Genomic DNA, 103,086 nt, shown 5'->3' with positions numbered 1-103,086 from the left:
GTGGGAGGGCAGAAACACTGTTATAAACATTCTCATAGCAGGGGATTTATTGATGTTCCCAAGCTTTCCTCTGCTTCAACAGATTGATTCTGTGATAGTAGGCAGGGGAGGCCTGTCTAGACGCTGTGTATTGCTGTAGCTCATTAGGACACGGTTTCCCAAAAACATTTTGATGCCAATGTTATCCATCATAAGAAAAAAGACAAAGATGATCATAGTGTGAAAATGTTTTTCAGGAACCGTGCCTTGAATGTCTTTGAGCCTTTCCCAACACGCATTAAACGAAACACATCATTAGCTCAAAAATACATCAGATATGTATAATCTGCATTCGTCAAAGTGATGTTGGAGCTCTATATCATGCAATTATGCATTGTCAGCTATATTTTTTATTCCAGTAGGTTTTTGTAATGCAGCAGTTATTCTGAAGAAGTCATGTTATCACTGATCAATTTAACACAGTGCTGACAATAATTGAACCAACTGAGAATTTGATTGCATGTGATGCGATATCAAAGGACAGCAAAGTGCTACACATAATTAAGCTGAATGTATCAAACAGCATAACTTGTAAAGTGCACTGTTTCTTTCTGAACTCTGCATTCTGTGTAGCCTTTACTATTATTTCTAATTCATTTTTGCATTACCTGGTGGATGTTATATTTTGCTCTTCTACTATTTCTCATAATAATCATATGCCAGGAGTTCAGCATCTGCAGAGAATCAGGTAGCTCCGTGATTTTCTGCTGAATTATTCAAGCCACGAAGTGCTGATATCAATGGGTGGGAGCTACTGTACAACAGCAACTTGCAAGGAGCTGGGAGGTTGCAGAGAGTTCACCGTGAATTCGTTTGCCTCAGTTCTCTTCACACCCTGTCTCTATGAATTCACTCTGCACACACACCTAGCTTTGATAAACCCCAAATCAAAGGCACAGTAAGAGAAGGAACAAGTCAAACCAAATAAACCTCATGGGAATCCATTAATTGAATGTCCTCCTTAAGGATTAGTATGGGGAGCATCATTTGCACAGCTTTAAATATTGAAATGTACTATGTTGCACATGTTGAGATCAGATCTGTTTCATGCAGAGGAAAGAAAATACTGCATGTAGTTAAATTCAGTTAAGATTTTATTGTTGGGGCAGGGATTTTGAAGACACAGACTATTTTTAATGCTGTATCAGCCATTTAATGTTATCTCTGTTCTCAAGATCATCTATTTGAAACAATACACCAACCCCTACAGGGTATGGCTCTCTGCACCTTTTCAATTTATACTGCTTCAATTTAAGCACTGGATGATACCTTTGCAAATTTTCCAGGTTTAATTTAATCACTGCATAGTTTCCGCCCCTCAGAAAAACTATTCATTTTTTAACATAAAAGGAGTCAAAATTGAAACCAAGGCAGATGTTTTTGCCATTTCCAAGTCAAAGGAATTATAAGAGCCAAATCTTTCAATAAACTCTGATAAATCCGATTTTTTTTTAAATCAAATCATCAAGTCTCTAATATTAATAGCATTTCTGCTTAAGCAACATTAGTGAGACTTTTTGCAGAGCCATGTTTATTATATCTAAGTTTGATTGGCGAGATACCGGATTTAGGAAGGGTCTTCTCTCTTCTGTTTGGTGTACAGTGTAATAAGCCTTTGTAAGCATTGCTTCCATCTGCAGAAAATTGACCCAAAAAATGATTTTTGCAGACTATATAGAACAGTGAACCTTTGAAACTGGGTAAATTGCATACAGCTAATGTGCTATTCAAGCAGGTCATTTCAAGTCTGAATCATACCGTCAAATAACAGGACATTCACTCCTCGCAACTTCTCTCTCCTCTGAAAATGAAAGGATGGATCTTGAGGAGTTGCCCACTTCTTTTATGGTGAGATGAAATGACAGGCGCTGTATAGCCGGGAAGCATCATCGGTCAAACACAATACTGGAGAAATTGCAGAGGAGGCACATACTCTGCCTTAACCTGGTGAGGTTCCTGTTCTTTTTGACTACAGGAACATTTAATCTAAAAGCCATTCAAAGCAATCACCTTATCTGAGATCTTTCATCATGTAGAATTAGACTTTTACAAGGCAGACACCATTTGAAAGAGATGCGGGTTATATGGTGTCCCATTGTCAGAACACAGCCTCAGTAGTGAGTGAGAATTATTCTCAGTATCATGTTTTTGCGGCTTGTGTTCCCCCCCTGGTGGCTCATTCAGGCACTGCTCTTGGGGACTTGCAAAACAAAGACCACTTCCCTGTTGGCCACCATTACCCATCAAGCCTCTGTCTCACAGTTTGTGCGCTCATCAGATGCAGCAATTGCTTGATAACCTGTTATACAGTTGCCAAAATGCAATTACAACTTTGGAGTTCAGCTGATGCACTTGTCCAGAGTTACTTGCAATGAATGAGCAAGTAGGTGTCAAGTGCCTTGCTCAAGTGCATTTCCACAGGATACATGGCTGTTATGGGAATTGAACCTGCGACCTGCTAGTTGTAGGGTGAGCTCTCTAACCACTAGAGCATGTGTGAAACAGTGATGATACATCTCATAAGCTGTGACATGGGCTCATTTAGTCACAAGACGTTTAGATGTTCTGCCAGTTTCAGAAGAAAAACCCTTGATTTGATAAAAGGATTTTAGATGTTGCAATATCTAGTAGTGATGATATCCAACCGTTAAGAAAATATTCCTGTACAGACAGTTTACAGTATCATCACAGTACTACTGTATAAAAGTTTGTGGAGGCCTCTATAATCATAGTGCTGGATGGGCATAATGGCAATACATAAACATTTTTCCATCTTTCCATCTCTCCTCATCTAGCACAATTCATATACCTGTAATTGTTCAAGTCATCTGGATACAGTAGGCAATTTCAAAGATTGTTGCCCAGGAGAAAGAATCAGACACAGCCTTCCTCTCACTTAATTGCACAGTCGCTCACTCAGCATCTCTCTTTCAGGAACACACAAATGCACCCACCCACCCACACACACACACACACACACACAAACACACACAAACACACACATGAGTGTTCTATAAACAGCGCCTGCACTCTGCGAGCAGGTCAACTGCAGCATCACTGGGCTTCTCTAATTGAGCCCCTGATGAGCGCCTTCCTGAGCTCGCTGCCTTTGAACGTCGATAAACAGACAGCCGTGCACACACATGCTTAGTACTAATGCATTCCCACTGACAGTCACAGTGTCAGGCTACAGTACGATGCCATGACCTGATTAAAACACATCTCTTCCTCAACTAGGACATTCTCCTCTTTAAAGGCCCAATCCCAAATTGCAGTAATGCGCCCCCCTGTTGAGACACCGTTGTCCCACTTTGTTTGCATTATGAATGACTGAAGATATAGCCTATTTTTTTTTTTTTTACCTCGGCCTACAAAGTTTGTGTTCACACCTTGTCTGTTTCTCTCTCTGTTAGTAAGATTTGTGGATTTGGCTGGGGTTTGGTGAAAGTTTAGCCCTTGGGGCAAGGGCCAGTTAATTATTTTGGTGGGGGAATTTCCGTTATTAGAAGATTTCCTGTTTTTCAGCCCTAACTGTTATGTTGCATTCATGTGCTGGTGAAAACATCCGACATCCAGGATTTCCAAGACAGTTGCTAAGAGTTGCCTTCTGATTTAATTCGGAAAACTGATACCTGAGCTCATTCTAGGATCCGCACAATGCAAGCACTACACTGTTTACATTTCTTATGTTTGTAAACTGGAGATGAGTTATAAAGACCTAAGAATATATTTTAAAAAAATAATAATATTTTCAATGGAAAATAATAGTTTCCATTGAAGTCAAACTCATATATGAATACACACAACATGCAGATGCTCAAACAAATTCTGATTGTATCTTTTAACAAAATATTGGGTCACTAAAATGAGAGGAATATTAACACCTACAGCACATTTTCTCTCTCTTAAAATAGCAGTCAGAGGATATACAATAATCCCCAGGACTTCACCCCAGAATGAAGCCTAATATTCAAACCACTTGATTCATCTAAATTGTGTGAGTTCTTGTTCGGCTTTAGGAAAAGGTCCAGGGAAATTACACACTCCAGAGTGCTTTGTAAGTTCCTCTAATAACATTTTTACAACAGCATATCTGTACTTGACTCTAAGCGCTGAAGTTAAATGAAGCATAAAGTTTCAATCACCAGAGCCATTGAATGACCTCGCTGCAGTTAATGCAGAGAGGACACGTCCCTGTCCTTGATTTATTAAAAAATGAATAAAATCAAGGAGGCATGAAAAGACAGACAGGTCATCTGTAATGATCTATCTGCAGCGCCTGCAAGGAAGAGCGTCCTTCATCTGTTACAGGAGACAAAGAAAAATGGATTTTACATCTTATGGCAGTAGAGGTACGCACGTCCTGCTGTGTCTGAAATGTCATCATCCTCAATACGCTTTACAATTTGTAGTGCAAGTGATGCTGATTTTTTAGGAAGAGATCAAGTTTAGCAAAAAAAATTACTGAAGTTGCATCTAAAAGTAACAGGAAGTTCCCTAATTGCCCCGCAAGGCATTGTGGGCATAACAGTCTGTATTATTACAACACAACAGAAGTTCAACATCATCATGTGGCTTAGCAGATCTCTTTAAAATTATGTTTCTGATCAACCCATAGATCAACCTGTTCAACTTTCTGTGCAAATAAAAAATAAAAATGTAATATCCCTAACCCTAACCCATATTTGGACCATCCCTTAGCTTTTTGCAAACTAAAAAAAGGCATATCTAATTAATAGGCCTATAATTGCCAAATTCTGTGTCAGTCTGACCTGTGGTTCATGAGAGGAAGATGTAAGGTTTATAAAAAAAATCCAAAGTGACAGCCAATCATTTATGCATACATAGGCCTATCTGTACCAAGTTTCACATCTCTATGATTACCGGCACAGCAGGGCTGAGCCTTAGACTGTGAGGGCTTATTATAGAGTCCCCTATGGACCAATCAGTACCATTGTTTGTGCCAGTTTATGAGTCAGCAGGACTATATGTGCCAAATTTGAAAAAAATTCAACAATCTATGCCTGAGTTATTGGACTGAATACATACTACTACTACTACTAAACATAATAGGTTAGCACCGCTGACGCTGTGGCAACCTATTAAAACAGTTGCAGCAGTTGAACTACTACAGGAGGGGCCACAGAGACACATCATTCATGCTACAGCCTTGAAATGTACACAAACCTTGAGCGTGAGCAGCTCTTTCCATGTAAGGCTATGGAGCAGTCTGGTTCAAGTGTTTGTAAAGCTGCACTTTGGAGAGAGAATCAGTCTTTCAGACTGTCACATTTATTCTGCCATGTCAGGACAAAGGAATCCTGATTATATTTTTATTAAATCACAACTTTTATGCACTAGGTTATATGCATAAGCTACACTAATAAAAAGCACACATTCAGAGTTGAATAAAACACCTCAACTAAAATGGGCAGTAGTATTTTAACAATATCCTGTTTGGTACACTATCAAGAAAATTACTAGCTTTAATATTTCTTGAAAAAATTACTGTCTACAGTTTGCTATATTTGACACACAATGTTCGTTACTGAATACATAATGAAAAAAGTCTATAGCTGCTCTTTAATTTCAAGGTGTGGAGGCATGTAGCTGTATCTATAGGCCTATTATAGCCACTAGTTTACAGTATTACAGTAATATTACTTGGGTCTTCTATTTAGACGCAGCCCCCTATTTCCTGAATGCAGTTTCCGCCTATTTGAAATAGTAGGCTGTGATTGAACATTGATTATTCTCCAAAGGATTTCTGCTCCATCTAAGGCTGCGCGCCCCAGCAGACGCGCCTGTGCGTCCACAGCCTGAGCTTCACATGAAAGAAGGCGGCCACTCGACCAAGCGTTGACCCTGATTGAGTTCGCCGATATGGGATTTTTCCGACAGAGATGACTATCTATAGTTTGCAGTCTTTGGAAATTGCTTGAATTTCCTGACATTTTCCAGAGTCGCAACGTTAGTTTTACATTCTTATTAGAATCGCCGTGGTGAGTAAACTTTCCTTCATTTGAGCTTCCCAACAGTTTAGTGCAGTGTAGAAATACAGCTCAAAGTATAAAGTAACTGGCTAAATATGAGCTAATTGTTTGCTTGCATATTTGTTGGATCTATTTATGTCTACTCGATTCCAAATGTAGCGGATGTGTGCTTTCTGGAGGATTTTTAATTCTACTGTAGCAAAGTGGTACACAGTACATGTATGGTAAAGAAGGCCAGTGGTTCATAATGTGGGCTCCTTTAGCAGGTTGCAGAGGTTCACCAACAAAATAAGCAATAGTTTCATCTCACTATTATTCTATTCATTTGAAGTTTATATAGGTTATAGGACTTTTTCTATTTTCATCATAGGTATCACTATCCAGACTGTTCTCTGTTGTCTCTGAGAACAGCAAAGCTCTTGGGGTGGATGGGGTGGATGGGGTTCCCTTACACAAAATCTCATCCAATGGGGGTCCACCATGGTCTAAAGCTTGTCTATTTTGGGGGCTCTTGACATGAAACCTTTTGGGAACCCCTACACTCAGATAAAGATTTGTCAGACTATATGCTGTAGATTTAATTGCGTTTGAGTTGGACTAGAGATGCTGATGTGGTGAGGCAGCCAACTTTTCCATTTCAGCTGTTAACTTAAATATTGTCTTGCTTTTTCCACACAAATGTGGTTATTCGCTGACATTGTTTAAAACAGCGGTAAACATTCCAAAGCCCTCTGGAGATGCCTTCTGTGAAGACTCACTTGTTTGACAGCTATTTCCTGCTTTGTTAAGGGTGCGTTGGAGTAATGATTCAACGACTGTCCTATCCACCCTCTATCCTCATTCCTTAGGGTTTAAGGAAAATGGCGATGATTTCAGGGTTCATCTTTCTGTGCATCCTGCAAGCTGCAATCCCCCAACGCGTCACCCCTCGTGGACCGAGGCCGATACCAGGGCGAGGCGACCAACCGGGACCAGCACCAACTCCACCTCCGCTTCCACCTCTACCAAATCCTAAAGGTTGTGAGAGTGAGTGAAGTTTACTTAGCTCTGGACATGAGGGTCCAGGATCTTTAAATTCGGGTCAATTAAATGACATTATGTGCACCCCAGTTACTTCTTACAATGTTATTTTTGGAACCACTTCATTAGAATTCATGCATTTTCATGTAATGTATTTGTAATTTCAGTCTCGTGGGGCACACTAGGTGCACCAAACAGTACAGTAAGTGTCTTTACACCTCTGTCCATGCTCTCTCCTCTCGCAGCGATCGTCGATTGTCCCATCAGACTGTATTTCACCATCGACACCTCTGAGACCATCGCCTTACAGGAGTCCCCACCCGGCATACTGGTGGAAAACATCAAGGAGTTCACCAAGATCTTTGCCCAGAGGCTTGCCGACGAGGAGTACAGGGGCCAGGTGCGGATCACCTGGTCCATAGGAGGACTCCACTTCTCCCAGAAGCAGGTGATCTTCAGCCAGTTCTCCACCAGGGAGAGCTTCATCAGGAGCCTCAGCGGGATTAAATACCTGGGCAAGGGCACCTACACCGACTGCGCCCTCACCAACATGACCTATGAGATGACCCACCACTACCCCGGGAGGAAGGCTGCCCTCTTCTCTGTGGTGATCACTGATGGTCACGTGACAGGAAATCCATGCGGAGGGATCAAGGTGTCAGCGGAGAGAGCCAGGGAGCAGGGGATCCATATTTTCTCAGTGGCGGCGTCCAGGAACCTTGATGAACTAGGAATGAGGGAGATAGCCAGCTCTCCCACTGAAATATACCGCGATGACTACATAGCTGTGGAGATCGTTGACGGGCGACCGAAAATAATGACCGATTCCATTGATCGTATCATAAAAGCCATGGTGATCTAAACGATTTTTCCCTCCATTGAATGCTTGTGTTGGAATGCTATTTGTGTGCTTCTAAAGTATATTTGTACTTCTGACTGATTATTTTCTTTTCTTTACAGAAATATCAAGCCTATTTACAGGTAAGACCTCTGTGCATGACACTACACCTCTGCTTTGTATTTAGAAACTCCTTCTGCACAAATTACTTTAGCATTAGTATTATGTATTAGTACTTTACATTGAGCAAATTCAAAGGTTCAAGACTAGTCTGTGATAAGGGGTTTTGGACAATATTCATCTTTTAAGAATTGTTCAAAATCTCTCCTGGTGTCGAAACTGTCAGCGTTAATATGTTGTCATATCTTACCAACTAAAATTGTTTTTATCCTCTGCTCTCTGATCTTGTAGTGTTATCAACATTCATGTTTTGAGACTCCTGGAATCCCTGGGCCAGACGGGTACAGAGGTGCAAAAGTGAGTATCGTATAAAAAAAAAGTAAAAACCAGACAAAAAAATCCATTAGGAATGCATATTTCGCATATTTCAAAGGTCACCTTTTTGAAATGTCAATAATTTGTTCATTTATAGGGTGCAAAAGGAAACAGCGGTGATCCAGGGCCAAAAGGTGGAAAGGGTCAACGGGTAGGCAGAGATTCTGACTACAGGAACCTACAATGATCTAAACTTGAATCAATTTGTTTATTATTATTATTATCATTACATTTAGAATTCTTTTAAAAAGTTGTATTGTCCTGCTAATATGATTTTTTATGTCACAGGGCGACCCTGGTATCGAAGGTCCAATTGGACGACCCGGTCAAAAGGTTTGTTGAGGGAAATTGATTAATGACTTCATGTGCTCAAGAGTTATCCACGCAGGATGTTGTTGTTCTTTCAATAACATGTCCTTCTGTACTCTCATATAGGGGGAGATTGGATTGATAGGTGACAAGGTAAGAGCTACATTTTTATATTCTTATTTTTCTGTTGATCTATAAAATTGAATTGAATGACATTTGGCGTCATGGTTCCCTTTTACCTTCACAGGGTGAACTTGGAGGGAGTGGAGCAAAGGTAAATAACTTTTCCTTTAAAATGTTATGCTTACATGCATGTTTACCTGTTATTACTACATCTGCTATATAAAGTGAATGTTTACATAACTCATTTTCTGTCCTTCGAATAATCAGGGTGTGGCAGGACTATTTGGCAGGAATGGAACTGACGGACAAAAGGTGAGTCTCAGTCTACTGCTGTACTTTAATAAGACAAAGTGAATGTTTTACAGTGAGACTTTTCTATGGATACTGATGTGATTGTTTGTGCAAAATCTTCAGGGTAAAGTTGGCCGAATTGGAGCTCCTGGTTGCAAAGGTGATCCAGGTGACAAGGTGAGTCCAGTAGTCATACATGATGATTTAGATATATCAAGTGTTGTTTTATAGGTACTATCATATTACATTCACTACTGAAAAATCAGGCATTATCTACTGTAATAGGGTGGGAAACTAACAAAATAAGGTATATTTTGACTGTAGTAAGTTTATCTACTCTACAAAACACTTTGGAAGGTAACCAGACATCGTTCATAGCTCCAAATTTATGCTAGAAATCATATTTAGCTAGCAAAATGAATAGCTGGCGAATTTTAGAATCCATCAGCCACTTTGGAGTGAATTAAAAAGTTAGTTTCCTGGGCTGAACTGTATGTAATTAATGACACGTTTTGTTTTGTCTCTGGAAGGGACCAGATGGACACCATGGAGAAGCTGGAGACACTGGACCCCTGGGCGAAACAGGAGATAAGGTCTGTATGTGGACTGAAATCAGTGGTTGATTTGTTCAAATCAAACCCAGAGGATGATCACTGTTTTCTCTTCAATTCTCCCTCACATGAGGGGGATAAATAGCATTAACTGGCATCCTAAATGGCATCCTATTTCCTTTAATTCCCCATTTAATTGACACCTGACTGCAATGTTATATATTGTTGTTTAATCCTTCAATCTCATTTCATTTTTAAAAGACACTTATTGACAAAGCTTAGTTTTCGCAAACCGTTTTAAAAATGTATTTTTGGGTGATGTCTCCATGGGTGATGCATGTCTTTTGTTTGTTTTATTTCAGGGTGATCCAGGCCGCCCTGGGAAATCAGGTCCCCCGGGCCCTGAGGGTGACCCAGGAGCAAAGGTAGAGTTCAAATAAACACATTACAACAGAAAACATCTTCCCCTATACTCTGACCTGAACCATTGAACCAAATTTCTTTTCCCAAGGCTGACAGAGGAAATCCCGGCTTTCCAGGGCTGCCAGGAACAAAGGGACCACCGGTATGATTGATTGGATTTATTTTAAATATGATCTATTTTTATTACAATTACTGCTGTTGTTGGTGAATGTTACAGAAGTGAATCTGAAATGACAGTTATTGTGTTTGACTCTTGCAGGGGCTTGACGGCGCACCTGGACCAAAAGGCGAACCTGTATTTCAACCACTTCTTTTTTTAAGTAAACTGTTTTGATTATGAGAATTTGTCTTAGGTTGTTATGAATTACTATTAAATCAATGTTACCAGGGAAGGAGAGGAGACTTTGGATTGAAGGGAAAACAAGGACCTGATGGGCCGAGTGGAGAGAAGGTAAGTTTAGTGCTCTTGTAGAGATCTACGGCACATCATTTGATCATTTGTTCAATTCATGAATGTAATTTTTTTGTATGTTTTATTTTTGTTTGTTTTTTCCGTCCCATTGAGAACAAAAACCTCTTTAAAAGTGACCTGACAATACAATAAAACAAGATTTCAGAAAAAACAGAATGACTCATCTCGGTGTATCTAAAAAAAAAAAGCAAGGAGAAGTGCAAGAGAGAGAAAAGATGTAAAAAGAAAGACGTAGTGAGAGCTGAAACGGTAAGTGGTAATCTGAAAGCCAGAAAACAACTTATTTGAAGCATCAACACATCCCAGTGGATCCCACAGCCCCCAGCTTTCAACAGCATGAGAGACTGAAAGAAACTAGTCCCCCGAGATTTAAATCTTTCTGCAGGCTATAAAGACTTCCTTAACCAGTATAATTCGCTCAGTGTTGCTGTAGGATGTTTCCCAGCCACATTCACAGGAAAATTCTTCACATATTTCGCCGCTGATAGAATTATTGCTTCTCAGTTAGTGATGTGTTTTGTATACATTTGTTGATGATTAATGGTGTGGTGCAAATCCTGACATGTTCATTTATTTTGAGGGAGAACGAGGGCAAGAGGGAAGCAGAGGCCGATCCGGGGAAGACGGACTCAAGGGCGCAAAGGTGAGGGGATTGGTGCCGTGGGTGGATTTTAGAAAATAGATGACTCAGCAGCTGCAAGGCTTCCTTAGAATTTCCATTATTGAAGTTACGCCTTCATATCCTGGATGTCCTGCCAAAAGAGCCTGAGCCTGGGCCTCTTATCTAGAAACGCATTTTTCACTGAAAATTGTCCCACAAAAGAAAAGAAATAAGCTTTTTCACATTTGTGCAGTAACATGCATTGCCAAGTTCGCATCAGCATGAATAAAACCAACTGTATTTTGGTTGGAGCAAAGGTAACGTCCAGTAATGGTGGTTTCTCTGTGTTACTTTCTCTCTCTTCTAGGGGGACCAAGGCCTACCAGGACCGAGAGGCAAGCCAGGAGACCAAGGAAACCTTGGGGGAAATGTATGTTGTTTATAACATTGCTTTAAAATATACATTACAAGAGCTTAAAATACCATAAACACTAACACAAACCGCTCTCTTGTTTTGAGTGGATACTTAAATTATCCATGCGTAATCCACGGCAGATGATGCTGCCTTAATGGAATATCATTTTCCTTGGTCGCAGGGCACCATGGGAAACCCTGGAGATCCTGGACAGAGAGGAGACCCCGGTCCCCGTGGACCAAAGGTGGGCAAAGAGGATTTTCTTCCAACTTTGCTGTATATTAAAAATCAGCAAAGAAAAGGGCATCTCTTTAAACATTATAACATTTTGTTCCTCCTCTTTCTTTCCAAAGGGTGACGAGGGAAGAGGGGGATTCAGCTATCCCGGACCAAGAGGACCCACTGTACGGTTTCCTGTTTGTCTTGTGAAAGTATTGTCTTATTAGGCCGTATTTTCTATTTTAAACCAACACTGTTCTCCCCAGGGAGACAGGGGTGATCCGGGCAGAAAAGGACCCAGGGGCAGCAGAGGTGAATGTGGCCACAAAGGAGCACCTGGAGACAGCGGAACACCAGGAGAGCCTGTAAGTTTAATGAATTAACCGATCTACATGCAATGCAGTGCACTTTGGATTTCGATCAGAGCTGCCTGTGTCCTGTCCAGGGGCTTGTACATGTAAACCCACAGCAAGCTGCTTCACACCAGAGGAACAGGAAATAAGCTCCTCCCCTGTGAGCCATCTTGGTTTGAAGATCTGAGTAACTAAACAAGACTAGGTGTCCCTCGTTCTGGTGTATGAGGCAAACCTCCAGGCATGTGCACTGCAAAATGTAGGGAAGTGTATGGTGCTGTGCCTATGGCCCAGCCCAAAAAAGTGAAGGTGTAAATGACCGTCACTTTGCCTTATGCTGTGTAGTTCAATGAGCAAAACATTCCACTAACATTGGCAGGGTATTGGGTTTGAGTACCACTGGGGCCATCTTTGCTAAAAATGTACATACTCATTGTAAGGCATCCACCTAATGACATATTTTAAGATGTTTTCTTGTACCGAGTCGTTCACAGTGCTTCAATAGTGCTTAGTTCATAGTGAAATACACATGATAAACAGCGATTAAAAACAAAAGGGATTGCAAAAGTCTACTACAGACTAGTCGGGTTAATTGAAACCAGAATTAACCAAAACCATGTTCATTCAAAGAAATGCAAAGTTCTTCTGCAGAAAAATGAGTCACTTCTACTGAAAATTGTCTGTTTTCTACTGTTAAGGGGGAGCCCGGACCACAGGGTCCAAAACATAAGGGATTGCAAAAGTTTACCACAGACTAGTCGGGTTAATTAAAACCGGAGTTTACCAAAACTATGTTCATTCAAAGAAATGCAAAGTTCTTATGCAGAAAAATGACTCACTTCTACTGAAAAATGTCTGTTTTCTACTGTTAAGGGGGAGCCAGGTCAACAGGGTGAGCCGGGAGAGAGAGGGCCCAGAGGGGAATCTGGACCTGATGTAAGAAACAGCCACAACACTCAAATAATGACTTGACCGTGTCTGCATATTTTAGATCAAATTGCATCCCTCTCTGCTTATGCTCTGTGTGTGCAGGGTGACATTGGACCGGTGGGGGATCCTGGACTCACTGTGAGTAACATTTAAAAAGCATTACGATTTTAACTGTTATATTCATCTATTTCCCATAGATGCATTACTACTGATCCGCATCCCTTTCATTGCAGGAATGTGATGTCATGACTTACATCAGGGAGACGTGTGGTTGTTGTGGTAAGCAATTGTCATCACCATCATATAGATAGATATGTGCGAAGATAATATACACAAGGATGAAGCAAACACAGCCAGAAAGTTTCTTTCAACACGCTAATCCTGTTCTTGTCTTTTGCCAGACTGTGAGAAACGCTGCGGAGCCTTGGACATTGTGTTTGTAATTGATAGCTCAGAGAGCGTTGGGCTGACAAACTTCACCCTGGAGAAGAACTTTGTTATAAACACCATCAACAGACTGGGCTCTATGGCCAACGACCCCGCATCACTAACCGGTACAGTTGAGCAAAAAGACAGAGCACAGAAACGCCTCTATAAATCCTTTTGCAGACAGGTTTTTAAAGGACAAGAAGCAGAGGCTGCCATAAAAGACAAGCTATTTCCAAAGATCAAATCGGTTAATCAACATATTGGACATTCAGTGAGATCCAAAAATATTTGGACAGGATCATATGTTGGCTCTCTACTCTTATTATTACTTTGGATATGACTATGATGTCAAACTACAGACTATCAGCTTTAACTGCATTTTCAACTATATTAAATAAACAGTTAGCACTTCAGTTTCATATACATTGTCATTTCACATCAAAAGTAATGAGAATACAAAGCCAAAACATCAAAAAATGTTGTTCACTTTGGGTTGTCGCCCATGATTAAATTGGGGGAGGGATTATGGATCGGCCCGTGTCTGCCACACACAATATCTTGGACTCCACCTACCAGATTTTGACGAAACTTCAGTTTCAAAATTATTGTTTATTATTATGAATTATTGTTTAATTGTTTGTGTGTCCTGAACAATATCTCTGATCAGATTTTCAGTAAAGTTAATGGAATGATGTGTCTCATTGCTCCATTCTGGCATTTTTAAAACTGCACTAATTGACCCAAAGGGGGACTGCATCATTTGTGGGGGATGACATGTTTACTGTTGCCTTGTTTGGTTAATATGTTAACTACTGAAATACTTTCTTGATTGAATGCATTGTGTTTGAATGTTTCTCTAACATGCCTCCCCTAGGCACGAGAGTTGGAGTTGTACAATACAGTCACAACGGGACCTTTGAGGCCATTCATCTCAATGACGCGAACATCAACTCCATGTCTGCCTTCAAGACGGCAGTGAAGAATCTACAGTGGATTGCTGGGGGCACTTTCACACCCTCAGCTCTCAAGTTCGCCTATGACAACCTCATCAGGGACAGCCGAAGAGCCAGAGCCAAAGTATCCGTGGTGGTGGTCACGGATGGACGCTTTGACCCGCGCGACGACGATGTTCTGCTCACCTACCTCTGCAATGACAACAGCGTGGTGGTGAACGCCATTGGGGTTGGTGACATGTTTGGACAGACAGAGGACGACGAGATCCTGGGGTCGATAGCGTGCCAACAGAAGGACCGTGTCACTGGCATGAAGCGTTTCGCTGACTTGGTGGCTGAAGACTTCATAGACAAGATGGAGAATGTGCTCTGTCCCGGTGAGCCTCTAACGATACACCCAGGAATAACACTTCTCGTTATATTTTAAGAGTTAGTGTAAGCGTTCTTTAGCTCAGCAGGACCATTTGTGTAATTCTCGTCTGTTTGATTTCCCTTCTAGACCCGGTGATAGTGTGTCCGGATCTCCCCTGCAAAAGTGGTAAGTTTTATTCCTTGTCACTTTGTTGTTTGTCCAAAGTTGGAATGCAGTGCCACTGAAAGTCAACAGTTGACAGCTGAGTGATTTGTTGACTGTCATTACAGAGCCTGATGTGGCCAAGTGTGCCCAGCGGCCAGTGGATGTGGTCTTCCTACTAGACGGCTCAGAGCGCCTCGGCACGGAGAACTTCCGCCATGTCCGTGGATTTTTGCAGAAGGTGGCAGACACTCTGACCTTGGCCCGGAGTAAGAATGATCGTATGCGAGCGCGCTTGGCACTGATACAATACGGCAAGGAGAATGAGTACGAAGTGGCTTTCCCTCTCACACATGACCCTGTCATCATCTCCGATGGCTTGGCACGCATGCCTTACTTGGATTCTTCCTCCAGTGTGGGGCCTGCCATCCTCCACACCATCGACAATCTCTTGATTACCGGAGGTGTCCGCCAAACGAGACGCAATTCAGAGATTTCATTTGTTTTCATTACTGACGGCATCACTGACAACAAGAGCCTGGAGGAAGCGGTCGCCGCCATGCGCAGAGCACAGGCCGTCTCCACAGTGATTGTCACAGGAAATGACGTCGACCAGGAAGTCTTGATGAAGCTGGCCATGGGTGACCAGGAGGCCATCTTCAAAGGAAAAGATATCTCTGATCTATCCCAGTCCAGTTTCTTTGACCGTTTCATCCAGTGGGTATGTTAAAGAGGGACCACTGTCTACTGGACACGAACATTATATCAGTGCTACTGCTGTTTTATCTAGCATTTTAAACATGAGGAGATACTGGTTTACTATGGATTCTACTGAGCATTGTAAAGGATGCAAATGATGTCACTTAATATTCATTGTTTGTGCTTAACTAGATTTGGCAGGAAAATGTATTCACCGTGGACATACTGTTTTACAACAATGTACTTGTGCACTCTTCATCAACCATAAAGCTTTATTGATACACTAATGTTAGACAATAAACCCGCAGTTTGTTAGACACAGCAGTGCCGTTTTCTGTAAAGTACCAAAGGCTTTAAGGTGCAAATAAATCTCGAAAGATTCAAAGCACTCACTGTATCATAGCATTACAGTGAATCACTAACAAAATGTTAACTTCCTAAAAGCAGAGATTCATAAAGAATTACAGACATTTTGACATTTTAAATTGGAGATTTTGAAGATGCTACAAACAAGACATACCCACAGTCTGCATTATGTGTAGTTCTGATAAATTTTAGAGAGAAGTTTCATGAGTCATACTGATGCAAACCGCACTAAACCATGTTCTGTGCAGTATGCATGCAGTGACTCAGTATTGACAGTTGCTTGCCTACTCACAGTAGTATGATGTACTACAAAGTATCTGTGGTCTCCAAGTGAGAGGCAGAACAATGGACAGCTTAATTGGTTTGGACTGGCTGAATGACTGCATTCTTCTAATATTTCTTAATGTCCACTGGAGAAGCCTCTCACTGCCTCCCTTGTTACATCATGTCCAGCTGCACAGGAAGAGAAGAAAAAAGACATAGGACTTAAGAGGTTATATCAAATGTCTCAATAGGCCAGACACACCATCAGGCACGCACACAGACACATCCGGCAAATGTACGGCAAATGGCGTTAACATGTGTTTAAGGCACAACAGGCAAGCATTAGAAAGCCGAAGATGGCTGTCTCAAACAACATATTTCACACAAACACTTACCAAGTCATCCACATCTCCAGTATCTTCCATTGCTGGTGCAGCCGCCTCCTCTTTCTTCTCCTCTGTAACCAGAAACTAAGGACAAAATAGGCTTCAGTCAGTACTGACAAGGACAACGTATCAAGATCACATTCAACTACAAACACATAGCAATACACACTCATTCTTCACCAGCTCACAATGGTTTAAGTAGGGGAGTTTTCCAAAAGTTACCTGATTAGCATCATTTTTGGATATGGTGCTTCCTTCAACCTCGTCCTTGCTGATCAGAGTTATGGCATCTGTCAATCAAATAGCCCGCATTAAGCCCACAAACACTGAAAACTATTAGCAGACTAGCAGATTAGCCAGACAGCTGGCTTTCAAACATCGACTCCCCCTTTTGTCTAATCTATTTATCTTGGACCCAAAACACATTAGGGAGAAATTTCATATCAAGTGGGAGAAAACCTGTTGCCCCCAATAAAGAGGCTTATCATACCTTGGACCAGCAGGTCCCAGAAGACCTGTAGGCCTCTGTTTGGAATGCTGTTTTTCAGGGACTGGAGGTAGCTGTTGTACAGATCAGCATTCCCCAGCTGAATTAGGAAAGATATGAAACATTCAAAATCCACTTATGATTCTACTCACAGCCCACATGCACAACATCTACGTGCACACACACACACACACACACACACACACACAAACTGGCCCCAGTTCAAATCATGACAGACGAAACAGACTCACTGTAATCTTTTCAAGCTGACTCATAATCTCCAGAGCAAAGCCAAATCTATGCATTCTGATATCTCAAGATTATCTCACACGGCTTCTTAAGACGGATGCACTCACGTCTTCATGCATTAGCCAGATGGATCATAGGGAATGTTTATTTACCTTAACCGACTGCTCTCTAAAAGTCTGGATACAGGTGATGCACTTCATGTAGTAGTGCGTGTTCTTGTTGCTAAGCAACTGCTCTATCCTGTGAGTCAGCTGCTGACAGACTGGGAAGGACACGGGGGTCACCACAACCAAACAAAAAGATAAACAGAATTACTAGGACTGAACATGAGTCATGGTCATTTAATGCAACTGGACAAAATGTTCATCAAGACAGCTGCCCAGAAAAGACACACAAAAAAACTGAATCTCACCCTCTCCAAATGGAAGACTCTTCTGCTTGATCAGAGAACGGAAGTCTCGGGCTGGATCCACGCTACCCACCTGGTGAAGTATTAAGTGAGAATCAAGTTAAAATGTTAAATTAAAAGCACTCCTTTAGAACAAGTGGTCAAGTACTTTATTCGCATGGGCTGATATGGATAGAAAGTAGTATCTGCTTGGGATTATCATGTCATCTAGCGCCCTCTGCCTCTCACCGATGTAACGGTGCCTTCAGCAATGTCAGCCAGGTTGTATTCCTCCTCTTCCTCATCCGCTTTTGCCTTCTTGGCATCTGGCTCCTCAGCACTATGTAGGGAGAAAGAGTTAGACTGGCAATAATTTAATAATACAGTATTGACAAAGGTGAACTAAGGGGTGCTCTTCTGGTCAACAGACAAGATAAAGCAAATAATTAGTAAAACCCCAGACACACAGATATCCTACACACTCAAAAAAACTACTAAATCTAAAACTACAACAGGATCTTTTATCTGAACATGTAATATGCTGTGTTTAGTTCCAATACATCCATACATTACCCCTACTGGCATAGATTTTGGCAACACAATATGCATTTTCCATACATGACTAAAAGGCTCCAGACCTACCCTTTGCCAAAAATCTGAGCACTGGTCTTCAGCTGCTTTTTCTTCTCCACCTCCTTCAGAGGGAACTTCCTCTTCATCTCCTCTAGCGGAGCCTGGCATCGTGCACTGATTGCCCTGGGACGTTCGAGAGCAGCCTTCAGCCACGGCTCCATGGAGGGGAGAGGGGTGTCGGGGCACACCGCCCGATGGTGCAAACACTGAGGCAGAGGGTGGGGGTGGGTGGCGAGATAGATAGTGGTTGAGGGAGAAGTATTATAGGTAACTAGCAAAATATATCCAAGTACAGTACAGTGATTCAAAAATGAAAGAAACCTTTGTGGGTAACAGATATATTGTTCGGACCAACAGATTACATGACCACTATCCAGTTCATCCAGAAGTTTTTCCTGGGATTTCTGCACACAGAAATGCTTGATTTTGTTTTTAAAAAGTTGTAATTTGTGTACTATTTGCAGTGCAATTGCAAGGATCATCAAAAATTGCAAGAAAGAAAAACGTAATGATCTGCTTTTTTCTGCTTTTAGCTTTCATTTGACATGCATTGTGGAAAAACTGGAATGATAAATAAAAACTGCAATCACTGTCATTTTTAAACAGAATGACAGATTTTTAAACTGTCATTTTTAAACAGATTTTTGTGTGGAATTTAACTTGCAAAAGATGTTAGAATCCTAAAATAACAATTACCTGGAAGGACTGCCTGCTCCACCATACCAAACTACAGTACATCGCAAAACTTTGCCAACTGCTCCACTCAGACGTAATGGAAGTGTAGTGCTGTATTTCTTTAAAGAGCTCCAATACAAATTGGACTGCAGTACCTGGAACAGCCTCTGGAAGGCAGGGTTGGGAATGTGGTGGGCCTTGAACATGTCCTCTCGTTGTCCGTTCTCATCCTCCTCTACCAACATCATGGAGTCAATCAGAGAGTCCACAGCAGACAGCTGGGTCTCTAGAGGCATCACAAAACACACAAAAGTCAATTTTTCCTCTTCCTCTCTGAAACATTCAGACTGGTTTCTCCCTTGAGGACATAAACCAGGTCTGAGGATAAGCCAGAGCTCATACCTTACACAAGTGAAATTCCTTTTTAACTCCTTACTAGAAGTGTAATAAAGTAAGTATTATTAAAGCAGCATAAGTTGTTTCTTTGAGTAAGCATGAGATGCAGTAATAGTACCTGAGGGAGTGAACTTCTTGTTGTTTTCAAGAGAAGGATATGTAAACTGTCGGAGGTCTTCCATGAAGGGCAGCTGAACGTACATCAGACACTGTGGAGAGCGAGGGACGGTGCGGTTAGCTCTGAGATATTTAACACAGATTCAGTTAATCTAGTGGGAAAGGCAGCACGTTTAGGCCGTGATCTCACCTCATACTTCTGCTTGATGCAGGGGAAGGCTGCTCCTACTTGAGGGTTGCTGCGCCGGTCATAGGCGTAACGTACAATGGCCACCATCTTGAGTTCGTCCAGCGCTCGGATGAGAGCCGACAGCGCCACTCCCGCATGCTGCTCAGACACAGAAGGAAACAGATCTGCATCAGTATGTAGTAAACAACTTCGGGCTGGGAGATATTGACAAAATCAAATATCACAATATTTTAGACCGAATACCTCAATATCAATAATGTGACAATATTTTTTGGATGAGTATTCGTGCTTTCATAAGATATTTACACACAAGAAAATTTTGAAAATTAGTAATGATCATTAGTAATCAGTAATGTGTAATCAGTAATAAGTAATGTGGATATGATTAACAGGTAAAGCCAATCATTGTTTATTTTATTTTACTAGGCTAATAAGTTCATAAAATTGTATTACTTTACTGTAATGCAGCCTTTACCAGAAAGAAGTAACATTTAATTTATTTCACAATATAACCAAAATCCCAGATGATATCTAGTCTGATATCACGGTATCGATATTATAGGATATATCGCCGAGGCCTAAAACAACTATGTACTCATTCGCTCCATTCTCACCTCATCATCCTTGGCAGCAAACATCTTGACGACGTGGCTCCCCATGAACTGATGACGTTGTACCTGCAGACAGAGTGTGAAAACACAGATGTAAGTAAATGACAGAGAAATAACATGCACACTGAATACAATTCAACTCGCACTTTAAAAGAAAGAAGCTGACACCGGCTTGTTACATTTATCTTTGCATTGTTCCACATTTGTTTTACTTGGTCTCAATACTCTTTAGACGCCACGTACGACTACACCAACATAAAAAGTACAATACCGTGTTCTGTTTGGCAAAGCCTAGAACAGCAAAGCATTTCCCATCGTGCTTGTACTTCATCTGGTCTTGGTCTACTTTGGAGAAGGGAACGATGTCACTTCCATAACGGAAACCTGCACAGAGAAAAGACGTGAACAATGAATACAATTTAGAGTCTGGTTTTCTTCTTCTTTTGTTACACAAGTATAATAACACTAATTTTGAACAAGCAATTTGATCTTGAATACCATCTCCGCTCCAGTGGGAAAGGAATGTGATGTGACAAGTTTGTGTGCCTGTGTGTGTGCGTGTGCCTGTGTGTGTGTGTGTGTGTGTGTGTGAATAAGCAAGCACATTCTCACCCTGAATGGTGTCATCCTTCTGCACCTCTGTCTCATTGTCATCGTCCAAACAGTAGACAGTCTCTTTCTTCACATCTTCTTTCTGGTTGGTTTGAGCTTCAACTGTAATCCATGACTTCTTCAGTTTCTCATCAGTCACCTGGAAGACATGATGAGACATGATGAGGGTAGCAGCTCTGGATAGGATTACACCAGATCGATCAGGAAGACTATTAAACTATTACTGATGTGCGTGTGTGTGTTTGCATGATCCAATAGTGATGTGAAAAAAATTTAAGGAAATATTATTTTGAAACATCACCAACACACCAGACATACATAACTACCACATCATACAGCAATGCTCCTGCTCCAACATTACAGTACAACATTACTATGCGATATTACTTCAAATATCAATAGATAATTATGTAGAAGATAATGTACAGTGAGACGGTAATTATTGTAAATTAAGCCCTGACAGGGTGATTGCAGACCTTGATGTGATGCAGATTGCCCTGAAGGGGTTTATCTTGCAAAAATTACCAGCATGCTGTACATTATCCCGCTTATTACACAGACATTTACCAAAGACATAATCATTTGACACAAAATACTTAATGTAACTTACAAGCTTCCACCAAATAATAGTCCAGCAGGACTGTCTGAAGTAACCAAGGAGTGACATCTTTTTGCCACAAGGTGTCACTAGTTAATTTGATTAGAAAACTACAAAATCAACCAGACTTTTTGACCGTGGACTGACATGATTAAATGTGAGACAGCTGTCTGTTTTTCAGAAATAACAGACCTCAGAATGCATTCATTGGCCAATCAGAATTGAGTATTCAACAAAGCCGTCTAATAAGCATGTATAGTCATCAAGTGTACTTGACAATCAACTTACTGCTTTGTACCCAACAATGCGGATGGACAGAGAGCTGCCAATGGTCAGCTGGCAGGGCCAGGGCATGGGCCTCTTCTCGATACGCTTGAACATGGACAGCTTCTCCACTGCATCACTACAACAAGAGCCAAGCACAGGAATAACAGAGGTCAATGACATCATCCAAAGATAGTGTTCACTACTCTTGATTGATGTAGAAGGATTGAACTTGTGATTCGGAGATTAAACAAGAGCATACATCAAGACAAAATGAAGCAAGACAAAAAAATAACCTGAGGGTGTAAACTTCATCCAAGCCTTCCTCTTCATCCAGACTCAGCATGATCTGTTTGACCATCTCCAGGCCTTGCTGCTGCTCTCTGGACAGACCTTTCCCTGTGCCTGGCCGACTGGAGCCTCTTCTCTCCCTGTCTCTTCCACCCTCCTCATCATCGTTGTCATCGTCCTCTTCCACAGGGAACGGCAAGCTAGAAAATGCAAAATTTTTAGAATCAACGTCAGAATCGGTCAATCAAGCAGGGAGAGGAAAGAAATATGTGACCAAATGCCATGAAACACGGCTCACTGAACTTTACATCAGACCCATTTCACATCAGAAAAGGTTTGATAAAAATGCACTTTTTGGTTCAATAATGAATAATTAAACAAAATAATTGAATCACCCCTATTGTGTAATATAGCATTTTAAAGCTCTGAATGCAAAAATCTATAATATACAACATTCAACAATATGCTGGGTCACATACACAGATTTCTGCTTTAAAATGACACACAGTGTATGTCTCTGAACCTTACAAGAACTGCAGGGCGACGCCAGCTTTATTCAGGTTTTCAATAATAACATCCAGGTCGTCAGGGTTGACCGGGGTGCTGAGGTCAGTCAGGAGGGCAATGTTGAGTCCGTCATACTTCTTCCCCCTGAAAACAAAACCAAAACACAATGTCCTACGACTTAAAAAACAGTCGTTCTAGTGGTTCAAGTCGTACAAGTGTTTTGTTTCTCAGCGAACGACAAGAACTAGTTCTAAGAAAAAGGCGTTGAAAAGTAATCTTACAGTGTTTCTTTCTGAAGGATATCCATGCAGACAACAAGAGCATCCAGCCCTGATGAACAGCAGTTAAGGAGGCAATAGCTTCTCAGAAAATAGGATTAACACAAATACGATTCCACAATCATCCATAAAGTAAGCGGGTTGATCCTTACCTCACCAAGGTTTCTACTTTATTGTACATTTTAAGTGCACACTGAAAACAACAAGTAAGCATGAAGGTGAGCAGCTCCATTCAACACTAAATCCAACATGCTATAAATCATTTGAGCAGATGTATTTTTCATTTGGTTGTATCTATACACCTGCTGAATAAACAATCCCACGTCACTGAGGGGGAATAACTGGTGAAAAAAGATACAATCAGCTCGCTGGCTCTCAGGATGAATCTGATTCTGAATTTCCTCCAGAAGCTCAAAATCGGGCATCATGAGCGGGCGATGTACAGTGATGTTCTGATACTGGCCGTCTCGGTCTAGCGGGTTCTTGGTGCTGTCCGTGCCAAAGAGAACCAAAGCCAATTCATCCTTAGTCTCAGCGAATACCTGTGGGGGAGAAATAAAAGCATTTCCATTGTATGTCAACGAGGAGGATAGAGGACTCTCGCTGGAGTTTGTTTACAAATGTGTTGAAGCTTGTAAGGTACCTGGCGCTGGACGAACTTCTGGATGACTTTTTTGGCTTGTTCAAAGGGAGGCTCCTCGCCCGGGGCAGAGTTGGCCATGGAGAACCCCACATCCATGCACAGCACCAGCGCTGACTACATGAAAGAAAACAGCAGCACCTTTCAGTAGCTAAATCAAAACAACACTGAAACTCTGAAACTGTATTATTACTGCACAGCATGCATTTTAGCATTTTATTTTAAATAGGTGATTCCACTTTTACCATGTGTTATGATTGTGAGTTGAATGTTCAAATAAGTGTTGTCTGCTGTGCTGTAACTGTTTTTAAAATCCAAAGCATTGAGTTTTCTAATCTAATCTAATCTAATCAAGGTGATATTCTTTGAATTGCACAATACATTCGAGATAATAAACTATCTATGACAGGTTAACAGACAGACACAGACATTCAAAGCTTTTTGTTTTAATCAAGTTTTTATTTTAAGGCCATGAAAGGTTGTCACAGTCAGAATTAGCATTGTGTCAAGTTAGCTTCCTTAGTATGGACTATGGTCTCATTTTTATTTTCAATAGGGGGCGTGACAGCTTTTATCAGTCACTCTCAACATGTCGCTACATGTACGAAACTGACAGAATTAAATTATTTAAGGATTTTCTTGTAAGTTTTGACAAATCCCTACTTAAATTAATAGCTAACACAACTACAAATAGTGATACTCAGTATGTATGTATGAAATTTCACACGAAACTTACCTTAGCCGCCCGTGCCATCTTCTCTTCTTCTTTTTTTCCCTCTTCCCGGGTCTCGCGTCACTCTGTTATGACTCCGGAGTGGAAACACGAATTACCAAAAGAAAGGTTCCTATTTACACTGAGACTTGGTTCCGCATTTTTCCTTGTGAGCTACACTGTTGTGGGCTCAAAGTGGTTAAAATACTATACCATATACTCACTCCGAAATATACTAGCTCTGAATATATACCGTCCCGTACCACATAAGGATGTGTCATAATATTTTTCATGGTGCAATAAAATACAAAATCAGAAGTAGGTCAAACGCCCTCCAGCGTTTTATGTCAGTGTGCACATAATGAATTATGTGAGTGCGCACTGTGATATGCAGGCTATTCCCCTCCTTTCACAGGCACTGCAAACGGACCCATCCGCTAGTTTGTGTGGTTTTAACATTAATTAAATAGATTAATACATAGATTGATAAAGAAAATAATAAAAACAGGCCAATACAGGTTGCCCCATAAAATGTGTTGACTTTGAAAGTGTTTTATTCTCCAAAATATTTGGTACATTGTCAACTTGGTCATGAGAGCATAAGGATTTCTCTAATAAGCATCCCAATGTCTGGAGGCCTTTGGTCCCATATGCAGGCAACACCAGGGTGCCAGTAATCAGATCTCAAAGCAACGAGAAGCATCAGCAACCAGAAAACACACTGTTAAACCCCTCAAACCCCACAGAGAGCCATCTGCATCTGAGAAGAATGGAAACCCTGCTGGGGATATATGCTGACTTGTCTTTTCAGGAGAGATTATGAAGCCATCCGGAAAACAATGACCTACAATGTGTTGCTGCATAATGTCATGACTGTACATAAACACAAAAAATGTTCCTCAGAATCACTCCAGCAAGTAGACAAAATTTAATTGAAATCACAGAATTGCCGTGTAATGTTGTAAAAGTTTATTTCATTTGTGTATTTCTTTGCTTTGCATCCTCTAGATGCAACAAACGTAATATGAAACACGAGGAAACATCCCATACAGACTTAACCATCCACAAGCACTAATCCATGCCTTTACCTGTCATACAGTATGAAAATATAATAGAATCACTTTACCCAAGCAGGTCTAAACCTGAAATATTTTAACCATCAAATATTTAAACCACCTAATTACCTGAACCAACCCCATCAGCTGTGTTTCAATCAACTAGCAATAGTTGTTTGCAATACATTTATTCAAAAGTGTCAGAGTACAAAACACCTAGCTACAACAGTTTGAGCTAGTCTACTAGACTCAAATGATCAAAATAAATTAAATTCAACATTAAAAATACATGGAAAATGTAACAGGAATTCTCAGGTGGAAAAAAAACAGAGAACTTCATTTTACTTGAGTGTGGACCAAAATCGTGACGACAACACAAGTAGTTTTAGATTAAAAAAACACCTATTCTGATGGTGTCTTAAACATGTGAAAGCGTGACAATATAGAAATTAAATTCACCACAAAAAAAAATCTCTGATTTGTCAGCTTATCATGACTATGGCTTCAAATATAATATCACTGGATGATAATGATCACTTCAGCTACAAAACAATGTCAAAACACTCAACAGTTGCTTTTGAAATAATGCCATTTTTGGATTACAGTGCACAGTATAGTGATCACACACATTAAAGTACAGATATTTACAGATGAAGTGAAACTCTGTTGAATTTGCAGGCTTCAGATAGTAGTGTGTGTGTGTGTATGTGTGTGTGTATCAGTGTCCAATGTCCAGAGCCAACGTATCCAAACCTTACCACAGGACAGAACCAAGGGCCCATATGCATCAAACTTCATTGAGTAGGAGTGTTGTTTTATAGTAATTAATGGTGGCCATCTGCTGACCTGTAAGGAACAATAACAATGGCCATGATGTAGAAGTAAAACATGACCCAAAGTTATTATTCCCACTCCAAGAAGCTTAATTCACATAGATCTGGGTCAAAGAATGTTTCACATAATTCCTAACAAGGATTTCCCACATCTGGACAATTCAGGCAGTGTTAGGTAAGCTGTCAATCACAAAAACGTATATTGTAGTGACTTTCAATTTGTTTCCTGTGATTGACTAAACTTTCTGGCACTTCATTGTCCTATGTTGCAAGCCGCACTCATCTGCCAAGCCTCAATCAAAAACCATCAAACGCATTTGCAAATGCTACTTTGACTCGACTCTAGATCCATATGTGCCTCGGACCTCAGCGTCACCCTGCTTCACACGGACGATGTCTGGGCGAGTTCACTGGGCGCCTTGCTCTGTAGAGTGCCAGAGATAGTGTCCGAGTCCAGCAGCTCCACTATGCTGTAGGGGGAACAGTCCTCCAGTCCCAGCTTCCCACAGGCCCAGCCGCAGAAGCCCTTCTCCAGGTCCCGCACCGCCTGCCACCACTCGCTGAAGGCCCAGGACACCTGCACCACCGCAGAGTACAGAGCCAGCGACAGCGCCATGGGCATGATGAGCATGGGATAGAAAATGATGAGGAAGGGGCATATGGTGATCTTGTGCCAAAACGTCCGCTCCTCATTGTACACCAGGAAGACGTTGTACCAGGTGAGCGTGCCGTAGTAGAAGGAGGTGATGAAGGAGAGGAGGAAGACCAGGGGGGCGCAGGAGAGGCTCCACAGGACAACATGGGGCCCCTGGCAGAAGCCGAAGCCGCAGGCGCGCTTGGCTCCTTCCCCCCCCTCGCACTCGGCGTCGAGGCGTTCCTTGGACTTGGCCAGCTCCCTGAGTTCCTTCTCCGTCAAAGTGACATGAATGTCCACCATCTGACCCTTCTTCTTGCCCCGGGTGATGGTGCCTGTCAGGGTCACGTAGCGGCTGTCCGGAGGAATGTTCCAGCCTCCTCCTGTTAGGAGATCAAGTGACAGTTAACTATGTGACAGATTTTAACTACAACATAAAATAACAGGTACGCTTGCTTGTTTAGCCTCTTGGTTGGGTGCTCTGCTACATACAGCAAAAAAATACAGTCGCACACTCTTGTCTTTTGCTTTTGTGCTTATTTATTTACATAGACACCAAATGTTTTTGGTTATCTCTAACTTTGGTGGATACGTAAATAAATAAGCACAAAAGCAAAAGAGAAGAGTGTGCGACTGGATTTTATGCTGTATGTGCTAGCCTGGATCCGGGCCCACTGCTACTCTGCACCTTGCTGGGTGGGCGTTTTTACTTTACTAGTGGGTGCTCTGCTACAACACTGAATCACAGTGGGACCATGCAGACCATGGGATAACGGCACTCCAAAACTCTTCTTAAATAACAAAAAGCAAGATCCAACCTTAGTTTGCTATTGTTTTTTGTTTGGCTACAACAGGTTAACGCGTTTCGGCTCTAAGCCTTCATCAGAACATCCATGTAAAAAAGTGGATAACTGAGGTAAAGTCTTGCTTTTTTAAGAGTTTTGTAGTGCCACTATCACATGATTTCAAATCAAATCTTCCTCAAGCTTTGTTGATATAGTGGCAGGAAAATGTCATTCAATTTGCATGGTGAAAATTGTCAAGACATGTCAAATGCATTACTGAACTGTCACAATGAACGAGACGTCATTGGCCTCATCAATAATGAACTGGTATGTGGTTTATTGAGTTGAATTAAAGTCAGAGTAAAACCCCTCTGCTCTGCGTCCCTCTCACCTTCCCCAGTCGGCGTGCAGAGGAACTTGGCTCCCTCCTCTGCGCTCCTCTCTGCACCCTCCTCTCCAGCCTGCTCCTCACTGGGTGCCCTCTCCATGTCGGAGCGGTAGACGATAATGGACTCGGGACGCGGGTCTTTCTTCTTCTTCCTCTTCCTCCTCATGGAAGGTCCCGCTTCTCCTTCCTCCACATGGTTCCCTGACACGTCCGACCTTAAGGAGATCATCTGGGGGCTGCCCTCCCCCTCGGTCTGCTGCTCCTCTACCTGGGCCATGCTCGCACCTGACTTTTGACTCTTAGGCTACTATTAGTGGGGTTAAATGGAGACTAATGGAGACAAACTATGTCCACCCATTGTGTTTTAAGTTTTCAATCTAAGAAAGAGCAGTGGGTGAATATAATGTGATAAAGACACATACACACACACATGGAGAGAGAAAGAGAGAGAGAGAGAGAGAGAGAGAGAGAGAGAGAGAGAGAAAGATACATATTACAAGAAAAGCAGGGTTGTGATGATTGCTTTCTTTCAGTCAAAATAATTACATCCTCCATGTAATCCAGGCCTTGATTCTGCACAGTAGCAAACAGTAGCCTATTTATGTGCACGTGACCTGCGATTGATTCACTTTGCCATATTACATTATCACAGATCAATATTCGCATAATGCATCTGAACAGACAGGAACAAAACAAGAACAATTCGCAGCAGACATATGACAAACAAAGCATGGTGAATTTTGGTCTTGTTCAAAAGAAGGTGCCTCTCGTTGCAAGTCACCGCGCCGACACCCTGGTTACTATCATCACCGCGAGCTCAGTGTATGAAGATATCAGCCTCGGCCTAACCCACATAATGAGAAGCAGACTATATAATATACAGACGGCTTATGGGGATTTTCCCAAAGGAATGCTTAATTCGACAAGAGGGGGTAAATCAACAATGTAGCCCATTCTTCATACAGCTGATCCCCTCCCATTTAAATCACACCCATGTCCGCTCTTTTGTCTGCAGCCGCTAGCGACGAATACATCTACTATGTAACTAGCATTGCAATTGTATTTGTAATCTTACCTTAAATAGGCTGGACGATCACCGGGTAGATGAACACGTAAATAGCTATACCGTTCGTATAATCACTGAATTTGTTTGACACATTTCAGGGCGCGCACGCACGGCTCCTCCACATCACCGCGTTGTTTTGCCGATACAGATGCGCTCCGCAAACGGTTTTCCAGAATAGCACTAAACCCGCCCCTCCAACCCCTGTCACACCAATCCCCCACTGCTACTGTACGAACTGTACGTACTGATTAAAAAAAAAAACCCTTAATCCATCCATCATCGTCTGCTGACTGCACATCTGCCCCTGGTCAGAGAAACAACCGTTCCTCTGTGTAGGCTACGTGGACGGAACTGTCGAATTAATACATCTGCCGTAACAGTTAACGTTTATTAGTTAGACTTTCTTTGTTTTTGCTGTAATAATAAGGAAAGGAGAGCTGCTTCTTTAGATATTGGTAATTTCTGAGATTATGTCCAGTGTACACTTAGTTCAACAGAAAGCAAATTCATAGAGAGCCATAGAGTGGAGGATAATTTACTGGATACAAATTTTACTTAAATGTAAGGTGGAATAATGATTCCCAGAAGTTAGCAAACTGCATTGCAGCCAAGTTAGAGAACGAATTTCACTCATATTCTCAAAAAAAAGTTCTCAATGATTACCACTTGCCTTCATACTTGACCCACAACCGAGCTGAAAACAGTGAATTTATCAACCGTTGACTGCCTGCCTCCTTGACAGTTAGCTAGCTAACATTTAGTCGGTGCTAAAATGAACGACCAACATTCACTCAATACTATCGACAACCTCCTTTTTCAATTAGGTGAGTTCATTTGTTTTGTCGTTTAATTTGTTTTGTTGCAAATATTTAGTAGTTTTGTAGTCTCTGTTGTTTGCTTAGCGTTAATGTAAGTTTAGCTGCTTGGCCAACGAATGTCAATAATGTTCCTCATGTTCACGTTAGCTAGCTGTGCCGTTAACTTTAGCTAATCCAGGGAATTACTTTTTATGAAGGCTAATATGCTTTTCTTGATGGGATACAGCTCTTCAAACTCGGGAACTTTCCCAAAAGAAGAATGAAATCAACCAGCAAATTAAAGGTAGTCCACTCTCCTTATCTAACATTATATTGTTGAATGGACGTCTCGCGATAACAATTACACAAATGCAGGCCAAGGCCACACAAGAGCCTGTACTGTCAGCCAATAACATACACATTAGTGTTAATGGTGACTAGTAAATGTTTATTTTTGTCAACAGTTTGCAGAGGTGATATAGCGGAGAGGAAGTCTTACATTGAAACAACCCATACAAATATAAAGAAACTTGAGGAAGAAATCACTGTGAAGCAGAATACTGTGAGACATTACAGAGCAAATGCAAAAAGGTATGGCAGTGTGGTAGAAACATGGATGACTAGCTGGTACATCATCATGATATAGGATTATGTATGGTGTAATATTTTTTTAACATATATGTACAACATAGCCTATAGAGTGCAATGTGCTGGTAACTCTCGATAAGTCTGTATTAATTGCCATCCATCTAGCATGAAGGCGACTAACAACCTACTTCTTCAGTATGAGAAAACACTGAAAGCAGAACTAGAGAGGAGAGAAGAGAGCTACAACCAAGACATGTAAGTTTAGTCAGCTGCCATGTTTAATTTTGACACCAGACTAAGACATTTTAGTGTGTGATGATGACAAATCAAGCTGACCTGTTCGTCATTTGTAACCCAACAAGGGAAGTCTACGAAGAGAGGATTGCAAGCTACAGGAAAGTGTTGCAGGAGCGTAAAGAACACTACTGCCAAAATCCTCTTGCTAAAAAGCTCCTCACACTGCAGGCTGAAAAGGAGGAGATTGAGTGTCGGATCAAGGCTTGTGAGGATCTAATAAAGATTAAACAGAAAGAGCTGGACACTCTAGTTGGTAATAAACTTTTTATACGATCCCAATAACTTGCTCTGGTGTGGCTGGAAAGTTTGTAGCTCTTTACACAGTTCATTTCATTTCTGTCCGACCAGGTCAAACAGTCAATTCTTCTTCCGCTGAGAAACCACCAGACAGGTATCCTTCACAGAATGCTTACTGATATGAGGAATAAATAAAGCCTAGCCTCCGGCAGAGCTCCATTTTTCTTTGACTGTGTCCACTGTGTTCCCTTTAGTATTTCTGACGAGCCGACCATAACCGAACCAGAGAAACAGTCAGATCATCAGACAGAGAAGGACATTAATCCTCCCATAGACATCTCCTCCCTTCACCTCGCCCCGACAAAGGTAAATCCTTCACTATATTGTTTAATGTTACTAAGGCCATTGAAAGGTGCTGAAACTCAACAAATTGTTAAATGCAGGTGTAACTCAAGCTGTTTTACTAGCTATTGTAAACATTGTTTATGCCAAATATAAACCAAGTGGAGACTCTTTAACTAGCATTGTGTTATACTACCTACACTGATAAACCTGAACAGATTTTGCAGGATGGTCATAAAACATCTGGAGAGGCAAACGCTGAAGAGATTAATGAGAAAAGCAAGGCCCAGGATACTGCTTCCTGTCCTCCAGCACCAGAGGAAGCAAGCCATGAACTGTGGTCATATCAACAGTTATATGGTATGTATAGCAAACTTTAGCATGTATTTCACTTATATTATTGCACTTATCTTCCAATTCACATAACATATTTTTTATAGATGTTTTGAAGTTTTACAATATTCCCAGACTCCTCATCCATAAAATAGTTCATTTATTCCTCCAGAACAAAGCCAACAATCGGATCAGGACCAGGAAAGCGGACCAGAGGAACAGGTTTTGTTCTTGTTTATTAATTAATTAACACACTGACTGAGCTTAATTTCCTCATTAGTTTCCCCTTAAGTGGGTTTGAAGGTGCAAAAAATAACTCCATCTGTAGATCAGTCATGTACTTATTCTTTATCTGCTGATTCCACCTCTTCATTAGAGGTATAGTATGTGTATATTAAGTGACATATTAAATGTTAATAATTGACATGCTGTTCCTATGGTCAAGGGAAGTAGAATCAATATGTTTGAACATGATCTCCCTCCCTCCCAAAGCCAGAAACCATAGAATAACGACTTGAATCTGTGATTGCATCAGCCTGTTAAATATTCATACTGTAATGGTATTCTATGAATGACGGTTGCTTCATTTTTAATTACATCAGTATGTAACTGAAGTCTGTTGTACAGCTGCACAAATTATGGACGATCAAAGTTATTTGAAGCACTCAGTGTCGCTATTTTAGAGGCTTCCCTTCTACCTGGTGGAAACACTTACTCAAGATATTTTCTTAACAGGAGGGACAGTCCACCATGTCAGGCATAGAGGAGGTAATGGCAGAGGAGATGGAGGACAGAGTAGCTGTGGAGGAGGAGCAGGCATCAATCGTTACAGACGAGGAGGATAATGAGGGAGTCACTGCTTTTCCTCAGTCTACTCCTCCCAGAACCAAACCTCAGTCCTCCCCGGCAAGAATGAAAGTCGTGTCTTCCACCCCAACATTCTCACTCAAGTACGATTTAATTTGTTAAGTCATTGAACACAGCTTTCAATATGCTTTACAAAGAGATCACTGAACCACTGTTGCGATAGTCACTAACAAGGATAATATGTTTCCTGGTATTCTCTTCAGCTGCAGCCCCAGCAGCTCCCCATGTGAAGGAACCTCTGATGGCAAGTCTCCAGCTTTCCCGTTCTCCATGAACTCCGACCCCAGCATCCCAAGCTTCTCGGGATTTGGATTTGACATGGGCTCTGCACAGGAGGAGGTGAGGGATGAGGAAAAGGACCAAGAGAATTGACAGTGATCACTGATTCCTAGTATTGGACTAATGTATGTGTTTCCTTGCAGGACTCAACTTTCACGTTCACCAGCTCCTACTTCAGTGACAAGGTACCACATTTTCACTGTGACCCATACTTCATACTGTATATGAAAAACAAAAGTACCAAACTGTGTTCATCTGTCTTTTCAGAAAACCTCTGAATCCAAATCCTCAAGCGGTAAATATCAAATGTCTTTAAATATAATTTTATGCAATGTGTATACGTATATGTTGCCCACTTTGAACTGTGAACGTGTTTCTTCAGGCCCAGGTTTCCCGTTTGACCAAACAGAGTGGGGTGAAGAAGAGTTTCAGTTTTCCTTTGCCTCCAAGAGTCCTCAGACAGCCACAGCTGACCAAGATAAGACCGCCGGGGATGAATTTCCTTTCTCATTCAAGTTTTAAGAAAAACATTTGACTGAAAAATGCTGAATTATTTTATTTGTAACAGCAGTTCCTTTTCCTATTTTCTTCAGTAACAGTCTTATTTAGTAGGCAATGACTAACACTTATTGCAGGGTTTAACACTGTTATCTTAAATCAATTTTGAAGACGTTTAATAGTTTAAAATGTAAGTGAAATTTCCCAGAAGCTGCTCTCCAGAAATCATATTTATTTCTGGTTATGTTCAAAGCTTGCTATATATTTGTCTGTTTATGTTAAATAAAATATATTTAAGATCATACTTCACTGAACATTTATTTACAGTAAATTAAAGGCATTTATGACAATATCATTGTTGAATACGTTTTATTGAAGACATATAGCATCGGTATCAAAATTAAATGTAATGACATACATTCACATTTCTTTGGAGACACTCCTATTCCAAGTAGTGATGATGGGAATGTCTTTTTATAAAATATGCAAAGGAATTTAGCCTTAGTAATTGTAGTAAGTAATTGCACATAATAGTGTAGTAAATTGCATATTGTTAACCTGTGAATTGAGATTTGCTGCTCAGTTTGTATTAATGAGAGAAGCAGCGTTTCAGTCATACACAATGATGTGAACAGGAAATTTTTATTCTTAAGAACAATTGGTCCCATGAGATCAGAGAAGCCACGTGACTGTCTCACATCAATCCAATTAAATATCAATAGAGTAACTCAAACCAACCATAGAAGCAGTCAAAATTTTGTTTCTGTGCAAATTATACAGGAGCTTTTAAAATGTACTTGCAGCTAATGAGACATTAGCGTGTTAGAATACTGTCCTACTGAGGTGCTTGATTCAGTAAGCTCACAGATACACAGCGTTCAGATTAATTTACAGACATTTAAAATGGACAGTGGACTAATGAGCACCAACTTCTACCATTATCTACCTTTAAAGCATTTGTTTTCCTCAATATGCTGTTTTGATAATACAAGTTCCAACAGCATTACTCTGTCAGATTATACACAATAACCAAAACATATTTCCGTCTTTTATCTAGTATTTCCTTTAGTATGTCGCACAAACCATTTATACCACACAGTATACATTCTGCATTTTATACTATTGTTCAGTAGTAAATCTCCCATTTCTAGGTACACCCGGTCTTCCTCATTCAATGAATGAATAATTACTTTTTGTACATTCTTTAAACGTTAATTAAATATAGATTCTACTACAGTGACTACTTATGAGACTGAGGTCAATGCTGGTTTTAAATGTCATGAGTCCCTCAGGCTCGCATAGGGGATCCACAAACCGCTCTTAGAGTCTGCGGTCTGTGTAGAACCAGGCAGGAAGGATTGATAAGGGATAAATGTGGAGAGACTCAAAGTTTCCGAGTGTCTAGAACCCAGAGTCGATGCTGAGGGATCGTCGGGTCACGTGCTCAATCTCTCCTGGGACGTATTCGTTGAAGCTGGTTTGGTACTTGGCCAACATTTTTAGCATGGGCCGCAGGTTATACCACCACTGGACCTTGGGCATCCGGTGCCTGCAACATAAGAGGCATAAAGTCTGTATACTGGTGCTTATGAGATCTAAATTAACAGGATTAGGTTATTAAAAGATTATTAATACAGAGTAATGATATGGTCATTTGACAAAAATGAATGGGGTTTTTGCACTGCTTACTCAAAATCAGTCACATCCTTCAGTTCAGTGACGGGACTAAAGGCGATGACCTTCCTGTTGAGGCCAAGCACGCACGCTGTGTCTGGTGAGTTGGCAAACACACGGCCTGATGGGATAAAGTGGAATCATTACATCGCCATTGTTTGCCATTACGTTTCTAAACGACTTTGCAACAACAGTTTATTCATGTCAACTGTCATTTTGTCACTGCACCTTGCCGGAAGTTTTCAGTTATTCTCTCTGAAATCCACTGCACAGCCTTCACACCCAGCTTCGTGCCAAAATTTCTATCAAAGGGCGTAGGTGCTCCGCCCTGGAGAGAGAAGACACAAATCCAGAGTAAACAAGTGGCAATAATACTCATAGTTACCTCTCAGCATAATCGTGTATCAAGTGAAATATATTATCGCCTAACATCTAAGTTGTTAGGCTGTGTTTTGCCATAACAGATGAACTGTGGTGCATGGTGGCTCCATACCTGCTGAAGGTGTCCCAGCACATTGACTCTGCAGTCAAAGATGCCCTTCCCCTCTGATGAATACAGCTTATGGATGAAATCTGTAGTGTAGTGCTCATGGCATCTTTCATTCCTGTAGATACAGAAAATGAGGAGAACAATGAGGAAAAACAGAATCTCTACTAAATGTTTCATATATATGACATATTCCATATATATGCATTTCAATTTGATTTGATGAAATGAAAGTTAATGCAGAGATTTTTTGTTTTTCTCAATGGATGGACATATACATACACATAGCAATGTACACACATATACAGTAGATAGCATGACAACAGCACAGACAGATGGACAGAGATATTTTTCAGTGTGCTACTGCAACTGGCAATGTGTGAGTATCTCTGTATGGCTGAATAAGGGTGTTGTTTACCTCAGTACCAGACCTCGCTGGATATCCTTCTTCATCTTTTCTGTTAAATGCTCCACGTTGGTCTGTGAAAGGGCAACGTAATTAAAGAGCAGCCTTAACAACAGATGGAAAATACTGTGCTGTTAAAAAAAAACAACCCAAAAAAGAGGAAAGCAAAGGCACACGAGACTCAAGAGACTGGAGCCCCAACCACTATACCATCCCAGGTTACCTGATGCAATATTTTAACTGTAAAGAAAGGTTTTCTTTTGGTCTCACCTTCAGGTCATGGATGTTGAAGGGGTCTTCAAATATGTAGGCTGCATCAGCACCCACAGCTATACCAGTGGAGGTTGCCAGGTAGCCACAGAAACCGCCCATAGTTTCCACCACAAACACGCGCCTCTTGGTTCCAGTGGCAGACTGCTTGATCTTGTCGCAACCCTGGAGAGGAAATTGCAGTGAAATGGCAGCGGGAAAGGACACTGTGGTAATCGAAGGTGGGGTCAAGTGTTGGTCAGGGCTGGCCCATCAGAGGAACAGAGTTCACCTGCTCCTAATTAACCCCCACATATATAATGTATGTCTCTGGCCTAGTAGGAGCTGGTTGGTGAGCCTTTGGACGGAGCCAAAGACAACTGACATCCAGCCTAGAAAGCAACAAAATCTACACATAGACTACTGGACTCATCGCAGAAAGGAGGATTATTAATTGGTGTGTTGTTTATGTTGCCGTTTTATCCAATTGTGGTGCTGAATGAAGAAGCACAGATGTGAACCGGAGGGCTTTCTCAGTGCCCTTCCTCTCAGAGACTGTTGAGTTGCTACAGACATAAACCAGCACTCTTACTACTCACTGTCAATGTCAAGTATGAAGATGACAACAGGGTTCCCACACTCACTTGGACATCCAATTCAATGATGTTTCAATGATTTTCACAGTCTTGTTTGGTGAAATTCAAGGATTCAAAACTGGCATGTTTTCGCGTAAAATTTGACACCATAGAGGCCCCTTTTTTTTTACTCTTGTCAAGAAAGTCAAGAAATCAGGTTGAAATCCTTCATTTTAAAACTGCTGATATCCATCACTGGGTTTTCCTCAGGATGTGAAGTGTTTTAATAAAAAAAAATCAAGTACTTTCAAGGCCATCAAACACTTTTAAGTCTTTTCAAGGCCTGTGGGAACCCTGTGACAAGGTCTAGCTCAGTAATAAAGCACTTCATTAGATGTGATGTTTTCTGCTTTTGCGATATCATATAGAGGTAGTGAAGGCTCTATTCATCTTAACCCTGCAATATCAAAGCCACTTTATGTTAATTTGCCTCACCTCCATGGCAGCGTTGACAGCGGTGTCGGCTCCCAGGCTGAAGTCGGTTCCGGGGACGTTGTTGCTGATGGTAGCGGGGATCACACACATGGGGATGCAGAGCTCGTCGTAGCGACCCCGGGCTTCAAACAACTGCAGCACACCCTCGTACCCCTTTGAGAGACACCAAGGGGCAGAGTGAAAACCATGCTGACATACACTAAGAGTGTAAATCAACATGCAAGTAATTCAGTTTGAAGACTTATACTCTACCTACCTCAAACCCTCCAATTACGAGCAGAGCTGAGATGCCGTACTTCCTGATGGTGTCTACAATCTTCTCCATGTATTTACTTGGGAGTGTTCTGAAGAAGACAGAGATTAAAGAGTCACTCTCAGTTAAGAAGATTTCATAGTAAAACGAATAAAAATGAGAGAAATAAGATAAAAATAAGAAAAGGGTAGGGTTGAGGTAGGGAAGGGGGACAACAGATACCGCTCGCTTTTGCCTAGAAGATACAATAAAGTCAGAAATATTAGATCTAATAAATGTCTATGCATCCACAGTTGAAGGTTTTGCCTTGTTTAACCTAGCAGTCATACATTCAAGATTTACAATGTTTTGTACAAGAGTGTATCCATCATCCATCATCATTTTCATGCAAATATCAGGGGTAAACCAGTTACTAATGATAATGTTTTTTAGCAGCTGTAAAGCCAGAAAACAACTTTTTTTTTTTCTATAGTTTTTAACTTCAAGTCTTTGGTGTCATTAAGAAAACACAGACAGGGGTTCAGTACATACTGGATCTTAATGAGGTTACAAAGGACAGAATTAACATGAGACCAAAAATTGGCAACCACAGAGCATTCCCAGGACATATGCAGGAAGGTACCAGGACTATTTGAATTGCAAATATGACAGTAATACGTAGGTTGATTTAATTTCATCTTACATAACCTCTAAAAATCCCACTGAATTATTAAAATGAAAGGGGCCTCACCGTTTTGTCCCCAGCAGCGAGCCTCCTTGGCCCGTCCATCCAGCCACACTGTGCCACAGCATCTCACTCACCTGTGGAGAGGCACATGTCAGCTTCCTCTCAGTGTCGCATCAATTACTCATTTATAAAATAAGACGTAGCAGCAGGAAGGCCTCACCGCTCCATTGGCCAGTCCTTGAAAGCCGTCGCTGACAGCGTAGACCTTGTGTCCGTGAGCGAGTGCGACTCTCACAGCAGACCGCACCGCTGCGTTCATCCCTGCAGCAGGGGCTCCCACGTTCAGAATAGCCAAGGAGTGATCGCTCTGAGGGACACAAGTCAGACATTAATGATCATTATTTGTGTTTAAACTTGTCTAACTGGTGTGTAAATACCACCAACTGTGGTATTTGTTCATACAGTGTGTGTGTGTGTGTGTGTGTGTGTGTTAGAGAGAGGGAGGGAGGGGGAGAGAGAGAGAGAGAGAGAGAGAGACTCACTTGTGTCTGGGCAGGCTTCTGGAAGGCAAGAAGTTTGTAGATGTTCCAGTTGTTCTCAAAACTCCTGCAAGGATAACATTAGTTTAAGTTTGGTTTTATTTTTTATTTGCAGTTCTAAAAACACATATAAAGTGATAAAACAATGTAATAAAGCGCAATGATAAAGCATACACACACAAAAGTAGTACACACACAATAGTTGTGTAGTTGTTGAGGTGAATAAAAAAAAAAACAAGGGATTGATATGATGTTGTTTGATATGATGTGGTTTTCTTCCAAAACACTATGTATGCATTTTGGAAAACATTGCTACCTGATATTCATCTGTCATATTTCAAATACATAGACTCATAGATGATGACTCATAACTGCAATCATTAATAAGTGTAGATGAGCTTTTTTTGAAGATGGTGGATGTCACATTTTGGAATAATGTATAAAAATATTTACTATGCATCTATAAATCCCAGCTCTCACCCTCCACGCAGTTTGACAGCCTCATCAAACCTCTTCTCATTCATGGCCGTCTGCACCAGTTTAGTCTGCAAACCACAGCGCGGCGGTAAAAATAGAGCAACCTCACACTTTTTTATGACTATGTTCATTAAAACTGAATCAAGGACAAGACAAGAGAGGGACTCACCATCTCCACACACTCCACGAGAGGCAGGCGCACAGGATGGTTTCCTGACAGGCCGATGACACAGGCTGGGGTATGAGGAGTGGCTTCCATCAGGGCAACCACCGCCTCCACACCCAGCTTACTGCTCTGAACACACACACACACACACACACACACACACACACACACACACACACACAAATAAGGAATGTCTATGTTATACTGTTCATATGCACAATGCTCTGGCTAAATACATGCAGATAACATGAGCTATGGGAAGAGGGGCTGAAAGATCTAAAAAAAAAATAAAAAAAATCAAATTGTGATTATTTGACAGAATAGACAGAAAAGTTTTTCTTCAAGAAAAGTGACTGTTGAAATTTTGGACGCTCCTCTCTCTTAAGCAATTAATTGCAGCCTCTGCAATTTGGAAATTGCATAACTTCATATTGCGATTTCGACTTTTTTTCCAATTAATTGTTCAGCTCTAATGGGAAGTCCATGCTAAATGTACAAGGAGTGAAGCAAAGCTCATTTGCATTGCCTCAAATCAACATACTGTCCATGTTTCACATCTGTACCTTCACAGTATAGAGATGTATGTCCTCCAACTCACCAGTATTCTGTCAAACGCTGAGGGTGTTCCTCCTCGCTGGACGTGGCCCAGTACTGTCACTCTGGTGTCATAACCCAGACGCTTCACCACCAGCTTCACACAGACACAGAGGCATTTTACTACATTATATGTTGTCATTTAGCAGATGTACGTACACTCCAGAGAGACTATGAGAGCAAACATGAACATTTTATAAATCACAGTCACAGTCACAACATGCCTAGAATTTTTTAAACTGCGCTAAAGGCTTCTTTTGAATATTTTAACATAACTATGCAAAATGCACACAGGTTGGTAGTGCTGTTATCAGATAGAGGCAGACATCAATCATCACCATATTCATATGGTCTAGCACCTGGGAGTGGGTCAATTCCAGAAACAATTCATCAAATAAAAATAAAATCCTAAAAACTTACATCCTTTACGTAATTTGTGGAGATTGGCTCGCCCTTTCTGTCGATCGCCCCTTCTGCAATGATGATAATGTTGAGTCTGGATCCCTTAATGCGGCTCTAGAGATAAAAACATCATGTCATATACAGTACATACATGTCAATCAATATCTCAATAAAAAACAGTCCTGCCGGTAAAACTGTATTTTAAGAGAGGCATTTCAAACTCTTCTATTCCTAAAATGCTTGTAGATCAATGAGCGCATCTACATTTCACCCAGGTGAACTGCCAACAACTTTGCCTTTACTGTGACTAAAAATCTACATCCCTGGAACTAACTTACAGTCTGGTCTAGCCCTCTAGTCTTACCCCCTCCAGACGGTCGCACATTCGGTCCTCCCAGTCGTCCTGAGGAGGAGCCTCTGGAATGAAGAGCCAGTCCGCCCCAGACGCCAGCGCTGACACCAAGGCTAGATACCTAAATCACATGTAATCCCATGTTAAGTCATTAACCAACATAACATGCAGACCTACAGTAATAAAACAATATTCTATGTTTTATTCGTTGGCAGTATATAAGGAACAGCCAAACAGATCCAAGCGTTACTCACCCACAGTGGCGTCCCATGACCTCCAGGACAAATGTACGCTGGTGGCTGTTTGAGAAGCACAATTTTTATATTCAAACAAACAAACAAATAAACTGTTTTGGGACCTATGTCAACACACAAACAGAGAAATGTGTAATGACTACTGAATAACACATTTTCAGATTGTCTGGTGTAAAGCAGCAGCCTGCTGACGGGCACGGGAACAAGTATGGGCAGGATTACAGAAATCATGCCAAACAGGCTTGAATGGAGGAGAAGGATAAAAACAACACTTGGCTTGTGGACATTAACATTCCTTTGCCAGTAAATCCTTACAGTATATATAGACCAAAATACACAGCAATATGTGTTTGATTTCAGTGTCATTGTTTACATTCTCTTAATAAAACGAACATTGTGTTATGTTATATTTGCATATTCTATTACTCACTTATTGGGAGTAACTGAACAAATGAATATTACTTGTGCAAGACACTTCTAGACATTTGGTGTGATGAAGTTCCAGCTGCTTCAGTGCTGTCAGTGTGCGACATCAGAGTGTCTGACCTTTGTGCGGTGGTCATGATGGCATCAACTATCTCCATGATGCGATGCAGCGCAGAGTCGGCTCCAATGGTCATGTCAGTGCCGCAGAAGTCGTTGTCTATGGAGCCCACAAGCCCCACAATGTTCAGGTGGTCATGCTGCTTGGCCAGGGTGTCTGTGATCCTTCCTGCAAGTGGCACACACAATTAAAATAAATAAAACAAAATAATTATATTACTACAACACAAGTATGAGAGCAATTCAACATAAATGGTGACTTGATGACTTACTGTGTTACTTGACTGTCTAATTCCAGTAGTGACTTAAAGTGATATGAAGCAGTCGATAATTGCTGCCCTGGGCATTGAAACATTGCTTTAAAGGAGTATTTCACCCCGACATGAAAATTCATTCATCATCTACTCTCTGCCATGTCAGTCAAAACTAATTTTATTTGTTTTTTCAATATCAGTCTTTTTTTTTTTGTTTTTTTGTTTTTTTCTAGGTAGGATGCACATTATGTGGGCTTGAGAGGGAGGGGAATTAAGAGAGGCGGGTTTGTTATGTATCAAAAAAAAAAAGTGGATGTTTATGTATTTATCTTTTCATGTATATCTGCTTTCAAATCCCAAATAAAAACACAATTCAAAAAAAAAAAAACCTCATTTAAAGTTTGTAGGAACATCAAACCTACAGCGAAATAGCCCCCGTAGTTCCATCTCACTATCTATTAGTGTACTATCTACTAAATTATGGAAGTCAACGAGACCATCTTTTCACAGACCCCCCAAAAAAAGCATAAAATGTCTACCACATTTCTCCAAATAACTTGCAGCATGATCCAAGTGTTTTGTAGCCTAACGACTGCACAGTGAGTCCAAAAGTCCAATATTTACCCCATTATCTCCTACATTTCCCTTACTGACAATGCTCTGCTCACGTGCCCTACAGTAGCAAGCAGAGTCTTCTGCTAGAGCACTGTAGGCTGTGTGTGCAACCAGAGCGTTGTCAGTGAGGGAAATATAGGGGATAATAAGGTAAATTGGACTTTTGGACCCATGATGCAATTGTTTGGATACAAAACACTTTGATTAAGCTGCATATGTGTTGTTTTGAGAAGTCTGATGGACACTTTATGCCTTTTATGGAAACAAATGGCTCCATTAACTAGGATGGAACTACGAGGGCTAACTTGCTGTGCGTTTGTTGGCACTATGAACTTCAATGGAGTTTCTACTGACATGGGGATGAGTAGATGACTGAATTTTCATTTTGGGGTGAACTATTCCTTTAAGGCTAAGTGACAACCGTTTGTTGAGAGCGCCTCACCTTTCTGTACCAGCTCTGCCAGCAGGTTGCTCCACTCGCTGCGAAAGATGTTGGCTCCAGTGAGGCTGCCGTCTCCACCACACACACACAGGTTGGTGATGCCTCTCTTCACCAGGTTGAAGGCCGCCCCGAGCCGACCCTCACGGCTTGTGAAGGCCTTGCATCGGGCGCTGCCTATCACTGTCCCACCCTGAAGCAGAGACAAAAAACCACAAGTCACAATCCAAACTAGGACAGGCAGGAAAAGACTCAAAGCTGACCTCGTAATCTGTCATGCTAAATGACAGATACAGGCCTTTTTAGCCTGGCTCCTAATGGGACATCAGATATATCAGATAATGAAGTGGACGGATATCGAAGACAGGCGTGGCTTTCTGAGATGGGAAGTACAGATCTATATCTATGGATTTCATTAGATGGAGTCCAGTGTCAAAGCAATGACAAACAAGCCAAGCCTGAAGAAGACTTGAAATGTGAACTCACTATTAATGAAACTAACGCATCTGAGAGAGAACGAGCACAGTTCACAAACATCTTCATATATTTGCAGGCACAATCCAGGCTCCTTGAGATACTATACTTAGTCACAGAAACATGATGAAGGTCAAGCACAGCTGTTTGAAAAACAAATGGCGACTGTCAACCACACTAACAAGGATTTAAAACTTGAACTCTAAGCAAGCACATAGGACTCATAGCTCATTCAAGTTTTGGTCCACAAATAGAAAAAGAAAAAACAAACAACAAATTTAATTTAAAAACAGAAGCACATGCCCTTTCTAACACATTAGATGCACTCATCCAAGACAACTAATACTATTTTGGCAATGCAAAACTGACAATGATACTGTTTACAATTTTCTTTTGAATAACGTAACTTGCTGCTTCTTTAACTGATGAGGCCTAGTTAATGACTGCCACAGCACATGCAGCAAGGCCCCTTACCAGTTTATAACCAGTACTAGACAAGCAGGGAGAGGGGAGATGTGAAGAGATGGATGAAAGAAGAAGATGAAGAAGAAAAATCCTATCAAAGCCATACAAATGAGAGAAAGAGAGGGAGAGAGAGAAAGATTTAAGACCAGAAAGAAACAACAAAAAGGCGAAACCATAATAATGTTGTTGCACTAGTAAAGTTGTTGAGGAAGACTGTGTTAGTCCTGGGCACAAAATTATAGCTATATATAGCTAATGATAATCTTTACTACTGTTGTCAACAGTGATTGATGCCATTAAAAAAATAGTAGTCCCTTTAAGTGTACCTGTTGGATGATGTTGGTCACACTGTGCCAGTTGGCCAATTTGATGTTGTCTCCCCCATCCACAAGGCCCTGGTATCCCTAAAACCAATATAACTGATTACAAAATTGCAAAATTGTGAAAATCTGCATGTATCCACATGTAAGTCAAATGCCATGCCATTCGTATGACTAGGACAAAGTAGACTAATCACAGTAGAAAAAAGAAATAGGTGTGTGTGTGTGTGTGTGTGTGTGTGTGTGTGTTTGGTAGGGTCATAATAACATATATGGAGGAAGAGGAAGCTTGTACCTCATAAATGAGATAGACCTTGGCTCCAACATAAATGCCCATTCTGGTCACAGCTCGGACAGCAGCATTCATTCCTAGGTGAAGGACAGTTTAACACAAGATTCAGTGCTACTACTCAGTAATTCCATAGCAGCTCTTGCGCCATGTCCTGCATGGTGAAATCAAACAGTGCAAGTCTCTGACTTCATCATCTCTATTTATTGGGGCAAAGGTGCACTGCAACCTTGACAGTCCTTGGCTCTGCTGGCACAGCGCCTGACACACAGCACGTACAGTATGGCTTGTATACACAAACACTGACCTAGACATTAGGCTACCTGATGACAGTCTGCAATCAGTTATCATCATGCTTTTACATATTTGAAGGTTAACTGACTCATACTGTCTTAAAACGGCTGGAACTATTATTATTTTGATCAGATGTCAGGTAGCTTCTCTTACACTCATCATACACAACCTACTGTTGATATTGTTAACATTTTTTACCGAAAGCTAGCTTAAAATCTAGCACTTTACTAGCAAGCTACTACAGTATAATGCCGATGTGTGTGTGTGTGTGTGTGTGTGTGTATGTGTGTTTGTTTATAAGTTACCTTGGGCATCTCCACCGCTGGTCAGAACTGCTATGGCCCTGCCAGCTCCCGTCATCTTCAGCTTCTCCAGATCCATGGAGGACATCTTGACCGCCTCGCTTCACCTCACAACAAGAAAACTGGTATAAAACAAACCGATATTCCTCAACTGAAGACAGAGGGGAGTTTCGTAAAGCTGGGCTTGGCCAGATGTTGGGTTGTCCTGTCCTGCTTCCTTGTTGGCAGCAGGCTGAACCTCTGCCTACTACGTGCCTGGGTTTGACTCCTCCCTGTCCAAAGGAGATCACGTAACGTCGGTAGGTGATCACGGTCAGCGAGCGTTTGTTTTAGAACCCCAGAACGTCCGGCAAGCTTCGATTCCTACAGTGGTAAGTATCTTAAAATAAACTCCGCCTCTCCGCCGAACCGTGAGATATATATCAGCGGTAAAGCTCAAAGCGAACAATAAACCTCAATTTCAATAGGTTTTATTGCACGTATCATACAAGTTCTTAAGGCAACACCCAAGGTGACATTGTGAATATAATTTGAAGTTTCCTATTGTTCTTCAGCATGCACTTCGATAATAGATATAAATCAAATCCCGTTTAAGAAAGAAGTACCAGTGCTGAAACATTTTCAGAACAATGTTAAGTGAAGTGCCTGCTGAAGAAAAATAAGAAACTTCATGATGTTCAAAGTGTCACCTATAGAACTACTTTTAGTTTTTTTCCCCAAAATTTCTTACCTTGTTTTTTGTAACTGACATAGTCATAAACATTATAGAATATAATGCATTAGCATTATATTCTCTGATCTCTCCTGAATACAGTAGGATATCAAAGGTGAATAACCCTCACCATTCAATAATTTGCAGGATCTTTATGGCCTGCGGCTACCTAACCATTATTTGTCTCCATGCACAACTCTCCCTGAAAGCTAGAAACCAAAGAAACAAATCTATGATACACTGATGTAGAGTGCTGGGAGCTTTATATTAAAGTAATATATTCATCTACAGAAAATAATGTAGGATAATGTCAAAGAATAATTTCCCATCATTATGAATTAATTTGTGTGCTTGTGTCATAGCAGTACTTGTGGACATATGGGTAATATATAAGATTAGTCTCCATTATGGGTAATTGTGACTTTTGCAAAACTGAGTCTGGGGTCGGTGTGGTTACTTGAAACTATTAGACAAAAACATACAGTATCATCAAACGTTTTGGAGTGTGCCTATAGATGATCATTGTATTCATAACATGGTCAGTGTTTACATTAGACTCTCCAGTAACTAACTACTCAGGCCAATGAGCTGATCCCAGGCTAGTCAAGCTTGTTTTGCTTGTTTTGTTTTTCACCCTATAGGGGCTTTGAACTGCATGGTGGCCAGTCCATGTCATAGGTGTCATAGGTTTGAAGTGTTTTATAATTCATTCAGTATTTTTTTTTACAATAGAGACACCATTTACTAAACACTCCAGCTGGTAACATAAGTAATTTAATTCAAAAATGAATAGCTACAAGACAGGTCTGCCAGCAGTTCCTGCACCCTATGTTTGATTATTATTTCACATTTGAAACTTAAATCATACATTAAAATTATCATTCTTACACACTCTTTCATACTATGTAGACCTGCTATGATATGTCTAATACTTTTGTACTGTCAGTGGCTTCTATGCATACTCAGTGGATTTTAGGTCAATTTTAAGTCAATCTTATATTGTGGATTTTCCATTTCCCCTTTAAAATGTCCTGACTCATGATATGAAAAAAGCTCAATTTGATTACTTACTTACTCTAGACTTCCATTGTCTTCTACCATATTATACTACTCTATTCTATAAATATGTCATACCACCCTATGCAATAGGCCTAATCCTTCAGCACCTTTTAAACTCATTAAATGTACTTAACATATTGTGTGTACATATTTTCCTAAGAAAATAAATGTAACTTTTCGAGTTGAAATGCTTTAGGACTTGTACATTTGTACAGATGCCTATGAGGCAGGGAAAACTCTTCTCTCTTGTTACTAGCTATATGAGATAATAGTGAGTTAATTCTCAGGAATACAGATCAAACTGTCCTTGGCCATAGAAATAAAAATCAATTATCACACTATGGGCAAATTCTAAAGCTGAAAATCAGTGGCAATGTCTTTGAGCAGAGAAGAGACAGAGACTACAAGGTGTTGGGTACAGTACATCAGCATTTATTCCATGCAGTTGTTTGCTCTGATTTTATTCTCCCGGATACCCATTGCACTGTACACTGAATAATACAGGAAATTGACAGGACTGGTTGATCATAATGCCATTCAACAGGAGAGGGAATTGGAAATGTGAGAGTAACAAAGAAACAGATGTTTGAAACAGATGGGATGAGGCAACATGATGTCCACAGTTAGAGACACTTTCACAGAAACTCAGGTGTAAGTAACTGGCATTTTGATTAGAGAGGAGAGGGGGAGTTGACAGAAAACCTGCATCACATGTCCTCAGACATAAAGTTTCATTTACCCTGTTGTGAAAGTCCTTTGACGGACCGGTTCTTTAGCTGTAAGAGAAGTGACTTCCTTACAGCCTGTGTCGAGAAAAAGAAGCTTTAGGAACAGTTGATGCTGCCGAGTATTGATGTAAAGCCAGCTAAATCCATACTTTATGTCCGGTAACATGGATTGAGAGTAGTTGTACATGAGAATTTAATTGATGAATGGTACATGGACAAAAAAAAAACTGATAACAAATGATATGACAATGCCTTTTTTTTTTCTTTTTTTTTTACCATGCAATACTGTCCTCTTCCCATACCAATTTGTTGTGCTTCCTTTCAATAATACTTATCAGGAGAAATCATAAGACAAGACATAACATTTCTAAAGCTGCCTGAAATTAAAAAGAACGCTACACCTGACCGGTCATTCATAATAAATTAAATTCAATAATCATGTAGGCCAGCTACAAAGAAAAACAAAACAAGATTAAAATTAAATTAAAACTTTACAACAATCATACTTCACAGGATATATGCCAGAAAGACAGTGTTATTAACACCTTTGTCTGATTACCCAGTCGTTACAATACACTAGGTTACTTTATTTCACACGTAAACAGAGTGAAGAAGGTTGAAGGAGGACAGGCTCTTGGAAAGGGAACCGGTGGGAAGTCTTTCCAAAGCTTTAAAGCAAAAGATTATTATCCATCAACAGACAGAGCTTTAGGTTCACCAGCCTTCGTGACTCAACACCCACGCGCGGCAGTCAATACTGATGTAACACAGATGGGTATAGCTTCAATAATTTCCTGCTTATTTTCAACCAGTCAGCTGGTCAGCGACAGAAGCCAAAAGCTCTGACCGAGCCGTGCGATACGTTAAGAGAGGACAAAAACAGGTCACATTACATTTACAGATGTTTATATACAGGAGCAACTAACACTGAGATGAGGTTGTTGAAAACCAAGAGCAGCTCGGTGCTCTGTGGCCTTGTCTCTGGCTTATATTCCTTACAGCCATCTTCATACGCTTGAGCTGACATTTTGACATTTAGCTCGTTATTAATTCAACCCTGGCTGGCTATTTTAACTACAAAATCATTTAAGTGGATGACAAACACTGAAACAGGGATAAAATCATCGCTCTCGAAAGGTGCAGTATCCCTTTTCAAAGAGAACGAGACAAAAAAAGTAATATTGCTAGGATCCTAGGATTAGAATGAAAACATTAGATAAAATGACCTGGAGTAGAAAAAGGAATGAAGCCAGTACATTTATATAACACAAGGCAAAGTAAATCATTGTAGCGGTCGCCATCTAGTGGCTGTTGATATATTGCTCCGGCTCCCAGTCGGCAACTTAAAACCTGAGCATCAAACCAGGAAAGGCAAGTTCACAAAAAAAGGGGACAGTTTAAAAATATAGCATCTATAATTTTGTTTGCCACTTACTGCTATCCTCTAGCCACCAGTCACACTGTGTTGTGTCCAGCCAGCTAGACACCCCATATCCTGAGCTAGCAACCCCCTCTTCACCTGAGCGTCAAGCTACGTTATTGCTGTTTCGTTCATTACAGCACAGGAAACAATTAGGTGCCTGTATTTTGGACATTGCATTTCACTAAACTGCACAGTTGGTGCCATATCACACACAAACACTCGTATCAGACAGAATGTATTACCCTGCTAGAAAATGGAAAATGGGAGACTCTGGACCTAATGATTTTAAGAGAAGGGATACTGCACCGTGATTGCAACTAAAACTAAAACTCTACGTCTCTACATAACATTAATGTCCATTACAACAATAAAGGGTTGAACATCAAGGCTATCCTTAAGACTTTTTAATATACCTGCATGGTCCATAATATGTGCCACTCAAGAACATTCCAACACACAATAATTGGTCCAGTCTGGTTTCTCACAGTTCTAGAGCAATCCTGAGATGAGACTTGAAACTGTAATGTCCAATGGAGAGGAAAGGCTTCGTGTTCGTAAACACTGATAACTCGCTATCCGCTCGCGACATCTGATTAATGACAATGATGACGTCGTCTCGGAGAAGGATGAGCTGGGTCGGCGTTTGCAGACGGGAGAGGAAGGAGGTCTTTTTTGTTTTTTTTCCCCCTTAATGTAGAGTCTGCATCTCCTCTCCTTTACTAGCTTTGTCCACTTCATGCAGTCTTCTGGCAGCCTTTGCATTTGCAAGCCACACAGGCATGCTGGGATGTTTCAGCAGGGATCCTGATGACTAGACACACGTGGTCGTGGTCGTGGTCGTGGTCGGGTTCGGGGGGGAAGTCCGGGGACAAAGACGGGCTGTTCATGCTGGTGTTCACACTGTTTTCATGGTCTCCCTGGTGGGGAGGGGCTTTGTACTGTAAACTCATGATAAAGCAGGTCGGTCATACTGTAGTAATCACGGAGACAGTGCTGGTTGGTGTGTTTTTTTTTCGGTCTAACGCAGTAAGATGCTAACAGTGACCGCAGCCGTCCTGTTGTCCCAGATCAGGATGCTTGTTGTGACGCTCCTGGTCTGGGTCGGTCACCTGAGAGACCAGCGATCACTGAGAGACGCACATCGCCATGGTATATAACCCCACGATTAGCTGCCTGCCTCAGATGGATCAACGCTTCACTGCATCCTCCTTCTCTTCCTCCTCATCATCGTCATCATCATCATCCACATCTTCATCCATTCTCAGTCTCTCACCAACAGTCAGCCCATGCTCAGTTTCAAAATGTGTCTTTTGTTGTTGTTTTTTTGTTCGTTTCAGAGAATGTACAGAGTTCCTGAATTTTCCCTCAAAACTCAGACAAAAATAAATTATGAATGTTACACTATCTACTGTACAATATCATTCAAAAGGGAATCCCTGCCTTGGGTTGCCTGGATGCTGGGTTAGAGATGGGGGAAGGTTATGAGGAGAAGATGGGGGTTTGGGTTTTTTTTGGGGTGGTCTAGGAGCGACTGCATGGGGCTTTGCGATGGGGAGCTTTGTTTACAGTGTGGTCCTCTTATTGCTGTAGTTCCTGCACGGCTGAGTGGGATACGATGGCCTCCAGGCAAAGAGAGAGCGGAGCCCGGGGGGTGTTTCACCATGAGGAGGGGGCTCCAGGTTTGTTGTTCCTAATGGTGGCATCAGAGCACTCCGCCTCTGACGAGTCACAGTCCGAGTCTCCAAACTGTAGTGGATTCTGAGGGGAACAGAGAGAACAGACAGAGGGACATTAGTGCACAATCAGATCGATTACATATATTCAACCTAAACTTTTTTCATTTTTTACCATTTTCATGCCAAAGAATGACAAATATTCAGTGTTTCCCCAAGAATGTTATCCTTGCCAGGGTGTAAAAGCCTCTGAAACAGCATTTAGACCATCATGGGACACTAAAACTCAACAATGAAATCCTTAGCAGCTCTTTAAGAGTGACCTATTCAATGGCAGGGAAACAGAGATATACAACTGCCTTTTTTGTATTGCTATCTGTTTGATGCATATATACAGTATGTATTATGTGTCTAAATACACATTAAAAATACAGAGGCAAGACTACAAGACCACACCACCTGTGGTACTGACCTCGTAGCTGTGCTCGTCGGAGCACAGTTTGCCCAGGGAGATCTGGGTCTTCACCCTGCGGACAGCGCACTCCTTGTCGGACAGGCCGTCCGACTGGGTGGAGATGTCGATGGGGATGTCGGGCGTGTGGGACAGCAGCTCGTCCAGGTGCTCCTCCTGACTGGCGCTCAGCCGCTCCAGGGGCCCGCTGTGGGAGTGGTCGCTGGTGTTGCCCTCCTCTCCATCCGACACCGACAGGTTCTCCGAGCTGAAGGTGGAGTATGACTGGAAGCTGCTCATACAGCGGTGAGGTCTAGGAGAGAGAGAGAGAGAGAGAGAGAGAGAGAGAGAGAGAGAGAGAGAGAGAGAGAGAGAGAGAGAGAGAAAACAGGAAGGGAATGGAAAATGGGGTGAGGGGTCGGGTGAGTGACAGAGAAAAGAGATAGGGCAGAGGGAAAGATAGAGAGAAAGGCAGTTGTTAAGCTAATGTCTCATACCACTAAGCTATGTTTCATACCTGCCTCATTGTGTTTGTGATGAGTCAAATCCATGTGAATATTATAGTCAAAAGGTTATAAAAAAAACAAACATGATTTGCCGTGTTTTACCTCTGTCTCCTTGGAAACTCCACTTCACTGTCCACCTCCCCCTCCTCCTCTTCAGACGACTCATCACCACCCTGAGAGAGGAGCAAATACGGCTGTCAGTCCATCACCAACCTTTCACTGCATCCGACACACACTGCATGCATGCACACACACACACATTGATTTAAGTCCACAGTGTTGTGCTTACCTTCCTGAGTGGCCTGAGCGTGCGGGGCAGTCCAGTGGGCAGGGTGTGTGTTCGTTGGGCCTCCTGTTCCTGTGGCTCTGCCTTCTCCGTGGTCCCTCCGTCTGCAGTCGGGTCAGGCACTTTGCTGGGCACCGCTAACGGAGACGGGGCCCCCTCCTGGGTGCTGAGCAGGGAGTAGTGGGGCAGCTCTGGGTGGCTGGACGCAGGAGGGGTCTCCTGACAGTGTAGGCAGCCGGGGAAGGGGTGGGCCTGGCAGCAGGGGCACAGAGACCCAGCACCTGTACCCGGGACAGGGTTGGAGCTGGTGGATGTGGTCCGCTGGCGCGAGTCCGCATCCACGGCAGTGGAAATGAGGTCAGGGCTGGAGCCGGAGACGCGGCGCTGCAGGTGGTCCGTCTGGGGGCTGCGGAGGGCGGCGGCTGGGCCGAAGTAGCGCAGGTTGTTGGCACAGTTGACGACGGCCTCCTCGCGGCCCTTCAAGGGGAGGAAGGGGCCCTCTGGTGGTGGGTGGTGGTGGTGGTGGTGATGGAGGTACTGCTGCTCCTGCAGGGGCTGGGTCTCCTCTGCCGCCCCGGCGCCGGGCTTCAGCACCCCGGGGAACTCGCTGTGGCTTCCCTTGCTGTTGGCGCGGCGGTGACGAGGCTTGCTTCGGTAGCGGGCCTTGCCAGGAGGTGTGGAGACCTTCGGGCTGGCGGAGAGAGGCGAGGGGGAGGGGAGGGGATCGACACTGGGGATGCCGTCAGAACGAAGCAAATCTGGCCTGGAGGGAATAAATTAGAAAAATGTAATATTAGTACATATAAACTTTCAGGCATTTAAGTTCATTTTATTTTCTCCAGCTATTCTCATTCATTGTTTGTCCAGGAAAGCAGTGGCTACTAATGATACTGTATACGGACTTATACACCATATGACCAGAACATAACAAGGTAATTGAAACAGATCAATTTGTCTTACTTTACTGGGCTTTTGGGGATTACTTTATGGATTAGTGTATGTACTGTATGTAAATCCTGTCTTGCTGAACCTGCAAATGCTGACGTATGCAGCGTAGTTACAACAGGGAATTATTTTTCGAAGGGCTCAATTGTCTTTTCTCCTATAGCAATCTGTTGAAGTCGGCAGGGCTCAGACCTTTTGGTGGGAGGCATCCCGGGTTTGTGGGAAATGCTTCCTTTCTTCTTGATGAGCTTCTCGACAGCATTCGACCTGACGATGGGTCTGACCAGGTGCCGCTTGTAGTTCCCGGGATACTTCTTTTCCACTGCCTGCTCTCTCCTACAGAGGGGGGTGATGGCAGGGTTAGTAGGGCGCTAGGATGGTGAAGGACATTATGGTCCAATTTTACAGAGTCACATCGTTTCATAACTCCAAACCCCAGACAAACATGATTTCAAAATGGAAATGGCTCTTGAAAGATTGAATTTAGTGTGAATCCAGTCCAGTTTCCCTTACTCTTAATACAGTGAAAGTAGCTCCATTAATGAGAAACACACAAAACAACATGCACAGCAATCATTCAGGAGAGAAGGGAAATCCTGACGTTTGACTGAGTGAATAAATAGGTCAAGAAATTGGCAACAAAACGAGAGAGGAAACTCACTGCAAGGTCATTTGAGACGTTTGAGTCATACCAGAGTAAGTAGCTTAGGCTGAAGTATAAGAAATGTCTGAGAACTGGCTCTCATCTGACTCACAGAAAACCACCTATTGTTCTACTAAACACAATGTGACCCAAAATAGCGACTGAATTCTTCTCTGCTCTGTTATGAAGGATAAATCGAGCAATACTCCAAACAGGAGTATATCACATTGCAAAAGGCTGCAGTCTGATCCAAAAGCTGAACACATTTTTAGGTAATCGCGCCAGGCCGTCATAATCACTTTAAGTACTGGTGACTGGAACTGGCACAGAGAAAAGTCCGTGGCATTTGGAAACAATGGGATACTGACAACCACTATGCACTGAGAAGTGGGTAAGGAGTGGGGTAGAAGTGAGGCAGGGTGCTATGGGTTTATATACGTACTTCATCAGTTCCTTCTCCCGGACCTCCAGCTGCAGCATGATGGCACTCAGCTCCATGTAGAGGTTGTTGGCTCTCTCCAGTTTCCTCTCATAGTGCTCCCGGATGTCCAGCGCGTGTCTGCGAGGGTTGGGAAGTGCAAACAAACGCTCACTTCCAAAGAAGTCTCACCTCACTTTCAAATCAATACCGCTTCACATAATGAACCATGAATCCGCATGCAACTAATTAACTCGGTATTTAATATTTCACAGATGGATAATTTCCCTCTGTATCCAGTCGGCTATTTTTCCCTCACACACCTGAGTTCATCCCTCCTGCGTCGGATCAGCTCTTCGTCCAGCCTGTGGATGCAGGTGCCTTCGCTTTTGATCTTCTCAAAATGTTTCTTCACCTCCTCCCTCCATTCTGCCTGTAATGCGGAGGCACACAGTCAAACACTGGCCGTCCCCTCTGAGTCAGAAACACTTTCAGATGATCTCAACTCCAGGGGAGAACAATGTTATCTACAGTAAACAAAGATCTAGGGCTTCAAGTGGTGCTCGAATGCCAGGCTTCGTGTACACTAAGCAAATACCTACACTAAGCACGTACCAAGCTTATCTTAAAAAAGAACATTATCTAGAACCCTGTGACCTATACACAGCAAAGTTGCTCTGCTTGTGTGTTGCGGTGGCGGTGCAGACCTGAGACTTGAAGTAGGTCTCCTGAGGGGCTCCGAGAACGTCAGCGGACGCGATGTCGAGGTGGAGCAGGATCTGACGAAACGATGGCCTGTTCCTGGGCTTGCCTTGCCTGGGAGGGACAGATGAGGGAGGGGAGATTCATTTGAACAAGAACTGTAACAGTACTCGTCGTTTTCAGCTGTACTTTTGAGCCGTTTTTGTGTTTGTGTTTGCATTGTTAACAATACCCTAAAGCGTACAAGGAGGACTTGCACAAATGTGTCAGTGTGCTTAGTATTTGATCTATACTCACCATGTTTGTTTCATGAGGATTTTGAAGCCATCGGGGCAGGTGGAGGGGACAGGGAGGTGGAGGCTGTTGCTGCCGACACCCCAGATGATGGCTGAGGAGTCCACATCTTTGTACGGGATCTCTCCTGTCAGCAGCTCCCATAACACAACTCCAAATGACCTGCACAACACAAGTAAGGCTAGACATCGCTACGGCAACATCAACGTATAAGTCCTACCTGAATTATATCTATAACTGGGCAATTCAACGAAGCAGAACATAGTCTTTTCGCAGTTCTCTAATTTACATCAGTTTACATCTCAAATCTGAACTGTGATCTATTGACTTAATGACTTTTTTATAAAGGCTAGGGTGGCAAATGTAATTCAGTGTAATTCTTAAAAGGTAATTTGCAGGATTTTAACACTCACCAGATGTCTACTTTCTCAGACACAGGCTCATTTCTTATCACTTCTGGGGCCATCCAGGCCACTGTACCCGCAAATGACATCTTTGTACTTTTGTCACTGAGCTCTTTGGACGTTCCAAAGTCGGAGATTTTCACAGTGTCGTTGTGGGTCACCAAAACACTAAAACAGACAGACAGAGAAAACAGATTCCAGACTTAGACTTAGTCTTAGAAAAATCTTATTATAGGAAACTTAACAGTCCTTTGAGCTGCTTTTTTTTTGCAGCATTATAAAATGCAGTCCTTAAGTGTAATATTTCTTATTGTACGACCAAGAGAAAAGACTCTACTGTTACAGAAGCATGTCTCTGCATCTGAATCATCCTGTTGGGGGAGTGAGAGTGACCTTTCCAGCAGATTCAGCCTGCTATCATTCTGCTGACTAATACAGTGTTCGGCACTGCTGCAGCATGATGATATTGATTAGAGAAATAGGGCTACAGTGAGAGGCAGGAGCTGGATGAGACAGGACACTGTGTCTTAGTCTCATATTAAGGCCAACGACTCACTTTTATTAATGCTGAAAATGGCATTCCAGCTAATGGCAGGCCAACTCACAGTCAATAGGCTAAATTGTAAGTTGCTGCTGTAGGCCAGGAAATCTCACACACACAAGGCTGTCTTTGCTGAGCTCTACAGTTTGAAGAGCCTGATCACAGCACCCACAGACTGCTGCACAACAGGGAAAAACAGGGAGAACAGACTGAAGATCAAAAGGAAAGGATTTTGACTGCTGCATTACATAGCATTTCCATAGTGGTACATACACTACCAGTAAAAAGTTTGAACACACACATTTTTCTTTATTTTTACTATTTTCCACATTTTAGAATTATAGTAAAGACATCAAAACTATGAAATAACACAAATGGAATTATGCAGTGACCAAAAAAGTGTTAAACAAATCAAAGCTATCTTATATTTTAGATTCTTTAAAGTAGCCACCCTTTGCCTTGATGGAAAGGCAAAGGCTTTGGAAAGAAATTCATACACAGGCATCAACTTCACTATTTATATTTGTCTAAGACACAAATTTCAAGCATTAAAGCATAAGCCTTTAGATCAAAATGGCTTTAAGATCATGAAAAACATAGTACATTCAATCAGGTGTGTCCAAACGTTTGACTGGTAGTGTACACTAACGATAATAAAAAAAAAAATAGTGAAACAAATTCAAATGAACAAAGTCTTTACAAATGATTTGCTCATCTGGTACTGCTGGGAGAAGAGGCAACTCACTTGGGAGACTTGAGATCTCTGTGGATGATCTTGTGGAGGTGCAGGTAGTTCATGCCGCTGGCGATGCCCGAGGCCCAGTCCACCAGCAGCCGGGGCGTGACTTTACGGCCGGCCCTCAGCACCTCGTACAGCTGGCCCTGGGCACAGTACTCCATGATGATGCAGTAACACGGGGCCTGGGTGCACACACCCCTAGGTTGGATAAAACACAGGGAATGCTTAGAGTATATAGAGCAATGGATCCTAACAATGACAAACACAACAGGTGTCAACCATGCATACTTGTCTGGAGAGGTCAGAGGTCTACTAGCCTAACATAAAGGGCTATTTCACCCAAATGACTAGGCTACACACAATCTATCCCCAATTAGACTAAATTAAGGTATAATGCCACAGGATCACTTTACACACAGTTGTATGTACAGAATTCATCAACATAACGTGTTGCAACGCATGCAGCGTAAATTGGTTTAATGGCAAGCAAAATGGTTTTAGTTTAGTTCAGTTTATTCGACAATAAAAAAGCAAGATAGACACAATAGACAAAATGCATCTCAGCTTAACCTGACAAGGATAACACAATAAAGTCAACAGACTTTTTTCCATTGTGGTCCTTGATGTGTCAACGGTAAGATGTTGGTTGTAGACTTACTTGAAGCCGATGATGTTGGGGTGCTTGAGTTTTCGCAGGTGTTTAATGTCCGTCTCCTTCTGCTCGCGCACCTTCTTGATGGCCACCTCCTCGGAGTGGAACTTGCCCAGGAACACGGCTCCCTGCGCCCCGCTGCCCAGCCACTGCAGCTCCGAAATCTCCTCAAACGGAACCTCCCACATGTCTGGACACAAACAACATGGAAGATGTTAGGGAAGCAGGTAGATTTAAGTAACTCAATTTACTATCATGTCATTAAACTTAATAATAATACTGATATGATACTGAATGCTGCATATTGTTACTTTTTAAATTCTATATAACCAATATTGCCCTTCAGCGTTGACTGTTTTCATCTGTCCATCTGTTCATTCCCTCATAATTCCCTCTTTACGAAGTTAATTTCCATCCCTGTAAATAAGAATTTATTCTTACATGACCTGCCTGGTTAAATTAAGGTTAAATAAACACAGTGAGGACAGGACATAGTGCACAGGACATAATGTACAACCACTTTAAAAATAAATGTCCTGTTGCTTATATCATCTAACAGACATTTAACAGATCAGCTAACCATATTGACCAAAAATAAATCTAAGTCTCTGTGTGAAAATGCTATAAATGTCTCATACATTCAGATAGTGAGTCATATGCTGTTCCATCCGCCTGTATGTGGTTTTAAAACAACTGTGGAGGAGAAGCTATGCGCTACTGAATACTCCACCACATTATAGGAAGGCACAAGCATGCCAGCTGACCGACCACAAGACCCAACCCAGTTCTGTCTAACCACGACTTGTAGCCTGCAGCCTGTGTGTCCAGCTGCTACAGGCAGCCCTGCAGCGCGCCTCACCTTTACCATGACCCCAATTCAAACTGACAGCTGTAAAGCTCCACTCAAACAGGAATATGCTCAACCTGGGGATGGCTACTCATTTATGGTTTCAGAGTACATTGGGAGAAAGTTTGTGTCTCAGTAGCTTTAAAAGGGGCAGGAAATTTAGGATTGAACACAGTGTATTGAGTTTCCAAAGCTAACGGCATGCAGTAAGATAAAAGCTGGAGCTAACCTTGCTGTTGTAGCTTGTATTCTGTCGAGTAGGTTTTCCCTATGATGTTCCAGACTGGCCGTAGACAGCCAAACAGCCCCTCCAGGAAGCCGCCTGACCCAGGCCCTGCTCTGTGGAAGTGCAGCTTGATGTCATCAGGATGATGGGGGTGGCTTTGTCTGCCCCCTCCACTGTGGTCCATGGGACAGTCTCCCTCTCCCATCTGCTCCTCCCCTCCGCTGCCACACCCCCCGTGGTCACACGAGGCCGGCGACCCGGCCTCCTCGTGGTCCTGCTCCTGGAGCTGGAGCACGCTGTTGTCAAAGTGCCCACCCTCGCTCCGCGTTGAGTCCACGCTCAGCGCTGTGTTAGGGGGGCTCACCCCCCCCAGGACCGAGTCCTCGTCCTGGCCTGGGGGCTGCAGCGTCTGCAGGGGAACGGGCAGGTGTGTCGGGGGGGCCAGGTCTGTGATAATCTGAGGGGGCAAGTTAGAGGGAGGAGCCTGAGGAGGCTGCGGTTGAGAGTTGGGTGTATTCGATTTCTTCATGGCGTCCCCGACCACGGTGAGTTTGAGCTCCTCCTTCAGCTTGCCCACCAGCAGACTGGGGCAGGAAGTCCACGAGAGCACCTCGGGGGAGCTACCCATGGTGCCGTGCATGTGCATGGGCTGCCCAGTGATGAGGAGTGGAGCGCGGCCCTAACACACTGGTTTGTCTGAATGCTGTAAGTCACCTGTAAAATAGGGAGAGAAAGAAAGAGAGAGAGAGAGAGACAGGGAGGGAGAGAGAGGGAGAGAAAGGGGGAGAGGTTAACCCAAGTCATAAAGTACATGACAAATGAAACGTGAAATGCAGATTAAAATGAGAAGCTAAGCTAAATCCATTTGGTTGATTGTAGACACCTCTGATACAACGTAAACACATGATTAGAAATGTTGCCATGGTCCCCCATTCCCTCCACAAAGAGATGCAATCCCCTCATTTCCTCTCATAGATCTGGGATTGAAAGAGCTTACATTAATGATGATTATTTTTAACCATACAGCACAAACTCCACAGCAAGGGGGGGGTACAGAAATACCGGAAATGCCTTAAATCAGGGCATAAGAGAGTGAGTTAGTGAATGAAAGACAGTGGAGATACAAATAGTGCAATTCTGGGAAATGGTTGGGCTGAACTGATCGCACATACACACAAGCAGGGCTTTACTATGTTCTCTGTGTAGCAGTAGCAGTAGCAGGGATTAAAAGCCTGGCTGCGTATTAGGAGTGCTGAGAGCGAAACATCTGGCACACACAGCCCAGTCTCACTGCATAACCAGCAGGGCCGGCCACAGCCATCACCCATCGCAGGCCCACAGCCAGCCGCACAGCCAACATACCGGCTATTCTACAGTCACTGAGCCACCAGGAGAAAATCCATACCGTCCTAATCTGCCTGCTGGTGTTACGCAAGTCAGTGTTGAACCAGGGACAGAGGCAGGGACACAGCTTTCCTAAAAGGGAATTACTCCGGAGTCTAAATACACAGAGGTCACAGAGCAACATGTTGTTGTCACCAAAACCCCCTGATTACTGAGATACTGTGACAGGATGATGGTTTGATCTGAAATGCCACCTTCGGACACTTTCTACTGAGGCCATGCAACTAACTGCTGATTTCTCAGGCTTGGCACACCAGGTCACCTCAGTCCTAGTATACAGTTTCAGATGTTTGAAAGCTTAAAGAATAGATACACAATGATATGTTTGGTACTAGTGTAGCAACCAGTCTCTCATTATGCCTGATAACATTAAAAGTTATAAATTATTACCACTATACAGTTTGTTAACACTGGAGACAACCAAATATATAAATGTCAACATGGCTTAAGTCAACATGGATATAACAGACGGAAATACAAAGTCAATGTTTAGACCATCTAAAAATATGTTAATTGGATGAATTGTTCCCGCGTTTTCTCACTACTCATTGCTTCTCCATTTGTATCTATGATGCACATCCCTGTGCTTCAGAAAGTTGTATGCTGGCCAAAGATCATAGAAATAGATGAGGAACCTGCTGAAGTGTGCATTTTGGTGCATTTTAATTGGTTGCAACTGTAGCATACACTGTGTTTTCAGACAAACAGATGGCCATTTATCCACAGTCTGATTGTGCTTGTTTACCAATCTCGGCAAAAAAGCAGCACAAAGCAGTGAATCAATTTCAGTGTAAATGACACTTGATTTTTTCCTTTAAACCCCCCGAGGACATGGCCTCTGAAATCCAATCAAGTTTGCGGGGAATAGGAGGAGAGAGCACGCTCGTACAGTAGAAAATAGAGGGAGAGAGAGAGAGAGAGAGGAAGAGAGAGAGAGAGAGAGAGAGAGAGAGGAAGAGAGAGAGAGAGAGAGAGAGAGAGAGAGAGAGGAAGGGAGAGAGAGAAAGTGTACAGTCTGTACAGTTGGGAACAGGAGAGCAAAGTCCATGGGGGAGGAGGCAAAAGGGAGCAGTGTGTAACGTGGCAGGTTCCTGAAGGGGAGAGGACGGTCCTGAGTCCAGTCCAAACACACTTGGTTTCCTTTGCCCCGTGTATTTGTAACCCTCTGTGTGGAACACTGGCATGAATGCACATTTCGGCCACTTGGCACAGGACACAAGTACAATCAAGCTCAGCTGAACCGTCTCATGACTAAAACACTACTGCTGTAACGCTGCAATGCTTAGACACCCGGCCTGGACTTGGGACCCAATGGTTTGTGTGTGTGTGTTTATATGCATGTATGTGTGTGTTTGTGCGAATGCATGTATGTGTGTGTATCTACTGGGGGTAACCGGAGCGCTGTGAGAGTGTAGTGGCTGCCAGAAACTCATCTATAATGCAGGCCTGTCTCTTAGCAGGCTGCTGAGAGTGCAGGGGAAGGAGAGAATGCTCTCTCAGGTATCCAATAAATCCGTCCCTTCCACAGCCGAGACAACCGAGCCGTGCGAGTAGGGGCCCGCGCTGTAATTCCACCCCACGGACAATCCTCAGAGCTGGGCTACTGACGTGGGACGTGGTGGGTGGATGTGGTCGACTGGATAGAAACACACGCATATGAGAGACGCACGCCCATATGCGCACACACGCACACTGACCCCTATAACCCCCATTAGACCCACTCAAAAAACACAATTATCTTTCCTGAATAATGACTACAGAGCAGTGTGGCAGACAGCAGTTTTTCACTCTGATGCCTTTCATCCCATTGCAATTTCTCCCATTTCTCCTCTCTCTGCCCCCATCTCTTTCCTATGCAAATAGGCAGGGTCTGAACTTCTATATCTGACACCAAGAATAGGAAACGCACCTCTCGCTCTGTCCCATTAATCACTAATGGAAGATCTCTACAGCCATAGAATCCCATGAATAATGTCTGCGCCCAATCAACAAAGGCCCAGGGTGTCATTTACACAGTCATTTATTTACAGGATTTTCCGAAGTGACCGTGACTGACTGGGCCAGGGCAGAGGGGACCATCCCTCTGATGCGAAAAAAATGTCTTTAACACGTTTGACCAGCATAGATATCAGCTCAGAGAAAGAGACGGTTCGGACGCAGAATGGCTAAAATCAACTAGGAGAGAGGGAGAGGGGGAGAGAGAAAGAGAGAAAGAGAGAAAGAGAGAGAATTATCAGGGGCTGATCCTTTAATCCTTCTACAGGGCTCCAGAGACAGGCTTGTACAAACACAGACCCTATTCAGCCCTCCCCCTCCAAATATCCGCTACACACTTCCTTTCATTCTGTCCCTCTGTAAAGGCTACCACAATGTGAACTGACAATACTATAATGCATTATGGCATACATACTGTATATATACATACATTCATACGTGTGAAGCATTGGCAGAGAAAGATGTTATTGGTATTGTTACTGTACCACTCTGTCAGTGTGTGTGTGTGTGTGTGTGTGTGTGTGTGCGTGTGTGTGTGTACAGCAGCTGGCGTGGCAGGGGGATCAGGTTCAGAGGACACACGTGCAAGAGTACACACACACACGCACGCACACACACACACACACACACACACACAGGCACACTGAGGCCCGGGGCGTGTCTGGCAGGATCCAATAATCCCACTACTCCCAGCAATCCACTGGGGAAGGCAGTTTTGTTCTGTACCACTCAGCAAACGCCAATACGATCTCTCAGATTCTGTTTCAAAGCACCTTCAAACAGCAGCTGGGCCTTCCTTAACATATCAATGTGGCAACTGAAACGTGAATTAATACACACACACTTGCACACTGCATTCATGCTCCTACTCAATCACTGACACACACAATAACACACAGTTGCAGCAGCATCATCTGTGTCGCCATCACTCTGGTCCTCATTAAGGGAAGCCCTGCTGGGCCCCATAGGGGAACCTCTCTTTAGTTAACAGCTGCGCCACCAACAAAGAACCAATTTAGAGCCCATCCCAGCTCATCATTCACACGTTACCATGTCAACACAGCATCCATCCTGACCTTCTGCTACCAGTCACACTCAGCTTCGTCCGTCCCTCAGGTTTGGAGAGGCCAAAAACCCGGGGTGTGTGTTGTTTCTACTGAGCCTGTCAGACCAGGAGGGCAGAATGAGAAGCAGGCTGGCTTATTTTAAATAACAACAATGTGGTTATCACTCTTTTTTATTGATAGAAGAGTGGGTAGCCCATCCTAACCAGTATTTTGCCTTTAAAAGAAGACTTGAATCTCAGCCTCATGAGCTACCAGTACACATCAACTGTCCATCACATTTTAAAAATCATACTTTCATATAGGTCACAAGGAAGAAACGACAGCTAAGGCATACAGAGAAGTACGAGTGCAGCACACAGAGAGCCAGAGTCAAGCCCATACACAGATACAGTCCAGGTCAAACAGACTAGTCCACTCAATCACTAGGATATCCTCAAGGGCTCGTTGCCGGGAGGCTTGATAAATACCAGCTCCGCACCCCGTTCATCCCTCCCTCCATCCCTCGAAACAAATGGAGTGAAAAAACGGCTGTCGAAATGGCAGGTGAGAGCTGTGCAGAACAGAGCTCATCACCATTGATCACCTCAAGGAAGCAATAAAGGAAAGGTTAAGAGTATTAAAACAAAATGGACTGAAAGGACGTAAGTGTCTCTTATCATCAGTAGCTCACTGTGATCAAAGTCACTCTGATCTGAACTATACACCTGGCCATCTCTGTTATTCTGGGTCACAGTGGAGCAGTTGCACTCTGGTATCTGTGTTTCTTTCCCAAGTCAGCGCAGACTATGGACTTTTTCAGGGCCGGCGATCAGCAGGCAGGTAAACAACCTTGTGAAACATTCATCTGGAAACATATCACACATAACAAGCACGGACTCCTCTCTAGTTGATGGAGCACGCGACTGTTTCAGCTTTACTGGCGAAATTCTAACGCAATTACAATATGGAACATCGAATATGGAGACATCTGAAATACGACTCTGGCGCGAGAGCCACCGAGTCCTGATTTGATTGTCGGGAAGTGGGCCGATGTCTAAATCAGCTTTCCCTCTCTCTCTCTCTCTCTCTCTCTCTCCCCCCTGGTCATAAGTCCTGCCAGAGGGGATTGGACTAGCTGCTGTAGGTGGGTGAAAGTAATAATCTGTCTGGCCCGGGCACAGAGGTAGAAGGAAAAAATAAACAAATTCTGGCAAAGTGTTCAGGCATCTGTCGTCACATGGCTGACGTTTTGCTATAATCCCTCTCTCTTCATATTCTGATTCCCTCTGGTGACTCACCTGGCTTGACTAAAATACCTGGTGGTGGCTGGAGGGGAGAGCAGGCCACAGAGCAGTAATCCCGCCTGCCTGCCTTTCTACCCGCCTGCTTGGGGTTTAGACTGCTGGTGCTGCTGGGCAAATGAGAACAAGGTCAAACCCGGCCCGCCGCTGCCGAGGCCATAGGGAAAGTGTCAGGCGGAATCATCTGGAATCTGCCTGGTTTGTTGTGAGAGCTGGGTTTCTCATGCAGGGTGGGGAGAGGGGGGCAGTCAGGTGAATGAACGGGACAGCATGTCGACTGCCAGAGAGCTGACACACAGACGGATTACAGAGAGAGTAAAAACCAAACAGCTACAAGTTAGAGGTCTCGGCTTCGGCGCTCAAGTACAAATCGGCAATGTTTGATAGTGTGGTTTGTTGGTTTTTCTGCAAATTCGACTTGCCTAGTCATAAAAGCGCAAAACAAATAAAAAAAAACACAAAATACAGATGCACGCAAGCGGATCCCAGCTGGCTGTCCAGTTATGAGAATATATTCAAATTCACACACTGAGTGAACATGGCTGGTGATTGTGTCAGAACTGTGAATCACTGGCACTCCAAACACACAGACACACACACACACACACACACACACACATAACACACATAACTTGTGCCTCAAATAGCCTCAGCCGGTACCAGCCAGAATTGGAGAAAATAAATAACGGAAAGAAAAGTGTGTGCGCCATCGACACGTCACACACTCTCCCTCCCAGCCACTCAGTGAGGCTGCAGCCAGCAGGGCAGGCAGGAGATATCAGCCTCCTGAAACACTTATGAAATCGGCAACTGTCACGAACTCTCTGCCCTCAGAAGCCCAAGAGCCTTCAATAGCAGTCTTTTCAGTCAGGCCAACTCTTTGCTCACGGTAGTGCTTAACGATAAAGCATTACAGAGCTCTATTTATGAATGCTAACCACATCCGCCCGGATAGATGATGAATTCAAACGGACAGAGAGGGAGAGCGGGGCCAAGGAGACAGTGGAAGGAGAGACAGAAGAAAGCGAAGAACGAAACAGAGGAAGAAAAGTAGATTGGGAGGAGAGAGAAAAGGAAAGGCATGGAAAGGCTGTGAATGAGAGAGAGATAGAGGGGATTCTGTAGTTGGGAACAGAGAGAGTGAGGTCAGAGAAACAAAAGAGGCAGACAGAGAGAGAGAGAGAAAAGAGAAAGAGAGGAGAAGAAGAATGCTAGCCAGTGCTATTCTGCTGCTGTGGCTGCTTGCGGGCTGATACTGTACCGACCGAGCTCTAATGGGAAAGACTCCCAGAGCGACAACAAAGGACACAAGAGGAGCCGGCTCCATGTGAACTGGGCCTGTCTGCCCTGCACGGCCAGGAGACAGCACACACACACACACACACACACACACACACACACACACACACACAATCAGCACAGCACACCAGAGCAGCTGCTGCCACAACAATCCCCCTTGTGCTCCTTTAATAGGGACGGCCTGCCTGGCCCGCCAACAATGAGGGACGAGGAGAGCGACAGACACACAAAAGTGACACAACAGACAAACACGCATATTGCAGGAGGCTGGCCGTGACTGACACCATTTTAATGGCTGCAATATGAAAATGCACAAGACGACAAAGCGAGGAAAAAATGGGGCATGTGAGTTTAAAGAGAGGAAGTGGGTGTGTTGTGCTGCATGTTCTTTCTCCTGCCTGAAGAAAGACTCTGCCATAGCAGAAAGCCAGGAAATCAATACACATTAGTGCATCTATTAGCTCCTGGGTTCATACTATCCCTGTTCGCCCTTAAAAAAAAACCGCAACATGCATCTCATCTCCATTTAGATTCTGAGCAAATATTACGTCTTCCACCCCAAGCAGCTTAGGTCACACACTCCAGAATAAATCCAAACAGCAAACACCTCATGGATATGAATAAGGAGCCATTATTTCACTGCTGTGTGGAGAATGGATGGATGTAGCTCTGCTCTCCTCCACCCCTCCTCCTCTCTAAAGCCCGGCTGCCGGCTACTCATCCTGCGCCGTTACATAAACACGCTTAGTAGCAGAGGACAGAGGTGGACACACACACACACACACACTCACACACACAGAAACACACAGAGCTTTCCTGCTGCCAAACTGAGTAAATAAAGAGATGGATAAAGATACAAAGCAGGAGAGAAAAGAAAAAGACAGTGAGGCAGCGAGAGAGGGAGAAAGACAGGGGAGCAGAGAGAGAGAGAGAGGCAGAGTTAACTCATTATAAAAGACATAATGAGAGACTGGATAAAAGAAAGAGGATGTGATTTGTGTATGTACACATACTGTACTGTAGGCTAGCATCCGTCACGGCAACAGATTTCAGCCCATGGCTGTGTGTAACACACGTGTGTCCCAGAGAAGTCTGTCCTCTTTGACCAACAGCATTATTATCATGCCTCATGCCTCGGAGGTTGTGTTTTGTGTCATTTGGCTGGTAGGTCGGGGGGGGGGGGGGGGGGAGGGGGGGCGGGGGGATGCTCTGCTGGTCTATACCTTTACCTATACCTCAACCTGTCCTTCATCAGAGGGCACAGAGAACTACTGCATCAAAAACCAGCAGCAGCATCACTGCTGCCTGAGCCCAAAATAGCTCCTCCACGCACCAACGCACGGCCGCACGCACGACCGCTCGGCACGCTCCCGCAGCACTGCTACTGAACAAACACTGACAACTGATTCACACACTTACACACACACACACACACACAAACATAGAAGTATGCATGCACGCAGACATACACATACATGTAGACAGAAGGACGAACTGTCAAACATACAGAGAGACAAAACACAAACACGCACTCACATGCACACATAAACACATACAAGCAGACGTACCACCTCCACACCACTTCCACTCCGATCTAAGGCAACGGCACTGCAACAGCACATTACTCACAGCAGACAGAGCTCAGATGCATGGTCCTTTCTCAGCTCTGAGCCCGGGACGGGAAAAAAAGCCCACAACCCAACCAGGGGAGAAAGACTGGACTGACGCTCAGGACGGAGAAACACAGGGACAGAGAGAGAGGAGAACGACAGACATTCCTCTAACTGGGTCCTGCAGCGCCCGGGCTGTGAGTGGGTGGCAGCGTCACCGGTCGCTGAAGAGCTGCTCACGTCACGCTTTTCATGAATGGAGCTGCCTGACGCAGAGAGGACGCGAATCATAGAGAAGGGGTGGGGGGGTTGGGGGGGGGGGGGCCTTGTACACAGAGACACCCGGAGAGGAGGAGCGAAGGAGATGGCGGGGGAGGAGGTGGAGGAGGAGGTGGTGGCGGGGAGAGGGGAGGGGGGAGGGGGGGGGGTGTTTCAAAGCAGCACCAGCTGGGAACAGCAGGTTGGGCTGCGGTGGCGTCTAGCTCTCTGTAAGTAGGGCAGACCGTTTCTGCACAAGAGAAAATCCCATTGTACTGAATCAGTAATCAGGACTCTCCATCCCGTCTGTATCAACATCCCACATATGAATGCGCACTGTATCCTCCTTAACGCTGCTATATTAAACTATTCCTATGTGCCAACACACTGCATATGTGCATGTATACTTGAATAAAACAACAACCCCGTGCTTTCTTTTGAAAATGTACCAAACAACTAATGACTGTATTTTTTTTCCTTCAAGTCTGGTAGCACAAAATGAATCCTCTGTTACTGTTCATGTTGCAGTAAAACAACCGTCCTTTTTCAACTGAATTGTTTGTGTGTCAGTAGCAGTTATGGCTAATTAAATGAATGTGCGTTGATGTTAGCAGTAGAGGTTAAATAATTATATGGCTTTTATATTAAGCCGTGTGATCCACTTACTGTCTGGTGATAAGAACATTGATATCACTTTCACTTCTATTCAAGTCAATATCTATTCAGTTTGTTTTGGTGCATGCTAACGCTTTAGCACACCGCTGTGTGTATGCCAGCTTGTTTGGCACAGTTTCAAATACACCATAACACACTAAATGCTGAACAGAGGTGAAACTCATACTGACCTTCTCATGGTGACACAAGAGCTAAAAGATGTGTGTATTCCTTTAAAATCTTTAGTTAACTAAGGCCACATCCACCTCCTCTCCCACACACAAGAGGGACCAGGCCTGCTACTGTAGAGAAGTAAACTCTGGACATGTGATTGCAGTCATCAAATCATTTTGATTGACCTACATTTTCACCATTGCTTGTAAACGCCCTGTGCACAGCAGTGCTTTTCTCAAGTTAGCTTCTAGAAGTATTCTACTGCCCACTGGAAGACTTTCTATTCCATATCTTTAATGTTCCTTCAGAGCATGAACAAAACAAATTGGAGCCTATATTTATTTTCTCCCTGTTTCACTATTACTGCGTTTATACATTCCTCTATGTACTACTGACAATTAAATGAAGTAGCCCAAGTTGGACAATTTCAAGTTTCTCATATACTGAGAGCTCTCTAGCAACACAGAATATTAGTCTATGGTCAGGAGACACAAGAAGGGTTTGAGTTGCAGTTTTAGAAAAAGGGCTAAGAAAGTCAGAGAAAAAATAAAAAGGTCAGAGCCAGTATTGAAGAGAGGCAGTGCTTTTTCTCTTTATTTCCACCTAAAGGTCATCTAATGCCCGTCTCTTGCGCTCCCCCATAATGGGCTGAAAGAACACCACTTTATTTAGCCACTCCACTTGTCAGCACATGGATTATGCGTGTGTGATTATGTATTTGTTAGCATGCTTTTGTGTGTTTTTGTCATTTGTGTGTGTGTGTGTGTGTGTGTGTGTGTGTGTGTACTGACCTGTCAGGTGGTTACTGAGCATCTCATAGGTCTGCTTAGTGTGTTCTGGATCCAGGATCGAGTCTCCCTCGCTCTTCACCTGCATACAAAAAAAAGAAATGGGGTTCACATAGATGAGTGAAATGTAAAACAGAGCGCTAACATGAATAAATATGATACATTCAGACAATAATTCACAATCAGAGCCCTGGCAGAAAAACATTACCATCTGCAACATGTCGAGGGCAACGTTAGATATTGACAGAACGGTCGATTCACCGGATGATGAAGGGACTGGAGAGGAAAGGGGGTGAGAAGAGGGAGTGACTCAGAGGAAGGGGAGGTAGTGGTGGTGTGTGTGTGTGTGTGTGTGTGTGTGTGTGTGTGTGTGTGTGTGTGTGTGTGTCTGGGGGGTAATGGCAAAATCAGAGATTGAGACCGACTGCAACCAGAGGGGGTATCAAAAGAGACTGATTGAGAGGGAGGGCCTGAGGCTGAAGGGAGAGGCTCAGGGAACAGATGCTACATCCCATCCTCTCATTACAGGCCCAAACCTCTGGGGGGTGCGGGGCGCTGAAGGAGTGGAGCGGTGGTGGAGAGGGGTGGTGGTGGAGGGTAGGAATGTAATGATGCATGGAGAGAGGGGGTTGGGGGGTCGGGGAGCAGTATTGTCCAATCTCTGTCCTCCAGCCACACCCCAGCAGGGGACACTGCCAGAGGAGGAGGCTTGCTGCCCCGGGGCGAGGCTAAAGCTCAGGCCTCCAAACAGCCTATAAATGGCGTGAAATGACATTCAAATGAGTCACGGTGCAGATGGCCAAGGACGCTGGCTTTAATGGGACTGGCATTAAGGAATGGTGAGTGCACTGGCTGAGTGAGTGGTGGATCTGTTAAAAACCCTAAACGGCAGCTTTGTAACGCATAAATCAAAATTAACACAACATCAAACATCCTTAAGGCTCTTAAGAACATAAACAAGTGAGTGTAAACCAAAATGGCTACCCCCACCTTGTTGTTTATGATGCATGCCTGTAAAGACACACACAAAAACACAGCTGGGGAATTCCCCTGAAACAGGTTCTCGCTGAACATTGACCAGTGAAGTTAAAAGAGAGATAGAAACCCAGAACATAGCAGCAGGGAGTTCAACTACCTGACCTGTTTGCTTAGTGAGTGAGTCTAGCTCTGCTCTATAGACAGAATTCCAAAGGTCAGGAGATCACAAGCTTGTGTGCTCATGTGGAAACAAGCAAAGCCACGTCGCATTAAGAGAACCACACTGCAACTCCCCGAGCGAGCGCTCTGCTATATAACTGAAGAGCTTCGAAAGCCACAACAGCAAGCTCCATTTTTGAAGTTGAATAGCAGAACTGCACAAGACCCAGAGGCTGCTGGGATGGCACAGTTAAAGGCATTCATGTGAAGTAGCCAGGGGCTAAGAGAGCTGCTTCAGCCGAGGAAGCTAGCGAGCTTCCATTCATCCAATACTGTGGCTCTGCTCTGCTTCTTTGCCTTTCTATTAAAGAGTTGAAAGTGGAGAGAGACAGTAAAGGCGGGTAGAGAGACAGGGGGATGACATGTGACAAAGGTCCTGGGTCAGATTCAAACCCAGAACACCGCGGCCACACGGCACATGCCCCCCAGACCACCGAGCCACCAGGACGCCCTGATGCAAAACCCCCTTTTACCACCTGAACAGAAAAACTTGCCAATACAAACACAAGACAAATTATGACGAATCCTCCAAGTTTCTGAGTTGTCATTTAAACTAGATGAGACCACTGTGGTAAATAAGGCCTCTCTGCACAGGACCGCCAGACAACACACCCAAACAGGAGGTAATCTGCCCATACTAATTTCAAAGGCTAAATCTGTAATTGCAGTACGGCGCCCCGTGTTGAAAGGCTGCCACCCCACTGCTGGCTTTGTTTACACAGTGATTAATTAGATTGGAGACATTTTCTTTCACTTTGAAAATTATTTGCCGAGCTTTTGACGCAATCATGTGTCACATTCACAGCAGCTGCAAACACAATTGTGGCAAAAACAGCCTGCTGTCGGTTCTGTTGCCTCCTACTAGGGAGTTTGTAGATGACAACACCTTCCGTGGCAAAGGAAAATAAGTACAGGCTGTACAGCAACATCGCCTCTGGTTGTCTCTGCCATATTTGTTTTTGTTGGTAATAGATGGTTTTGCCACATCCTCACCTACTTGCCTGCTGTGCATAGTGTGAATGAAAAATGAGATCCAATCACACTGCCGACAGAATGCAATCAACAAGAAAGCATATAAATACCAGGTGTAAGTGAGGTCTTGAAGACTCTTCAAGAGCATCTATAAATAGGGATCAGAAGTCAACCTCATGCCCATTATAATTGTAATATACTTCTAAACTATACTTCTAATTGATCTAAACTTTTTAAAAATGACATAGGCATCAGTTGCACATGAAATAGAGCCTTGCACTTTTGCATCAAGACAATTATTACATTTACTTATTCCAAGCCCCTTAATGAAATGCCTGTGGGGATGTGTGGTAGCATGGCTAATGCTATAATACCAGAAATAGCTAACAAACTAGCCTACCACTTCACCTCCTTACATACCCAATGTTTAGCATGGCTTAGATGGTCAAATAAATGCCAGACAGTTTCTTTACACAATTCCAAACCAAAGATACAAAAAGAGTCTGACCTCCGTCTCTCCGTTAGCCGTATTCCAGTGGCGGTCAAAGCTTTGTGCCCCATCCTCATCACTGGCACACACACACACTGTACCGACAGTCAGCGCTCCACGTGTCCCGGCCTCTCCGCCGAGAGCAGCGGGGCTGTAAACCACACTGGCCTGGCTCCGTTATGCACACTCATTACTATTTCACCAGCAGCGGAACAGCAGCACTGACAGCTCCTGTGTCCCCCACATTAATAAGAGAAAAAGCACCATCGCCCACACCGGCTTAAGAGTGGTTTACCTTTCCAATCTGCCATCGCAGGCAGCGGTCACATACAGACACGCTGGCCACACACACACACATATAACTACACGCAAAACAACAGACTTCCAAGCAGGCCTCAACGCTGAGCATGCCTGCTGAGTCCTGTGATGAGATGTACAGTATGCGGCTGTTACATGATGAGAAGACAGCAGTACACATGATACTGCAGGGCAGACACATTCGCCCTTCATGATTCCAGGATTCAGTGACTCGCTGATTCTTCTGGAGGTCAGTAGTTCAGTGACTGTCTTAGTCTTTTATCTACGTGTTAAACTTGGAAACAGTGTGCAAAAGCAATCAAGCTGTCAATGGGAGGAAAGCCTTTTGCAGTCGCCAGGATTGGCTCAAGGTCTATTGTTGGCTCAGCAAGAGTCTGTCTTGCTCCGCATAATGACTGACCAGATGCTTCTAGGAGAAAGCTTTCACTCCGTTCGAAAATCAAATCAAGTTGAGATACATTTCTCCATCTATCACTTTGATGCAATAGGGCATGTCTGCGCCCATAGTGAGCCTGAGCAGGTAATCTCTGTTCACATTTATAGCAGTGACTGTTCAATGAGGATAATGCAATATAGTTCATTTTGATTTGGTTTGGTTAGTATCCCTTGCACACTCTCTTTTACTTTTTTTCATTTTTAACACAAAAATCCTTTTGGTTAGGTAGAGTAACAATAGCGTATTAGCCACAACAACAACACTTTCACCACATGTAACACAACTAGAGAAAGCAGTGATTGGGGGCAGTTTGTCAGGCAAGTCAGGGAAACATTTATGAGAAAAGTCTGGTCCTGGGAATGTTGACTTGATAGACAAGGACAAACCTGTTTGGCTAAATTGGATGGATACAAACAGGCGAGCCGGGCTGATTGGCTGGTTTTTACAAAGCAAGGAAAGGCGAGCATGGATGAGTGAGTCCTGTACACACACAGCCTCTGATTCTGAGAGACAGATAATGCTTGTGAGATTACAGTGCAGGGCCCACCAACGGCCCACAGCCTGGCCGAGCCGCGCTGCGAGGAAATTACATAACAATGACTGTTCACCACTCCCAGAGGAATCTGTCCACTCCACAACAACCCCTCTATCCTGGTTCCCTCCTGTCATGCATTCAGAGTAGGCTGTAGGAGGAAACAGATGAAGAACGGCGGATAGAAAGCCGGGCTGCTGCGCTGTCCTGTCCTCCCTCCCGACCGTATGCACCTGGTAATCCCCAGCATGATTTATGGCATTGCGTGCGGAGCTATAATACAGAGCACAGCAGCCAGTCTTAGATAACAAGGAGCGCTATGAAGGCTCTCCAGCCTCTTTTTCGTCTGATTATTTTACTAAAGAGAATTACACAAGTGGGAGGAGGGGAACAACACACTGGGACGTTGTGCCTGAATACAGTTCACCAACTCCTTTCACATCCCAGATTGGAGGAGAGATTGTGGGGGATGGGGGGGGAAGAAGAAAAAGGGGGGGGGATGTAAAGTGGGAATTTTAATGTGGAGAGAGAGGGGATGGGTGGCAGACGCTGGTGGTCTGGCTGAGATTACAAGTGTGTGCGTGGTGGAGGGGGATTTGGGGCTGCTGCTGCTCGCTGTGCTGGATAAGGGTGAGAGGTTAGAGGGATGTGCGAGGTCACAGCGGAAATAAGAGAAGAAGAGATCAGAGAGGGCAGAGGCGATGCACTGTAAGGACACAGGCATACAGAAACACACAAGCACATACATATGGTATATACTGTAAGGGCTGCATGATTATCGCAAAAATGATACTCCCTACTATTAATTGTGATTATTTGTCTTGGTTTCAGAAAACAAAAAGATTTTATTGCACTTTTACACCTTAACATATACTTTCAATTTTTCACTTTTTTCAGTGAAGTATTTCTCAAAGTAGCAGCAGCTAGAAAGTCTTGTTTTCACTCTTACTGTGGTCCATACTTACAAATTGAAATAATAAATAATGACTTCTTTTTACTTTGGGGAGCAGCTACAGCCCTAAAGCAAACTTTGCACAGGATCTTGTCTGTCTTCATCTGGTTTAAAAACAAAGTAGCTCCAAATGACAGACCACTGTTCAGACTTGTGAGAAGGATTTTCCTCTCTAATGTTGGGCTAACCCATTGTTTTACACTTCACTTGTCACTATGTTTTTGGTCTATGGAAGGTGTCTTTCTTTCTTTCCTTCCCACCGGAGCTTCCTGCTTCTCCATCTTACTGTAAATTTTGTTTTGGTCACATGATGCACATTGCACATTAAAAGGCTGTGATTGATCAGGAAGCACTTGATACAACACACCATGACTTTCAGTTAACTGAAAATATAACAAACCCTTCACTATCGCCGAATTACACGATTATTAATCATGGAAACATAGAATCGGGACATACAATTATCTATGATTAATTGTGCAACCCTACTGTACATATACTCTACATATGCACACATGAATGCTCAAAGATACCACAAACACACACAAGCATACACACACACACACACACACACAGAGCCTGTATGACTTGTGTGTGTGCTCTGGTTCTTGCTCCTCCACTCGTGTGTGTTAATATGCTCCCCATGAGGCGCTGCAGGCTGTGGTAATTATAGAAGCTCGGCTCGCAGAGGAATCACAACAGAGCAGTACATTTAAAGCCATGCGCACTTGCATGCACACACACGCATGCACGCAAACACACACACACACTAAAACATTGTACACGGTTGTCATAGAAAATAAACATCCAAGTGCATTTTGTACATTTTTATCGAACTTTTTCTGATGTAAAATGGGTTAAGAGAACCAGTGTTCGTGGCGTTTGGTCACATTTTGCACTTTAATAGTGCAGATCCAAGTTATAATCATTTTAAATATGACTGTGCACTCATAATAACCAGCAGACACGTAGCAACCCGCCACATTCGGCCAATGTTGCTCCAGGCAGCAAAGCCTGCATAATATTAGCAGCAAAGCCCAAGCGCACTCAGGATTCAACAATGCAGAGTTAAGCTAACCCCTCACAGTCACAACTGTAATACCCCTGCCCAAGAATAAAGAGGCGCGGGGCTTAACCCACTTCTCCACAGAATCCCAATTCTTAAACAGGCTGACCAGCAGAGAGTCCTATGTCCAGTAAACCCCTGGCGAACGACAAGTCTATCTCCAGAACGGCCAAGAGAGCAAAAAAGGCCCAGAAGACGGAAGACGCTCGTTTTCTTAATCAAGCCGAGTCGTCACTACTGGCATTTAGGGGTCTGATATAGATGTGAGGCGTGCGGGGCGAGCTCCCAGTGTGACAAGCTGGCCCCGCATGTGGAGCGCAGTGAGCAGAGGATGGGGTAGAGGCAGCAGGCCCTGTGGAGCTCAGACAGTGTCATTACAGAAATGTCATTCAGCAGGAAGGAAAGGAGGAGAGGGCCTGGGGGGCAGGGAGAGAGAGAGAGAGAGAGAGAGAGAGAGAGAGAGGGAGGGAGGCAGGGGGGCAGGCATTCATTCACATCCCTCCTTCAGCCCAAGGTTTGTTATTTGGCTTTTTCCGCTCAACTGCCCTTCAGGGGCTGCTTTGCACACAGTGTGATGTGACCATACAGTACATAGAAGCTGTTAAGCATTCATTAATGTAAAGTCTAAACCAAGCACATTTAAAACGGAAACAAAAATAGCTTTGATTTTTCACTGAGCCTGAACTTTAGCCCAAACATTTGATTTTGTGGAGGTTCAAAGAGCCTTTCATCGTGATATCCATCCATGGTTGTCTGATTTGCAGTGTTGAGCCTACAACACGCTGCGCTGGTTTGAAGCACATGAGCTATTCTCCCATGTACTATCTCTCTTCCAATTTCCTGTCTCTCCTGTCACTGTTCATTTAAAAATAGCCTATGTGTAGGATGGCGCCCGGACCTTGTACTGAACGCAAGTGTTTATGTTTAATGCTAACACACACATGCTGAAATTTGGCTCTCAAAGAAATATTCTGGACAATGTCAAGGCAGATTTATAAGAAAAATAAGTGGTATTTTGTTTGTATGTATAAACGTATTAATGAATTGAGTCCTCACAGCCAAGAAAAAACTGTTAGATTATTTCTGCAGTGCTAAAATCCCCAAACTGTGCGACGAATACAGTATGTGTACACTGGAGAAAGCACAAAAATATAACTTTCCGGAATTAGATGATCATTTTATTTTCAATTCAGAACCAATTTAACATGTAAACCAGACACTGACATCTCCATCTTTGTTTGATCTTATGAACGAGCTCATTCATACATATTAAAGCTTGATAAGACATGACATCCCTTTCCCTGGGCCGACCGCTATAAAAACGAGACCCAAAACAAACAGGCCTATAGTCTCCTGGGCTGGGATTAGAGCTCCGGCCAGCTGCATGGCTACACTGCTGCTGCTGCTACACATGTCAATTACATAAATACAGCGTCCTGTCTCTACGCCAGCATCAGACCCCCCCCTCCCCCCTCCTTTAATGTCTCTACTGACGCTCTGCTCCACTCTGGACTCGATGATGATAGCTCAGATGTGCAGGTTCCCTTGACAACTGGACACACATGTTGCCATGCAACAGCATCACTTGGGGTGACCCGTTTCTTCAGGACAAAGGGGCTGAAAGCGTTGAACCAAACAGCAATAATCATAACATATTATCTGCCAAAGCAATATGGGAGCAAATTCCAGCGCTTCTTCTCTCTTCGTCATTTAGGAAATTAAATGAAATTGCTTTTGCTCTGAGGAATAATTTCTGCGCCAATGAAGAGTCAGCAGCTTCGTAAATGCTCCGCACATCTCTTAACTAATGTGGGTGAGATGAACATTATCTGCTGATTCATCGTTAGTGGCGGAGGTCAGATTCAGCATCAATATACAAGCCTCCTGGCTGTATAATACAAGTTGTTCTGACACAGAAATATATGAACCATGACGATAGCTTTCTTTCAAATTTGTATTGGACAACCATAATGTTTTCTCCTCTTGTTTCTGGGCTATTAGCCTTAAAAAGGCCAAACCACCCCCCACAGGTCTAGTTGCTCACATGTGCTGTAGAGCTGGTGTTGGGTATCTTTGTGCCATAGTTAAGAACACACAGAGTACCTGAGAGGTGCAGCCTTCCACACACTGTCTGTGGGGGCCTACATTTGGCTGATTGGTGCTGTGTGTGTGTGTGACCTGTAACTGCACCTTGCGGCACTCAGCTGATAGCAGACAAGCAGCAGTTACAGGAGCAGCGGGCCATTAGTGACACACGTGGACACTTACTGGAAAAATGTCCTACTCAGCACAATGGAGTGGAATACAACGCCGCTCTCATGACAGCACACAGCATCCACGCGTCACACACGCAACGCTTTCCACGGCCGACTGTCAAGCCGTGGGACAGGGGAGAACGCACTGTTGTGACACCAAGTCTTCGTGAAAGGCGGTCATTCTAGATGAATGATCGTCTCTGATTTGTGTCAGATGTACCATGATGGCTGCTACAGTGGCTATGATACCAGTCCTGCCACTGACAGGCCAGTGCAGACCAGTGCTCATCATCTCTGAACCTGATCTACTTCTTAGACCACATAATGTCCTCGATAATATATGAAACAATGCAAAAATATGCACTGAGTGGAATCAAATAAAACAAAACAGACTACAAGTTCAGCACAACAGCAAGTGGCAGGTTGACAATGCACCACAGAATAAATCAGAGGTAACCTAGAGGCTATTCCACTCCCTTTATTATAGGCACGTAGTCAAAACACTTAAATAAACAAAAGTATATTCTTGAATAACATCTGACAGCTCAAAAACAAACATTTTCTTCACAACCCACCAATTTAGCCTCGACTCTTGCAACAGCAAGGAGTAGCCTATCATTTCCTCCAACTCCTACGTATAACAGGCAAGGACAGCGACTTTTGTAGATCTAAAAAAAAAAAATGCAGTATGTATGCTACAGCATTGTCCAGTTGGTTATATAATGATGTGGAAAAATAACTCGAACCTATTCAAAACTCTTCTATGCGCAAGACCCGGTATCTGCAATTTGAGCAACCTATTACACACTGTCTCTTTCTCTCTTTCTTGATTAAAACTACTTGGTGTAGCCTTGCTCCGTTAACACTGCCTTGAAATAGGCGTTGTTTTCAGATTGAGAATTTAGTCATAAACAGTAATAACAGTGTCCTAAAATTGCATCGCCTAAGGTTAATACCCATTACTAGACCGCAGCTCCAATGACAGCCGCCTCAGCAAATTTGGCTTCATCCCACAGTCAAACCAAATCGCTGCTCTCAAAACTATGTACATGTGAAGTTTTTCATCTCACTATCCCGCTGCATCTTTCAGAAATGGTAAAAAAATAATAAAGGACAATACCGTTCAGCTCGCTCTGCGGGAGATGTCCGACTGCTCTCGCTCGGTCCGTCTATTTACTGTCTAATCCAATGGTTTAATCCAAGTCTTGTGAGCGTCAGCGTCACTTCCGGACTCTCTACGTGGCCCATACACCTGTAACCCCTGCATGCACGTCGTCGAAGGTCGTCTATTGAAAAGTTGAATCCTCAATAGCTAAAAATAACGGCCCAATTTCTGGTCTGCAAAAGTGGGCGTTAACCACCATGTGCGCGCTCTCGTCATGTAATTTTGCCTCACTCAGATAAGGCAAAAGTAAACCATGAGTTATGGCAAGATTCCTGCATAGGGTAATTTGCCACCAAAACTAAAAACTAGTTTTAACTAAAAAACAAACAACAAACCTGCTTATATCAACCAATCAACACATTTCTGGGGACAAAGTAGAGGAATGATTGATGATGATATTACTATTTAAACAATGTGATAAATCAAAGACAAAGAGCTTAGAGAGAATATTAGGCTTGAAAACTCCCATCACCATTTTTTTTAAAAATGCAGCCTGCAAAAAGATGTCTGATGATTTTTGCTTGATCTTTGCTGTCTATTATAATGATAACAAAATACCAGATCAAAGTTGAGATCTTTCTCAGTTTATGCTCTTGGGCGTCCTCCATGATGTGTGTGATGTAACATCTAAAAACCAAAGTATGATTCCATTCCATGAGAAGCCCCCAAGATTCACTGAGAGAAAGAGGCATCACATCCAAACAGCGCTGGGTGAAACAGGTGGGAAAATAAAAGGTAAACATCTCAAACTGCAGAGGTGGGCACTCAAGTCGCACAACTTGGACTCAAATCAGAATCAAGTCACAATTTGAATTGCTTGAAACTTGATGCATGAAGAGAAGACTTGAGACTTGACTTGGGTTCTGGTGACTTGGGACTTGACTTTGACTTGTACTTTGATGACTTAAAAAGAAAAAGAAAAGATCTTGTGTTTGTGTAAATGACTTAGACTGAAAGTGATGAGATTTGTTCCATCAGACGACTGAATTCAAATTATGTTTTCTGAATTTGTATGGAATGATTGAAATGGATTATAGAAATCAAACTCATGATGCATTTACCAAGTTTTTATCCTATTAAAATTATATTGCATTGAAAAGTCCTAGTTCTGACTTGATTTGGTGTTGTACCTTTAGACTTGGGACTTGACTTTAGACTTGAGACAGAAATGCCATATCTCTCAGTCTGTCCATGGACTCTGGTGCGCTGCTCCTTGTGATGCCGTTTGTGGGACCAGGAAATAAGAGCAGAGTGGGACCTCTTACTTTTCCTCCTCTCTGACGTTGTGGCTAAAAATAGATCGAGCGCTTCGCCACGCCGCGGTCTGGCAGGACAAATAATAATAATAATAGCCTTCCTACAGGGATGTCAAATTAAATTAGACATTTTACTGTTAAGCAGGACGGACTGCACAGTTTAATCTTTAGAGTTAAACTCCAGAAACCTCTATTCTCTTCAAAGCAGAGGCGCCGTTGGTAACCAATTCCTAGGTTCGCAGTTTAAATTGGCTTACCATACAAAAGTCATGACTCGGACACACTCAGAAAATAATTTAGAAATTTACACTTGTGAAGGCCGGGTATTTTTGAGTGATCTGAAGGCAAAAGAAAGCATGGGAATGCAGGAGGGCGTGAAACCGATACTGCACAGTCTGGCCACCTCCGCCTGGGCCAATGAGCGCCCTGCGAGCTGCTCCGAAACTAATACAAGACTGCATGCTTGGCAGGTGGAGAATAACTGTGTCGAAAAGTGCAACGGATAACAACTGAATATGCATGAGCTCAGTGTACTGACATTAATCCCAACGCATTCAGTTAGGCTTCTGTAGAATAATGCAACAGAATACAAGGTTTTGACATCAAAAATCAAGACACAGTTCAGTTGGTACTATGCATTTAATCAATATTAAGGCCAAGGGTGCTTGATTATATAAAGCTGACAAATGAAATGAAAAATGAAAAACACTGTAACATACATTGATATCATGTCATACCAGGAAACTGAGCATTTATTTACATACAGTGTACAGATATGAATGCTTATATTTCTCATACTGTATATTGAACATCCAGATGACTTCAGTGCAACACGGTGAAAAATAATTTTGCAGCAGCATACATTATGGCTTTTGTGTGTTTATTCTCAGTATTTTCCTCAGGTGCTTTCAGTGCAACAGAATGAATCTACATCAGCCCCCAACAAAAGGCCACATTTTAAAGACGTCAGAGACCTGAGGATGGATATAGGAGTGTCTGAAACTACAGAAGTCACAGCATCAGAACTTCCTGTTGTGCAGCTCAGCAACCCGTCGCACCGTGTCTCTTTGGTTTGAGCAGAGCCTCGTTCTACCGCTCACCTCCTGCCACTGAACCACCTCAGCAGAGCCGTGGCTGCTGGCCACCTGAGGAGGAGGAGACAGTTGAAAAATAATAATAAAAAGGAAAAACATCTATATATCCGCTTTGGGGGGGGGAAACATCACCTGAATTTCATCGTTCAGTATCTCTAAAATACAGAGGATCCAGTGTATAAAGTGTTATCATTTTGTCATACAAGGACTTCAATTACCTTTTCTTACTCTTTAGAAGATGGCATAATTTGTTTCAATTTTGTGCTATCAGCCATTTTGTAATAGCAGTTGTCATTTTATCCAGAAGTTAAGTATCTCATTTTGGAACTGAGCTCTTCATATTGAACCACAAACAAACAAAATATTTTAGCATTTCAGAACGCACCCAATTATGTTCATTTTTTAAGTCTGAGGAGAATGGGCTAAAAACACACGGATCAGCTTAGGCCACATACTGTGTAACAACTTCTTCTAAGCAATAATCATTTGGTGTATTTCTGTTTACTTCGAGCCAAATGTGCAGTTGTTATGCTCTGGAAAAGCCCTGAAAAAACAACTATCAGCTAATGGATCTGTCAGGCTCCCTATGTAAAATAAAACAAACATTAGCTATTGAAGGAAGAGCTAAAGACTTTCAGGACATGTGGGATTCACCTGCTGAAGACTCCCTGACATTATAATCAACACCCATCAAGATCTGGAACATGGACAGCTGTATGATATTCATATAATTTTTTGACTTATTTATTCAGTCATGTATATTTTTTTGTTATTTTATGTTTGTAATGTCTTTAATGTAATCTGTTGGGTGGTCCACATATTTTAAAACCCAATAAAATACATTGGTTTAAAAAAAATAAAAATTAAAAAAAAGTAATGTCCTCACCACAAGGTTGATATCTACCATAAGATGGCCCGTCTTATCCAGGTGAATGTTCAGGACAGTGGTTTCCACCCAGGCATTATCTGTGTTCCTGCAGTCGTCCACATAGCCCTCGAACACCTGAAACACATTGATACACCAACTAACCACCATGAAATCAGAAGCATCTTCAAGAACATTAGTTGTAGATCATCAGCATTTACACAGAAATAAGAATCCACAAGTTCATCAAGAGAGAGTTTTATAATGTTCAACAACAGTATTTCCCCAGTTTTATCTACACCAATCTAACCAAATCTAACATTAGAGGCAGTGGCAATGCGGCTTAATGGTTAGACAGACCATCCACTAATAGAAAGGTTACAGGTTTGATCTCTGCACCTGCCAGTGTGTCCTGTAAAAGTGTCCTTGAGCAAGGCACTGTAAATGTAGGCAATCAAGCCCAAGTGTTCAACAGACTTAGCTAATCTGATATGAACTGCATGTTACTCCCAGCCTTAGATGCTACCACAGGCCGCCTGCAAGATTCATCGACTTAGATTTAAGACTTTTTAAGACCTTTTTTAATGCCAGTTGTAAAAGAATGTAAAAAACTTACATCATTGAAAAAAGGAGAAACTGTTGACCTATCAGAAGATGGTCTGCATAACTGGGTTAATTTATCGCCAGAAGAACAGTGCACCAAGAAACCACAACAAGACTTCTAATGTCTTCTGACTGAATTTAAGACTTAAAATGCTATATTTAACTGTATTCAAGACCATTTAAGGCCTTGAATTTAGATAACATAATTTAAGACATTTTAACACCCTGCACTAAATTAGAACAGACTACAAACCTAGACTTCAAGCACAATACTGAGCCAAGACACTACTACTAGTCGTGTCAATCTTGTCCCTTGTCCCCGTGCACACTCACCTTGGTTCCCTCCACTACCTTTGCGTTTATTTTCCCATAGAGCTGGTTTCCCATGATTCTCTTGAGAGCCACTGGCAGCAGCTCGTCGGACTGGACAGGCCCCTGAAGCAGAAGTTTCCAAATCAAAACTTGCTGAAGATCTGTGATTGTATTTCTGTACTCTAAAGGTCAAACCACCTGAAGTGAACAAACAGCTGCTGGACTCACCCCAGGTAAAGCCCAGGCCGCTTGACTCTCATCCCACAGAGCCAGGAACTCCAAGACAGATCGCTCACTGTCTCGCCAACTGAAAAATCCATTTACAAAGCCTTAGATTATGCAGTGCAATCCTGTATTCGTAAAAGTGTTGTTACACAGTGATACCTACCGTGTCAGGACAAGGTCTATATTCAGATTCGGGCCCAGGTTGCTGAGCACACCTCTTCCCCTGATGCCTGTCCTGCCTCCTGGGTTTCTAATGACAGGTGTTACGGGGAATCGGATACATATTAGACATCTAGACACGCTTGTAAGGCTACTGTAAGACTTATTTGATGTCTCATGTGTCTTATCTAGTATCATACCTGTAATTATCTAAGGTTTCAGATTCTGATCTGTGAAGGGGAACAAAAGTTGACATTTAGGAGATGATTTCAAAGCACTGGTACCTTTTTGGAGCAGATTTTAATAACATAGAACGACATTGGAACCAGGGTGGGGTCAGTTATTAGTCGGGTCAGTTATTATTTAGTTCCATCAATTCAAAATGTAACCTGAAGCTGTTTGTTGTCTTTAGCATTCATTGTCTTATTATTTGATTCAATATAGGCTTTATGAACCTTTTTTTTTTTTTTAAGGAAAAAAGGTGTTATTTAGAGGAAAACACACTTCTTGAATTGGTTGAACTGAAAATGTATTCACACCAAGCTCAATATGGAACAAGGCATTATATATGGGTTTCTCAGTATGAAAACATACCCATCCACGCGGTCCCCACTCTCTTCAGACGAATAAAAAGGAGGCATATATGAGGTGAAGCTAACCTGGAAAAGAGGAAATAACACGTACTGGACCCAATAAACCCAAACCCATTATCATTTTATGGGAATGGTGATCTGAGGCTCGGTGATGATTATAAGGTGATTAAAGTGAAGTACCTCCCAGGGCACCTTCTCCTCCGGCACAGCGAAGCGGGTGAGTTTGCTGTCCGGGTAATGAAACTCCCGGGCGTTGACGTGAAACCTGGCCTTGTCTTTCTCCGACACATTTCCCAAAATTTCAGGGGAATCGCTGTCTGACGCTGGAACCGATGCTGGAGGTTGAGAGTGAAGACGAGGGAGAACAAAGGGGAGATTTGTCATGCAACATATGATGTAAAATACTAATAATAACGAATGAGGATTTCGGTCACTGACTCAATAGCGGCGGTGCTTCTTTAGCTGGGTGACCCTGAGATTTGAGACTGTCCATAATCCACTGCAGGGCCTTGGCTGACTGGGCGACCTGATGACACAAAACAAATGAAGTCAAACACTTCCACTGACTGCATGTGACAGCTCATACTACGTTGAACGATGACCGATTTGTCACAGCTACATCAGGAACTAAAATTAAACGCAAACAAACGGCCCCGTCAAGAGCTGTGTCATCTTTTTTCGGCGTCAAACCGCGCTTCCACAGCCTCGACGTCAACTGTTCACCCTTCACAGACACAGGTGCAACATCAGTGATAACCAGGAAACCGGGTCACAACCTGCTCCTCTAGTCGAGCTAGTCTCTTCGCCACGGCAGCAGAGCCCGTCTCCTCTTCCCTCTCCAGACGCTCTGTGATGGTGGAAACCCTCAGGAAACAAACAAGCACAGTCTGGTTGTCTGACATTTATTTAGCTAAAGGCTCCAGGCGTGTATAATGTTGTTAACATATAGCTTGGGTGACATCACATTAAAAATAGACTACATCGCTGCCTCGATACTGATACTGATACTGGGCTATATTCCTATGGGATGTTACTTTTGGGCCGTGTCCAGGATGCGTCTCTCCGTGCTCTGGCTCTGCTCCTGCCGTGTGGACAGCAGGTAGTTGTCCTTCATCAAGGCCTCCCAGGACAGCAGCTCCTCTTCCTCGGTCTGAGGAAGCTTGTCCTCTGACGAACACACACAGGAAGATACAGATTGTTACAAACTCCAGAAGGACAAGAACAAATATTTGTGGTGATAAATAATACTTAAAATAAAGAGAATAGGTGTGCTTGACTCAAAAACGTAAACTTTATCGGGTGCAGACTCAAAAAACACAAACTATAGAAGAATGTCTGCACTCACATAGTAAGTATTTATGACAGTGCGGACATTTTTCTATAGTTTATAATAATAAATGGTTATAATGCCACATGGTTTGCCCCACGTCCCACAAACATACTCTCAGACATACACACACACACGCACAAACACACACCAACACACACACACACACACACACAACACAAACAGACATACATTTTTGTTAAACGAGAAGAGGGACAAAATCAGAAAAGTATAATAGCAAAAACAATAATATAAAAACCCTCAAATTGGGAGCATGCTATGAAAAAAAAAAAAAGGTTTCTGAATATGAATCCCAAATTTAAAAGTGACACATCCATCTAGTTCAAAATAACATTAATCTGTCTCAATAATAAACCCTGGGTGTCTAAATCATTAAAGATTAAGGATTATGTGGCTGCTATTAGAGAAACTAGAAAGGAGATGCACAGCAAATATCCGTTAACTTTAGATTCACCATAGATAGAAAGAGTAGAAGAATACAGTACTTACTGAACTCGTTACTCTTGGTGAGGGGCCTGCGCAGCACCACGTGCTTCATGAAGAGGTAGAGGTGGCTGAGGATGATGAAAGGCGGAGGGGCAGCGGGGCGGCTGTGGTACTCCTTGATCAGCTCGTATCTTTGGAACTTCCATATTCTGTCCGTGTTGTCCTGCACCTCCTGGAAGGTAAAGCTGCGAAGGAACACAGAGAGGGACAGAGGATGAGAAGGGAGGATACAGAATTCATAGATTTGTATGTGTTCTGCTGCGTCACTCACTTGAAGATGGCTATGAGCAGGTTGAGCAGCAGTATATTGGCAAAGAGCAGGTAAACACAAAGCATGATGATGGTGAGCCACTCGGGGAAGGCGGGCATTTGGTTTTCGTTCAGCACGGGACACTTTGGCTTCAGAGGATCGGTGCCGTTCATGCTGCAGGAATTCATGTCAAACTCGGCATCTGCAGAGGGCAAGGACACATAGATCTAAGTTGTTTTTTGTGGTAACATTTAAGTTAAAGCGAGGAAATTTGAGCCACTGAAATGTCAAAAAGTTTTAGAATATAGCTGCAGTGTTCTGAGGGAAAAATGGATCCCTGAAATACAGTTTGAAGCTAGAAAGCAACTGTTTGGCTGTGGTGGATCTTCTACTGTTAGTTCACTTTGTCACACTTTTCAGCCATTTTTGACTTATCAAAACTACATTGTGTAACTTTCAGTGCGTTTGTATTCATAAACTACAAAGAGACTAAGAAATATTATAGTCCACATTCACTCACTATCAATATTCGTGGGTACGTTCCCAAATATGATGAGGTAAGGCTCATAAACGGCCCCGCGGACAATCCAGTCCAGCCGATTCTCATTGTGGATGAGGATGCCTTGTTTGGCCACACCGTACGCCACCACCCAGATACTCAGCAGGAACATGAAGAAGAACATGTCCATCATCTGGAAGGCAGAGAGACAACAACCACAAGCTGGAAACACTGAACAAAACAGACACATCTGAATACTGCAAGCGGTTAGACGTATGTGCAGTGGAGACTTTATTTACTGGTGATTGACTTTTGCTCTTTGTACAGTCACATGTGGCAACCTGTCCAAGTATCACACCATATATAACAATTTATATGTTTTGCAGGATTAAGTATCAACATTTAAAAGGTAGTTGTGATATTTTCAAGCCTGTTGCTCCTTGTATCAAGTCTAATCTCCACTCAGACAGAGTCTCTGCACAAACAATAATGGACTCTTTTGAAAATCATGAATGGAATCACTGACAGTAGTTCAACACACGCCCTGTCTCAGGGGGTTGGCTTGACTGAAATCCAACGTGGAAGCAAATACACAAACTGCTACACTACTTTCCAAAACACCTTTTATGTGATACAAAAAAGATATCTCGTCTCCAGAGAGCAGATGAAGGCCCGCTGAGGCAGAAACCTCTTCTTGTATCAGATAAAAGCTCATAATAATACTATAATACATAATACTCATATATATACTGTAACTCCCATCCATCCTCTCACCATTCTCCTGACTATGATGATCTTGGGGCCCAGAGTCCTGCTGATAGTGAAGATGGCCATGAGCCGGAGGCAGAAGACTATGAAGTCGATGCAGAGGAGGACTTTACCAGGATAGAACAGCTCAGTTTTTAACCTGCGAGAGAAGAGCATGGTGATTCATAGAAAACCCAGCAGGCGGGGAGGGGGAGCCTTTCGACGGCCTGGGGTGTTTTTCTCGAAGAGGAGGGAAACTTACCTAAATGCGAGGCCGATAAGAAAGAGGAGGATGGAGAGCACATCTAGAATATTCCACAGGTCATTGATGTACATCCTTGCTTTCTTACGAAACCCGAAGCCATCAGGGTCGTAAAACAGCTGATAAAGGAAATACAGGTTAACTTTTAAGGTTAGATTGAAGCCCAGTGAAAAAGATAAGGAGAGGAGCCTTGCACCTTTACTACTAAATGAAAACGCAATCTAGCCATACCTAGGTTAGCTAGTTAGCCTGCTGACCTTCCAGATTCATGAATGCCATATTCATGAAAGAATGAAAGTGAGAAGTCATTACCATTTATATATTTAACTTATATTTTGAGCAGAGTTCTTTCTTTGCCATTCAAATTTGCCTGTTAGCTATCTTGCACTCCAAAAAATGGTGGTTCCTTGGCTCCGCCCACTGAGGTTTAACTCAGCCAATGAGATTATTTCTGCCTCCAGTGCCTAAAACTCCAATCTCCTCAATAAATCAAATTATTATGCAGTGATGAGAGGACTGATATGTTAACATTTACGTGTGTGTGTGTGTGTGTGTGTGTGTGTGTGTGTACCCAGTTGCTGTAGGCCTCACCTGTCTGACCTCCTCAAACACCAGAGAGAGGAGCCAGATGTAGAGCAGCACCTCCCCTCCTGAGGGCGTGGTCTGGAAGTCGATCATCAGCACCACGGCGAACAGGAACAGGAAGGCGAAGTAGGACACGATGTTCCAGTAGAACTTGACCTGAGGAGAATCGTACAGGCTGACCAGTCTGGACCAGCAGCCCAGAGGCTTCAGCACCCTGGGGCTGGGGGGGTCGCTGAGGAGAGGAGAGGGGAGGAGAGGAGAGAAGAGAAGAGAAGAGAAGAGAAGAGAAGAGCAGAGAGGGGGGTCACTGGGGTTAAAGAGATACCTTGACATTTTGATGATTATTTGGTTATTTTTCTTCAGCTGACATTTGTGACATTTGGGGGAAAATTTTTCTGCATTTGTTCCTTGCTTTCCCCAGATTGACTTGCTAGCATTGTTCACCCTCTTTATTGAAGCCAACAAAAATTTATAATTTCAAGATGTCCCTTTAAACTCTGTTATATTCACTTGTAGTCATGCAATGATCACATAGTCATGAAATCAAGATTTTTCTGTGAAGAGGGTAATTTGTTGTCAATTTATTTAAAACCCCAAAAGCAATTACAGGGTCAGGTAACGCATTTCACTTTGTACTGCATGCATGGCATGCAGTGTAAACGGCGACTGTCCACTTACGGGACATAAGACTTTCTCCGAACTGAACTTCCTGTTACCGTCTCCATGGTGATCATCTCCTCATTCTTCTCAACTTCTCTCTGGATGACCTCATCACGTCTACGGAGCATTTTTTTTTAAATTCATAAAGAAATGTAAAAATGAAACCATAATATTGTTCTGTTTGCGCAAATCTTAAATCATCAAAACCTAAAAACAAATCTACATGTTAGGGTAAATTCATCCAACTTTCAAATAATACATGATAAATCATAAAGAACCAATTGTTATGGTAAGCAAAGAAGACTATTCCTCTCCTTTAGCAGGGGTTTTGCTGCCACCAGGTGGTGTCTAAAAAAAAAAAAAAACATTAAAAAGACATTCTCAAGGCAGAGGGAGTTAGTTGTCTCAAGTGTCACAAGTGATTGCCAGACCTCTTTTAAAGCTAACACATACTGCTAATTGGCATTTAATTAAATATGACTAGCCTGTTAAGCTGCCTTTGTAATTATGATTCAGTTACTTCAAAGTTAAAGTCCTTATTCATGTGGTGTTTCATGTGGTTAATACACAGTATTTCTATCAGAGAGATTACTATATGCATTGCCAACCTGTTAACCCCTTTTTACCCAGGCAAGTTGTCAAAAAGCATGTTCTTTTTTTACACGAAGGGCCTGGGGAAGTAGGACCCACCTGAAAGCCAGAAAGCCAGTGTAGATGAGGGGGAAGAAGAGCATGCAGGTCAGCACTCTCCACACTGGGCTGTCCACCGCCAGCTCACCACACCAGATCTGGGTCAAAAGAGCCTGGGAGAGGGACAGTTCATCAGACTGGGTCATATCTACGGCAGTGAATCTTCTTGAGAGAGATTAAATACCAATGACTTATATCTGTATATGAAAATGAAGCTTTCTATACAATTGAGAATATATAAAACTTAAGCATGATTTGATTACTGATCATTCAACTGATTGATTTACTGGTCTGCAGTTTATGTTTATAAGAATTTGAAGAAGAAAAAAAAGCCTGTAACTCAAAATCTTTATCAAGTTTCATTCATTGATCATTTAGACGATTTCATTATATTTATATATTATTCAATATAAAATGCCTTTATTAATAAATAATTATATGCTAATTATAAGTCATTCTAAAGAATTTCAAGCTGACTAGAAAAGCTGGGCCAGTAAAGGAAACTTGCATTTGATCTACAGTGACTTCTATACCAATAAGACTAAGTTTTGCCTCTGACATTTAAGCAATGTAAACAATGTAAGCAATTTAAGATGTGTGCAGTGGATCTTCTACATTATATAAAAAAAAGTTGCTGCTCCTTTTACTTGGAATAGCCTACAGGAGGAATTTAAACTAACAGTCTTGATCTCTTTATATGAATTCAAATCTATAGTCAAAACCAGGGAATTAACTGCCATTGGTCAGTGTAATTGTTTTTAAATTGCTTGTATTTGAACTGTCATTTATGTTTCTTTTGTTTGTATGATGTAACTGTATGTTTGTAAAACAGGGCATAGCTGAAAAAGACAACCTACCCTGTATAAATAAAGGATAAAAAAAAAAAAAAAAGTGCAGATAGATGACAAAATATTTAGCTTATTTCAGGACTTACTCTTGAAAGATCACATCATTACAAAAGCCCCTGAAAAGTACCTGAACCCCTGACTGAGCCACAAAGCTTTTGTCATCGGCCTCCAGTGCCAGTCTAAGGCACGTGGTCCTTCCCCAGGACGGAGAGGCTCGCACCAGCAACTTCTGAGCTCGCTCCTCATCACAGCTGTAGCACTCGCTGAACACACCTGGGATGCACACACACACACACACACACACACACACACACAATGAAGACAAATATGTACTTAGGCAAATGCTAACCTTGTACAATCCCTATCATTTTTTGTTTACATCAGCAAAGCCACTCATTATGTCCATGGTAGTGTACCTATGGCATGTCCCTCATAGTGCTTGGCTAGCTCTTTCATCTCCTCTGCCTCATCTGCATCGCTTCCCTCCTGAGCCATCTTCTTCAGGATCTTACTGGCTGCCAGAGCGGCAGACATGCAGTCTCTACACTGTCCACACACACAGATACAGATACAGATACAGATACAGGTCATGGTTACTCTTGTCATATCACCATGATTTTTGAGATCTCATTCTTAATATCAGAGTTTTGAAGTTCTGATAGCAATGTGAACAAAATCGGAAAATGTGAACATGGTCAGATGATAAAAATTGCATTGAAATGTCAAGTGTAACCAAATCCTCAGATACAGATACAGATACAGATACAGATACAGATACAGATACAGACAGGCAAACTTCCATGCTTTGTATGCTGGATACTGTATACAGGTATGTGCTTTGATCACCTGCTCCCAGGCGATTTCAGCCAGCTCCCTCTTGTTCTGGAGCACAGCCCAGAGGAAAATGTCTCTCCCTGGGTCCCTGAGTGTTTCGCCAATCTGCTCTCTGCCCGCAGCCTGGGAGCTCGCCTGTCCTTTATCTGACAGCTGGAGAAAAGCAAGGGAAAGCACTGTATGTTGCATCATTTGCATGGACCAGTTTTGATACTGAACTAACTATCAGATGACAAACAGTAGATATTCATCAAAGTGTCACTTTCCTATTTGGTGCATCTCCACACACTATGTAACCCTAACCCTGACCCCAATTTTTACATTGACCCCAACCCTAAGATTAACCCTAGTCTAGACATTAAATATTTATAGACTTTTTTTTGTGACATATTATAGTCACTCGATAGGAAGTTGAGTATCAACATCGGACTATCGCAATAAAGTGTGACTGTTGTGGTAAACCCTTCTCAGTGTTTTTCTTTCTCCCAGATTGTCATCTAATATTTTACGCAAAGCACACTAGCTGTTGGATGGATAAATACAGGTCTTTACTCTTTGCCAGGCCACTCACAGAAACAGAAGTGTCCTCCAGAGACATGTTGATGTGGTATCTCTTGGCAGGTGGAGGGTAGAGGGGCTGGGTGAAGCTGCCCAGCAGGTGGCGCACCTCGTCAGAGACATGAGTCATGGAGATGCTGGTGCCTCGCCCGGAGACGGTCTGAGCCCTGACGCCGAGCACTTGCCTTCTGCCGCGGCAACCGCATTGGACCCGCTTGACCAGCTTGCGGAGGACGAAGCAGCTGGGCAGCTGGTTGTAGAGCTCACACAGCGTGTTCTCCTCCTGCAGGAATTGCTGCAGACTCACACCGTTCTCCAGCAGCAGACGTACGAACTGAGGCTTGTGGCCGACCAGGGCTGAGAACATGGCCTCCTGCAGGTCACTGGACTAGAGTGCGGGGAAAAGGCAGAGGGGTCAAGACACAGTGAGCATCCCAGTTGGCTGTTGGCTGTTTTATTGTTTTTCAGTAATGTGACGGGTGAAAGTCAGGTTCTTTGTTTTAACACCATCTCCATCCAACCCATTTGCCCAACCTTTCTCCTTTTCTCCCTTAAAGTCGCAATGAAATGGCATTTTAGAGCATCTTGCTTCCATAATTCGGATTTGTGGTTGAAACAGGATGTTGGGGCAGGACAAAACAGGAGGAGGGACTGTTCAAAAGTGGGCGACGGTGTGAACTGATGGGATAAGAGTATCCTTTAAGGAGAGAAAGGTAGTTTTATGGGACTTGGGTTTTAATGGGAGGAGCAGAGGGGGAATTGGCCAAAAGTTCATGAAGTAACCACAAAACATTTGGCATCTTCCAGGAAGTTAAAGTAATGGGATTTTGATATAAAATCACAAGAAAATAAGTGTAATTTATGACTTTTTAACAAGGTGAAGAAGTACTTTTTCTTTTTATTGTGACATTCATCAACTCAGTCCTCACCTTCCCTCAAGTGGCCTGGTTTGGAAACAATCACCAACTCAACAGTATTGTGAAAATAGCAACCCATGCCACCAGTTCCTTTGTTTACTTAAGGTGTCATATATGTTTTCTTTATATATTATCTGTTTTGAATATGTGTTACTGTGTTTTTAGGCTTTGCTGCATTTGGGACAATAAAGTCTCAAACTGAACTAACCCACAGACAGCTACATCAAAAGTTTTAATATCTTATCTTATGGGTGAAGGGAAGGATTGCAACATTGGGTCAAGTTCAGAGGACAGGCTTTATTTAAATTTGTCAACCCTGTGTCTGTAATGACTGCTGGTGTTATGTTGTGTAATGGGAAGATCCACCTTCCACTGGCTCTCCTCAGTGAAGATCTCCGTCTCGGCTATGTCCGCCCGGTTCCAGGCTACAGCCAGCTCCAGCTGGGTCTCCCAGCTCTCTCTGCCCAGCGACTCACTGTTCTTGGAAGCTGAGAGAGGGGAACAACATACATTTACATTCACAGGATTTAGGACAGTCTCATCCAGAGCAGTTTACAATGAGTGAGCAGGCAGGGGTTCACTGTCTTGCCCAAGGACACTTTTTTAGGACACATGGATGTTGATGGACATTCATTGGCTGTTGCAGGGATTAAACCTGTGATCCTGCCACCCTCATCACTCAACAGTTATGTTATAAACAGAAGTGGAATTTGAATAGGTGTTGTGGGTGTCTGGCACCCATGGCCTACAATGAAAGAGAATCCCTTGGAATGTAATGATATTGGTAAAGATTACTAATAAGGTAAATAAGCATATTATGAACAATCATTGACTGTTTTCTGTCGCTAATTCACTCTTATAACATTTATCAACACAGTCATTGACAAATTTGTGAAGGTGAAATCTAGAAAAATGAATTTGTAGGGTTGGTGCAATATGGTAGATTTGGAAAAAAAATGTTAATGTTGTTGCTGTGATATTGAGGCACTTTCATGACTTGTGAATTGGTAAATAAATGAGCCAAATTTCGGCTAAACACTTAGTGCTGCATTTTCTGTAGCATAATAGTTGTGAATTTTAACTGTAGCAACTAGTATGCTGGTAAGTTATTATTTTTATAACTTGGTTGGGTAGACAAAGATCACGTAGTTAGTTAATAGTAGTTGATAGTTAACCTTTGTTACCACTGTTACCATTGTTCCCTGTAGTTGCATGTAATAAGAGATATAAGATAAGATAAGATAGCACTTTATTAATCCCCTTGGGGAAATTTAGGAACCTTGCTGCATTGGCCGGGAACACATATTAACTAGATAATGATATAACGTGACATATCCTGCAGTAGGGTCAGAGTTTTTGACATGATGTGTCATATCATCCATAAAATGTTATCTGAATAGTTACATGATCAGGCTTCGGGTAGCGAGGCCTTACTCACAAACAAACACTCTACTTCGACCTTTGAAGGGAGGAAAGAGAGTGGATGACATGGCTGGATATAACAGGGCGACTGTCCGGAAATGCCTTTTAATTCCTAAGTGGGTATTCCAATACTTACGGAGTAACGGAAAGTATAAGGGCCAAGTAGTTGAGATACAAAGTGATGAATCATCGTTATCAAAATGCTAATGTAAGTGAATCTCCAATGTGGCGGACCATTACCTATACTGGGGAACAATGCACTTTGGATCAGTATACTATTATATCAGTACACATTTATCACAGCATGCATTAAGCTTGGTCTAAATGAGCTTGATGAGTCTTTCTCAGGACCAGCAAGAGGCAGTATAAACTTCCAAGAAGCACGCCACACCTTTTATAAATAGAATGAGTCTGGCTATCGATGTCTCTCGGTATAGAAAAATTGCACAAGTAATCTCAAAGATGAAAAAAAATATCGGCAAGAATACCTGTCTAGGGTTTCAACTTCGCCGCATTTGATATTATGGTCCAGACTCTTGGTTTGCTAAGAGGGAACGTTATACTTGCTGAAAGCTGGTTTGGCACTAAGCCTTTCCGTACATGTGTGCCTAATGCTGTGCTGTTCGCCCAGGTGTTCCAGTCAGGGATCGAGCATCTTCAGTTGAGGTTAACCACCTGGGATCAGCCTCAGTGTGTGCATAAACTAATCCCTACCTTTAAGTAGTGCTTGAAGAATAGCCACGTCTACATCCCCGTGCTTGTCCTCACTTATCCTGAACACTGTCAGCAGGTGAGGCATCCTGATGATGTCCTGAATCTGGTACAGAACAAACGGACATGGGTAGGTTTTCACATCAATTACAGGTTGGTAATTTACTGTTGGGCAAAGGTTAAGAAAGTATGTTCAGCTAACAGTTACCTTCTTGGTCCATTCTATGATCTTGAGGTCAGAGAAGCTTTCGTACTCATGACCAAAGAACCTCTTCATCAGCTGATGGATGAGGGCAATGGTGACCCGGGTCACGGGCAGTCCTGCCACCTGGGCGATCACATCTGCTATTCTCCCCGAGCCCTCCAGGATCACACAGGGCGTCCCGTTCAGCATGGCATTAAAGATTGTCTGGGAGGAGACACACAAGACAGTCTGAGAGAGAGAGAGAGACGGAGACAGAGAGAAAGGGAGAGAGAGAGAGAGAGAGAGACAGAGAGTGATCACAAATGGATGACTCACATTTAGAGTACCTGGTCCTCCATCCAAAACCACACACACCACTGGGATTGTCACACCACTCTCTGAAGGACAAAAAAAAAAAGATCGATGTTACAAACAGGACTGATAAAAAAAAGAGACAGCCTTAAGATGTTATCTGTAATGACAGGTTGTTTTTGTAGACATTGCATCAGCCGTTTCACCTTTGTTTCCCAGAGGCTGCTGGGAGATGAGTTTCTCCAGCCGGCTGCGCAGTTCGATCTCCACGCCGTAGCGTCCGTGGGTCCCGTCGTCCACCAGCAGAAAGTGGGAGTGGTTGTTGTCCAGGCAGGACAGGCGGCCCTGGCCCTGCAAGTCCATCGAGTAGTGGGCAGGGAAACAACCCTGAGGACGAGGTGAGGAAGAAGATGGGCCAGAAGAGGAGGAGGAGAAGAAAGGGAAAGGATGATAAGAGGAGCAGGTAGAGGGAGGAGGGAGAGAAGAAGACTGGACTAGGTTAAAAGAGAGAGCCTTATGTGGTCCTGTGTAGCTAAATGGCACATAGCACTCTTCACTGCTAGGGTTCGGGGCAGAGGTGTGACCAAGTCAGCTTTGCTCAAGTCAGTCTCAAGTCTTGAGACACACACAAGTCTAAGTGTAGATTACCAAGTCAAGTCCAAGTCAAGTCCATGTCATTAATGTCAAGTCTCAAGTCTAAATGTAGAACACCAAGTCAAGTCAGGACAAATCAGTCCAGTATCAATTATATATTAAAGAAAACAAAATATCAATGCATTATCATTTTAATAGGATAAAAACTTGGTAAGAGCATCATGAGTTTGATTTCTATAATCAGTTTCAACTTCAGTAAATTCAATTCCATACAAATTTAGAAAACAGAAGTTAAATTCAGTCGTCTGGTGGAACAAATCTCCTAACTTTCAATCTAAGTAATTTACACAAACACAAGATCTTCTTGGTCATCTTCAAAGTCAAGTCCCAAGTCACCAGAATCCAAGTCAAGTCAAGTCTCAAGTATTCTCTTCATGCATCAAGTCTCATGCAGTTAAAACTGTGACTGGAGTCTGACTCGAGCCCAAGTCATGTGACTCAAGTGCCCACCTCTGGTTCGGGGTCATATTGTCACTGTGAAAACCAACCAACATTTCATCACTCAGGCATCCAGTGCCAGTGATGAGTATTGCCACAAAACAGAAGTCACATGTGTTAATGTGTGAATCGTCACCTCTGGGTGCACCAGGGCGTGCCTGTTGTGGAGGGTTCCCCATGTGGCCACTCCAATGGTCACTATCTGGCCGTCCATGGAGCAGCTGCTCAGGGCGTGGTCCCTCACCGCCCGCCCCACGTGCTTCATCACACCTGTATGGGTGCCGCCCGTGATGATCCACGCACCTGAACACAACACAGGCTGGGAGTCACACTGCAAAACATGAAAAGCTGTCAAGTGATTTTAACTTGTTTCCAGACCTATTAAGCTCATTTCATGATATTTTCAGTCAAATTATCTCACTGCACTGGCAGATAATCTTGCTGGTTTCAATAAATTTCACTTGATACATGCCAGAATGACTTCTTTCAAGAAATCACCATCAAACAATGAAGACAATCTTGAAACAAACTTTCTCCAACACAATTCCACTTTTACAAAGTAAATGTCCTGAAACAAGTTACATTATCCTGAAAAAAGGCAAATCTGGTCAAATTATCTGCCAGTGCAATAAGATGATTTCACAAAAAAATCATCCTAACGTAAGCTTGATAAGTCTGGATACAAGATTAAATGACTTAACAAGTTTGTCAGTTTTTGCAGTGCAGTGACAGTAGTGAGGGGAAAATACTACATTTTGAATATAGCAGTAGTTATGTACTGAGAAATGACCCACACCAAGCAGTCATGCTCGCCCAGCTTCAACATGCAGATCATATCACAGGTGTAAAGGTGGGTGTGGCACACACACACACACTCACACACACACACACACACACACACACACACACACACACACTCATAAAACATGCTTTTACACTGTTTCTCTGGTTAATCATTGGCCCATCTTGACATCTCACACGCGCACAAACAAATCTCTCTCTCTCTCTCTCTCTCTGTCTCTCTCTGTCTCTCTCTCTCTCTCTCCCTCCCTCTCTCCCTCCCTCTCTCTCTCTGAGCTGACCTGTTGTCTGGGCCACTTTGATTAGACCTCTGTGAAACATGCTCTTGAGATGGGACTTGAGATAGAAGTTCTTGGCTCCTCCGGTCACCGAGATCAGCAGGTTGGGAGGGTCGAGCTTCCACTGCTCCGTCAGTAACTGGTACAGGACTTCAGGACGGGTGTCTGTGGACACTCGCACATACTGGGAATTGACACACACACACACACATACACACATGCACACACGCATTGTGAGGCACGCATAGAGACACACACACACACACACACAAATGCCCACATTTACATGCACGCAAATGCACACATGAGTGTACACATATAAACGCACACAAACTGTTCACAAAAGTTATACAGTTGTATTATTATAATCAAGAGCAGTTGGTTGTATTGTACAATGTTTATTTCACCTTGCCAGTCTTCTGTCCCAGACCGCCGAAGCTGATCTCTCCAAAAGCATCAGTGGGCACTTCACACACATGTCTGTGTCTGTCCCACGACTCCCCCATGAAGTCCACCGGCTTGATGGCTTCGTCCACATGATGGGTCTTAGGGTAGCCACACTTACATATCCCTTCTCTAGTGGAGAGACAAAAGCACATGTTTTCTGGTTTATAGGTGAGGAAACAGCATGAGACATTGAAATAAAAATAAAAAAAACAGCAGCATGAATCGATGCACATGATTACACAGCAGTTGGCAGACAACTGGAAAAACAGTAATTGGGTAAAGAGGGTGGTGCCAACTACTGGATACAACTAATGGATACAATTATATGATTGTGTTATACTATACAGAACAAAAGCTTACGTACCACAGAATGTATATCATAGAGAAAAGCAAGCTTAACATGCTGAGATGAAACGTCTGTTTATATTTTGAGGGAGATGTGTCCCCTAGACTTCATTAACACAGCAGATGGCAGATGCTACAGTATCTCTCTAGTACTGTGCAGCAGCAGCAGCAGCAGCAGCAGCAGCAGCAGCAGCAACTACAAGGTCAGTTCGGAGACTCCCATCCCCAAAACCCAACGCAGCACTACAGCACACAGCACAGCCTACCTGACACCCTTTTCATAGAAGCAACATTCCTTCTTCCTGATTTTCTCCTTGATCCAGGAGGCAAGGGTGCAGCGCTGGAAGGAGGGAGACAGAGACAGGTGCTTAGAGGCTGTGGCTGCGCTGAGAGCCAGAATTTGAACCAGGTTCGACTCCACCTCGGCTTCCCCCATCCTGGAGGCGGCATGGAGGGTGGGGTGGGGGGGGTGGGTGGGTACCGTACTCTGGTCTGGTTCAGGCTGGAGCCAGAGCTGACAGCAACATGAGGGCAGAGCAGCTTCTGCAGTCGGTACTGTAGCTTTATCCACTGGCTCGCACTCAGCACTGCATCAGTGATGTCACACCGGAGTGGAGCACGAAGCTGCTGGGCTGGGCTGAAATCTGACCAAGCCTCTTGCATACAGGACAGAGAGTAGCCAGGCACCAGTTCTCAATGCAATCAATAGATTATTTTGATTCTAGTTTCATTCCAAAACAGCAATATGAGAGTTTATCTCCAAAATATCCACCATTTGAAAAAAGTAACACACAGTCTCTAAATTACTGATAAAACAAAAATCAAAACAATGTATTGCACTTTTGAAATCCTAGTAGGTAGTTTAACTTTTTCACTGACAAAATGACAACACTGTCACAAACTGGATGCTTGATTTTTAAGAGATATTGCATAATGAAATGCAAGTAATGTCTTTCCCCAAAATGTTTATATGGCATTTTCCAAATGAGCTCTTCAACAGCAGCCCATGCTTTTATGTTCTCTACTTACTACTTGAAGTACTTGAAGTACTCTGAGGAATAAGCCTTTATAATAACAATATTAGTATAGCATGTTTCTGAAAACAGAATTTACAAAGTGCTTTACAGGGAAAAAAAGGAAAAACTAAAAAAAAAAGAAAAGAAAAAAAGTCAGTGGTCATGTGTGAAACAGTCTTTTCCAGAAATGGGAGGGAGATGGGAGCAAACAAACAAATTGAGCTGAGATTACAGGATAAATAGATAGGTAGGAGGTAGGAGGAGAGATCTGTAACCTTATATTCTCAACTTTCTAGGTGATAGCAGACATGGATGTTGAAATCACCAAGTATTACATTTCTGTTGTATAGGGGTACGATGAGAGAAGGTAGATCTGAGAACTGAGATCTTTGTTGAATTTGGACGGTCTGTAGACCAGAACACAAAGCAGTGGGGTTTTGCCAGGAAGCAGAGAGACTCAAAGGAGGGGAAGGAACCAGGAAAGATGGGTGAACACTTTAAAATCATTACTGTGGATCGCTGCTACACCGCCACCAGAGATCCTATGCTGGTTTGAAGTCGACAAAATCTGGGGGAGAAGCTTCAGTCAGAGGAACGGAGTCACCGGGACTCAGTAATCATATAGAACCTGAGCTCGTTATGGAGAATAAATTCCTCCTGATGATTCGTTTGACATAGACCTAACATTCAAGAGACCAAATATGACAGGAGGAGTGGGGATGATGGTTGGCTTGATGTGAACAAGATTGTACTGACAGAACCATAATTGGTACGGTCTGAGTTTTACAGTCCAAGCCCCATAGGTAGTGTGGCGTTGTCTAAGTTGATCAAACAAGGAACTCTGCTGTGGCAATATTATGGCTGTGAGTTGAGGGTGGAGTATAGAAATTGCCTGCAGCTGGATGAGCAGAGTGGATAAGTTACCTTGTGGGGGAAAGGACTGTCTCAGAAAACCAATTGAGGCTGACTACCAGAACTGAAATTTTGAACTGGATTCAATGTGTCTTTGCCCATGAGTGGTTTGCTCAAGTCATAGGGTTGTCAAGCAAGAAAATTGACATTTTCTGTAGCAAACCAAGGTAATGCAGTTAATATCATCTCCTTTCATCCCCGTCAAGCCTCCCCTAAGCAAGAATCACTTTTGATTACATTTGAAAGAACATGATAGGAGAGGACTCACCTTTTCAATAGACGAAAGCAGTCGGTTTAGTCCTATTCTCCCCAGCTGCAGCTGCTGGACAACTTCCTCCGGGTGAATCTTAACCTCAGATCTCGGCAGCATTTCTGAGGGAGAGAACAGATTGCTTGGAACAGGTACTCTCGGTGAAGTTATGCTTACTCCATGTGCTGAGGGAGAACAAGAGGCGCAGTCTGTATCTTGCCAGTAATGATCTCCTACCTGCAGAGCCTGGCACTTTTGTATTCTGACACACATCTTTATCTGGCTGACATGTGACCTGTGCAGCATTATCTCTACTTCCTCCAGCGAGGCCCGTGGAATTGCAAGAAAATGACAATTCCAACTAATGGAAAAGATTTTTAATTAAGGGCCTACTTACGATACCACATTTTAAAGTCCACACTGACCCATTGATTCAGTTATCAGATCTTGGCGTGCCAGCGGATCCATCATCATCTGCACTGGACACAGAGGCAGTATTTCCCTTGCTATCTTGCATTGTTAAATAGCTCCACCCTCTCAGAACAATAATAACCCCTTCCCTTCCAAGCATCTAGTGCATCTAGTGGAGAAGGCAATCAGTTGTACAATAAGGTGTCACGTTACATTATACCACCAACTTACCAGTTTGATTCACTACAGAGCTTTAACAGTGCCAGTATTCACCCGTTCCTTTACTTATTTCAGTGCCAATGTTTCTCATATCGCAGAGGAAAGGAGGAGAGCTTCTCCAAGTTTCCTACACCAGTAAAAACAAAACAAAACAAAAAAAAAACAGCATGGAGAAATGATTCATCATCGTTTTAGCATTATTACCCTTGTCACTGCCCTCAGATCCTCCTTTCACGTGGATGAACGACAGCAACAACATGAAGACGCTTCTGATGCCCAGCATGAACGACACATCCTCAGCCGTGTGGAAGTGCTCTGCTATGTTTCCTCACTCCTTCACCAGGCGTTACAGTAGTTGTTGCCAGGCGACACCTCCAGAGTATTCATCTAGGGATCTTGTTACTGAATGGAGCACAGCTTGGACGCAGGTTGGCTTTCAGTACAGCCATAACAATCCGTACAGTAACAACAAACAGACCAGCAACCGCACACAAGAAAATGTCACCAGTGAGTGGAGGGAATTTACTCTTAATTTGACACTTGTTTAACTGGTGTTCAGTTAATGGGGAAGCCATATTGAACTATGAACTATGAACAAAAAACAAATACAAAAAATGTGTAACATATGTTTAGAAATGATCACTAAAGTTACAGCCTAATAGGGATGTAACCTAATACTAACGTGACATAAATACCAGTGAAGAAACAATAAAAGCAAAACCAGAAGTTAAAGAGGCAAGAAAATCAAATCCCTACTTAAGTAAAAGTAAAACTACACAAAACTCAATGAGCCTAAAAGATAAAGTCCATTCAATATTTTACTTAAGTAAAAGTAGTAAAAAAGAAGTAGTAAAAAGTATTAAAGTGTTTGATATTGAATGCACTCAACCAGAAGTCACCAGAAGTCAAGTGCACATTGTGTTTGATGTTGTCATGTTTCAGTGCCTGCAGCATTCAATTCTCAGTGTCTAAATGTTAAAGGGATTGGGGGTCAGTCTAGAAAACATCAATTTCATAACCTTAGCACAGGGTTAAAACTAGGGTATAACTTAAAAATGTAATGGAGTAAGTATTGAGTCCCCTTAATAGAAATACTCAAGTAGAGAATAAAGTGCTTTGGTAAACCTAGTTACTTATGAGCAAAACCAGTCTGCAGGTCTCTGACTGTAACAAGTTGAATGAGGGTCTATTTGGTTTTAATAAGTTCACTCCCTGCTGAGCACTACAATAAAAGCTGAGTATATGTAACTAGTTAAAGGGTTCAGATTCTGGTATATGGAAATACTGATGTGTTTGTAGGCCCACTATGTGCTATGGGGGTCAGAGATGTAAATAAGTGATTTGCATTAAATGTTATTCATTTCTCAATAGGATGTTGGAGGCAAAGTTCAGCTTCCAAGTTTCTGAGCTCTAATTCAGCTCTGGCAAAACATTGTTCCATTGACACAATGAAAAGAAAATCTAACTTGGATGTTTAACAGTATAACGTTTAACTTAAAATCTTATCATAAAAAAAATCTTGGATAACAATTTGTATTTCACTCTGGGGGTCTATATAATACGACACAGTACAACAATTGAAGAACAATTGAATTTATTTTATGGGTAATTGCTTTTTGGCTGAAACATCCAGACAGCTTTGGTTGCAAAAAAAAAAATAAAAAAAAGAGAAAATAGAAAAGAAAAAGAGAAAAATAAGGGGAAGAGCCACCCTGAATTGGTCACATCAGTATTTGGTAATCACAGAAATCTTTCATTGGTAATAATGTCTTTGCAAAGAAAGAACTACATTCAATATCAGAACAGAAACCTACATTCAATAAACCAAAGAGATAGATAAATAAAATAAATAAATAAATAGATTTATCTGATGCAGCAGTGTGAGGTATTGTACAGGCATATAGGGGATATTAAATATATATTTTTTTTTTTTGTGGCGGTGGATTTGGGATGTAATAGAGCCTGCAACCAGCACCAAGTCCATGCAAATATCTGTTGGTAGACTAAATGCTCTCTAAATTAGGCAATAATAATAACAATCATAATAATAATACACCTAATCACTGGCACAAGCTGGATAGCCCAATTACAAATTCATCAGTGCATAGAGACATACTGTAGGCAAACCAGGATTTATCACACTATATCATGAGCAGCGCATTTTAAAGGCATTCAGATGCAGATTTGTGTTACTATTAGTACTCCACTGTAAAGAGAAAATGGTTGAGACAATGATAACCCAAGAATTGCCAAAAAACTACCGCATAACATCCATGAAGCTAGAAGGCTGTTACTTTGTTTAAGGAACTTGACAGGAAGTGCAAAGTTCAGCAGAATCGTGACTGTTATTCTAAATTTCTACCACTAGATGTCAGAACAACACCATTTATCCCAGTTATCACCCTCACCAGTGCTGATTTGATGCCTCACTGCAATTGATAACGTTGTGAATTTCAGTTGAATTGTGGCTCATTCTGGTCCACTTGTTTACATCTGCTTGTTTTGGTTAAAGAGGTCTGCAGCAATTGATGTAATAAGTGAAGGGTAATGTAATCACGTTAAAATGAAATAAAATACCCCTCTAAATAAATTGAAAATGTACGGAAGAGGATTAGGGCCACGTGAAAAGTGTATCTGAGTTCAAAATCAGAATTCTGAGATTAGAATTCTGACTTTAATCTCAGAATTCTGACTTTAAACTCAGAACTCAAATACATTTTTCACATGGCCCTAATCCTCTTCCATAAAAATGTAATAAACCTGTTGAAGTTGCTGAATAATGTAACAAAATCACATTATTACATTAACTGTTTTAACTA

At 42.7% G+C, this 103,086-nt stretch overlaps 7 protein-coding genes across 8 annotated transcripts; 2 read left to right on the top strand and 5 right to left on the bottom strand.

Annotated features, from left to right (window-relative positions):
• The first annotated feature begins 5,885 nt into the window (after nt 1-5,885).
• Nucleotides 5,886-15,984, top strand: LOC139926593 (collagen alpha-2(VI) chain-like). 2 transcript variants are annotated; one of them, XM_071918345.2, is made up of 28 exons: nt 5,886-6,041; nt 6,881-7,049; nt 7,298-7,905; nt 8,013-8,033; nt 8,302-8,367; nt 8,483-8,536; nt 8,674-8,718; nt 8,821-8,847; nt 8,942-8,968; nt 9,085-9,129; nt 9,232-9,285; nt 9,639-9,701; nt 10,022-10,084; nt 10,171-10,224; nt 10,342-10,377; nt 10,471-10,533; nt 11,135-11,197; nt 11,523-11,585; nt 11,752-11,814; nt 11,924-11,974; nt 12,056-12,154; nt 13,016-13,078; nt 13,175-13,210; nt 13,306-13,351; nt 13,474-13,626; nt 14,376-14,831; nt 14,954-14,992; nt 15,097-15,984. In XM_071918345.2, the coding sequence occupies exons 2-28, from the start codon at nt 6,893-6,895 to the stop codon at nt 15,696-15,698; spliced, it is 3,117 nt and encodes a 1,038-aa protein (XP_071774446.2). In that variant the 5' UTR covers nt 5,886-6,041; nt 6,881-6,892; the 3' UTR covers nt 15,699-15,984. The 2 variants fall into 2 exon arrangements, with proteins under 2 accessions (XP_071774446.2, XP_071774445.2); XM_071918344.2 differs by having other exon boundaries at nt 6,881-7,058.
• Nucleotides 15,922-24,406, bottom strand: LOC139926594 (X-ray repair cross-complementing protein 5). Its single transcript, XM_071918346.2, has 21 exons — nt 24,356-24,406; nt 23,623-23,736; nt 23,338-23,521; nt 22,983-23,031; nt 22,723-22,845; nt 22,200-22,394; nt 21,928-22,042; nt 21,042-21,180; nt 20,701-20,813; nt 20,433-20,495; nt 19,819-19,956; nt 19,630-19,720; nt 19,271-19,401; nt 18,450-18,646; nt 18,057-18,147; nt 17,832-17,901; nt 17,572-17,681; nt 17,174-17,270; nt 16,906-16,973; nt 16,693-16,767; nt 15,922-16,486 (listed from the first exon to the last, which is right to left on the bottom strand). Exons 1-21 carry the CDS (start codon nt 24,371-24,373, stop codon nt 16,472-16,474), a joined length of 2,196 nt encoding a protein of 731 aa, XP_071774447.2. The 5' UTR covers nt 24,374-24,406; the 3' UTR covers nt 15,922-16,471.
• A 913-nt stretch (nt 24,407-25,319) lies between these two features.
• Nucleotides 25,320-28,361, bottom strand: tmem169b (transmembrane protein 169b). Its single transcript, XM_071918391.2, has 2 exons — nt 28,030-28,361; nt 25,320-27,236 (listed from the first exon to the last, which is right to left on the bottom strand). The coding sequence occupies exons 1-2, from the start codon at nt 28,301-28,303 to the stop codon at nt 26,602-26,604; spliced, it is 909 nt and encodes a 302-aa protein (XP_071774492.2). The 5' UTR covers nt 28,304-28,361; the 3' UTR covers nt 25,320-26,601.
• A 4,075-nt stretch (nt 28,362-32,436) lies between these two features.
• Nucleotides 32,437-33,354, top strand: LOC144539836 (uncharacterized). Its single transcript, XM_078285923.1, has 5 exons — nt 32,437-32,636; nt 32,757-32,892; nt 32,976-33,017; nt 33,100-33,127; nt 33,215-33,354. The coding sequence occupies exons 1-5, from the start codon at nt 32,437-32,439 to the stop codon at nt 33,352-33,354; spliced, it is 546 nt and encodes a 181-aa protein (XP_078142049.1).
• A 339-nt stretch (nt 33,355-33,693) lies between these two features.
• Nucleotides 33,694-45,147, bottom strand: pfkla (phosphofructokinase, liver a). Its single transcript, XM_071918364.2, has 22 exons — nt 44,919-45,147; nt 44,326-44,399; nt 44,037-44,114; nt 42,775-42,964; nt 41,467-41,632; nt 40,921-40,965; nt 40,679-40,787; nt 40,333-40,428; nt 39,917-40,009; nt 39,322-39,447; nt 39,156-39,220; nt 38,679-38,742; nt 38,357-38,503; nt 38,200-38,270; nt 37,473-37,560; nt 37,217-37,369; nt 36,168-36,332; nt 35,910-35,971; nt 35,498-35,609; nt 35,233-35,332; nt 35,020-35,125; nt 33,694-34,879 (listed from the first exon to the last, which is right to left on the bottom strand). The coding sequence occupies exons 1-22, from the start codon at nt 45,001-45,003 to the stop codon at nt 34,732-34,734; spliced, it is 2,343 nt and encodes a 780-aa protein (XP_071774465.1). The 5' UTR covers nt 45,004-45,147; the 3' UTR covers nt 33,694-34,731.
• Nucleotides 45,148-47,095: 1,948 nt separating this feature from the next.
• map3k13 (mitogen-activated protein kinase kinase kinase 13) lies at nt 47,096-78,091 on the bottom strand. The gene is made up of 15 exons (XM_071918359.2): nt 78,032-78,091; nt 68,697-68,775; nt 58,168-58,878; nt 57,098-57,281; nt 56,446-56,637; nt 55,169-55,327; nt 54,759-54,917; nt 54,467-54,575; nt 54,083-54,192; nt 53,784-53,900; nt 52,891-53,034; nt 51,757-52,516; nt 51,570-51,640; nt 50,983-51,274; nt 47,096-50,595 (listed from the first exon to the last, which is right to left on the bottom strand). The coding sequence occupies exons 3-15, from the start codon at nt 58,808-58,810 to the stop codon at nt 50,494-50,496; spliced, it is 3,042 nt and encodes a 1,013-aa protein (XP_071774460.1). The 5' UTR covers nt 58,811-58,878; nt 68,697-68,775; nt 78,032-78,091; the 3' UTR covers nt 47,096-50,493.
• A 1,973-nt stretch (nt 78,092-80,064) lies between these two features.
• Nucleotides 80,065-97,895, bottom strand: trpm2 (transient receptor potential cation channel, subfamily M, member 2). Its single transcript, XM_078286001.1, has 32 exons — nt 97,726-97,895; nt 97,075-97,243; nt 96,671-96,851; nt 95,725-95,891; nt 94,703-94,883; nt 94,521-94,582; nt 94,209-94,409; nt 94,004-94,106; nt 92,234-92,355; nt 90,964-91,338; nt 90,405-90,545; nt 89,975-90,104; nt 89,686-89,831; nt 88,711-88,823; nt 88,039-88,137; nt 87,367-87,592; nt 86,776-86,894; nt 86,541-86,673; nt 85,788-85,959; nt 85,289-85,469; nt 85,021-85,202; nt 84,218-84,350; nt 83,960-84,047; nt 83,622-83,709; nt 83,364-83,518; nt 83,185-83,249; nt 82,791-82,820; nt 82,595-82,681; nt 82,435-82,513; nt 82,228-82,329; nt 81,313-81,429; nt 80,065-80,477 (listed from the first exon to the last, which is right to left on the bottom strand). The coding sequence occupies exons 1-32, from the start codon at nt 97,893-97,895 to the stop codon at nt 80,352-80,354; spliced, it is 4,443 nt and encodes a 1,480-aa protein (XP_078142127.1). The 3' UTR covers nt 80,065-80,351.
• Between the last annotated feature and the right edge of the window lie 5,191 nt (nt 97,896-103,086).

The sequence above is a fragment of the Centroberyx gerrardi genome, chromosome 10 (assembly GCF_048128805.1).
Source record: "Centroberyx gerrardi isolate f3 chromosome 10, fCenGer3.hap1.cur.20231027, whole genome shotgun sequence".
NCBI lineage: Eukaryota > Metazoa > Chordata > Actinopteri > Beryciformes > Berycidae > Centroberyx > Centroberyx gerrardi.
Note: the sequence above shows the minus strand (reverse complement) of the source record. Positions and strands in the feature narration are given on the sequence as shown.

Bases quoted from the DNA above. Each gene is read 5' to 3' on its own strand.
- LOC139926593 (XM_071918344.2), top strand. From the start codon at position 6,893: ATGGCGATGATTTCAGGGTTCATCTTTCTGTGCATCCTGCAAGCTGCA. The intron at 12,155-13,015 runs GTAAGTTTAATG...TCTACTGTTAAG, and splicing joins GCGGAACACCAGGAGAGCCT to GGGGAGCCAGGTCAACAGGG. The intron at 13,352-13,473 runs GTAAGCAATTGT...GTCTTTTGCCAG, and splicing joins GGAGACGTGTGGTTGTTGTG to ACTGTGAGAAACGCTGCGGA.
- LOC139926594 (XM_071918346.2), bottom strand. The intron at 20,814-21,041 runs GTGAGAATGTGC...TTCTCTGTGCAG, and splicing joins GAAGGATGACACCATTCAGG to GTTTCCGTTATGGAAGTGAC. The intron at 19,957-20,432 runs GTGAGAATGGAG...GTGTCTGAGCAG, and splicing joins TTGCTGCCAAGGATGATGAG to CATGCGGGAGTGGCGCTGTC.
- tmem169b (XM_071918391.2), bottom strand. From the start codon at position 28,303: ATGGCCCAGGTAGAGGAGCAGCAGACCGAGGGGGAGGGCAGCCCCCAG. The intron at 27,237-28,029 runs GTGAGAGGGACG...ATCTCCTAACAG, and splicing joins CTGCACGCCGACTGGGGAAG to GAGGAGGCTGGAACATTCCT.
- LOC144539836 (XM_078285923.1), top strand. From the start codon at position 32,437: ATGTCAGGCATAGAGGAGGTAATGGCAGAGGAGATGGAGGACAGAGTA. The intron at 33,018-33,099 runs GTACCACATTTT...CTGTCTTTTCAG, and splicing joins GCTCCTACTTCAGTGACAAG to AAAACCTCTGAATCCAAATC. The intron at 33,128-33,214 runs GTAAATATCAAA...GTGTTTCTTCAG, and splicing joins TGAATCCAAATCCTCAAGCG to GCCCAGGTTTCCCGTTTGAC.
- pfkla (XM_071918364.2), bottom strand. From the start codon at position 45,003: ATGTCCTCCATGGATCTGGAGAAGCTGAAGATGACGGGAGCTGGCAGG. The intron at 40,788-40,920 runs GTGAGTAACGCT...CATGTGATTTAG, and splicing joins GTCATGGGACGCCACTGTGG to GTATCTAGCCTTGGTGTCAG. The intron at 40,429-40,678 runs GTAAGACTAGAG...TTTTATCTCTAG, and splicing joins TGTGCGACCGTCTGGAGGGG to AGCCGCATTAAGGGATCCAG.
- map3k13 (XM_071918359.2), bottom strand. From the start codon at position 58,810: ATGCACATGCACGGCACCATGGGTAGCTCCCCCGAGGTGCTCTCGTGG. The intron at 57,282-58,167 runs GTTAGCTCCAGC...GTTTGTGTCCAG, and splicing joins ATACAAGCTACAACAGCAAG to ACATGTGGGAGGTTCCGTTT. The intron at 50,596-50,982 runs GTCAGTACCACA...TGTTCCCCTCAG, and splicing joins CCGACGAGCACAGCTACGAG to AATCCACTACAGTTTGGAGA.
- trpm2 (XM_078286001.1), bottom strand. From the start codon at position 97,895: ATGGGGGAAGCCGAGGTGGAGTCGAACCTGGTTCAAATTCTGGCTCTC. The intron at 86,895-87,366 runs GTGAGGCCTACA...TTCCTTTATCAG, and splicing joins TGTTTGAGGAGGTCAGACAG to CTGTTTTACGACCCTGATGG. The intron at 83,250-83,363 runs GTACTTCACTTT...CCTCTTTTCCAG, and splicing joins AGGAGAAGGTGCCCTGGGAG to GTTAGCTTCACCTCATATAT.